The 144,179-nt window shown below is 39.2% G+C and overlaps 2 long non-coding RNA genes and 2 pseudogenes across 5 annotated transcripts; 2 read left to right on the top strand and 2 right to left on the bottom strand.

Moving 5' to 3' along the window:
• Positions 1-9,714: 9,714 nt before the first annotated feature.
• LOC112647245 (40S ribosomal protein S23-like) lies at positions 9,715-10,201 on the top strand (annotated as a pseudogene).
• Positions 10,202-66,008: 55,807 nt separating this feature from the next.
• On the top strand, positions 66,009-95,613 carry LOC112644732 (uncharacterized). Its single transcript, XR_007407782.1, has 4 exons — positions 66,009-66,204; positions 83,725-83,779; positions 94,761-94,887; positions 94,993-95,613. It is a non-coding gene; the product is annotated as an uncharacterized LOC112644732 (long non-coding RNA).
• Positions 74,623-75,525, bottom strand: LOC112644704 (ADP/ATP translocase 2-like; annotated as a pseudogene).
• Positions 84,155-120,088, bottom strand: LOC112644712 (uncharacterized). 4 transcript variants are annotated; one of them, XR_007407780.1, is made up of 7 exons: positions 119,952-120,088; positions 118,247-118,605; positions 114,579-114,775; positions 102,903-102,948; positions 98,509-98,596; positions 92,892-93,118; positions 84,155-84,622 (listed from the first exon to the last, which is right to left on the bottom strand). It is a non-coding gene; the product is annotated as an uncharacterized LOC112644712 (long non-coding RNA). The 4 variants fall into 4 exon arrangements; XR_007407779.1 differs by lacking the exon at positions 84,155-84,622 and adding an exon at positions 92,077-92,298 and having other exon boundaries at positions 102,797-102,948; XR_007407778.1 differs by lacking the exon at positions 84,155-84,622 and adding an exon at positions 92,077-92,298.
• Between the last annotated feature and the right edge of the window lie 24,091 nt (positions 120,089-144,179).

Here is a 144,179-nt window from a genome sequence, read left to right as displayed (position 1 = left end):
ATTTATTAGAAGAGTCAGAGGTCATTATGGCCCAGAATGCATAGGTCTTTTGGAAGCAACATTGAGAAATGTAGTTTCTGCATAGTTTCTATTTCATGTTTCTAATTAGTGAGGTGTTACTACAATACAGATTTGGGGGAGATCAATCAGACAATATTGTATATAATGATTAAGGAGTCATAGACAAGAGGCAAGAGGTCAGTAAAGAGCAAACTGAATAGCCTAAGTGGGAAGGGAGAAAAGTCAAAACTAGAGAAGAAACCATTTATATTAAATATACTAATGATGATGATGTTGACAGTAATTAGTTCCAGAGCCACTGCAAGGAAAAATGAACTGGCTTTGGTGGCTGGGTATAAGGAAGAGAAAAGGGAGAACTTCAATGAACTTCTGGCGGTTAAGTGTTTAATGCAAGAGGTAATAACATTACCCAGAATGGGTAATGAGAGAACTTACTGAAGTTTCCATAAAATAAGATTACCACAGATCTCACATTTGGCATCATTTCTGGTTTAATAACCGCCTTAGGTGGAATTCCCTGAAAGAGACTCCAAGGTGGAGATTTGCCAGCAGGAAGCCAATGCTTTTCAATCAACACTTCTGGAAGAGAGAAAGAAGTAGACCTGAGCAAAAGAAAAACTTGGAACAGTTGAGACATTCTCGAGAGACAAGAGGCCTTCCCTGATCCCTCAGGAAGCTCTAGGGTTTGAATGCCTTTCAGAATTGTTCTCCCTGCAGTACAGAATTGGACCTTTATCCTTTCCTCTATTGACCAGGCCTTAAAAACCAGATGCCAAGGCCAGGAGGGGTGAGACTTTGGACTCTTCAGCTGAAGGTAGGTCCTGAAGTGCTGATTCGGCTGTAAGCAACCAACATTTCCAACGGCTTAGGTGATGCCAGCCTCAGACATGAAGAGGGTCGTAGAATCCACCACAATCCCTGGCATGGGGCACTCAGATCTCCTTGTCATCATATAATAAATTCTAGGTCCAGCTCTTGCAGGGTTCTGTTTGATCTCTTTCCTGGGAAGCTATCAGAGGAAAGTTAGTGGGATGAACTTCAGCCCTCCTAATGCAGGTGGTCAAAAGCTGTCATCATTCCTTCCTTACTACCATTCTAGATTCCTCACTTCCTCTGTTATCATGTCTCCTAGTCAGGTGACTCACTAGCAGAGTGACCCAGACCCTCATTGCAGAGAGATCTGAGCCCCTGGTCACCATGTCCTTAGGCCATGGTTGCTGCCCTCATTCACTAATTTTTGGCTGTTCCCCCCATAGTAGTTCTTACTCTATAGACCAAAGCCCTGATATGCAGTGCTAACTGCCAAATACATCCACTGGAATTATACCTTTGGGGACTGAGGAAGTAACCACTAGATCCATACCTAAGTCCAGTGGCTACTGTCAAGGCTGCACCTAGGCCCAAATTTCATTTACTTTTTGGAGGTTGTGATGATGTTGAGGTGCCAGACCATCAGTGTCAATCCAGACCCCACCCCACCCAACCCCCCTATCTGACACATCTTGAAATTATGTGTTGCTCATTTTCTCTTGTACAGCTATCCAAGTAAATGGCTGCTGGTCACCTTGGGAAAGAAGTGGGGAGTCTTTATTGTATATGCTTATCGGGGGATTGCCGGGAGGTTTTCTCCAGGAGTTTCAACCTCCCCTTCAGTAAATGGGTGCTAGGTTGTAAACTGACTCAGTTCTGAAAGCTAAGTGCAGCACTGTGACTTTTCATGGGAGTGCTGCCTCCAAGGAGCATGACTTGGGGTGAGGGCAAGGCCCAGAGAAGGATTCTACCAAGAGCTGTCAATACCAGCAGCTGGGGGAGTGAGAGCCCGGACCCACGTGGTGCACCAAGGTATGGCATCCTTTACCACAACCTGTGTTTTTAAGGGGAATATGGAAAGACGGAACAGGAAGGGAGAAAATCTAAGAATGTTTGCAATTTTAAATTATCAGAGTTCCTGTTGGTCTTAACTCTGCCTCGGTCTCCAAGGATAAATTTGCAATATGGTGTTCTCAGTCTCCTGTGGAATAATTCTGATATGCCAGACACAACTTGAACAAATATATCATGTACCTATAATTAAACAAAGGAAGTGTTTACCTTTTTGCTAAGGTCTCATGTCTTTGTTGTAGGTGGAGAGAACAGCTGGAAAATTCTTATCTGGCTCATTGGAAATGGCATAAGAATAACCCCCTACATGGCAAGACCAGCTCTCTGAACTTTTGTATGCCCTAGACTTCTTCACTTATGATGCCAGGCATGATGAAAAACAACCAGGCCATGAGAAAACTGTTTTGTTTTGTTTTTAAATCCATTCTCCAAATGTGAAAGGGCCCTGTTGAAGAAAAGGCCCAAAATAATATATCATTATGTACAGCATCATAGTGGATGGCCTCGTCCAGTTCCTGTGGGGACGAAGAGTACTTTACTGCTGGAGTTACAGAAACACTAGTGTGCCCTAGAAGAGCCCAAATTCAAGGTTGCTCTTGGTACAAAGCCCTGAAAGGTGTTACTTTAGTTCTTCATGACAATCATCCCAAACTGCTGTGCAGTCAAACCCTTCCATCCATCAACATTTGAATCGTTGGAAAGAATAAAGTGTTATGAATTTAGAACAACTATTTCTCACTGCTCACAGACTGATATATTTTGTGTTTCCCTTTAACAAGCGGAGAAAGTGACAATAAATCCAGGTGAATGTTGATATAAACTAGGGATTTCCAGCCTCAGAGGTGTAACTACAAGAGCAATGAACAAGGTTGTTTTGGAAGAAAAGTATTTCTGGAATTCAAGGATTGCCATTTTGAGTTGGTTTATCTTTATCACTCTGGGTTTACTGAGTATTACAACAAATTACATAGTTTATAATAAATCTTTTATGACAGTCTTACAATGTGACTTTTCTATACTTTAGCTCAGGCAGGAAAAAATAAACAAAATAAAGTCCCTTCTTTTAAAAATTCAAGACTAGACCAAGCAAGCAAACAAAAAGTGCTAAACAAACAAACAGAAAGGACCTCTAAACATAAGGCATTTTTCTGCTTAATTGCATTTAAAGCTTCTTTAACTTTGACAAGTACCTTCCCCCCCCCCATCACCTTTGTTTATCCTACCCTTCGTAGAACTCCTCTTCACAAGATTTGCACTTAGTATTTATAAAGTAGCTTAAAAACTCATTTATCCTTTCCGTATCATTGAAAGAGAAAGCTTTTATTATGTCATAGTTGAAATTAATATATTATACCATAAACATATGAGCAGGTTTCAGGCCTCTTGGGTTCATCATTGGTGTGAGTGGATGCAATGAAGTCTGAGAAGACTTCCCTTAAGAGAATGCAAATAAAACCAGAGAGCCCGGAGGACCCTACAGGCCTGGACTATTTAAATCATAAAGGTGATAAAGTCGTAACTAATTATTTTTTGTGTGTGACTAATTATTTTTTAAAAAGGGCCTTTAATTGAGTACAAAACCGTGTTAATTGGAAAAAAACAAAACACAACACTCTGACTATTCCTGGCCACAGAGGGGCAGTCTCCCTACTTTGTATAATGTAAGAATGACCTAGGCCTCCTGTTAATAGACTGCCAGAGCCACCCCAGAAATTCCTCTCAGATCTGAGTGGGTTCTGAAATCTGTGTTTAACAAGTCTCCCTGGGATTTGATGTGACCGGGCAAGTGAGGGCACTTCCCATGCCTCTGCTGGAGCCTGATGCAACATTTTTAAGAAACCTCCTTTCCTGCCGAACTGTATTCCAAAAACAACAGAGCTCACAGAAAAAAATCACATTGGAGAAGGGCATGTAAAATCTGTGCAATGTAACCACGGCAGTAACAAAACAATAACAGTTCTAATGAAACAAATAAACAAAAGGCTGCACAAGTAAAAAAAAAAAACAAAAACAAAAAACAAGCGCACCACCATAAATACAGGATTCTATTATTATTAAAAAAGTGAAAGCTAGCTTAATGAAAGGCTGTGTAAGGAAGGGTTAGACTGTCCAGTCACAGAGATAAGGACCAAATCCACAAAGTACTATGGGAGAACCAAGTCCTATGCACTTCAAAGGCAGCATCTGTGGCCAGACTGATGCCAGCGGAAGCCAGGAGGTGAACAGACCCCATCCCAGCACTGAATTCTGGGGCTTGCGCCCTCTCACCCTGTTCCTGTAACTTGCACTCACTTTCTGTTACCTGTTGACCACTGTGCTGAAATTGCTCATGACCTCCCTTCCCTATTTAGCAGTAGCTTTTGGAGTAATGTGTCTTACGGAAATGCATTTTAGAAACAAGGGACTGAGACTGGGTATGCTCATGACTGCAGGAGTGTAAGTTCGCCGGCCTTTCAGAGGGCATATCTAAATAAGGATAAAGAGACTTGAAATAGTCACCTTTTCTAATTCAGTGACATCGCCAAGGCTGCTGCTGGCACCACTGCCACTGCCCACAAGGGGAACTAGCTGCCACCCTTCTCAGCACGTGAACTCTGCATAGCCCGTCTCCCTCAGTGTGCCAGCCTTCTATTCAAGGTGGAGGAGAGCCCTCGTGCTAGCTGCAAAGGAGGCTGGGAAGCAAGTATAGCCATATCTTTCAGCTTCTGTGGGGTGTGTGTGTGTGTAAGGGGGTCCCTCCAGCTAGAAAGAGGATTCAGGTGCTGAAAGGAAATGAAAAGCTATATCCTTTAAGGATACTCATTCTATAGAAGTAAAAATTGGAATTACATCAGGTGATTTGTTAATTAAATATGATATACCCATGTACCCATAGGATGGGATTCATCTACCATCATTCAAAATCTGATTTTCAGGGGCCCCTGGGTGGCATAGTCAGTTAAAGCTACAGACTCTTGGTTTTGGCTCAGGTCTGATCTCTTGTGCTTAGCTTCCTTATGGAGATGGAGCATGGTCAGGTTCAGGGCTCAGCCCAGAATCTGCTTGAGTTTCTCTCCCTCTCCTTCTGCCCCTCCCCTCCAACACACTTGCATGTTTGTGCCTGCACCTGCACTCTCTCTCTAATAAATAAATCTTAAAAAAATAAAATAATAAAATCTATTTCTCATAGACGATGTAATGACTTGGGAAATTCTTATCTGTATTTCTTATTTTTCCTTTAATTACTTTACAAAGAAAAAAGAATAGAAGAATAAGAAGGATACATACCAAAATGTTGTCTGCATTTATCTCTGATTTATCCAATTATAGGTAATTTTTATTTTCATTTTTACACTTTTCCATGTTTTCCAAATATTCCAATAAGTGGGTTTTCTTTAAGTTGAATTCATGTGAACTCCCCAACAGAGGATAGATTGTAGCACACAGCTTAAAAAAAAAGTCAGATAAATATAAGCATATCTTTCAGAATTTCTTTATAAAATGGTAGCTTAAAAATGATAAAACTGTGATGTTTCTTTCATTGCATATATGCTGTAAATGATCATTCCAATTAATCATTCCCGATAAACTCACGTCTAATCAATTGTTCTCGTGGGTAAGGACATGTTAGGGCCCAGTTTTTTAAACTTGGAGTTGCCAACTATTTAAAGATTACAGTTGCTTTCATCTTTTCCTGGACAATCATCTGAGGCTTAGAGTAAAAGCTGAACTGAGATTTTAAAGGTCTAGTTGAGAGTGACCCAGTTCCTACTTCCTAATAAAAATCATCATAATAAGTATCATTTGAAGACTTTTGTGTTAGACACTGTATTAGGCCATTTTATGCATGTTAGTCTTCTTCTTCCAATAAATAATTGCTCCATTTTGCTAAGGGGTAAACCTTGAAGAGATATTTCACTTGTTCAAAGTCTCACAGCCATTAAAAGTGGTGGAATCCAGATGCAAACCCACGTCAGTTTGAGCTTCAGCAGGGCCAGACAAGCATGAGCCATTAAACACTCAAGTCAAGTGACATCAAGGTTCAAACATAGAAAGGACCAAGTACAAACCTCAAGTTCTATAGTCAGGGTACACAGTGACTGGAGAGCCTGGAGTTCAATCTCGGATAAAGACAGGAGGCATTAAGGCAGAGTGAGCAACAAGCAACAAGCCTTCCATGGCCATGCATAGACACACTGGGGTGTTTGCCACTATCTGTGGGTTGGCATAGAGGTGGCGTGAAGCTCATGGGAGGTCAAGCTGGCTGAGGGCCAGACTCAGGGAAGTGAGTGAATCACCGTCTCTACCAAACTTGGTATTTTTCACCTCCCGGTTTCAGTCTGTGAAATAATTGAAATTAGTATTGATGACCCAGGGACCTCAGTTGAACTTTAGGAAGAAATATGTGTGCATCCTAGAACCAAACAGGTGGGTCTGAATCCATGTTTTATCTCCAATTAACTGTGTGGTCTGGGGTAAGCTTCTTGTGCTTAGTTTCCTTGTCAGTGAAAAGCAAGACTAACACCTCATAGAATTATTATGAGGATTTAATGACTTAATGTACAGAGAGAACTGTGCATAGTACAAACCTAGTAGTCTTTATTACTTGTTTTTAAGCATGTCCTTGCAGTCTAATAGATACCGGCCACACACACAGAGGGAATTAGTGAGAGAGGATATAGTCTAAAGCTCATAAAGTCACCAAAGGGCTAAATTCCCTCCAAGTTCCCTCAACACCAGGTGCGAACACAACAGACTATTTTAGGATCCCACTCACCGAATACCCTGCCAGCCACGCTTTCATGGGTTCAAGGACTTGGCAGGAAGGAGCCCATAGATGGCAGACCTTTAGAACTCTTCACTAGGTAGACCAGAGATGACAGATTCTCCGAGCAATAGATCAGTTTTCTTGACTTTGATTTAAGGCAAGATTCTAGCATGCATCATAAAAATAACTGCCACCATTCAGATGAGGAAGAATCAGTGAGCACTAGGACTCAGCCTACTTTCATTACCACTCATTCAGAAGAGACTCACAATGTATTTTTTTGACTGGCTCTCCAAACCCTAAATTTAAGAAAAGAAATATGATAATTGACTTCAAATATTTGAAACACTGTTGTGTGTGTATATATGTGTCTGTGTGTGTATATGTAAAAGTTACATTTGTTCCACATGACCTGAAGATCCAAAGATCTGCAAAACAGATCTCATTTCAATAATAACAAAAAACTTTCTAACAGTGTAAGCCAGAAGTGGCAAACTGCCTACCAGTGGGTCAAATTTAACACTTGTGCAATCTTTTGTTTGCTTCACAAATAGGCATAGTGCGTGCTGCTGCATATGCTGTACTTTCACAAGTTGTGCAGTTGTGCAAAGTGGCCCAGACACTTTCACATTTAAATCCAAATTTCCGTCTTTTCTGGAGAAAACCCATGATGTGCAACAAAGACTGCATTCCCTTAGAGGGGCAACACGCTGTCACTGAATGGAACACTCTTCCTGTAGACGGGTATATGTGTTACAGTGGGAACATTGTCCCCACCTGACGCATCACTAGTTTACAGCACCAACGGAGAGCGTTTGAGTTACGATCTCAAATGATCTTAATAAGTGCAGAGAGAGGTCCCCTTCCATCATTACGATTCTCTAATTTTCTATTTTCCTGTGTCTAAAAGTCACTCGAAAATCTCCATGCTTTGTTGTTGTTAGCTATTTATGAGGTTACCAGGTCCTACGTGTCCTTTTCAATAAGAATCTAACACCATTCTTTGCTTTAAGCATATGTCTTACTTGGTAGCTCTTTGACTAGCAGCTGTGAGGCTGTTCTTTCTCAAATTTCAAAGCGACTTTAAGAATAAGGACAGGAAACTCAAGTACTTCAGCAGAACTTTTGGATGCTCTCCTGTGACTGATAAATGCATGCTGAAGAGTAAATTGCTACAACTATCTATTTTTACATGACTTGTGTCATGTCACTCCAATACATGCTCTGAGTAAATATATTGAATTTTCTGATGTTCAACTACACCAAGACTTTTTCTTTGTACTTTGCAGATTTTACTGATTTATATTCTTGAGAAAATAAAAATCATGAAAAGCACAGAGTTTAATGAATGTGTTAAGGCAGGTTATGCTATTATCATAAATGAGAAAAAATAGAATCACTGTAGCATTGTTCAAAATAAAATGGTGATTTAAAAAATAACTATAATAACCAACCAAACTAAACAAAACAAAACACCTAGATAGTGTTTCTGCACATTAGGTAAAAAAAATAAAGCTGTTTTTGCAAAAGCTAAAATTGTTGGCTAGCACTTGAGTGTAGTAACATGTGGGAGGATATGTTTCTAAATATACTGTAAATCAATCCTCTTGGTCATTAGGTATCATGCGATCTTACTGTCCTCAAAACTCAGAAACGAGAAAATCCTCAGAACATTTTTTGGCAGAAATTTTAACTACTTTGGTAAGTGTGTCTGCTAAATACTATTAAGTAAAATGTTCATTTCCATGAGTAACATACAATGAGAAAATACATAATAAAATATGACTTGATGAAAGCAAGCTATCTAATCTTTTAAAAAGTGAAAAAAAAAAACTTCTAAAATGTTTTATTGCTGGATCCCTGGGTGGCTCAGTGGTTTAATGCCTGCCTTTGGCCCAGGGCATGATCCTGGAGACCCGGGATCAAGTCCCACATCGGGTTCCCTGCATGGAGCCTGCCTCTCCCTCTGCCTGCATCTCTGCCTCTCTCTGTGTGTCTCTCATGAATAAATAAATAAAATCTAAATAAATAAATAAATACATAAAATGTTTTATTGCTTAAAAATGTCCAGAAGTACCAAACAGCAAAGGTGACCTATGTTGTTTCTATTATTTAAAAAATAAACTTGAATTCTACTGAAAACTTAGAAAACAAATATATTTGGGGAGATTTATAGGATTTCTTGATTAGGAAAAAAATACTCTACTTAAAGACCTCTAACTATCTGTTCCTGAAATATTTCCAACTCCATATTAAATAAATAAATTCTGCAAGAATATTTGGCTCAAATATCTTTGGTTCAGGGACGCCTGGGTGGCTCAGTGTTTAAGCATCTGCCTTTGGCTCAGGTCTGTTTCTTTATTCTTGCCCTTTCCCTTTTTATTGTATTAAAATTCCACTTGGTCACCTTTCCCCTTATCACCCTGTCAAAGCTACTGCTCTGGTACCCACCGTGATAAGGAAGTATTCCCTTCGAAACATGCATCTGCATCATCCTAACCTTGCACCATGAAACCCCAGTTCTGCTGCAACTAACACTATTGAAAAACTGGGAGAAAAAAAAAAAAAACAAGATTCACTCCTACAAAAGAAAATGGATTTAGAAAAGTGATGACCACATGTTTATGACTTCAAGTCAAAGGAGATGAAATTATACTTTCTTAAAATTATTAGGAGAATGATAGTGTGATAGGAAGTACGCAGTGCAAGCAGAGTGCCTTAGAGGAGCACGCTCTGTTTTGGGGGCTTTGCCTTGCTCTTCTGAATTCAATCACCAGGCAGTCCTGCAGGGTAGAAATTGCTACCTTCACTCAAAGGAGGGAATTGAGGGTTAAGGCAGTTAAATAATTTGCTAGAGGTCGAAGAGTGAAGACAATTGGCTTTGACCTTGCGTTCTGATTTCAAAACCTGTGCCTTTTAGGTTATACCCTCTCTTAACCCCTTAGCAGAAGCAAAATGGCATTTAGAACAGAAGCCATGTTTTAAAAATATTTAAGGAAATAGGTAGCCCCTTTCTGCACTTCTCTCTCTGGCTCTGGCCCTTGGCTCTGGCCCGTGGCGCCAGCAGGATGGGCAAGTGTCGCATGCAGCCTTCCTACTGCCAGGAAGCTCCAGAGCCACTGATGAGATCAGAAGTGGCATGATAAACAGTACAAGAGAGCCCATTTGGGCACAGCCCTGAAAGCCAATGCTTTTGGAGGAACTTCCCACGCAAAGGAAATTGCGCTGGAAAAAGTAAGGGTTAAAGCCAAACAGCCAAATTCTGCCATCAGGAAGTATGTCACGGTCCAGCTGATCAAGAATGTCCAAAAAAACAAAACCAAAACCAAAACCAAAAACAAACAAACAAACAAACAAAACCCACAGCCTTTAATACCCAATAATGTTTGTTTGAATTTTACCGAGAAAAATGATGAGGTTCTGGTCACTGGCTTTGGTCACAAAGGTCATGCTGTCAGTGACACTCCTGGAGTTCCCTTTAACGTTGTCAAAATAGCCAGTGTCTTTCCTTTGGCCTTGTACAAAGGCAAGGAGGAAGGACAAAGATCATAAGCTCTGATAGTGAACACATGACAATAATAAATTTTCATATGTCAAAAAACAAAAAAATAAAATATCTAAGGAAATAACAGTGAGTGGAACATTGAGCTATAACGTTTTGACACACAGTTGTCAGATGAAGAGATAAAACATCTCAGGAGTGGGAAAATGTTGCAAGATCAGTGGGAAAACTTAGCCTGAAGGAGCTAAATGACTGTGCTACTCTGCATCACCGAATCCCAGAACAAGTTCCTCCCAAACAACTGAAATTAGCTAGTAAGAGAATTTCAGCTGCTAATATAGAATTTATTTTTCAAGTTGTTTGGTGCTCCTTTAACTTCAGTACAATGAATCTATAAGTCTTCTTCCAAAGAGGTATCTACACATCACATACCAAAGCACTTGGCACGGTGTTGGCATACTAAAGGCAATAGATGAGGCAAGGCTGATGGAGTGAACCTACTCATGAATTAATTAATGAAATTACATAAAACAAAATCACGAGGAGAGTTACCAGAAGAGCACATATAACAAAAGGTCTGCCTGCACAGAACACTCTGTGCTTAAATGATCTCAATCAATCACATTTGCCAATTTATAGGACTTCCCAGTTGGTACTAATTAATTCATTTTATTAAGCATTTCCTCTGTGCCAAGTGCTGGGCTAAGTATTTCACGTGGATTTTCTTAGTTATAGCCCATAAAAATCAGTTGAGACAGTGTAGCATGGAGACTGAGAGCACAGACTGAAGCCAGACTGGGTGGACCTGACTCCATACTTAATGAGCATTCAGCTCCATCAAGGTACTTAACCTCTCTGTGCTCAGTTTTCTAATCAGTAAAATGGGATAAAAATAGTTCCTATCTCGAGGCATAGGGAGTTCTTAGATCAGTGCCTGGCATAGAGTATGTCCAAGGGTGGTCGCTATTATCATTCAGATCTTGAGTCACACTGCCCTGTCTCTAATCCCACCTTCACCTCTGGTCATGCACACGTAATTTAATCTCTCAGAGACCCAGTTTTGTTATCTGCAGAGACTCTAATAATGTATCTCTAGGTTATTTACTGACTACAGAAGTTAATGTGCACAGGCTTCGAAGAGTGTCTGGCATACAAAAACATTCAATAAATGCTGTTATAATTCTCATTTGATTAGAAAGCTGATTTCTCATTGCCATTTGAGTATGGTCTAGGGCTCAACTCCGGACAGACTGATTTCAGCATTCTAGTTCATTTAAGGTGGTCTCAGAGCAAATGTTGAAATTTTAAAGGAATTCCGCTGGCAATATTTTAAATTATACCCTAATTCTTTTGGATATACCATTTGGTGAGACCTATATGTGTTGGAATGCAAATAGTCATTTTACTAATAATCCTTCAAAATGGAGAGATGATATTTAGGTCTTGAAGCAACATCAAAAAATGTTCAAGAATACTTCCACTTCTATAGCAATAACACTTGGCACAACTGCTCTCAGAGAATCTCAGATATGTCTCCTTCCTCTCTGCTTTTGCCAGCAACTTCAAAGCTCTTTAATCCTCTGATTTCTGATTTTCTTCTGTTTTGCCCTGAAAGACCACAAGCTTGCCCATTGCTAAATATCAGGCAGGGGAAAAAGTATGGATTTTGTAGTTAAACAAATAGTAACATAATTTGATTACATTTACATAAACATTCATGTAAATTAACATAACCATGGACATTATTTTGCAAATATTAAAACAATGTGCTTAATTACCTCTTTAAATCCTTTCAGCTTTTTTCCACCAATTTGAGCCTTGAATTATTGCTCTAGAAGAGGATATAGCCTCAAACAAAGACACTATTGATCAACTTAAAATCTCAGAGTGGACTTTCTTGACCTCTTGAAAGGATAGACTGGACTTGAAAAGCAAGCTGTCAGGAGAAAGAGAGATGTCTAAATCACAAACGCTACTTTAAGCACATGGAGAAGCAGGGCTGGAGTCCCTGATCACAAAACCTAGGGTATGATGTGAAGTAGGTGGATAGCCCATCTTTCTAGCCAGTGAAGGTAAAGAAAAGCAAGCAAAGTAGATGAGACATGTGGGTCCTACTCTCCTATCTCAGAAACAAAGCACCGGACAGGAGAAGCATATTTGATTTAGGAGAATCTCTAAATCATAAAGACTTCATCTTACTTCACATGAGGGAAGCAGTGGTAGTAACAGAGTCAAAGTTGTGGCACAGTGAGATTGGGCAGTAGAAAGATTTTATTCGAGTCATCCTAAGATGGATGTTCACACCTGACCCCAATGTGGTGCACAAAAGTCAGCTCATTTGGGTCCCTAGGGAATCAGTGTGGCGCTGGCAGTGTTCTAGGGATTGGGTGAATGTCACAGAGAGCTTATGGCCAATAACCAAAGAGCTACTTAACCCTACCCTGATAAAGAGTATAGAATAACCTCAGCCTCTAAGGATAAGAGGGCAAAAGTGGTAGTAAGGAAACAAGATGCATTTCCACAGGGACCACGGAACAGTACACAGCCTTGAAAATAAATCTTAGGGAACTTCTCTTTCCCTTCACCACAGGATAACCCTCTCCAATATACCCGGACATCATGTGGGAGGAAAGCAGGTTGAAAAGAAGGAAACCAAAATACAAAAATTTAGATTAAAAAAAAAATACCAGGTTGCCTAAAGACTCAAAATATTGGATTAAACCAAAATTATTGGATTAGAATAAATTGTTTCACCTTCCTAATCAGTATAGATTAGGTATTTACAAGAAAGATCAAACAAGTGAGAACATAAACTTCATTTTCTTTGGCAACTATGTATATGGTATATGTACATTTGTGATTTTCCTCATACTAATAGATTTTTCTTTTTGAAGCGGTCAATAGTTTCCAGAAATTTTATTAGCACAAAAGTCAACCATACAGAAAAGAATTACTTTATATATCATCTAATATGAATGTCAAGAACACCGAGACTCAGAAGTAATGATAATATACATTAAATGTGAACCACATGCCAGTCTCTGCACTAAGTGCTGTGTATTATCTTAATTAAATCTTGAGTAGGAGGTACTAATATTAGATCTTTTTTATAGATGAAGAAATCAAGGCTTTTGAGGTTAAGTAACTTGGCCAAGGTCATTAGATATATGATTAGAACCTAAGGCCTCTTGACTCCAGAGCTCTTAACTGCTACACAGTCCTCAAACTACAAGAGCAGGGAACCTGCCCAGTAGGTTGATGCTAGCTCTGCTATATGTAAGAGCCCTAAGAATAGCCTTTACATGTGGAAAGGAATTCACAGAGTACTTGTAGATGGAAAATAAAAAAATAAAAAGGAAGGTAGGAGTGATGTGTAATAATTATCTCAGATTCATTCCAAGGGATACATTTTAGCAAGAATAGACTATTTCTTTTTTTTTAAGATTCATTTACTTATTCATTCATGAGACACACAGAGAGAAAGAGGCAGAGACATAAGCAGAGGGAGAAGCAGGCTCCCTGCAGGGAGCTTGATGTGGGACTTGATCCCAGGACCCCGGGATTATGACCTGAGCCACCTGAGCAAAAGGCAGACCCTCAACCGGCTCAATCACTGAGCCACCCAGGTGCCCCAGACTGTTTCTTTAAAAATAAAAATAAAAACAACATGCAAAAAAAAAAAAAAAAAAAACCTTTATCAGACTGAAGGTAGTTCTCTGTGGATAATTTTTTTAAAAAATAAACTTTTCACAACAAATGGAAAGCAAGAAAAAAAGAAAAGGAAGGAAGAAGAGGAAAGAAGGAAAAAGAGAGAGGGAAGAAGGGAAGGAGAGAGGAAAGAGAACTTTGCATACTAAAGACTCTAAATGCCATGTAACATTTTTACTTACTTTGCAGCCATTAGCCATGGTTTCAGAATTTGATACCAGGATTTTCTACCTGAAATTGAAAGTAGATATTCACTTAAATAGACAAACAAAATTTACTCTATGAAGCATACACATAAATAATAGATTTTAAATCAATTATAAAAAAACATTTTAATAAAAATGTATAAATATATATTTCTCATTTCTAAATTTCTCATTTCGATGTAACTTTATAATAGCAAACATTTAAAAATATATGTTGAATGAGTAAATACTGGAAGGCTTGAATTCTGTTTTGCATCCTCATATGCTAGGATAAATGTTTTTTTATCCTAAAAACTCATGTTTTTTGACTTTTGGAAATTCTTTTTGTACAGTGGGAAACACATTGTTATTTCTTTTAGAATAAAACTTGTAATCTATAAAACCATTAATATTTCATGCCCCATAATTTTTTCACTTAGTCTGCTTCTAGAAAATGCCCAAAATGTAGAGCAAAAAAACAACAAATAAAAGGACCTAGTCAGTGGTTCTAAAAGTGTGGCACACAGACCTCTGGGGATCCCTGAGTCACTTTCAGAAAAACTATGATGTCAGAACCATTTTCATAACAATGCTACGATGTCAGTGACTTTTCCACAATGTTGGCATTTGCACTGATAGTACAAAGCAATTGAGAGAGAAACAGCTAGTGCTTGAGCACAATTCAAAGGCAATGGCATCCAATGTGTTCATAGTGTACGTGAAATAAAGTTACTACTGATGAGAAATCTAATTCAAAAGGTCTATGGACCCTTATGTTCACTGCAGCATTATTTACAATGGCCAAGATAGGGAAGCAGTCCAAGCATCCATTGATGGATAAATAGGTAAAAAATATGTGTGTGTATATGTGTGTGTGTGTGTGTGTGTGTGTGTGTGTGTGTATATATAATGGAATATTATTCAGCCATGAAAAAGAATGAGAGCTTGCCATTTGCAAGCTGGACACATCGATGGACCTAGAGGATATAATGATGAGTTAAATAAGTTAGAGAAAAACAAATACTATATATTTTCATCTGTGGAATCAAAACAAAACAAACAAAAAGCACAATCAGACCTATAAATACATAAAATAAACTGATGGTTCCCATAAAAAGGGATCTGGGGGCCTAAGCCAACTGGCTGAAGGAAAGAGGGAGATATAGGCCTCCAGTTATGGAGTGAATAAATCACAGGAATAAAAGGTACAGCATAAGGAATACAGTCAATGATATTGTAATAGCACTGTACGGTGACAGATGGTAGCTACACTCACGGGAAGCACAGCCTAACATATAGAGAAATTGAATCACTATGTGTGGTACACCTGAAACTGTTGTAACATTGTGTGTCAACTATACTTTGAAAACTAAAATAAAGTAATACCTATGAAAAATATATAAAAGTGGTTTCACTTAATGTTCTTTATAAAGCAGTAGAAATGTTAATTTTATTAAAATTCAAAGCTATGTACATGTATTTTTAATTGTATGAAAAAAATGGGACATACACACATACTACTTCCTTATTATTTAAGCTTTTTAATTTTTTTAGATATAATAGACATACCACTTTCAGGTGTACAACATAATAATTCAACATTTACATAAATAGCAAGATGATCACAATGAGTCTTATCCTTCACAGCATACAGTTGCAATTTTTGTGTGTGTGTGTGGCGAGAACTTTTAAGATCTATTCTTTTCAAGCACTCCTGCTGCATATTGAAGTAAAATGTTGGTCTTGAGGAAAAACACGTGGACCACCATCTGGGTTGTGATCTGAACTAGCTGCTCTTTTCATGGAATATCATTTTGCCTGAAAGATCCACTGTCAGTCCTGATTATGGTTATTCAAGTTGGGCATTTGACAGATCTTTTCTCAAAAATTAACAACATAGCCTATTACTTTAAGGAAAACAACAGCTAGTATCTATTGCCAATGACTGAATTTGAGCTTTCAACAAAAATTACCAGTTTGAAAACCTCATACCCAACAACTGTGGTTGACAATTATATAACACTGAAAGGCTTTTCTGATAGGATCTGTGGTGATATAAATGACTGTGATTTTATCATATCGTATAATAAAATGTGTTAACATCTGGAAAATATGAATAACTCAGTGAATCAATATTTTCTAAATAACCAGTGCATGATGTTATAAAACCAAGTATGGTTAAAACAGTCAGTCACATTTCAAGACAGATGAAAAGACCCAAATGTAACAGTGCACAGATAGTTCATTGATAGGGCTTCTGATTGCACATTGCAACTAATCTTTAAAAAACTAACACTTGCCTAGTTTGGGGGTAATATCAAAAAAGATTACTCATAAAGACCTTTATAGGGCTACTAAAACACCCTTTTCAAACTATATATGTGTACATAATTCAACTAAAATAACATATTGCAACAGATTGAATTCAGAAGCACATAGGAAAATCTAACTGTCTTGTAAAAGAATTATTTGAAAAATGTGAAACAATGTCACTCTTCTCACTAATTTCTTATTTTAAAAATAAAAGTAAATATAAATAAGTATTTTCACTGAATATGTAATATTAGCATGTACTTGGTTTATTGTTTTAGAATTTTAAATAAATTGATATTTTTCTAGTTTCTCAGTTCTTATTTCTAAAATGTAGATATTGAGCAATATAAAACATATAACTGAAAACTCTTTGGGAACCCTCAATAATATTTAGAAGTGTAAAGCAGCCCTGAGACCAAATAGTTTGATACTACTGACCTAGATCAGTATTGCATATTCAGATATTTAAATATTACAAAATGAAATATTCACTCCAGATACATCAAGTGGCCACATTTTGAAATCTGAGCCTCCGTTTACCTTTACTAGACAGCGTACCTCTCATACCAAGTGATCTTCAGTCCTTTTCTGGGATCCTCCTTTCAAGGCACGATTAGAACCATAATGGCTATAAAGATCCTTCAAAACACAAACATCAACTCATCCTTCTCTACCAGAAAAAAAAAATTAGAATTAGAAATAAATTTGGGGGCATAGAATGAAGGCAAAGAGGAGAGAATTCAAAGCCACAAGCCAAAATAGTTGTTTCTCAAATTACTTGCTTCACATAAGTTCTTCTTAAAACTATTTATGGACACAAATAAAATCTAATAAGCTTGCAATAAAAAATATTGGGGGTTTTAATCCACACTGAAAATGAAAGGAAGCAAACAGCGTCTCCCTCCACAGCCAGTCCCTTGCTCTCTGAGGACATGGGCTGCCCAGAGGTGATTGACCCCATGAGACTCAGCAAACCGCATCCATTCACTCTCAGTTTCGGAGGATGGACGTTTGTGTTGCAGAGCTACAATGCTACACCAAAAACCACAGCAAGCAGAGTTCCAGAATTATACCAGTAATTATTCAGGGGTGTTTTCTGGCATTCTTTCAAAACAGACAGCTTGAAAAGCCAGCTCTGACTGCAGAGCAGGATTCTAAAGCAATCGTTGAGACCTTTGCAGTGATACATAAACTTTTCTCTCTTGGGTAAATAGAGGTACATAACAAAATTGGGATTTCAAGACAATCCAGGCCAAAATAATCCATATTGACCTGAAATAGATAACTGAGGCAGTAGGAAAGTGGTCTGGGGTTTTGTTTGTTTGTGGGAACTAGGATGAGAAGATAAGTTCAAATATCTGGAAAGTAGCTTAATTCTCAAATTTACTTTCTGCATGCTGAACGAGTAAGACACTGTCATTTCTACCCAGATCATCAATGAAAAAGAAATTATCTAAATTTTTTTTGAGATTTTTTGGAGAAGACATAAAAAAATAGAGTGAAAAATGAGAAGAAGCCTCAAAATATCCCCTGAGCAGGCATGAGAAGCCGCAAAATCCTTTTGCTATATTATAAATCAGTAAGGCCATATATCGTAAATGAAATGCAATATGTTTCCTCTTCCTTTCCCTTATATTGGGTTACATAACCATCCAAATGAACTTTATGATGTATGGATATTTAGGGCTATCTCAAAGAGCAAGATTGTTCAGTCTTATGACCCAATTCAGCTATCAAGGGAGTCAGTTATCCAAACTGACTGCAGCATTACATCTATTATTAAAGAGGATTTTTCTAAAAACAGATTCCATTGTTAGAAGCTTTATTGCCAGAAGTTAAAATCAGATAAAGAAGCATTCTGTATCGGGGGGGGGGGGGGTGAAAATATAATTAAATACTAACCTAATTTATGTTAAAATACAAACCAACTGATTATGAAGACCATAAAATAATGTATAAAAGGCATATAAAAGAATAAATAAAACAGGTAGGATAGAAAACCGGGCTTCCAAATGATCAAACTATTTCATATTTGTGTATATACTTTTAAAACTATGCCGAGGAGAAAACAGAAAGTAATTATTACATCCAAAAAATGTTGAACTTTTTTTTTTCACTAGAATGGTGACTGTTCATATTTTTTCATCTTTCCTTTGTTTTCAAAATTTCTATCATTGTGTTGCTACTATTGTCAAATTTGAAAGAAGTAAACACAGGGGCGCCTGGGTGGCTCAGTCAGTTGTGTCTTAATTTCTACTCAGATCATGATCTCAGGGTTGTGGGATCAAGCCCCCAGTTGGTCTCAGCACTGGGCATGGAGCCTGCTTAAGATCGTCTCTCCCCCTCTACCTCTGACCCCACTCCCACACACACTCTAAAAGGAATAAAAATAAAAGAAGTAAACACAGTAAGTCTGAAAAAATACCCACTTTGGAACAAGAGTGACTGAGATTGAAGTAACACTGAGCTACATTCAGGCCAGAGAAGAAGGGAAGGGAAAGCTGCAAGCACACTAGCTGGTGGCATAGGTGTCAGCATCTCTGGGGTGAGCTCCAGGTCCCAAAGAAGCAGGTGACAATGACCACTTACTCCTTCATCCTTGAAGCTTCTGGAAACAAGCCTCTAGCACTCTCTATGTGGCTTACTCCTGATTCATTCTCTCCAAGGGAGATCTTTGGATAGGAAAAGGGACAGGGGCTGGGGCTGGCTCCAGTCCTACCTGCATCCACCACCCCAACCAAGCACCAAAGAGTATCTCCTTTTCCACTGGCTAGCGCCAATTAAATGAAACTTTTTTCCCCCCACAATTACATTAGCAAACAATTTATATTACAACATAGCAGCAAAAGTTTAAAAGGTTAAAAATGCAAATACCTAGGTGGACCTATGCCTCAGAGGCAAAGGCAATCATCATCCAGAAGGTAAACAAATGGATGTAAGAAGGGAAAGGTGGAGCTTGGAAAGACACATTTTTCAGGATTCACAATTACGCTTAAAGCTGCTCCTGTTCAGTCTCCTGTGCAGGGTGTTGGAAATGGACAGATGGAAGCCCTGCGCTAGGGCACTCTGACTAACCCTGTTCAGCCAGACCTGCACGGCAGTTCCAGTCCAAGCTGAACTCATGTGCACTTTCAGATTTGAACATGTCTAGGCATGTCTGAAGGACACAGCAGACTCACCACAGCATGATTTGGATGAAGCACACAGGAACATGCGGGAAATAACCGATCCTAAAGGAACAGTTCCTCAGAAATGCAAACTGGGCACAGGATGCCATAATCCTGGATGCCATAATCTTGGAAGGAAAAGGGATTATCAGCAGCAGAAGATGATATCGGGGATTAAGCCCCACAGATGATGTTGAAGGAATACACAAAACACTGCTGTAGGGCCTTTGACCTGGGAGCAAGGGAAGGCTCTCCCCACTTAAACAGATGATCCGGTCTACATGAACAAGAGCAGAGGCATCTGCCGTCTACGCTTACTCCCAGGTGCCAGGGACCAACGTGGAGGAACAGGTCTAGCACAGCCTGATCTCAACAGAAGTGAACAGACCCCAGCAGCGGCAGCAGCCATGGGAAAGGAATTCTCTCTACCTCACTGTTGCACAGAACCCAGAAGAGATTATCACGAGATTTTGCACTGTTGGAAATCAGCAGGGTGTCGCAACTGTGGAATGCCTTCAGTTGGGTTCAGTGGTGGCATTCTAGGGGTAGGTGAGAAATGGCATGGTGAGAAGTGTATAAAAACCCTTTCTCTCTACTCCCCACCACTCCACACAACACACACACACACACACACACACAAACACATGCACATACATAATTCATTCTTTCCACAATTTTTTAAATGCCTACTTGGTAGGCATAAATACCTATTTGGTAATTATGAAGACAGATGTGACTCCTGTCCATGTATCACTTAGCAGCCATGTAAGCCCATCGCCTTGCTGGCTGATCACTACCGCTTAGTCCAGGAGTAGGATGCCATCTCTAGCTGGGCCAGTCATAGTCTTATTTCCCCACAGCCACAGCTGATTGATCCAGGGGAGAGGACCTGGCCCACATTGAGCCAACAAGTCTATGGCCTGGAAATCCTAGAACTGAAAGAGTTGACTGTCTCTTTGGGGAGCCTCGATTATGGCATACGAGGATTAGACACTATCAACATGTGGTTTGGGAAAAAAGGAGAAGCTAGTTTGAAGATAAGAATAAAGCAGAGGCAAAAGGTAAGATGAGAAAGAAAGATTCCTGGCAAGGCTGGATTTGCCTGATTCCTCATGCCCCTGAGATGGCTACCATCCTGCCATTGAATTTTGAATTTCTTTTTTTTTTAAGATTTTATTTATTTATTCATGAGAGACACAGAAGGAGAGAGAGACAGTGAGAGAGAGAGAGAGAGAAAGAGAGGCAGAGACATAGGCAGAGGGAAAAGCAGGCTCCATGCAGGAAACCTGATGTGGGACTTGATCCCGGGACCGGGATCACACCCTGAGCCAAAGACAGATGCTCAACCACTGAGCCACCCAGGTGTCCCCTGCCATTGAATTTCATCAGCCAGTCAAGGTAAAATTAACCTGGGCTTCTGTCACGTACAGCCAAAGGAGTCCCAATATATTGACACACACACACACAGTAAGTTGTGGCAGCAATTGAATTGTGCTCTCACACAAGACTTGCTGAGAATTGAGGTTCTCAATTGAGAACCTCAATTCTCAGCAACAGGTGCCTCAGGAAGTTAAGAGCAGCAGCAGAAGAAATGGCGGTTGACCCATTACAGCTAAAAAGGGTATATTGGTGAACTTGGAAAAACATGCCTTGGATGTTTCCAGAAATGCTGGCGTGAGGGGAGATTCTACAAAGACTAGAGTTAGTGAAATAATTTGTTATTGTTGACAATATTCAGTGTTTAGATCCTGACTCACATGGCCTAGAGAAAACATAGCAACCTTGCTTTACACAAGTTATAAAATGCCTGTTTGTTACTTATTATAGCACAGGCAGGTTTTTTTATAGAGTCTTTATTCACCAAGGATTTATTCAGAAAAGCACTGTATTTATCTAACCAAAATTTTGAGTCAACTAGATATAGCCTCATCCTCTCTTCCTGTCCCTCTAAGGGACATCTGTCTTCAATTTCATTCTCTTGACATTTTGTGCTTCAAACTCAATGTCACAGTTTGATGAAGGCTGGTGGCTAGCAGCTCTTGGAAATGGTCACAAACTCATAACTACAATGGTGTCTGTATCAGAGAATCAAAGGTTCGTTCTCTCCCTTTCCAGTTTAGTGTTTTCCCATCTGTTAGACCTCTAAACCAGATCCAGCTGCTTTTCTTGACACCTGTCGTGTTTATTTAGAACCTGCTTTTACCAGAATCATTTCAACATAATAAAAACACCAGATTTGGCTTCGATGGGCTTTTCAGAGAAGGCAACACATAATACAGGAGAAATAAAAGAAAGAAAGAGGGAGACTGCCAGGCATACAAAGCAATACGAGTCAATTATCCAACTGTGTATATGATGTTTTCTTGGCGGCAAGAAGGCACAAAAAATATTTTATTATTTTTGGCTTAAATTCTCGCCTTCCTTCTTCATAGGACAGTACTATGAAATTAAAACTAACTTTTATTTTTGTGTGAAAGCCAATGTTTGCAATTAAGTAACACACTATGGACCTTGTCAGATAATGAAAAGTAAACACATATTGCCTGTGTAAAGTGCACTTATTCACACACACACATACACCCCTTTCTCTTGCACAAAGATGTACACAGCACACTACCTTGTATAAGCTTGCTGCGCACAGAGAATTTGCCAGTGTCTCACATATTGACTTCCATTTAACTCTCTCGTTCAACCAGAAAGGTGTTATTCAGAATTTGAGATTGGAGTTTAGTAGGCTCTTTAACTTTGGTCAGAAATGCAACTGTGGAAACAGGAATGAAGTTGAAAGAAACAGTATTTTCCACTTAACTTCTTTGTTGGAAGTGAGAAATGAACACTTTTATGACCAAACAGAATTTAGGTTCCACTGAGCAGAGTGAGTGCAAGTTTCAATACCTTGCCCATCCTAACAGAAATGCATCTGTTTGGAAAGTGATTAAAATCCCCCATTGCCCAAGGGCTTCCGTGGCGTAAACACAGCTTGGGCTACAGAGCTCTTGGCTCTGGGACTCAGCCAAGCCTTCCAGAGTGTTGGCAGAAACCCCACTCAGTATCTCCCTCTGGACCAACGGGAGAAGTAGTAAACAAATCCATCCATCACCAGCAACTGGGAAGTGCTGAGAGCCATAAGTTTTAGCCACCAATATAGAAAGAAACTGATAAATTACCATCCATCACCTATTCTGCTAAGCATAAGTACAGGTTCTCATTTAGCTGTGGACTTGCTAAAAGCTTGGAATACAGAATACTCAGCAGAAAGAAGACAAAGGCCTGAATCTCCCTAGGAAAGGATGTCACTAGCGGGATTTATTTTGTTTTTTTAGTACAGTTAGGGGACTCGCTTCTATTGTTGTACTTAAAATTCTTGATAAACTTTCCTAGGTGTTTATAATTCTAAGGAGATACAATTAATATTGTGTCACCTGATCATTCTTCTTAACAAATTTATCAAACAGCTACTAGATTCCTGGCACCATTTGTATTCTGAGGAAACATGAAAGAGGTGAAAGACTGGAGCATAATAGACAAATTCCTTTCTTTATTTTTTTTTAAAGATTTATTTATTTATTTTAGAAAGAGAGAGAACCCTTGGCCGGGGTGGGGGAGGGCAGAGGGAGAGGGAGAAAGAGAATCTTAAGCAGACTCCCCACTACACCCAGAGCCTGTCGCAAGGCTTAATCTCACAACCCTGAGATGATAACATGATCCAAAATCAGGAGATGAACACTCAACCAACTGAGCCACCCAGGCGTCCTTTCTTTTAAAGGCTTGTCATCCAAGTGCAAGGACAAGGGATTTCTATATACCAAAATTTTAAAATACTGTAAGATAATACATAGAATTGAATTAAAAAAGACAATAGTGTTTACAAAAACCAAGACATTCTCTGCTAGTGGTTAAAAAGTAGGAACTAGTGGTTATTCATTTTATAGCAATACTTGTGATTTTTTTTTCCCTTATCTGAGTGAAACCCAGTAAGGTTTTATGAGATGTTTAGCAATGTTTTTCTAAGTTAACTTCTGATGGATAGAGTAGAAATGAGCTGAAGAGTACATTCCCTGACATTGTTAGCACATAGAAGTTAGCACATACTAGTTACATAGAAGTTACTCTATTGAGAAATGAATGAATGAATATTTAGGAAATGCTCAAAAAAAGTTGACAAATTGGCAAGGAAGAGAACCTGCTTACCAAAGCAGGAGCAGAAAATACTCGCTCCTCCCCAGCCCCGAGGTCTTTAATATCACTTGAAGTTTTTGTTTCTTTGTTTTTATCAGCCTCACAATACAGAGGAGAATTAACTAATCAACCAGCAAGTTCTCTAAAATATATTTTCAAAGAAAATTGAATTGATTTTGTGAATCTCAGTGAGGTCAACTTCAATGTCCAGTAGATGAGTGTACGTGACCTTCCTTGCTAAATCAATTCTACCTGTAACTACATCTTAGAATCTACTCGCATTATTGGATCAAACTTGGGCCTCTATATATTGGTATTTTACACTTGAGTTTTCTCAAGGTAATAAGTTTATAATAAAATTTAAATGAGACAAAAATCCCCGGTTGGCCTTTTCCTATTTTTATTTCTTTTACTACTTTATTAACATGACCAGGTGTTATTGGCTACCTAGTTGCTTTTGTCAAGAAGGGTATTCAGGTGAGTGACATATTTGTTTAGAAAAGTGAGAAATTAGTTTTACATTATCAGCAACTGCCTCAGAGTTGGTGACATGAGAAAATATTCTGTGATTTTTTTGTGTGTTGTGAGGCAGAATTTTAGAAGATTATCATACTATTAAGAATTAAAATGAGGGAGAAACGATAGTCTTGGTCCCAGACTCGAATAGCTGGTGTGAAAATGGTGTTAAAAGTTTAACATAATATGGTTTATGGTAAGTGGGTAAAATTCCCCCAGATTTCTATCGTGTAATCTTGTGCAATATCAGGATCTAGTCATAAATGAGCTTGGTGGAAAACATGCCACTCAGAGCAACACTCTAGGGCTGTCATGTGTTCAACTAGCAGCTTGACATAAGGCCCTATTTCTTCCCATGCTGGCTCCTTGTACACCAGTTAAATTCAAACTTAGCAAAAGCAAATGAGGAGGGCCCACAGGTTCTAGTCTTTTCCTTCACCATCCAGTGAGCAATACCCCAGGAGAAGGCTCTTATTCAAGGGGTAAACTTTAAGAAACCTACCTGATCTAAAGAATTCCAACTATTAATGTTTCTATGTGCATTAGCCTCTGCTAAAGCCACTGCTCCCAGGGAACAACTTAATCTAGATTTGACAAATTGGAATGAAATGGGAGATATCACTATGAAAAAAATTAATTAAAAAAAGAGATACCCGAAGACGTAGTAGTCTAATGTAAACAAAAGAACATGGGCAACATAATAATGATATCAAATAAACTAGCATCTAAGACCAGAACATTAATTGGAACAAGGAATATTTTTAAATTATAAAATTTATAATCCAAAAAAAAAGATACAACAATGTTGACATATCAAATATCAAAAATAGGGATGCCTGGGTGGCTCAGTCAGTTAAGTGTCTGCCTTCAGTTCTAGTCATGATCCCAGAATCCTGAAATTGAGTCCTGCATCAGGCCCCCTGCAGAGCTTCCCCCTCTCCCTCTGCCACTCCCCCTGCTTGTGCTCTCTCTCTCTCAAATAAATAAAAATCTTAAATATATATATCAAAAATAATTCAAGCATTTGGTCATTCAACAAATATATACTAAACACCTGCAGTCTGCTAAGGGTTAGTCACTAGAGATATATCAATGAATAGGTTGATTCTCACACGACAGACACATTTCTCACAATCATAGGACCTACATTTTGGCACGAAGCATAATCATCAATAAACAAAGAAATATACACTATAATAAAGCAGAATAGGAGACTAAAGGAGGATATTGAAGACTAATTAGTATCTGATTTTCAGGGATGCTCTCTCTTAAAATGTGCTATTTGAGCAAAGAAATTAATGCAACTAGAAAGCAATCTGGAATTCCGGAGAAAGCACATCCCAGGAAACATGAGGTGCAGATACAGCAGACCCTAAGTCAGGAACAAGTTTGGAGTGTTCAAAGATTAGCAAGCAAGTCAGGGTGGCTGGAGTAGGAGCTGGGCAAGTGGGAGATGCAGTCAGAGGGGTAGTTGGGGCCAGATTGAGTGAGCCACTGCAAGGAACTTTTATTTTATTAAGAGAATTAGGAATTACTAAAAAATGTAAACAGTTTTGAGCATACAAGATTACTCTGACTGTTTTCCTAAGAATTGACTAAAAGGAGGTGCAAAGAAAGCCAGAAAGAGGGGTGAAGAGGCTTGGAGCAACCCAAGAGGGATGATGGAAGCAACCTGGATGAGGGTAATAGCAATACAAGTGCTGAGAAATGATGGAATCTGAGCTATATCCTAAAAATTATATAGTGATGTGGGGTATGAGGAAAAGAGTAGAATCAAAGATAACTCCTAGATATGAGGCATAGATCATTCACTGAATCATGGTGTCATAGAGATTTGAAAGACTAAGAGAATGGAAAAATCAAGAATCTGTTCAAAAATGCAGATGCATGTGAGGAGTTAAGCCTAGTAGTGAGAAGAACTGGGAGTTGTCTTCTAGGAGCTTCTGTTTTCTCAGTGAAATAAAAGTGATGTGATTAGCTGAGAGTGAGGAGGTGGGAAGAAAGATAAAGTTTCTGCAAAGGAAACTGCAACAAGTGGGGGATGTAGTAGAGGTGAAAGATACTGTCCCTTTTGTGGTCATAAGTGAAAGTAAAACTAGCCAAACTGACTTGTAGCTTTGGCCAGCATTTTCAGGGTTCACTCCTGAGCATGGGGTAGGTAGAGAGGCACATGTAATCAGAGTTGGAGTTTTAAAGCAGCACAGAATGGTGGGAAAGCAGAACGAGGGAACTGAGGGTTTATACAAAGGAGTGACTACAGTCATGGACAGTGGAATTTAGGCTGATATATAGAAAAAATCAAATATGAGGGAATGATGGACAATGGAAGTCATGGGATTCATGGATCAGATATGGTAGTTGAAGAACTGTAACAGTGGAAAATGAGCTGGGAAGATTGGAAGAGATAGTGGTGGAATGTCAAATGCTTGAAATTAAAACCATTTTAGTTATTGTTAATGGAAATTGTTTAAAATTATGTAATAACAAGATCTAGATATAGGAGTAAGTGGCTGAGGAAAGGTAGAAGAAAAATAATTGATAATAAGAGGAAAAGGTTTTAAGTGGTTCATCCACATGAATGCTGAAATCATCAAAAGAAAGGACAAGAGTAGTGGTGAATAATTTTGAGATCTTCAAAAAATGAAAAATGAACAGAATATTGATAAGTAATTTTGATCATAAGAGTCATGATCACAGTGAAGGATTTTAATATATCTCTTTTAGAACTTGGTAAAGCAAGCACAGAAAACATACTTAAGGCTCTAAGGAAATATAATTCACAATGAATAAGGCTACCTTTATAGAAATGTCTAGAACTAGGTACCATATTAGCCAAGAATACACATTGCTCTCTTGTATTTATTAACTTTTTACAACTGAATTATGTACTTCACCATAAAGAAATCTTTCAAAAAATTCTATTGAAGGAAAGGGGAAAAATTTAAATTATAACATTTTATATAGATGGAAAGAAATTATTAAAAAGATAAGGAAATTTGTCAATATTCACAGTAGGGGTGAAAACAGATGCTTCATCCTAATATATCATCTTAATGTATGGTATCATTTACTTAATTTGTCCCCTACACTTTTCCACTAAAAAACTGAACTGTTTAGAGTCCCAAAATAGTATACTGTATAAAATAACTTATATGAGAAATTATTTTAAATTGAATTAGTCATCTATATTCTTCCTGCATAACCTCACACACCCAGATAGTTTATTGCCCAGAACCGTCATTTCACTTGCTTCCATGTGTCTGCCCTGAAAACCTTGTGGAATAATTGTTGCTACTTCACTGCTTGGACAAGAATTGTGAGAATCAGTGAGATACTATTTCAAGGGTTCTTTGAATGTTTTAGACAAAAGAAGCTCTAGAAATGAAAATTATTGTCCTTCCACCTACTCCAAAAAAAATTACTATAATCCAAGTGGTGCCACCAATATATGTGTTCCTTTGCAATAGCAGTAGAGAAAGATAACAGACCCTTGTCCCTCAAACCTATCACTAATCCTTCAAAGATAGAAACAAAAAGGGCCCCAAATATTCAGAATATTTACAAGCTCTTAGGTTTATTGTTTTTACAACATATAGGTATTGTGAGTGTAATAATAAAAACATTTCAGTTTGACTAACTTACCAAAGCACTTTTGGGGCACCACAAATTTCCCTAGACCACTAGACCATGTCCTCAAAAAGGTAAGATGAAGAAAACTACACCAAGCAGTACGGTATGTGTCAGCTTTCGCAGGAACAAACAGCCCCAAGTAGCTCCGCAGCTTACAATGAGCACCTACGGACTTCTCATGCTACTTAAAGATTGTGACTCAGCTGGGTTCAGCAGGCCTCACATGTCTTCTCAGTCCCCAACACAGACATCACTATCTGAGACCTGCTATTCTTATGGTAAAGGGCAAGAGGAAAAAGGCCGAAGATGAAGCATCCCATTGCATTTAAGTTGCTACTGAGTGAGACAACTGTCACGTCTACTCACATCTCGTTGGCCAGAGCATGTAATGGAGAGCAAACAACTGGGAATAACCCCACCTGTCACAATGTCTCAATGAAATCTCCATTCACTCTATATGGGATTGTTCACACTGTGGGAGCTAAAGCTAGGTATTGTGCTTCCCCAGAGCTTCCCCTTGTGGCATTTTGTGCAGCTATTTATAAGTCTTTGTGAGTGCTTTGCTACTACTGTGGGGATCCCAGTTTTCTTCCTCCAAACATCCTTCTTACTGGCCTTCTCAGTGTTGTTAGGGAAGCTTGTGCTATTCAGGTTCAGATGGACTTCAGTGACAACCTAGATCCCCTATGATTGGTCCAAAAATTCAGCAGTGTCAAGACCCAATGATAGACTACTTTCAATCCTCTGTAATCCTTTCATTTTTAAAAATCCTATATGCAAATTAAAAACAGATTTTTATGGATTTTCATTTCCTCTTCAAAAGCCACATGATATCTAATAAAGTAATAAACCCTCACACAACAACAAGCACTCATGTATACAGTATATGCCCTTAACACAAAACTGTCACCAATATCATTGCTTAAGAATTGATTTTTCTCTCAACAAAAATTTGTAATAGGGGTGCCTGGGTAGCTCAGTGGCTGAGTGTCTGCCTTTGGCTCAGGTCATGATCCTGGGGTCCTGGGATCGAGTCCCTCATCAGGCTCCCTGCAGGGAGCCTGCTTCTCCCTCTGCCTATGTCCCTGCCTCTCTCTCTCTCTGTGTCTCATGAATAAATAAATATTTTTTAAAAATTGTAATAAGTATTTCAATACTTTTTATATGCTAGATGTCAAGCATTATACACATCATTAATTTATTTACTCCTTGTACCAACACTGGAGGTAAATGTCATCCTCACCAACCCTGCTCTACAGATGAGGTAACCGAGGAACAGAAAGGCAAACGACCTGTCGAAGCTAACACGCCAGGTAAGTGGCAGAGCTGGGATTCAAATCTTCGGCTGTGTGCTCCAGAGTTCTTGCTCTTTTCCATTACGTTATCTGCCTTGTCCCCTTCACTCAATTTTTTCTCTATTTTAGGAGACTCTATGTCAAATTTCTCCAAGCAAAGGAAAAAATTATGGTGCCCATTTACTTTATGCTGTTTTGAACTTTCAACTCTTGCATTTTCTCAAAGCCTCCACATTAGAAGACCATACACAAACATAATGGGGTTTATGTTTGTACCACACTTCAGAATTAGCCGAGCTGAGATTCAAAGATATTAAAATTGGTGCCCACTTCCATACCTAGCAGGAGGCAGTTGGGACTTCTTAAAGACATGAATCTATGTCAATCCTTATAATTATTGCCCAGGCCCTCATGGATCCAAAGCAGTGAATATCCTCACTGTATAAGTCAGCTTTTCTCTGAACCAACAGCTGCTTCTTAACGAATGGTCATTTCTATTTTACAACCTAGTATTTTATAAACCTTTTCCTTCTTCTCTCTTTTTCAGTATGCCACACAAAGCTGGATATGTTTTGAAATACTGTGCTGGGGCACCTGGGTGGCTCAGTTGGTTAAACATCTGACGCTTGGATGCAGCTTGGGTCCTGATCTCATGGCTCCTGGGATAGAGGCCCCAGCCCTGCATAGGGCTCCATGATTAGCAGAAGTCTGCTTGGATATTCTCTCCTTCTGCCCCTGCCCCCACTTACATGCACTCTCTCTCAAAAAAATAAATACATCTTAAAAAAAAAAATATATATATATATATATATATATATATATACTGTGCTATTTTTAAGGATAACAATCTCAAACAAATAAAATCCACATATTTCGATACACTGCTTATAGGTTCAAATTCCTTCTTTTTCAAATCTTGCTATCAGAAGTAAAACAGTGAAAGTTCCATTGTGGAAGGTGGCTAATTCCAGGGGTTAGGAAGTTAACAAATAGTGAAGTTTGGAATGGGGATGGGCCTCAGAGGGAGAAGAAAAGCAGACTAAGCAACAATATAGCTGGATAAGATCTAGACTATGGAATTCATTGCTGTATAATCAAGAACTGGCTCTCAGTGGATATCATTAGTAACTTTCTTGGCACACTAAATGGCTTGGTGATATTGCCAAGAATATATGTAGATTCTCTTTTAAGAATTATGCCAGCTTTGGTGCAAATCATTTTCTTTGGTCAATCAATAATCAAGACTGTTGCTTCTTTAAAGAGACCATTATCATGACTATAGGTAAAGCAAGTTCACAATTTTATTTTAGAAATATACTCTGTGTGGAAGAAATATATATACATATATATGTGTGTGTATATCTATCGATTGATCAATAGATAGATCCTCTGTGTGAACCAGTTGTCACCTGCCAGAGTCAATAACTAAATAACCACTTTCTACACAAGGCTCTTAAGTCATGTTTGCTTATTAACATATATGGGCAAAGGGTGTAGGACAGGAAAAGTTAATTTGGGGTATTGTTAAAATAATTCAGTGTTAGCGAGGTAATAGCCTAGGTCTTTATCACAAATATTATTTTCTAAAAATATTGAATAAAACCTAATCTTGTTTATAAGGCTTATGAATTTCACATGCACTTAGGAAATTCAAAGATACTATCTCCTACCATACTTGTAATAATCAATTATGACTACCATCTATTGAGCATTTATAACATGCAAACCCAGTGCTAAGTACATTCCACATAATGAATAGCATGTCCATGCTATTATGCAGAATGCTACAGAGATTCTATGTCCCAGAAACAGAGGCTACCTCTGTTTCATTGTCTTTGCAGTAAAAATATAAATATGCTTCTGTTAAGTATACTAATAGAGTTTTGTCTTCATAAACACTAGTACAACACCCCTCAAATCAAATGTGATTTAATGGGGAACATGAAAACAGATTCGATGTGTCTGATCTGCTGTCTTTCTTTAAAACATCCATGAAGAAAAAGAGACAGTAGGTGACAATAGAAAAAGAAAAAAAAAATGATAAACCAAAATTTCCAGGCAACTTCCCCTAAATGCATTGCAAGTGGAGACAGATTGAAAAGCAAATTATTAAACTCTACCATAACCATCTGACCCCAAAGTAAAAGATATTCACTAAAAATAAAAAATAAAAAAATCTCTGACTCATATCCTCTTTTGCACACCTAACCCCAGAATGTAGAGGCTGGACTCTAGAAAAACAAGCAAATGATCATTTTTAAAAGTAACCAGAGTTTTGTTCTCCATTTTATATCATCTCTATCAGTTCTTTTCTCTTTTTATTTTTCCACTCCATTAATAGGAAATAGAGAGGGATATTAAAATAGTATCCAAGGATATTTTGCATTTGAGGGTGGAAAATAAAGCACACGAAAATCAAATCAGACACAGGAGAGCTGAGAGTGCTGAGATGTGTGTGCTCATTCACACAGGTTAGAAGCACCCGTGAGCTCGAAGCTCATCAACTGGTTCCCCAGCATGGCCAGAGCACAAAAGTCACTATAGATAGCACCAGCGCTGTCAGATGTGATGAATGCCAGGAGGCGTTACAAACAGAATAAAAGTAAAATGCTACATCCTGACTTGCAGGGTTGTATTTGAAAGAGGACAGTTGTCTGAGCCCTAGTGAACAACAAAGAGGTCTAAGGAAACTGAACTTTGTTGAAAAATGCCATGCTGGATAACTCTTCCCGAGTCAGTGCGTCCAGGAAATAAACAATGGAACCTACTGAAACATAAGAGAAAGAAAACATTTGGCAGACAGGGTGAGATTTCCCTAAAGACTAAGAGAGGTCATGGCTCTGAAAATTCTTTTCTTCAAAATTATATAAGAATTTTCCAAGACTCAGTGTACTCACAAAGGTCTCAGAACCTCTATAAAATAGAAGCAGGCATCTTCACAAACAGAACAGCTGAAGTAAAGGCGGAGATACAAAGGATATTGGCTGAAATAAGAAAAGAATTACAATAGCGAATGCAAGTCTGCTTTGGATATAGTAAAATGCAGAATAGACATTGCAGAGAATTTTTAAACATTATGTGGAATAACAAATGTGAAAACCCATGTAGAACATAGAAGGGAAACACAAAAAGATAAAACAAGAAAAAATATACAGATAGGTATATGCATATATATGTAAGAGAAAGTGTATCCACTCTAAGATTTATGGGTGTCTATGAAGTGGAAATAATACCCTCAATGCAAGAAATTTAAATGATGTTACTCAAAATGGAACTATTAATTTAAGACATAACCTAAAATATTCCAGAAATGAAAAAAATATATATGATTCTTACAGACCTTCAAAGAGTTTATCATGTTCTAAGCTTGATTACTGTTTATGTGAAAGGTAATGAAAAGACATTCCTGGATGTATTCTTTCTGTTAACAGACTTCCCCCCACCCCCATTCAAACACACTTCTGTAAATAGGGAGAGCTCATGAAAAGAAACTTAGGTGTCACACAGTACAAGCCAGCTGGGGAGGCCATGGAAATAATTGGACCTCAGGAATACCTGCAAAATCAATGCAGCCAGAGCTGTCTTTCCACACTCATCTCTGAGTCTCTTAGTATCTTAGGCTCCATTTTTTCCATTTTTCTCACAGAGTGCAGAATAGCTTTCTTCACAAGAGAACTTGGCTGCCAACAGTCATGAGAAAAGATTGAACACAGGGCCAAGATCAAAACCCATGGGGCTAGGCCTCCTGGGTGTCTCAGCAGTTGAGTGTCTGCCTTTGGCTCAGGTCATGATCCCAGGTCCTGGGATTAAGTCCCTACAGGGAGACTGCGTCTCCCTCTGCCTATGTTTCTGCCTCTCTCTTTGTGTGTCTCTCATGAATAAATAAATAGAATCTTTTTAAAAAGAAAAGAAAAGAAAGGAGAAATGAAACAAAAAAAGAAAAGAAAAAAGAAAAGGAAAAGAAAGAAAAGAAAAGAAAAGAAAAGAAAAGAAAAGAAAAGAAAAGAAGAGAAAAGAAAAGAAAACAGGTGCCAGACCTAAGACTGTCATCAGAAATAAGTGCATATGGCAGCCCCAGAGCAATCATAGGTATCAGGCTGCAGAGGCCATCCCTGAAGAGGAGGAATTATAATCCCACAAAAGATGGTGAAAGGCATCTAGGAACTAGGAAGACACTCAGACCAAACAATGGATATTCTCTCAAAACTTAAAGATACCACTACCAGCTTTTAACAATGGTCCTAGATTTGAAAGGTCAACACAAATCAGAATTAGAAAAGTCCAGAAAGAACTCAGGAGGAAAAACTAGAAAGAAAAGAAAAATTATTTCAAAAATAAAGACTAAATAAGAAGGATTACAAGAATGAATATACACAATAATGAATTACTTTTTAAATGGTAGAAAGTGAAAGTAGAAAAAAATTTATATTGAAACATGTGAAGTAATAAAAAAAGATTCAAAAGACTGGCAAATACTGAGGACAGACCCCCCCAAAATTGCATATGGATAATAAATAAAAGTCCCTAAAAAAAAAAACAAACAAAACCAACAACAAAGAAACAAAACAAATAAAAATCTAATTCAAGAACACTTCCTAGAGATAAGATAAATAATATTTTAAACTACATTTTGAAAGTCCTAATCATGTACTTGAGAATATCAACACTTGACGGTGTTTTGGGATGGGATTAATTAGTAGAACAGATTGTTCTCCTTAATGTGGGCAGAGCTCCTTCAATCAGCCGAAGGCTTGATTAGAACAAAAGGCAGGATTTACTACCCCCAGTAAGAGACAAGTCTCCTGCCTGATGGCCTTTGAACTGAGTACATTAGCTCTTCCTGTTTCTTCAGTAGCCTGCAGCCTTCAGACTCAAACTGGCATAACAGCTCTGGAGATTTGGGATTTGCCATCCTCCATAATCACTTGAGCTAGTTCCTTTAAACAGATAGATAGATGATAAATAACAGAGAGAGGGAGAGAGATTGCTCCTATTGCTTCTGTTCTCTAGAAAACTCTAACTAGTGTACAGGAACTTGAACGAACCAGCTCTTAATTAAGTTGAAAGGGACCTTTTTCCAGTTAACACTGTTTTTCATCCATACCAGAGAAAACACGGTTCTTCCTTTTAATGATATCTTATTCATAAAAGCCCTTTGGAAATAATGTAATAAGTGTAAAAAGAGGACACTTAGTGAATAAAAATCTACTTTTATTCTAAGTGATTTGGAACTAATTAATATAACACACAGAAAAGAACTTATTCCAATTGGAAATTCTCCAAGTGATCACCTTCATGAAGAATTATTCAGTACTTTGATGGAATTGATAATGATGATAATGGTGGGAAAGATTATGATGATGAGGTGGGTGTCTCAAAATTTAAGTCTCCATGATATTTTTTAGAGATATTTCTTTCAGTATCTGAAAAAGGGCTAATAAACTAAAGGGTGAGCTGAACAAATCAACCTAGATAACAATGACCCCATTATTAGTTTTATACCTAGTGTTCTTGCATGGAAAATTACTTAGTATGTAAAATGTTGGTCAGCGAATTTAACTTGAAATCTCACTAAAATATGAGGATTAGTTAGGAGATTGAGTCTGATAAATTTGTGGGAACAGCTGGGCATTTTTCATTGTTGATTATTTTACTATTTCATGGCAACATTCCTAACCCTAGATGTGCACCAGTGTAGAAATACGATTTTCCACTGAAGAGAAGAAACAGCAACTGTGTGAAGATTTGTGACTATGGTTTTTGTTTTATTGTATAGCCTTTAATCTGAATCAAGAATGAATCCAAATAAAATCTGCATAATTAACTGTTGTTTTGTTTTTAAAGAAAATTGCAATGAATACATGAACATTTGCTAAATATCTCAGCCATTTTCACAATATTCACAGAAGCTAAATGAGATTCCAACCCTGTAGGGATTAACGGTCAACATCATTATGTCTATTAGTTACATCAATGATCCTTTCCCACCTTCACATGGAAGGATGAACATTGCAGCGTTAGTTTTATAAAAATTGGATTCAGTCATCAACTTTCATTTAACAACAAAAAAACACAAAGAAATTATTACGAGATTGAAATATGTAATATAGTCTATATGAATAATCACTCAATAAGTTTTGAAGAAAAAAACCTAGAAAAAAAATGTGGCATTCCTACTCTGTTTGTTTTCATTTATCCCCAGTAGGTTTGTTTACCGCTAGAAATGTTGTTTCTTCATCCCACTTTAAATAATGCGGCCTTACTTATCAAAATGTGAGAATTGTGCCACTGAGAGAAATTATCTTAATCTTCCTCCAGCTTTCAAGATTGATTTTAGCACGAAGTCACAGGTTCAATTTCATTTTAAAACTGAGAACCTAAAAAAAAATAAAATAAATAAAAAAAAATAAAACTGAGAACCTAGAGCAAATGATACTTATCTAGGAGAGGTGCCAAACAGGAAAGAGTATAAAGAAAGCCTTTTAGAGTGCTGTGCTCATTCAGGAAAAACAGCACCTGATGTTATCTGAGACAGAATATTTTAGGTTGTATCTAAACGGAATGTGCTGAAGAATGGAATAGTCGTCAGTCAACTGGCGATTTTCCCTGCAAAATGCCAAGCAATTACTTTTAGTTTCTTTATTTATTATTTATTTACACGTTTTTACTCAAAGTTGAATCCACAACTAGAATTCACACTTTTCTGGGCTCATTTGAAAGACTAACTTTCGGGGCCCCTGGGTGGCTCACTGGTTGAGCGTCTTTGGCTCAGGTCGGGATCCCCAGGACCTGGGATTGAGTCCCGCATCAGGCTCCCCACAGGGAGTCTGCTTCTCCCTCTGCCTTTATCTCTGTCTCTCTCTGTGTCATATATATATATATATATACATATATACATATATATATATATATATACACACACACACACATATTGAATGAATGAATGAATCCTCAGTCCAATTCTTCACAGAATTGTATTTGAATCAAGGGGTTTTAGTTGTGGGAATCTGTAAGTGGAGAAAAAGAAGGGAAAATTGTGAGCAGAAACAGCGAATTATTATTTCTGCGTTTCTATATTATTCCCCAATTGTTGGGGCAGAAGGCAGAGGTACAATCTATCCTTCTGTGGTAAATCCTATGGTTCATTTCCCAGATTCCCTCCTTCAGGATAAGAGTTCCTGACTTCCCTAACTGCTGGGAATATTTGCTGATGATTCACAGATGAATCCTTCCTTGGGAATTGCCCCTCAGTCAAAGGGAGTTTATCTCACCCAGAGTTGTGTTCCCTACCAGAGCAACCCACATCCTATAACGGGGTCAAGATGAGGGTACCCAGCCTGGTCTCTTGTTTCAACACAGGTCATATCTGAATGACCATCCCAGCTGCCAAGATCCCCACCAGATTGGCTGAGGTCTCTGGCAAATGCAGTGCAGCGAAATACCTGCCCCTGCTCAGTTCTGCGTCCCTTTTCTCCAACACAAATGGAGCTGCTGAGAGCACCCCTCAATTATCTCTTACACAAAGACCTCCATATCAGAGTCTGTTTGCAGGGACCCCAATTAAGACACCTTCCATAGGGTAAAAAATAAGGAGGAAGAAGCACTGATTGTCTAGAACCATATCATACTTTAATCAAAATAATAGTGTTATGGCAAGTAGTGATTCTGATGCCAGTCTGATGAATATTCCTTACACTTGCATCAACCTGAAAAGGAACTGCAGTGATATGCCATGAGGCTCAGTGTTTGTCATGATTCATTCAAACTCTGCCCCACCCCCACCCAAAATCCAACATAGAATATCTTCTTCTAATTATAAAACTTACGCTTGTTCATTTTAGAAAATTTACACAAGAAAGAAAAATATAAACAAGATTGTAAAAGTCATCTGCACTTCTACCTCCAATATAGAATTGTAATTAAACTGGTCCACAACCTTCCAGATATTTCTCTGCGTATACACAGACTCATCACACATATACATACTCATTTTTTTTACTAACAAGCAACAACAACAAAAACCCCTCTACTTCTCAGACTTTTATTGCCTGTTTTTTCCAATTTAACCATATAAAAATATATCATTTTTACTGACTGCTTAATATTCTATTTTAGAAGTAAATACAATTTAATTTAATCCTCTACTGATACATTTAGATCTTCCTAATTATTCAGTATTCTAAATTTTGTGGAAATAAATATCCTAGTCTCACTGATCAGATTAATTCCTTTGAATTATTTATTATTATTAATATTCATAGTCTATGAAATATTATTCATAGTCTATGAAAATGACTCTTTTCATTCACACTTTTTCATTCTTTTGCTTCTTTTCTAATTTAATATGTAAAATACAACCTCATTAGCATTTCAATTGACACTTCTAGTAGTAGGAAGACAGACTTATTTTTTTTTGTATATTTTTTTATTGGAGTTTGATTTGCCAACGTATAGCATAACTATACACAGTGCTCATCCTGTCAAGTGCCCCCCTCAGTGCCTGTCACCCAATCACCCCATTCCCCCACCCACCTCCCTTTCCACCACCCCTTGTTCATTTCACAGAGTTAGGTGTCTCTCATGTTCTAAGACAGACTTATCATATCAGCATATGCCACAATTGTAAGAAACAAGACATGCTGTTGATGGGAAAAAGCAAGAGTCAAAAAGATGAGATCATGCTGGAAAAATAGGCTAAACAAATGAATTTTAATAGGGGTCAGAATCAGGTTTCAAGACGATACTTTTCAAATAACCACAGAAGAACGGGATGGAGGAACATTTTTGGTTGTTGTTTTTAACAAAGTTAACACAGAAAAGACCTAGGTATTTCACTGAGTGACAGTTTAGACCGGGCCATGATTAATGCAGCTACCAGAAACTTCAAGGGGAACTTAGTTTTCAGAGTCCAGGACAAGGATGCTCCCTCAGTCATTTCCTTCTGAAATTACTATCCTAGATCTGAAATATTTTGTTCAGTCCAACATTTTCTAAGGCCCATTGGCTAACTCTAACATGTCCAGAAACCAGGAGAATAAAGTGTCTGTAAAGCAGATCATATGAAGAAGAGTTGAAGGGATCAGTAATATTTAATCAAATAAATAAAATTTAAGATGGCTTGGAACATGATAAGAATGGACTGGGGAGCACAGGGATGCAACTTAGCTATCTTTAAACATTTGAAGGGTTGTCATTCAGAGGAGGGATATGATTTACTCTTTATCACACCAAAAGGCAGAGCTAGAAGCAGTGAATAAGTATAAGTATACACAGGCAGATTTTATTTCAACATTAAGTAAGAAACGTCTAATAACCAGAACTGCTCAAATGTGGAATAAAATTAACAGGTCAGATTTTCCTTCCATTAAACCACCACTGAGCCCTCTTTCAATACCCAGTCATTCCAATACCTTCCAAGCCTCTCCTTCATTCTCACCCTGCATCTGGCCCTGCTGTATTGAGGGGACAGGAGGTACTAGAAAAGTGGAGTGGGCTCCTTTGCTTGTGTCCTCTGCCGCTGGCACTTTCACTAGAACTAACCATTTCTCTTAGGTCTGGGGAAGTGCAATTCAATTTCTGTGCAGTACTCTACCTTCTTGCTTCCCAAAAAATGTCTTGTTTAAATTCCAAAGTTTCTCCAGCATTAAACTAATGTCAAAACACCTAAACCAAAACATTTAGAAAACACAGAGGAAAAAATGAAAATAATTTCAAATGGCTCTAGTTTATTGCCTCCTCCAATACCAAATCTTTTATGAAATTTGCACTAATCAGACATACCTGATTTCTCCCCAACACACTAAGCAAAGGACTTCTCTGCAACTTAAGCTCTAGTTCACCTTTCTCCACGGAACCTGCTCCCTATGTCTCGGCTAGTTGCCATGTATACAGATGTGGATTCTAACACTTTTCTACATGAAAGAGAAATATCTTGGTTGGTCCTGAGGATCTTTGTCCCTTCTGAAGTATATAGAGAGTCAGTCATGCTTTCTGGGCAAACTCTACCATAGATGGATAAGACACCCAGTCAACGGAGATGATGAATATCTTCATCATCACTGGCCCTCTTTCCTTCCTTTAAGATGTTACTAATAAAACTTCTATCATTCAAAAGTTAGCTTCTCAAAAACAGCCTCCAGAATTACTTGAAAGTGTGTTTGGGGTCCTCCGAGCACTGATCAGGGTTCCTTTCTTAGTTCTTTCAGAGCATCAGCCTACACCTATTGAGGCCAAGCCAGCAGGTGCCACGAACATATGCACGGAGAGAGGGTACTTGGGTTACAACTACAGGGCAAGTGAATTAAAGGACAGTCATGCCATCCATTTGCCCCACATTAAGAGCCAAACCAGAAAATTTGTTTAATTGTGTATATTTATGGAAGTATAGTGTACCTTTCGGGAAAACCGATTCACGTGAGAAGTGAAATCTGTAGAATGGCTCAGAATATTTCACTTGTTATAACCAAATGAAGAAATGTAATAAAGGAAAGGGACACAGACAGAAAGAAGGGCAGGCTGAATTTACGAACAGATGAGGTTCCAACATTCATTCAGAAATCAGAATGTTTTCCCATGAAACAACCTTCCATCATACACATTGATTTCTAGGCAAATAAATACACAGAAGGCTTTTTTAATCCGCTTTGCACCTCAATGTGGTTACTAATATATCATAAAACTTAAAAATCATAGTTAACATGCTTTAAGTGCTTAATATATGCTAGTTATCACCTCAATGAATCTTTACAATAATATGATGAATTAGGAATTATTCATCATCATCATTTCATCTCTAACAGGGTGGGAAAACTGAAGCTCAAACTACTAATGTCGGCAAAAGGTTTGAAGACAGTCTTCTGAAGGTAGAAACACACGTTAGCCACAATGCAGTACTACCTCCAACTTGCCCACTACATATCGTTTCCAAGACAAGGGGTCCAGAGTTCCAACAGGGGGTACCAAGAGTCTATCATCACCTCTGCAACCCAAGAGCGGAATGGAGGTTCCATCTGTGCCCAGCTGGCTCCCTACTGAGAACAAGAATTGGGTATTCCTGAAAACTGAGCCATCCCCAAGAAAGTGCTAATAAATTGTCCAGAAAGTCAGAGGGGAAAGTACAAAGAGGAGAGAAGCCATCCCAGGCTGCTGGGAGGGACTCCACAGTGGAAAAGGCTTTTAAGAAATGAGGTCTTACAGCAGCAAAGGAGACATCCCAATGTGCTGCTGCCATTTTGAATAGATTTTTGTTCAGACAAACTTTTGAACTTTTAATTTACCTCACTTTCCCTTTTAATACCTGGTTCCATTAAACATGAGCATGAATACTTGTGTTTAATGGAAGAAATTAACAAATGGAGAAATTAACAAATCTCTACGAGTCTCACTGTTTTCATCCATAAAGGGGAGCTATTATAACTCATTTGCGATGTTGTCATGATAATTACGTACCCTAAGGAATATAATGCATGCATGTATCTGTTCACTTGATAGGAGTTTTATATACCAATACCTAGGCCATAGGGGACGCTCAGCAAATGTTTGTGGAATACGTGAGCGCATAAGAACCACCCATATCTAAACATTAAGGATTATTGTTCAGAAAACATATCCTTCGTTTTGTAAAATACAGATTTTGATCTGAGGGAAAAAAAATGTTTTTGAAAATAGCATGTTGTTTTAACTGAATTGGGAGAAAAAGAGACATTTCGATCATTTATTGTCTATTGATTCCTACCCATGTTTTATGCAGGAAATATGACCCTACGAAGGATATCCCTGTGGTAAAGCATTAACAAATTAAGCCAAATGTCATTAAGTTTGTCTCATTCCTCATTCATGTGGAACGTTAGTAGATCACATAAGCAGGCACTCTAATTCTCTGTGCTCTATATTTTTCCATTTTTCAATTGCTCTCTACTTTGCCCTGTTTATTTAATTAAGGATTGGCTACTTACCAAGCTGCTATAGGTTCTTTTTTGCTATTTTCCGAAGGTTAAGGAGAGAAGGGTCTCACTTGGATTATGCAGACACCTCTGACTTTGCTCATCCATATTCATGAACCCCTCTGGCTGTGTTTTCTCCGTGTGAATTGCTCTTAACAGATCATTCTCTCTCAAACCCTTTGCATTCACACAAACCTGCTTCTATAACCAACAGAAACATTAGCAGCAGGTGAAATCTTCATTACTGGTGGTTAGACAGGAATGCTAATTGGTTTCAAATATTAACTATTATTTTCTCTAAACTTTTCCCCTAAACATTTCACCTGGAGCTATTTTGATTTCATACTTTTCTAAAGAGCAGAATGCCTCCATCTGCATAGGAGCTTTATAGTAGTAGATGAAGCAAAGACAATTATGACAGTTTTATAAGCGTAAAAATTACCTCCAGATTAGAGTCAAGGCCAGCATGGCTGGAACAAGGATTTTTTTTCCTCCTTCACTCCTAATTCTTCTGGTTCATCCTGTGCTTGTAATTTATGTTTCCTAGGCCGTTAGCAGTGCTTTTCAAGAAGATGATTAGAATAACAGGCTTTTAGAATAGGTCTTAGAAATCCTATTCTTGTCCAAACTCCCTCAATTTAGAAATAAAACATACAGATGAAAGAGATTCAAGGAGTACATGCCCAGCTAGCAACAGAGCAGGGCCTAGCATCCAAGTCCCTAAGTCCATACTGGCTACAAAAGGGAGGAGAATCTTCATGTAGTCAGAAGAGGGGAGAACCCAACAGATACCATTCAGTAGGGTCCAAGGCCCCTGGCTTATAAGTTTCCCTCTGAAACTGCTGCCATGGCAGTAGGGTCACCTCAGTCTAGTGGCCTCCTGGCTTAATTAATTTCACAGAGACTGCAAACCCAAGTCTGATTCCAGAGTTCTTGATTTTTCCATAATGCCAAAGTGCTTCCCGAATAACTATAAAGACAAATAGTTCTTGAATAGCACTGCTGGGATTCAGACTCTCCTCAGATGTTTCTTGTCCTGGAGGAGTGGCAAGTGTGTCATTTTAACACAACTCCATGGGATTGCCTTGAAACCATGGACATTGATCTCTTTAGGCCTCAGTTCTCTCATCTGCTAAACGGGGATGATAATAAGCATACTGCTTTGTGATGGATGTAGATGGACTTGCAGATAAGATAAGTGGAGTAGAATTCTTATTACAGAATTTAGTAGTAGCCACCATTCAGGACATGTAAGCTCCTATTCTTTGATAGGTAGAGAGACTCCTATCCCAGAGTATTTTGTACACTGTGTGTGTTGGAGGAGAAAATATAGGATTTCTATTTCTTTGTGTAATTGCTCTCCTGCAATTGCTGTCTTTTCTTACAGCTTGATATTCTGGGTACCATTTCTACTAGCCATAAACTCAGATAGAAAAATGTAACTCTTTCTTTTAAATTGACTTTACATTTAAATTTTTTGTAAATATACTTATTTCCATCTCAAGCATCAATGTTCCCCTGATGGCAGAAAATGTAATTCATTCACTTCTGGGTAAAACTCAGACAAATTCATTGATGTCACTCAAATCAGAATCTTGGCAAATCTCAACCCTTCTGGGTTTCATGTCTCTTTCTCTCCCTCTCTGTGGTCTTAGTCCTTGATCCTTAAAAAATCTTCTCACTCAAAATGATTGTCTCTGCCAAGCATTTATAAAAATCTACTTGATAAGCTCAAATACTCAGCCTTGAATGTTTTTCCTCCTATAGATTTCTGAGGTTAAAAATCCTATCAAGGGTCTAGACAGGATTGGCAGCAGGGGATTGGCAGCAGGTGCTCCCTGCTGCCAGAGTAGAGGAAGAAGGATGTCGAGGCCTGAGCAAGAATAGCATCTCACTTACTCTGTCCAAATATCACCCCACTTTATAAGAACAGAAACCTATTCAAATTAACTTAAGTAAAAAAGAAAAAAGAAAAAAAAAAAAAAAAGGAGTCTCAGAACAGCCGGGTGACTCCCTGGTTGGATGTCCGCATTTGGTTCAGGTCAAGATCCCGGCGTTCTGGGATCAAGTCCCACATTAGGCTCCCCAGAGGGAGCCTGCTTCTCCCTCTGTCTGTGTCTCTCCCTCTCTCCGTGTGTATCTTTCTCATGATAAATAAATAAAATCTTTAATTTAAAAAAAGGAGGCTGGCCTTTAGAATACAGAAATTCATAGATTTCAATAACAAGAACCAAAAGAAATCTGGACTTCCAGAAATATGAACATCAAAGTGCATTTTCTTCCTCACTGTCCCCTCCTCCCTCTGCCCCGCACTTGGGGTTTCTCCCTTCTGCCTCTCCTTAGGTGTCTGCTCCAGTCTTCTTTTTCTTGATCTGCTTTCTTTATCTTGCACACGGCCTCAGAATAAGCACCCTAACCTCAGCTCTGTGTAAGGACTTCCCAGGTCGAACCCTGCAGCTGGTTTCACTTGTCACCAGGTTTCTTAGTACAAGTGTCCCCAGAGAGACTCTGACCATTCGGGCTTTTCCGGTACAGCCTGACCTCACAGGCTGCTGACAAGTTTGTGGCTTAATGGCCTTTGGGTCAGTTATCCATTCTAGTTCAATAAACTGTTGCTCTGACAGGTACTCTGAAACACACCTCTAATACCGTCCAACTATGGAAGAAGAGATATTAAAGATATTACACGTTGAAAGTAAAAAAGAAGAGTGAGCCGTCTTACATGCTTATGCAAGACCCTGGAGGAAACTTACTGCTGCCCCAGCAGCAGGTCTCAGCTTTTCCTGGGTCATGGATGGCACTCTGGAACTATCTCTCCATGTTATTTCTAATTGCCAGTGTTTTCTACTTTGGAATATCCACTAAGAGGAGAATACAGTGATTGTATAAATGTTTCCTCTTTTATTACAGATCTCTTCCTTTTTAAAGATTAGAAATAAGAATTTTAAGTTATTTTTCTTTTGAGTAACACTTTTTGTACAAAGATAGTAGTGGGGTGACCTAGAGGAGCCGTGAAACCTGTAAACTGAAGGATGAGAGAAGAGACAAAAAAAGGAGCCAGGGGATTGAATTAAAATAAAATAAAATAAAATAAAACAAATAAATTTTTAAAGAGGGGTGGGTGGAGGCAAGAGGCTTTCAGGCTACTACAATATATTTTATTGTATTTTTCATGGTTATATATTGAGGATCTTTTGAAAATTATATTTGACAGAGATTTCTGTTATTCAGAAGTAACATGAATTCGAATTTTTATGGCTTCTTACTGGACAGCATTTGTGATAAAATTCTTTCTGCTGGTTTAAATGTAAATTGATAGGATTCATACTTAATGAAGGATGTGCCAAAAATTCTTCTAAAAATTCAATCTATAACAAAATACCAATCAGAAATATTTAGGAAAGGTAGAAGAGATACAAAACGGAATTAGATTCTAGTGAGTCGTATTTTTATTCTTTCTAAGGTAATTGAATTAACAGAGCAAACCACAAGAGGCAAATGGATTAAATCTCAAGACAAGATTTGTAGAATGATGAGTAAGCATTTTCTTACATAGGGCCCCTGAGAATCTTCCAGAGTGGCTACACTTAGAACCTAGGTGGCCAATTGTATCAGTAGAGAAGGAGGAGAGAAGAAGCCATGGGAACAGGCAAGCATTGGCTATGAACAATCAAGCTAATTCTCCTAACTTCATTAAAGTTAGTTCCTATTTGTATGACTTCTTGACTAGTAATTGAAATATATAGAGAAATTGTCGAAATCAGAAAAGAAATTTAGCAGGCATGGAAAGACCCATGGAAAACTTAAAAAACAAATCCTGCCTTGAAGAGAGAAGAAAGCATGCCAAGATCTGACGCCAAAGTTGGTCAAGTTTATGCTTGGGGGAAGGTAACTGTTTGAACATATTTCTAATGCTTTAGAAACCAATTTTTTCCTTGTTCATCACTGCATTTTCCATCTGTAAAAGTAATTATAGAAATATATTTGCAAGACATCCACAAGCTTCCATCTGTATGTAATCCCTACATGTCGATTACATACACTGACACTCTGCAAGCCTTAAACCTGGCTAGGACTCTTCTCTGGTAGAGAGTGTACTACCACACAGACATGTACCATTTGGAGTTGGAGTGATGGCTCAGCAAAATGAGAGATCTGATCGTGTGGTATCAAATAAGTTGACTTAGAAGTTGTACCATCTGGAACATTTTAAAACTAAGTGAGACTTGAGTCTGTGGAATCCTTATATGAACGATAAGTCTTTAGTAGGTGTGCCTATGCTTGTATGGAAGAAAGATTTATTGAAAAGTATCCTTTCCCCCTCCCCCCAAAAGAGCTCTCCATAACTGGCAGAGAAAATTAAGTGTAAAAAATACCTACATTACAGGTAACCATCCCATGGGAAACAATGGTTCTAGCTGGAGCCATGTGATTCTTTTACTAGAGCATGATTTATGGAAGGTAATCTAGGAGGTAAATAAAGGAAGGGTTTTTGATTTGCTTTGCTTTTTTTTTTTTTTTTTTTAAGTAGGCTCCACACCCAGTATGGAGCTCAACACGGGGCTTAAACTCAGGATCCTGAGATCAAGACCTGAACTGAGCCCAAGAGTCATACACTCAACTGAATGAGACACCCAGGTGCCCCTGGAAAAACTTTTTGTACTACATTCATCAACCAAATTTTTGAAATCCTTCAATTTCAAAATGAAAAATGCAAAAACCTACATTTTATGGAATTATATACATGTGATTGCTTGTATTGTATATGTAACTGTTATGCTCTACATAATTGTAACCAATGTGCTAAACAAGTAGAATTGGAAAGGGTGAAAACTCCAGGTTTACTCTTTATCACAAATATCCCCTGCAAAACCCCTCATCTTTCACCTTGGACCCAGATAAAAACCCGAGTGGGTCATGTCATTCTTCAGTGGCTTCTCGACATAATAGCAGTTCAGCTGAATGTAGTATTCTAATCTGTCCCCTTTGGCTCAGGCCTACTTCAGGAGCAGCCTGCAGTTGGGAAGGGAGTGGGGGCCTGGCCAGTTCTCGTGGTTTCCATGACGCTACAGCTTCTTGTCCCAGTTCACTGTCACAATTCCTAACTTCTGTGCAACCTTTCTCCCAGTGTCCCCACCCCATCAGAGCAGAGTGGCAAGGAAGTGAGAGAAAATAAAAACAAAGGACTTGCTTGAATAGTTCTGCTCTGACTTACTACTGGTGCTTTCTGGTCCCAGTGGATCAAGGCTGAACTGCATCTGTCTGCACAGTTTCCTCGTGGAGACATTCTCCAGCTAACTTTTTCTGGTCCTCCACTCCCCACTTCCTGCCCAGTGAAGGATCCACTTCCTACTGCTTTGGCCTTATTTTGGCAGGCCTCCCCTAGGAAAGGGTCCTTCATATAGCTTCCACCTAGCTGTGTTCTGAGGCATTCCCCTGATAGGAGCTCACACATGCTTATCACACCTCTCAGTGCTCCGCTGGTGTCCACTCTCCTCATCTGGCCATCAGGACTAGTTCCGACTGTAGTCTTTGCCTTTGGTTTGTCTTTGGTTAAGTCAACCAGTGGTGTCTTGTGTACCCCCAGGAGATACATAGCAAACCAGGATTCAGCCCCCTCTAAAGCCCTCTCACTAGACTTGGGAGTGATTAAGAAGCCTTTCTCTACCCACACGCCTGAGGGGAGGGGACAAGGAATGCCCTCCAACAACCTCCTACAAAGATCCTTTCTTAGTCCCTTTTTGTAACTTCAACTCATATTTATATCTTTTAGGAAGGAATTGGGTTAAGGGTATGCAATCCAATTTTTCCCACTTTCTTTGAAAATTCTGCATGCATAATTTTTCTTTTTGATTGAGATATAATTGACATAACGTTGTATTAGTTTCCAACGTACAGTGTAATGAATCAATATATATTGATTAGTATATATATTGGTATATATTGTGAAATGATCGTCACAGTAAATCCAGTTAATATCTGTCACAATACAGAGTTAACAATGTCTTCCCTCTCATGCTAAGAATTGTCAAGATTCACTCTCCTAGCTATTTTCAACTATGCAATACCATATTATCTACTACAGTAACCATGCTATACATGATATCCCCATGACTTATTAATTTTAAAAATGCAAGTGTATGCCTTTTGACCCCCTTCACCCATTTTGCTCAACCCAATCCTCTCTGCCTGAGGCAACTGCCAATCTGTTCTCTATATACCCCAGCTCAGAGGTTTTTTTGTTTTGTTTTTTCTCTTGTAGATTCTACATATAATTGAGCTCATATGGTATTCATCTTTTTTTCTGTCTGACTTACTTCACTTAGCATAATGCCCTCAAGGCCCATCCATGTTGTTGCAAATGGCAAGATTTCATTCTATGAAATTCATTTTATGGCTAAATGATACTCTACTGTGTGGGTGTGTATATATGTGTGTATATATTTCTTATCCATTCATCCATTGATGAACATTTAGGTTGTTTCCAAGTCTTGGCTAACAGAAATAATGCTAAAATGAGCATAGGGGAGCATATATCTTTTCAAATTAGTGTTTTTGTTTTCTTTGGATAAATACCCAGATGTAGAATTGCTGGATCATATGATAATTCTATTTTTAATTTTTTGAGGAATCGCCATAATTTTTTGCATAGTGACTGCGCCAATTTACATTCTCATTATAGTGAGAACAAGAGTTCCCTTTCCTCTACATCCTCACCAACACTTGTCATTTCTTGTCCTTTTGAGACTAGCACTTCCATTTCGTGGTTTCGATTTGCATTTCCCTGATGTTTAATGAATTCTTAATTATTCTTTGGATAAGATGGTTTGGAGCCACCCAGACCAGTGTATGCCCCTCACTCATTGTAAACTCCGGAAAAGCATTTAACTTCTTGAGATCCATTTGTAAAATGGGGAAAATGACATCTACACAAGGCCAAAATAGTAAAAAACAAAACAAAACAAACAAAAAAACAAGAATGGATTGCTAAAGAATGAAGTACAAAATTAGTTCATATCTCTGAGATATGTAAGAAAAGGTGAATTCATAAGCAAAAGAAAAAAATGCATCGACACTAAATCTAGACATCTCAGTGAGTGCAGTTTTTTGACACGTATGCAAATGTGAGATGTTTTCTAGGCAAATCATTGCTGTTGAGAGGAAAGTTAAAGGTGAAGTTGGAACAAATAGAATAGAATGGCTCAGTGTCAGGTTAACTTGATACACAAAGGCTTGGGGATGTATGACTTTGTATATCAAACTCTCAAAACAAAGTGAACTTTGAAACAATAGCACTCAAATCACATTTCATATGCCAAGTTCAGACTTGTGCATCAGCCCAAGGACAATTTCAAGCTTTCTCTCGGGAAAGCTGCCTGAACTCCAGTGGTCCCATTCTGCAGTGCCGTATCTTTGCATGTGCAGCAGTGTATTTCAGCCAATTATCCATATTTGTCACGTTTCACTCATGATTATATTTAAGTTAGTAGAAAAAAGAGCATATTTGTCAAAATATGTTTGTTGTTTTGGGACGCCTGGATGGCTCAGTGGTTGGGCGCCTGCCTTCGGCTCAGATGGTGATCCTGGATCATGATCCCGGAATCCGGGATCAAGTTCCACATCGGGCTCCCTGAAAGGAGCCTGTTTCTCCCTCTGCCTGTGTCTCTGCCTCTCTCTCATCTGTGTCTCTCATGAATAAGTAAATAAATATTTAAAAAAATTTTTTGTTGTTTTGTTTTTGTTTTTTACAAAAACTCATTCAAACTTGCTTAGGCAAATATAACCAAGGATACAAATATTCCACAGCAGACAGGAATTCTAAATTCAGACAGTTAGCCCTGGGCTCAGTCGGGACTAAACTAGGGAACTTATCAAGACCCCATTCATCCATTCACTCATTCATTGAACACTATGACAAGCACTGAGAAATTGCAGTGAACAAGTCAGACAAGGTCCCTGCCCTCGTGAAGCTTACATTCTAGTGAGAAAAGCAGATAATGAACCAAAATTTGAGTTGTTGTGATTCTGGCTATAAAAGAAATAAACAGATAAAAATTAACTGGGGAATAACCTTATAGCATGAATGATCAGAGCAGGCAACTTCTCTGGCAGAGCTTAAAGCAGAGTTGGGAAGGATGGGAAGAGAATGAGTGAGATATGCAAAGAATCTGGGAAAAGGACACTCCAGCAAAGGGAATAAAAAGGCAAATGATTAGAGGAAGGCTTGTTCCAAGCACAGAAAGGCCAGAGAGCAAGGGGGTGATGGTTTGAGGCAAGGGTAGGGAAGTGGACAAGACCCATATCATGGAGGGATATATGAACTACAGTGAGAAGTGTGGGTTTTGGTATAGGTGCAATGGGAAGCCACTGAGATGTAGGAGAGCAGCATGGCTTTTAGACAGATAAAGATAACTTTTGCTGTAGTGTGGGCACGTACTTTAGCAGAACATGAGTGGAAGTAGGGCAGCCAATTAAAAGGCTTTACTGAAAGACATGGTAGTCTAGTGAGAGATATGGTAGCAGGTCAACAGAGATTGGAAAAAATGATCGATTTGTGCTAAAAATTGGAGGATAAGCTGATAGGACTTGGCACTGCATTGAATGGAGTGGTTAGGAGAAAAGGGAGACTTGAGGACAACTCTGAGGTTTGGGTTGAAACAGCTGCATGATGAGTCATGGGTGACAGACACCATTCTGTGTGAAGGGGAGCAGGAGTAGGGGCAGCTGGGACGCAGAAGAACACCAATCTGAATCAGTGACAACCAGGCGAACATTCTGTAAGAAATCTGGATTATGGAGAGGACTAGTCTGGAAGACAAATTTGGGAATCTTTAGAATACAGATGGTATTTAAAGAAATGGTAAGATCACCCAGAGAAAGAATTTAGGGAAGAATGAGAGGAAGTCACAGAACTGAGCCCTGACAAAGTCCAGAATCAGCCAGAGAGAGGACATGGAGTCAGCAAAGACAAATGAAGAACGAGTACTCAAGATGGCAGAAGGAAAGTGGGCAGTGTGTATGGTAACAGAGACAACTTTAAAAGGTAAGGGGAGGAGATGAGGACAGGACATTGCCTTGGATGTAGTTAAATGTAGGTTATTGCAATCTTCACACAAGCATTCTCTCTCTCTCTCTCTCTCTCTCTCTCTCTCTTCTCTCCCCCCCCCCATGGTCTCTATTTCTCATTCTTTTTCTTGTATGTCTGATTAATTCTTATCAATACTTAGTGTTTACTATGTGCTCTGGCATTATTCTAAATGTTCCTGTATATAATAAACTCATTCAATCCTCAAGGTAGCTACGAGGTAACTTTGTTTTACAGATGAGAAAATGAGCCACAGAAATGTTAAGTAACTCGTATAAACTCACTCAGCCAACAGGTGATAGTGCTGGGATTATGAACCCAGGAAACCTATTCCAGAATCTGTATTCTAACCACTACACTACGATGCCACTGAGACTGATCCTTTTGATTGCTCTAATGAGACATCTACTGGTTGAAAGAAAATAAGACTTACCCAAGCAACTCCCAGTTCAGGAGGGGAGATCTCAAATAGAGGGGATTCTTGGAGCAAAAGAGCAAAGAACAGTCATGCCTCCTAGGATCAAAAACTGGGAAACCAAAAAGAACAGAGGCTACCCTCTGTTGGCTTCTGTGGACCACTGTGACCTCTCTGTATTCCTGCTTCCAGTTCTCCTAGCAGTCAGGCTTTGCATGCAGTTTACACATGGTCATGGTGGCCACGTCATGCTCAGATTACCTGCTATGCTGAACACCACATTCCTTCTGCTTACTTATGTTCCCAAGATTAAGGAATCAATCAGCTAGCTCATCATCCTGAGCCAGGCCACAGCCATAGTAGGTCACTGGCCAGCCTACACAAAGATCTTTCTGGGACAAAATGCCAATTCCTCCTCCAATTATGCTCGACCTCTGGGACCGTGTCATACACCATAAAACATGGCTATAACTACAGAGCTTATACAGGATAAATTTGCCCAGAAGACTATACAGGCAAGCAGGTGCTCTGAATTATATATAGTACGTCAACTAACTAATTTTTGCTCCTTTGATAGCTATGTTGAATGATTATAAGAATCCACTTAACCTTTTTGATTGATTTTTTCCCTTCAGATGGTCATTTTTTTCTCACTAATTTTGATTGAGAAGTATCTGCTCAGATATACAATTCCACTTGTAACTGAAATATGTCTATTGTTATCTACTTACTTTGGACAATTTTGTCATCTTCCAAACCTCTAAACAGTAGCTTCAAAACATGTAGCTTACTTAAAGGAATGAAATCCATTAGGCCTGCCATGGAGACCCACAGAGTAGCCTTGCAAGTGTGTGGCAGATAAGGACTCCCTTAAGCCCTGGGTTTTGTCACTTTAATGGAAAAGCCTTTTGAAGTGAATCAAAATATGATCTGTCAGTGCAAGGGTGATACAACCCCTAAACTGAGAAAATATGAAAAACCAAGGCCTTTAACCAACTTCACACGCAAAATCTGTGGTTTATTTTCACTTTAGGGCAAGAAGCTAATGGAGAGTCTTTGCCAGATCTTACGCACTTTTATCAGCTCCCCCCACTTCCAGACCTGAGGGGTAGTGTCTCCTGCAAGGAAGAATGCCAGCATTTCTGTGAATCAGTCAGTTTGTCCAGATATTGTCTTGGTGCAGAGCTTTCTCTACTGGACCACACAGGAAGCAAGGAGTTTTGGCCTGTGACTCAGCTCCTGTCTTTCTCTGGACCCTTTTACACATCAAACACCTCCTGATGTCATCTCTAGAAATCACCTATTTAATGGGCAGAGCAAAGTTCAATTGTCTACACAGCCTACTTGATCAAATACATAATGAAAATAATCATAGTGCTCAAAGCATCTGCACGATGCTTTATAAAACCATCACAGCATTACTGTTAGTTGGTACAGTGGACATCATTTTATTCAGCAGTTGCTCCATGCCATATGTTGAGGGGTTTATACAAATAATTTCACTTAAGGATTTGATATCCACAAGGAGCTATGAGACATGTGGATGAATATTATCATCACATCTATTGAATGTGGAAATTCAAGTTCAGAGAGATTTTTGTGAATTGCCCAAAGTCAGAGAACTGACCTATAATGAATTGTAACTAGAACCTATTTCTTTTCATTCCTTGTCATTTATTCATTCATTTAAAATTTCATTTATGACACTGATTGAGCTTGTTCAATATTCCAAATACGTACTAGGTGCAGAATACAGAGATGAATATTATGGACCTGGTTTTGTTTGGGAGCTATAACCCGGTTCATTAGTTTTCCTAAGAAATAATTAATGAGTACTTATAAATATCAGACTTTACTTTTTGCAGACTTTCCCTGCAGAAAGCCATATAAAGAGGTTCTTAAATCTTAGTATGCATAAAGATATCTAAGGATATCCACATTTAGATATCTGAAATGTGGATTACTGAGTCCAATCCCCAAAGCCAAGGAAGCATATTTCTCTCTTTCACTGGGTGATTTCTATAGAGGTTCTCTGCAGACCACATGATCTAAAAATGAAACCTGTAGGTGCCTATTATGTGAAGATTAGTAACAAAGGAAAAGTCGCCAAGACAACTGGCATTTTATTTGTTCATATTTCTACAGTCATATCTACTGGAATGAAAAATCCAGAATGGTTTTCTGTATGGTGCCAAGTATCCTATAGATTTATGTGTTTTCTGGATTGATAAATATTTTGGCAATGCACAGACACAACTTACAGTAATGTTTGTTCCATGAAACTGAGAAATTTGGTTTATTTTCACACTTTTTGCATCTTTTAAACATGTGCCAGAAGATGAACCAGTAAATAAATTTCTGCCACTTATGAACTTTCTGACCTTTGGATAGGAGTAGTCTTAAATCCCTGCTTAGCTTTAAGGAGAGTCTTAAATCCCAGTCTGGTCATCTTTACACCCGTAAAGATGCGATGATAGTAGTTAAATAACAAGAAGAGTCTAGAAAGTTAAAAAAAAATCTTAATAAAAATATATTAAGAACTTCAGCTTGATTGAAAATGATAAACAGGGACGCCTGGGTGGCTTAGTGGTGAAGCATCTGCCTTTGGCTCAGGGAATGATCCTGGGGTCCAGGACCGAGTCCCACATCGGGCTCCTTGCAGGGAGCCTGCTTCTCCCTCTGCCTATGTCTCTGCCTCTCTCTGTGTCTCATGAAAAAATAAATAAAATCTTTTAAAAAATAAAAGAAAATGAAAAAAAACATGTGTTGCTCTTCTTTGTGTTATAACAATAATATCCTAAACTAGACTGTATGTTCTGTAAAGATGAAGGCCAGTACTTTCCTGGCTCATCGTTGTTATCCCCAAAGCCCAGCAGTGTCTGGAATATGCAGTAATATCAGTCATGGGTCAACCAGAGAAGCAGAACCAGAGGAGCGATATAAAATAAAGGTCATTGCCTGCATCTGATGTGATCCAGCATCTAAGGTGGAACAGTAGTTAAGAACATTTAGATGTAAAATAGGGGCAGGCAAAGATAAACTGCAGGCCACACCTGTGTCTCACCACCTCCAGCCTCAATGACATAGGCAACCTGTAGCAGAAGCTAATGCCGTTGACATAGTGCAGCCCATACACCACCCAGGGAATAGAGAAGCCAAAGCAGGCGGTCCAGCAAGAACTGGAGAAGCTACAGGCCCAAGTGCTGGCCACGTGGCCACCAAATTAAGGCAGCAGGTTGGTGACAGCATTCACGGATTGCTACAGTGACTGGCACCCTACACCAAACTTCAGTGCATGAAACAATTGCTTTGTTTCTTTTCTGTCTTCCAAATTTCATGCAATTTTCTTTTATAAACAACTCTAACCCTGAAACATACATGGAAGAGAATTCTGGAAAGCATAGATGCAGTTTTACTGATGCTGACATAGTACAAAGCCACCACACAGGCACTTAAAAAGTTCTTAAATATATGAATTTATTCCTTTTTCTAAAAAAGATTTATTTATTTATTTTAAAGATTTTATCCATTTATTCATAAGAGACACAGATTGAGAGAGAGGCAAAGACATAGGCAGAGGGAGAAGCAGGCTCCTTGCAGGGATCCTGATGCAGGGCTCAATCCTGGCCCCAGGATCATGCCCTGAGCTGAAGGCAGATGCTGAACCACTGAGCCACCCAGGTGTCCCTATTTATTTATTTTAAAGAGAGAGGAAGTATGAGCAGGAGGGGTAGGAGAGAAGGAGAGAGAATCTCAAGCAGACTCCCTGCTGGGCGTCTGCAGATCATGACCCTGAGATCATGACCTGAGCCAAAACCAAGAGTCGGATGCTTAACCGACTGAGCCACCAGGTGCCTCTGTATGAATATATGTCAACATACAAATAAAAACATCTTAAATAAAAAATAAATATATATGAGATTCACAGGGATATTTGGAGCAGAAGCTTGACACGATATTAACAGTTGTTACCAACACGGGAGGTTCTTCACCTGAGACCTGTCTCCTCTTGTTCTGCCTTGTGGGCATCTTCTGGACTGGAGAGAAGAGCCACTGAGGAGGAATTGGTCTGTGTAGCAGTTGGCAGAGTGGTCAGATGATGAATGAAGACACTGGAAGATTTGGTAAGTTTCAAGATACTCAAACTTGAAATGAAGCACGAAGAACCCATGAGCCATGTTTCCACTTACCTTTGCAGCAGGGAGGCAGGATATGTAGAATTGCATGTAAAGACTCTGCTTAAAGTCATCTACCATGTCCCAACCTTATAATCTCCCTCATGCTACTTTTTGATTCTTCCTATTTTTCTGTACCTATTAGCAGTAGATTCCTCAAAATGAAAAAACAATGCAATTAGCTTTATTTGAAATGCAAGAAGGAAAAAAGGGTTGGGAGTAATCAATCAACCAATTAGTCAACCTTTCATTCAATCTAATACTTATTATTCCTTATCGTCACATGTTTATTTTTAGATTTACACACAATTTGGGAAATTTCCTTTTCCTTTATGTCTTAACATGAGTTTTTATTCCACGGTGTAGTCAATCCAGAAATGTGGTTGGTAGGATATATAAAATAAAACTATATCCTTAATCCATCAAAGCATGGCACTATTATAAATTAAATTCTGTATTTATTCTAAACATTCATGACGTTTTGACCACAATGAATTGATTTTCATTTAAAAAATACCATGCTTTTAACTTACTGTGTATATGTAAAATGTATCAGACTGGAAAGCTAAGTATCCAATATATTACACAAGTATTATCCGGCCCCCACTGTGTATAGCACATGCTGGACATGGTCACGTTATTTTGTCCTCATAATGGCTCCTACAAGGGAGCTACTTTTATTTCCATTTTTTAGATAAGAAAACCTGATAGACTGTCAATGACTTGCCCGAGAACACATAATTTCACAAGCAAATCATAATTTATACCTATCTCTTTCTGATTCTGAAATGCATATTTCTTCCACAAAACTACATTGCTTCAGTGGAAAAAAATTATAAATACTCAAAGGATATGTAAACAAACTTTCATTGGTGTTCAACTATTTTTCTAATGTCTTTAGAGAAAATAGATTTCCCTCCCTGTGTATTGTGAGCTGCTTTTGGAAAAAGATTTTTAAAAAAAAGAAGTCTTCAAGGAGCCCTGTGAAGACCTGGTGTAAATCTATGGAAATGACACTTTCCTTCTTTGTAATCTCCATTTCATGTCTGTGGCACAACATCCTGGGCAACAGGACTTTGACATTATTCTGCCTTTTGCTTTGTTCCTGACAGCAACCAGGTTTGCAGTAATCCCTCAGAAACATGCAGCCTGTGGAGTCTTATTCTCCAGTTAAACTATTCCCAGGAGGAGCTCAGCCACCACCCTAACAGGCTCTCCAGACGCTCATTACCTTCTTCCAGGCTTCTACTGTCTAGTTTCTCCACAGCTTAAGAAATGTTATGAGGCTTGCCTTAAACAAAAACAAATTACTAAGGAGACATTTGATTTTGAAATCCTATTTAAAAATCAGAATTGCACTTTTTTTCATGACAAGCTGGTATTGTGGTGAACCTAATGCTGTATAATATTCAGGGGAACCACATGCCAGTGAGTGAGGGATCTGCAGGTGTTACCGAGAATTCATAAGCTTCTTTTGTTCAGGAAGACAGTTATCACAGCCCCAGGAGTCCATGAGTTAAAGAATTCACCTCATCACATGCAAGCTTTGACACACAGTAACATAAGCAGTCTCCAGCTTATAAATGGGTCGGGCTCCAAATTATGAAGTCAGACTCTGATGGATTCTCCACTAAAAACTACTATCAGTGTTGGTCTTTTACTCACTCACACTAGCCCGCAGACTTGAAATAAGTCTACAATAACTAAGAAGCTCCGATTAGTGTCTGTAACAAAAGTCATTCAGAGTCCCAACCAGGACTCAGGACCACATCTCCACCCCACGGCCACAGCCCTGGCAGGGCGAGCTGCCTTCTAATGTGCTCCCACCACCCTGCAAACGTGAGGCAGGATTTCCAAGTGTGCTCCCTCTTCTGCATTAAAAACACCAGAGGCCTAAGAGATGAAGATCTCACATGGGCTGGGAAAGAAGATGGGCTAAGGTGTCCACAAAGCAACAGAATGGAAGAGAGGGGTAAGAAGGAAGGCGATGGTCCTCCTCCACAACCGCGGGGACTCTGCCCCTGTCTCTGGTTTCCAACGTGATCAGCTTTATTTAGCATAATGGCAGAGAAACAGTGGGGTAAGACAGGAGTAGCTGCCGTAGGGCAAAGTTTCGGGGCCCGGGGAACTCAAAGACAGCCGTCTTCCATGTTCCTGTCCATAACAGGAGGGTGTTTATTAAGAATGCACCACCAGGGGACACCTGGGTGGCTCAGCGGTTGAGCATCTGCCTCTGGCTCCGGTTGCCATCCTGGGATCTTGGGATCGAGTACCCCCCCACCCCGCCCCCTGCACTGAGCCTGCTTCTTCCTCTGCCTGTGTCTTTGCCTCTCTGTGTGTATGTCTCTCGTGAATGAATAAATAAAATCTTAAAAAAAAGGAAAAGAATGCACCACCAGTTCCAATTCATCAGCTCTGGAGACAAGCAGCCCAGGTAGTTTTGAAGCAGCCCATGCTCTGAAAAACAGCTATTCTAAAAGTAGAAAAGGAAAAAAAGAAACCAATCTTCGTAAATGCCTATCTCCAGTCTGTTGAAAAAGCACAACATGAGGGATGTAAAAAAAAGGCAGCTTTAACTTTTGTCTCCTACTTCCCCTTCAAGGTGTATTCAGTGAGGAAGGCTTTCCCCTGGTTCAAGTGGGGCATGTGGTTGATTTTTCTCATTCCCAGATAGCTTTCCCCACCACACCGAGACCAATTGGTGAGTCCCAGCTCCAGGTTACCCTGCTCCACAAACTCTAAGGTGTCTATAGATCACCTGGAGATCTTGTGAAAATGCAGATGATTTCATAGGTGTGGGTGGGGCCTGCAGTTTAGCATGTCTAACAAGCTCCCAAGTAGCTGGTGCCACTCGTCCTAGGATCATACTCTGAGCGGCAAGGAGTCAAAGGACACAGAGAGGAGATGAGCAAGGATAAGAAACGTGTTACTTCGATTAGCATGAGCGTGATTTGGCTTTGGGCCTTCATGGTCCTGGCAAACCATCATATGGGGGCGTTCATGGCTCTTCAAGAGATCTGTGTCACTGGGGTTCTCTGACTTCAAGTACCTGAGCCGGCTTATACATTTCTTTTGATTATCACTTGCTTTTCCTTCACCAACCCTTGGAATCTCAGACATACTTCTATCTTCTTGCCGCTATGGTCCCTTTGGCCTTTGGGATAACCCCACTGGCCAAGACTAAACAGTTCTCTGTTCCTGTGTGTGTGTGTGTGTGTGTGTGTGTGTGTGTGTGTGACACTCTTGCTCCCAATCTCGATCTTTCTCTCAGTATCTATGATCCATGGAAAACCTTCACGAAGCCTTTGCTTTGTAAAACATTGGGAGTGCAGGCTATATCCCAAAGCAATAGAAACTCCTCTCATTGTGCCACCAAAGCAGTTAGTCCGTTCATCTCTCATCCTGTCGATTTGCCTGGTGAGGGACAGACTTTTGCCCACTAAAGTCCCAGCTGCAGGAGCTTTCTGCATCTTCCACTTAAAGTCTCCCTCTGCAGTCTTGCAATTCAGAAGCTATAATCCCCACACCCCCCTCCCTTTAGGAGGTTCACAAAGAGAGCTGAGAAGGCTGCTTTCTCTAAAGATGTCTGTCTCACTAAACTGTTATTTGGTAACAGATAAATGACAATACTATATATTTTTTTAAAGCAAGGAGATAATCAATACAGAATTAAAGATAGTGATTACCTCTCACTGGGTCACAGATTTAGCTTCAATAGTTTTGTGACTGTTCTAGTTCTTACAAGGCAGGTTCACATAAGTGTTATGATCATGCATTTGAGGGATACACAGCTCCAAAATATGCAGCTTTGGAATATTGATTATTTTGAGTTAAAGACACTTGCAAAATAGCAGATGCAAGAAGGGCATTCTGACTTTCCTTCTTCCTGAAGGTGGAAGATGAAACACCCATGTGAAAGATGCCCTCTCTAAGCCCAGAGGAAAGAAATATTCTTATCACCAGAAACAAGGAGTAGAAGTCAAGAGAATTCAGTACACCAACTAAAATAACTCTTAATTTCCTTAAATCTCCACATATATTTTAGTTATTTTTCCACAAGCACCACTTTGTTCAATCTAGTATGTAAGTGCATAGGCCACTTCCTCGAGGCTTCATTATCTTGGGTCTCCTTGTGCATGCAAAATTGTATTAAGGAAAATCTATATACTTTTCTCCTGTTAATCTGTCTTATGGCATTCCCAACCAGAAACCCTAAAAGTACAGAGAAATTTCATTTCCATTACACACTGTGTGACCTATATTTCTTTTTATCTATTAATTATCACATGATAAAAAGGAATTTTAAGTATATAAGTATATGTCATTAATTGCTGTATAACAAACCATCCTAACACTTCGGGGCTTGAACAATGATTTATTCTTTTTTTTTTTTTTTTTTTTATGATAGTCACAGAGAGAGAGAGAGAGGCAGAGACATAGGCAGAGGGAGAAGCAGGCTCCATGCACCAGGAGCCTGATGTGGGATTCAATCCCAGGTCTCCAGGATCGCGCCCTGGGCCAAAGGCAGGCGCCAAACCGCTGCGCCACCCAGAGATCCCTGATTTATTCTTGCTACCAATTTTGTCAGTTTATTAGGCAGTTCCTCTGCTCCAGGTGGTGTAGGCTGAAGTCACTCATGAAGCTATATTCAGCAGTTGGAGAGGCTGGGATGGAAGGCCTCACTCTTGTGTCTAGGCTTCTGGAGGCAGCTCTTGCCTGGGATGTTTTTTTTGTGTGTGTGTCTGTGTGTGTGTGTGTGTGTGTGTATGTGTGTTTTATCTATTCACGAGAGACACAGAGAGAGAGAAAGGCAGAGACACAGGCAGAGAGAGAAGCAGGCTCCTGGCAGGCAGCTCGATGCAGGACTCGATCCCAGGACTTCAGGATCACACCCTGAGCCGAAGGCAGACACTCAACCACTAAGCCACCCAGGCGTCCCACCTGGGGTGTTTTGTTCCTCCTTTATAGGCTTTTTCTTTCCATATGATTTTAGATCATCAATGGCCTTTTCCCGTCACCTTACTCTAAAGCAGGATAGCCTAAAGTTCCTTACAACATGACAGCTGGGTTCCAAATAGCAAAATCAAAAGCTGCCCAGTTGTGAAGAGCTAAGCCCAGAATTGGTCGAGTATCACTTCTGCCATTAAATCTGTTAGTGGAGGCCTGCCACGTAGCCACTCAAGTTCAGGGGAAGGGAAATAGAATCCTTCTCTTGACAGAAAGAGTGGCATATGCATAAAGGGAAGGGTGTGCTGTCTGCTGTCTTTGAAGAGTATCAACCACATGAAGCCACAGAATATTTTTCCCAGGAAAGAAAGGACTCTAGTCTGGGTTATAACAACTGAGCTATAGGGATGCCTGAGTGGCTCAGTGGTTGAGCATCTGCCTTCGGCTCAGGGTGCAATCCCGGGATCTGGGATCAAGTCCTGCATCAGGCTCCCTGAGGGGAGCCTGCTTTTCCCTCTGCCTGCATCTCTGCCTCTCTGTGTGTGTCTCTCATGAATAAATAAATAAATCTTTAAATAAATAAATATAAAAAAATAAAAACTGAGCTATAGACATGAACCTAGAATTTGACCAGCAGCACTTGGGTGGCATAGTTGCTTATGTGCCCTATTCCTGATTTCAGCTCAGGTCATGATCTCATGAGTCACGAGATCCAGTCCCCTGTGATCCAGTCCCCTGCATTGGACTCTGTGGTCAGCCTGGAGTCTGCTTGAGACTCTTTTTCCCTCTCCTTTTGCCCCTCTACCCAAAATAAATAAATAAATTTTTATTTAAAAAAAAGAGAAAGAGAATTTGAGTAATTCCAAGCTGTTCAAACCATCATCATTCACACATATTTCTGAAAGGTAAAAGCCTTCACACGTTAACATCAACAAAGAAAGATTACCTGGAAAACAAAAGAAAAGGTCTCCGTTCAGAGAAAAAGGAACATGTGTAAGCACACGTTGTGATGCCATTAAATGATGTGTACCTAGCAAACTACACACCTTCTCAAAACTAAATATTTGTAAGGAGGAATGCTTGATTCCAAAACTACTTGCAAAAGTGAAAAGCAATAGTTAATTCTAATGGATGCGAACTTAGATAGTAAATAAAAATTCATCATTCATTTGCTCTAAATGAGCTTCTTCATTTCACTACCCTATCTCTGTTAGAATCACACTTTCTCCATCAGTGAAACTCAAATTCTCTAAATATGGTAATAGCTTTTCCTTTGCTCCTCCTATCAATTCTTCCATCAACATATTTTCACATTCACCCTGCTCTTCAACTTGTATCCACAATATAGCCCAGATTTTTACAGCAGTAAAAGTAAGACTATAATTTTCTTCTGTCTCTGATTCTATGTCCACTTCCAACCTAGTACTCTTGAACAGTCATTCCAAAAACACTTCTTCATCTGTCCATGTTCCCATTCAAAAATTTTTTGACTCTTTACTCTCTTCACTACCCCTGGTTGGACTGGGAAGGTGATTTTCACAATCAATTTAGAGATTAAAAAAAAAAATGGGACACCTGGGACACCTGGGTGGCTCAGTCAGTTGAGCATCTGACTCTTGATTTCAGCTCAGGTCATGATCTCAGGATCACAAGATCAAGCCTAGAGTTGGGCTCCTCACTCAGTGAGGAGTCTGCTTGAAGATTCTCTCTCCCTCGCCCTCCCCCTACTCACACGTACATAATGTCTCTCTCTCTCTCTTTCCCTAAAATAAATAAATAAATCTTTAATAATAAAAAAACATACCTCTCTTTGGAGATCTATCTATATGGCTGCTCTCGGCCTGCACCCCTCCACCACCACCACCACCCTACATGTACCCAAAAAGACTGATCATTACTGGGAGGAGTGTTTCACATCCTTTATAATCTGGTGTAGGAAAAACAGATGAGAACAACTGGATTATAAGATAAAGTCCAGATTCCCTGTCAGGTACTTGAATTCATATCTAATCTATTTATGTTCTTAATATTTTTCCCACTACTCTTGACTGAAAATCAATTATTAATGGGAATAGGACTAAAACAGTAGGGAAACTTAGTCCCCAGGTTCATAAAGCTTACCACATAACAGGAAGAGAAAACACTAAACAAACTCATAATGTTAAGGAAAACACCAGGGTGCCAAAGGGCAGGAGAGAAAGCAGGCTCAGGGTTTGAGAACAGAGAGGAGACCTCTTGTGTCTTACATCATTCTGGATTCAGAAAAGGAGTTTCTCAGAGAGAGAGAGAGAGAGAGAGTTTCTCTGTTTAGGTGTCATATAATAACTCACTCTCTATGGTAATGTTATACAAGCAACTGTTTATTCTCTTATTCCTGAGCTTACCTCATGCCAAATAAGGGTGTGGACTAAAAAGGCTTCAGATCCAAAACAGCATAACAATTTTTCTGACAGATCCTAAAAACAAGTAAGATATATTCTGGTAGATTTTGTTAACCACCCTGAGTGTCTAAAACAGGAAAGAAAACAAAACAGAACAAAAAAAGGAGACTGTGGGTATGTGTTGTTCATTCATATTTTGTGGGTTGTCTTACTGTTTGTTTTGTCGGCTATTTTTATTAATAATAAGCAAAACAGAAAAACAGAGTGAGTCACAAATAGAAGATGCATATTTAGGGTCTCTAGCTGAGGACCAGGAGATGACAAAGAAACTAAGGAGCGAGATCTAGTGGCTGTCTTGAACCTGGCAAGGCCTGACTTACAGAGGGGCATGGATTGTGTGTATAACTCTCTCACTTCAGGCAGGGGGGAGGTGGATGGGGTGGCTAGCCTGTGCAAGCCGGTCAGACACATGGGATTATCTTCACAAGCAACCAGAGATCTAAGAGGTTGGAAAGAACACAGGCTTTGGGACCAGACAAGCCTAGGTTTGACACTTCCTAGTCATGTGAGCCTCAGTTTCCTCCTCTGTGAAAAGGAAAAGATAAAACCTTTATGCATATATTTTGGTGCAAATTAAGAGATGACATCTATGTGAAGAGACTGTTTCATGGTAGACTTTCAATAAACTGTAGCTATTATTTCTGTTAACATTAGGCCAGGGTCACCACTATTTTACACATGACAACGTGTCCCAGTGACCAGAAGCACAGTGAGACTGAACTGTGTCACTAGATCCTCCCAACAGCTCAAGGAACCATCAGAACTCACTAGCCATGGGATGGTAGGCAAAGGTATTTCACTACTCTAGCTTTGCTCCTCATACACATGGGGATTGTGTCAACTCCTAAGAATTCAGAAAAATTCGTATTTTACAGTTTGGGTCAGGTCAGTGCCTGGCATATGGTAAGCACTCAATAAATGGAAAATGTTACTATTCTCCTTTTACAAATTAAAAAGCAAGGAGAAAAGACTGACATTGTTATTTGCAAGATGCTGAATTTCCAAGCATCTTACTTAGCAAATGATATCACCTCTCACCACCACCCATGAGTACAGATGACTTTAGACCCTGCCTTTGAATTATCTTTTCAGATTTTTTTTCTTTCTATATTTTGTTTTCCTTGTGAAAGATGCATTAATGTTTTTAAAAAGAGTCCTACTGGATTATGTCTTTTGTAGGCACTGATGAGTTACTTTTAAAGACTTTTGGTTGGGAGATGGTAACATAAGCACAAATAAATTTCATCGTTACCCTCTTCTTTTCAGATGATCATGGTTAAGCTTTCACTCTTGGGCAAATGAATAAAAATTACATATTTTGGTCATCAGCCCTTCTTACTCTAGTGTAACTCCCTCAAATTCCAGGAGATGTAGACCTTTTAAAATGCCTCATCTAGGGGAATTCAGAGTCATTTCACCTCCTGGACCTCTGGGATCTCTGTAGGATCAAACAAGATCATGTGGCAGGAGTAGTTCTTGGAGATGAGGCATATTTCCTGTAAATATGTAAGCACTGGGTGACTAATAGGGAAAACCTTACTCTGTTAACACCACAGGAGGAAAATAAGAACAGGAGATGATGGTGGGGAAAGCGTTTACGTAGGATTTCTTATTTTAAGCTTCCACTTGTAAGGCAGGATCAAATTGCATCCACACAAATGTGACTTGAGCTGAAGATAGTGAACGTACATTGCAGGTCCATCAACATTGTTAAAAATATTTAACTCTGGGTCAACATTGAAAGAGACTCTGCACCAGGCACTGGGCTAGACCCTGTCACAGAGGTGATTAAAATAGACCCTTACTGGGGTTTTTTCCTGTTGCTGAATTTCCAGAGTATTGACTGGCACTTCTTTCAATACCTTAAGCCTTGTACATTCTTCTTTGTCAAGCTACTCTTCTCTTGGTGCTATGGTAAAGAATCTTGAGTTTCTGTTCTGCAGCAATTCATCAGGTTATTGTTCTCCTTTTATTGGCTTGATGTAGCCAGTCTAGGTCAAGATAACTCATTTTCCCTAAAGTAGTTTTTGTTTTGTTTTGTTTTGTGTTTTGTTTCTGTAAACTCTATGCCCAATGCAGACCTTAAACTCACAACCCCGGGATCAAGGGTCCTATTCTCTATCGACTGAGCCTCCCAGGCACCCCAGTAGTTCTCTTTCTTTCCTTATTCCTTTTTTTTTTTATTGGAATTTGATTTGCCAACATATAGCATAACACCCAGTGCTCATCCCGCCAAGTGCCCCCTCAGTGCCCGGTCACCCAGTCACCCCGTCACCCCAGACACCCCCCCCCCCCACCTCCCTTTCTACCACCCCTTGTTCATTTCCCAGAGTTAGGTGTCTCTCAAGTTCTGTCACCCTCTCTGATATTTTCGCTCATTTTTTCTCCTTTCCCCTTTATTCCCTTTCACTATTTTTTATATTCCCCAAATGAATGAGAACATATGTTTGTCCTTCTCCGATTGACTTACTTCACTCAGCATAATACCCTCCAGTTCCATCCACGTTGAAGCAAATGGTGGGTATTTGTCGTTTCTAATGGCTGAGGAATATTCCACTGTATATATAGACCACATCTTCTTTATCCATTCATCTTTCAATGGACACCGAGGCTCCTTCCACAGTTTGGCTATTGTGGACATTGCTGCTAGAAACATCGGGGTGCAGGTGTTCCCGGCGTTTCACTGCATCTGTATCTGTATCTTTGGGGTAAATTCGCAGCAATGATTCCTAACGAAGCACATGTGGCCTCTGCCTGAACCTCTAGCAGACACAGTGCCTGGTGGATAAAAAGTGTTTAATGAGCATTTGGTTGATTACATTTAGACTTTAATTTTACTATTTGCAAAAGTACTGTTCCACCTTTGTAGAAATAGATTTAATTTTGTACTGCGAATACGCTCCTCTGCAGCAGCCCCCACGGTAAAACCAGAGGCTGGCGGCTACACACAGGGACAAGGAGCTAGCGCACCTGTGCATCCAGACTGACCCCACTGTGGACTCCACCAGGCCACCCAGCAGCAGGATAACAGCACACGTTAACCTCCCTGAACACCTTCCTAATCTGTGCATTTAGAACAAGAACCCCAACCTCAAGAGGTTACTTTGAAGATGAACTACCATAAAGAATGTAAGGAGGGATCCCTGGGTGGCGCAGCGGTTCGGCGCCTGCCTTTGGCCCAGGGCGCGATCCTGGAGACCCGGGATCGAATCCCACGTCGGGCTCCCGGTGCGTGGAGCCTGCTTCTCCCTCGGCCTGTGTCTCTGCGCCTCTCTCTCTCTCTCTGTGTATGTGACTATCATAAGTAAATAAAAATAAAAAAAAAATTAAAAAAAAAAAAGAATGTAAAGAGCATGGTACCCAGGCCATTTCAGAAATGCTCATCGCCTGTTTTCTTCTTCCCCGACAAAAATGTAACTGCTGGCCGTGAAGTTTGCAACCCGCCCCCCCCCCAAAAAAAGGGAAAAGATCTCCCAAAGTTGCTTGCTACTTCAAGGATTATAGATTCTCTTATTCCCCCGACCATTCAAGAAGTGTCAGGCACATCGCAAACTCCAAAGGAAATTAAATGCTGTTCCCCTGCCACCCACGCCACCCACCAGGGCCCCCAAAGCCTATTAAAAATAACTCTAACAAAATAAAATAAATAAATAAATAACTCTAGGGCAAGGATTTGAGCTGAAAACCGGGCGGGCGGGCGGGGAGAGCACGAGGCGCCAGCTCCTCCTCCGAAGCGTCGCTCCACCTATGGGCGTGGCGCGGCGCCGGCGGCTGACGTCACAGCTGCGCCGGGTTCCCGCCCGGCCGGAGGGCGGGGCGCGGGCGGCGGGGGGGGGGGGGCGGGGCGCGGGCGGCGGACGGGGCGGGGCGGGGCGCGGGCGGCGGACGGGGCGGCGCCCCCGCGGCGTGCAGACGGCCTGCTGGGGACCCCCAGTGGTCAGCGGGAGTCACGGCTTCCCGGCGGCAGGAAAGCTCGCGGCCTCGGGGGACGTACGGGCCTCCGCTGTGGTGGCTCTTTCTCGGGTCACCAGGGCTCTTTTCTCCGGAGTCAGAGGGTAAGAGAGCAACGTCTTTAAAACCGAAGCAGGCCTCAGGTTTCGACGCCGAGTCGTCGGTGACTCCACAAAGACGGCTTCTGGCTGGAAGAGACCCGACGTGTGCTTGGCGACCCTAACCGGAAGGAGGGCGGGAGGAGAGCCCGGGCGGGGGGGGGGTGGGGGCCGCCGCCGAGCCCCGCCTTTGGGGTCAGCCGCCGGCGCCTGCGAGCGGACACAGGAGGGGGGGCCGCAAGCCGAGGGCCTGCGCTGGGCCAACTCCCGTAGCTCACTTGCTGCTGCTTCCTGAGCCTCCCTCCCTCCAAGCCTAGTGAAAATAAACAATAAGGCTACATAATGCTAAGAATAAATAATAAAGGGCTCAGCCTAGGCTCCAGGAGTGTCTGGAGAACAGAGATGGGCCCAACGGGAATGTTTTTAAGATTTTTATTTATTCATGCATGAGCGATGCACAGAGAGGGAGGCAGAGACCCAGGCAGAGGGAGAAGCTGGCTCCACGCAGGGAGCCCGACGTGGGACTCGATCCCGGGACCCCGGGGTCACGCCCTGGACTGCAGGCGGCGCTAACCGCTGAGCCACCCAGGCGCCCCCGACAGGAATGTGTTTCCACAAAGTACCAAGTCACTCCTGGGTAGGGACTTCTCCTTTTGAGGAAGGACTGGGGGGGATGCAAGTTTGTTTCAAGGAGGGCTGGCGTCATGTTCCCTGTCACTGCTGACGTCTAAAGTGACAGCTCAGCCTCTAGTGGACACTAGGGCAAGGGCAGTCGGAGCGGGGACCGCCAGAGACCCTAAGGTTACAACTTTCTGAAGGTGGCGTCCTTAATAGCTAAGCCCAGGATGCTGTCCCCCAGACATAAGCAGAAGAGGAAAATGGTGGACAACAGAGGGAGCCAAGGAGGCGGTTGGTTTGTTCATTCATGCATCCTTCAAGTCTGCGTGGATTGAATGGTGGCTGTCCAAAATAGATGTCCATATTCAACCCCGGTCAACCTGTGGACATGACCTTATTTGGAAAAAGGACCTTTTTTTTTTTAAGATTGTATTTATTTATTTATTCATTCACAGAGAGAGAGGCAGAGACACAGGCAGAGGGAGAAGCAAGCTCCATGCAGGGAGCCCGACGTGGGACTCGATCCCAAGACTCCAGGGCCATGCCCTGGGCCGAAGGCAGGCACCAAAGCGCTGAGCCATCCAGGGATCCCCAAGGACTTTTCAATTGTAATGAAGTTAAGGATCGTGTGATGAGACCATCCTGGATTACCTGGGTGGGCCCTAAATCCAATGCTGGTGTCCACAGAGGAAAGAGAGAGAGGTAGAGGAGAAGGTCCTATGAACAGTGAGGCAGAGATTGGAGTTACTTGGTCACAAGCCAGGGAATGCCTGGAGCCACCAGAAGCTAGAAAAGGCAAGGAAAGACGTCTCCTCACAAACCCTTCAGAGGCAGCGTGACCTACCAGCACCTTGATTTCAAACTTCTGGCCTCCGGAACAGTGAAAGAATAGAGTGCTGTTGTTTTACGCCAACAGCTTATGGGAATTTTCTAAAACATTTACTTATTTGAGAGAGAGAGCTCATGCACGCAAGCAGGGGAGGAGTGGAGGGAGGGAGAGACAGTTCAAGTGGACTCCCCACTGAGCACAGAGGCCATGGGAGACTCGATCTCACCACCCTGAGATCACGACCTGAGCCGAAATCAAGAGTCAAATGCTCAACCAACTGAGTCGCCCAGGCACCCCAGTTTATGGTAGTTTTCAAAGGCAATCTCAGGAAAGTAATACATTACATATATATTTACTGAGCACATTCACTGTGCAAAACACCATGCTAGGTACTGGGGATAGAGCAGTAAACAAAGACTCTCATAGAGCTTATCTTCCAAGGAAGAAACAGATTAACACCCTGGTGATTAAACCAACAAGAAACCATCTGAGAATGAAAAGTCCTACAAATAAATATTTCATAGTGATTTGGTAACGAGTGAATGAGGAATGCTACTCCAGACGGGGTAATTGGGAAAGACCTCGTTGAGGAGGTAACATTTTAGCTGATATCATTCAGAAATGGCTGTTAAAAATTGGGAAGTATCGGAGTGGGGCTGGACTTTTTCCAAAGAAAGTCAGGAGAGAGCCAGAAAAAAATGCTATTTTGTAAAACTATTACTGTGCTCCCTTTAAGAACCCCAAAATTGCTTTTTTTAAACTGTGTTTCTTGGAGCCTTAAGGTGACCTGCTAGAACCCCTCTGGGAGCCACAACTGGAGGGAGATCTGGAGAGGATTCAGTTAGGCCTCTATATTTCCGATGTCTCTACTAATCAGAAAAGAGGAGGACCTGCCAGCTTCATGTACATACAGCTCCCAAGCAAGCTTTTATTTTTATTTTTATTTTTTTTTAAGATTTTATTTATTTACTCATGAGACACAGCGAGAGAGAGAGGCAGAGACACAGGCAGAGGGAGAAGCAGACCCCATGCAGGGAGCCCGACGCAGGACTCGATCCTGGGACTCGATCCTGGGACTCGATCCTGGGACTCCAGGATCACACCCTGAGCCGAAGGCAGGCGCTAAACCTCTGAGCCACCAAGGATCCCCCCAAGCAAGCTTTTACTGAAGAAAGTATTCCACAGCTTAGAGAAAATTTGAAAACACTGTCTCAAGTTGGTGTAGCCTAGGAAACATGAAATTATGCTCTGTAGAATGTGTTCTCTCCAGGGCTTTCTGCTCCTCAAGGTACAGCCAGTAGTTCACCAGGATCTGCATAGACTGAGGGAAGGACATAGAACTTTTCTCCTTCCTCCCGGATTCTGTCTTCCCTTTGACTGACATCCACTCCTCCAAAATATCTAATTTCTCCTCAGGAAAGAAGTCTTTGCTTCAGTAAAACTTACTTAACTAGAAGACATACTTGGATTATGTTATATTCTTACTTTTTAACCTTGACCTACAATAGTTCAGTTTTCACACTTGGCCTACCTAAATGTTTTCTCAGGATCCTACCCTGGTGAGACCCGTGGATTGCTTCACAGCAGTGCTAAGTGAGGCCAGGGACCAAGCAGGACATCCCGTTGGTGGCAGGCTCCTCCCCCCGTAGGCAGACACAAAAAAATAAGAAGCTACAGGGTAAAGTTGAAGACTTCTGTGGATTTGACCAGGCCACTTCCAGGCTTCTTCGGCCCCATATTTACCTGTTAGAATTAGACCATCTGTAAGTAACAGAAAGAAACTGAGAACCAGTGGCTTCAACAAGAGAGGATAGAGAGGATATTTTTATTTCTCTCTCCTAAGACGTCCAGGTAGTCGTCAGGCCAATCCAGCGTGACTCTGGACACTGAGGGACCGGGTTGCTTCTGTCTTGCAGCCATGCGGGGGGACTTCTATCCCAGGGTCACCGCAAGTTTCAAAGTGGCTGCTCTCCAAAGTTCTTTTTGAAGCCATGCTTCCAAATGACTGCTCCCTCCAAAGGATAGACAAAGTGGGGAGTGGGGTGGGACAGGGGGAGGACGTGTCTTTTCACTTTAAAGACACTTCCCGGAAGTTGCAATTAGTACTTCTGCTTAAATTTCATTGGACAAAACTTAGCCACAAAAGAGCAGAGAAATGTAGTCCTTTTTCCCAGGTAGCCATGTGCCAACTTAAAATGAGGGCCTTTATTACTTACTGCCTTCCTCCTAGCTCTGCAACCTCCCTTGCCCTGTGCTCAGTGCTCATTCTGACGCCCTGAGCTCCGCTGCATGGTCCTGCTTCCACTGCCTCGAGCAGATAGATCAGCTCCTTCCGATTGAAAGCAGAAAGTCTTTTGCATGTTCTCTTCCTCTCTGGGTCACTCTTCCCCAGCCCCACAGCCCACCCTCCTTATCTATTTAATTCCTGTTTATCCTCCAGGAATTAACCCGATCAACACTGCCAGTCCCAAACAGGGTCAAGTGTGCCTCTACCTGGGTCTCAGAGGAGCATATGTTTCTCATCTGTAGCACTGACCACAGTTACATTTTGACATTTCCTTGTTTGGTTATTTGATTCCTGATTATCTCTTCCTTTAAACAGTAAGTCAGCTTGTCTATCGTTTACAGCTGTATCCCCGGTAGCCCCTGTATCCCTTGCTTAGTATCTGTATTTAGAAGATGCCCAATAAACATGAGTTATACCATTTAAATGTTGTGCTTCATGAACATTGTACAAATTTCTTTGAAAAAAATCTACTTATGATAAATACAACATATATGTCTCATTATAAACTTTTCCTTTCATCTGCCAAATAATAAAATCTAAAATTTTCCTTCTTCATAATCTGGAAAATCTGAATGGTTTTTTGGGGGGATGGGGGTTCTTATATTGACAAACTTAGGGGTGGGAGAGTAGGAGAGAAGGATTTGTTTCTATCTTTAAGTCTTCCCAATAGCTCCAGGGTCTGGATTTTTTTTCTTCCCAAATTTATGTGTAGCTAGCTTTACACTTTTGTATCGATCCATCCTGGAATATATTTCTTAAATACACTCTAATCAGAGTAGCAGCCTTGCTTTAATATTTGAGCCAATCTGACCTAATGCTAGTAATATAAATAATAGTTTCAGTCTTATAACTTGAGCAGTCCCCTATCAGCAGCTTTTTTGAAAAATATCCTGGTGTGTAATTCACAAGCACTCACTGTTTAGGGGTGGTGATGGAATTGGGACGTATTCAGAGAACCAGAATTGCGCAATTCCCAGCACTAATCTGTCACTAGAATTGAGTCATATCCTTCTGTATCCTCTTTGTGGAGAAATAGCCATGAATAATAAAATAACTATGAGAGACAGAAAAGAAGAATCAAGAGCTGACTATACTTGCAGCGTTTTCCAATTGTGACCTACATGATTCCATTTTTATTTATTTTTTAAGATTTTATTTATTCATCACACACACACACACACACACACACACACAGAGAGGCAGAGACACAGGCAGAGGGAGAAGCAGGCTCCAAGCAGGCAGCCCGACTTGGGACTTGATCCCAGGTCTCCAGGATCACGCCCTGGGCTGAAGGTGGCGCTAAAACGCTGAGCCACCAGGGCTGCCCAGTTTTTAAATTGCCTTGAATTGTATGTTGTTCTTTTAATTTTTTTTTTTTTTAACTTTCTTAGAGAGAGTGCAGGAGAGGAGGGGAAGGGCACAGGGAGAGAGAATCTGAAGCAGGCTCCACATGCAGCACAGAGCCTGAAGCGGGGCTCAATCCTAAGACCCTGAGATCATGACCTAAGCCAAAATCAAAAGCCCAACACTTAACCAACTATACTACCTAGGCGCCCCAAATCATATGTTGTTCTTAATAACGATAAAATTAAAATAGCAGCTAATATTTATTGAGCACTTACTATATGCCAGGCAGAACCATCAACATAAAGCATTAGAGAACAGTTGGTTAATCTAATATTATTAACCAAATGCCCTAGAGCACCTTAAATTTGAAATTCATTGTGTATGGCAGTATACATATATATAAGTAGTACACAGAATCCTCTGCCCCTGAATTGGATGGCACAACTATAAGATTCTAGCTTGACCTCTCTTCCTTCCATATCCAAATCTTGGCATGGATCATCATGGATACCCTTCCATCTCATTTGGGTTTCAAATTAGTAACTGAATTATCTGTCAGGGGGCAAAAAAATTTCTCTATCCTTCAAGATTCTTCTAGCCAGTCCAAGAATTAAATTGACATGAGACAGATTAATAGGAAAAAAAAAAACAATGCAGTTTAATTGCATGCACAAGAAGCCAAATAATAAAATTGAGACCCAAAGAAACGACCAAGGCAGACACTTTTATACTTTTTAGACAGAGAAACATAAATCTGTGAAGAACTGACAGAACAAAGGAAATTTGTGTTCAAGAGCTTCAATTAGTAAGGAGTTTTAAATAGAATTTGGGCTGGAGGCTGGAGTAGTAAATTAGTAGAAGTAACAGGGTTTGTGTAGATAGACTTCTTTGGCCCTGAATTCCCCAACTCTCACAAAATGGATGTCCCAGTGTAGGGACAAATGTCTACCTCCCAGTGTAGGGAGGGTACATTTCCCATGGGAGATTTATTTCCTGCTTTCTGGAGCCAAAGCCAGGAGGGATCAGACTGTTCTTGCACTGCCTGTTTCTTAAGTAACTTTAATTCAAAATAACAACTAACTATGCCAAAGTAGCACCCTTGGGGGCAGCCTGCCCTGTGCCCCCATACTACCTCTTCAGGCTCTTAGAGATTCATTTCTTAGGTGTGTTTCCCCTACCAAAGGATATTTAGGTCCGAATCTAATACTGTAGATAAGCAACCCACAGCCTGCAGGCTTCATGCAGCCCATCTGGTTTTGCGACACTGTCCGTAATATAACTTCAGGAGCAACAAGTAAGAATATTAATATTTACAAATGCTATCCCCCCATATATACATATTTATAAAATCTTCTCCATGTTTTTTCTTGTTTCCAGGCCTCTACATATTCTGTTCCCTCTGTCTGACACCACAGTCTCCTTTTTCCTGGCAAATTCTGAATTATTCACCAGATCTCAGCTTTCACAGCTCTCTAAATCCAAATTTCTAATGGATGCTCTTATTGTGTAGCATTTATCATGCTATATTATACAGGTACATTTATTTGTCTCTATTGCTCAATGAACTATAAGCTTTAGTAGCGAGGATCATGTCTTCTATTTACTTATTTTATTTTTTGCATAAAATGCAGGTAACATAAGTATCTGTTGAAGATGTATGCAAAAATACTATTTATCACAGCTCTGGCAATGACCAAGAAGGTATGTCTTTAACACTGCTTCATAGCCAGCTGTTAGTTGCCCAATTCTCAAACATAAACTGTACCACAGATTCTTTTGCTTTCTTTGCAAAAGCGACAGCTATTCAACCATGTGAATATAAACAGACCATCCAACTGCCCCCATCACAAAATAAACACTTCAGGATTCCTTGCCATCAAATGTATCTCCAATAAGTCACAAGTTAGATCAATAAAATTATAGGAAACTATTTACTGTGAGAATTTATCTAAATATTTGAATACATTGGTCATGTTTCTTAAAGGCTCAACACTTGCAATGGTTCCCTAATATCTGTAGAGTAAAAATCCATATATCTGAGGCAGGCATTCAAAGCTACCATGATATTGCTCCTTTTTACCTTCCCAGCCCTTTCTTCCGATCTCATCACATTTTCTACATTCTAGGTAAATGGATTTGTTTTTCTCCATTTAAACCCAATATGTGCAATCTTTTGCATTAAAATGGTAATAACAGACCCTTAGAGAGTCTATTTTGTGCCTGTCCCTCTTCTAAGTGCTTTATCACAGCTCTGGCAATGACCAAGAAGGTATGTCTTTAACACTGTTAAGACACTTAATGTTAACTCACTTAATCCTTACAACAGCGCTATTTGGTAGATATCATTATGATCTTCATTTTAGACATGAGAAGCCCGAGGCATCTTGCAGAAGGTCAATTAGTACACAGCAAAGCCTTGATATGAGGTGACTAACCATGTGTCTCCTGCCATCTAGCAGGCTAGCCCAGGCTTGCTCAGACAGTGGCAAATTTCCAAGATAGAGAGAGAGCACGAAAGTCCTGTTGAGGTCTAGGCTCAAAATTGACAGTGTCATACCCACTGCATTCTACTAGGCAAAGCAAGTCACAAAGCCAGCTCATATTCCAAGAGAGGAGAAATATTCTGTTTATTGAAAGGAGAACAGCAAAGTTACATGTGGATACAGGGAAGGAAGGAAAGAATGGCAATCAGTTTGCAAGTATTCTACTACACATGGCCAAAACTAGCTGCCAAGAAGGGTGAGAGAGTCTTCAAATGGCAGCCATAAGCTCATGAGTAGGAAGAACAGATTCAGTGGGAACAAACTAGCAATCTGTAAAGATTTCTTTTTTTTTTTAATTTCAGATTTTTTTTTATTTCTTCACATTTATTTATCAGGAGTGAGCAGAATAAAAAATATAATTAAGTCTCATCATTATGGAAATGGCTTTAAGAGAGACCTGGTCAGATGAATATTATTGCTTCTCATTTTCAACCGGTAATAGTTGCCATTGAGAAACAGCCAAGAGTCTGTCAAGAATGCTCAAGATAGGGACACCTGGGGGGCTCAGTTGATTAAGCATCCGACCATGATTTCAGCTCAGGTCATGATCTCAGGGTTGTGAGATTGAGCCCCATGCCCCATGTCCGGCTCCCCACTCGGCAGGGAGTCTGTTTGAGTTTCCCTCCCTCTGCTCTTTCCCCAGCTGTGTGCTCTCTTGGGTGCTCTCTCTCTCTCTCTCTCTCTCTCTCAAATAAATAAATAAATCCTTTTAAAAAAAGAATGCTAGAGATATGTTATATAATATATATATGTTATATAATACAAGGCCTGTTTACAGGGGGGATAATCTAGGAAATAATTTATGTGAACTTCTTAATTTCATCATACAAGACAAACACTAAAGCACCACCCATGCCTCTGAGAACATTGGACCATGCACGCTTGAAAAAAAGCTTTGGCTTCTTCATCATGAGCAACCTTCCTCCAGCAGTCAAGCATGCCTGTGTATGTGATGCCAGTTCCTTTGCATCCTGACTGCATCATCATATGGTGACAAACAGCGTCCAATGGATAGGAAGTCAACCCAGCAACCGCTGTGATGGATTATGCGATCATCCAGCTCATGAAGATGTGAGTATTCTTGGGATCTGGATCCTAAGACACTCCCATTACAGTGTCATAGACACTGAAGTAGGCAGCTGGGTAGATGGGAATCCCCTGCACAGACATATTAAAACCCTGGTACGGGTCCTTCATCCCATCAGACTTGTAGATCTTAACCAGCCAGTCACCAAGGCCTCTGAATTCCCTTTTAGCTCCAGCTTTGCCCACGTCAGCTACCAGATAGGTACGGGCAAAATCAACAGGATACACAAAACACAAGGTTATGGCCCCAGTAGCACCTCCTCATGCCAGATTCCCTGCAAGTAGAACCAAAACTGTATTCCTCTGTCCATACCAGCCAGGAAGATCTGCTGGTGTTGATCTTTGAAGGCAAAGTTTAGAGCCTGGGTGGGAAAGGATCTGATGCCATTGGCTAGGTTACCATGCCAGAAAGACAGGACTCCCTGGTCCTTGGGGATGCGGACCATGCCATCTATAATGGCCATGTATTGCTTCTCTGCAGTGATTTGCTTGCTGGCATGCTGCACCTGCAGCAGCAACTTGACCCACTGGAAAGGTACAACCACAGTCTTGGAGATGGCCATGGCTTCTCCACCTGCCAGGAAGTCCTTGGTGAAACACACAGCAGCACCTCTCATATCGAAATGAGAGAGGAGAGGACCCACAGGCAACTGTGGAGCAGTTTGTAAAGATTCCAACTGTCCCCTAATTCTAATCAAAATCACTATAGAGTATTTTGGGAGAACTTGACAATTTGATTCTAAAATTTATGCAGAAAAGCAAATGGCTTTTCTAGAGAAGAAGAGCCAAGACAATGCTAAAGAAGAACCAGATGGGGACACTTATCCTTTCAGAAGTCAAGACCAATGGAGTGGACCGGAGACCAGAAACAAACTCATGCATATACGAAAGCTCAGTTCTAAATAGGAGCATGTGTTACATATTTGTGGACAACTAAAGACTGTGTGAAAGGCAAAACCAGATAAACTTTGGAAGGCAGCATCAAATATCTTCACACTATGGAAAAAAAAGAAGGATCTCTTAGACAAGACCCCAAATCACCAAAGCAGGAGGACAGGAAGGCCACATTTTACCATACTAAAGAATTTGGGCCTCCTGTTTATCAAAAGGCACTATAAAGAGCATGACAAGACAAGCCAGTGTGGAAAGGAACAGGGGTAGGTCAATGAATGATTGGAATAGAGTGGCAAGGCAGAAATGATTCAAACTGGTCACGAGCCACAAACTGAGAGAGAATACTTAAAACATTAACAATCAATAAAAGATCGTTATCTAGAATTTATGAAGAACTCCTCTAAAGAAAAAAAGGACAAAAGACATACCAATCATTTCAGAAAAGAGGAAATGTTTATGGTAAAAAAAAAAAAAAAGATGTAAAAGATGTCCAGTCTCATTCATAATTAAGACAAAAGAAATGGGAATCAAAATCACATGGCATTTTATGCCTCCCTGCTTTTGCAAATTTTAAAATAGCTGACAATGTCAAGTGTCTTCATAATGAAGATATTTAGCAACAGAAACACTCATACACTGCAAATGGGAGTACAATCCTGGTGGAAAACTGTTTGACAATACATAATAAAGTTGCACACCACATATTCTATATCCCACAACTTCTCTCCTGGGTGCATGTGCTAGAGAGACTTTTACACATATAAGGAGATATATACACTATCATAGAAACATTGTTCATAAAAGCCAAATCGGAAAAAAAAAATGTCTAATTACACTGAAATGGGTAAATAAAATGTGTCTTCAAACTTCGGGATTCTCTATCTAGTATTAAAAGTGAATGGATCAGCAGGGCGGACACTCCAAAACCGAGGTAAACAACACCACCAACAAAACCAAAGTCAGTCTTAGAAAAAAGAAGCTGCATGATTGCCCTTAGAGTAAAGTGCAGGGTTTCGGGATTCAGGCGCGGGGGCTGTGCTGTACTCTGCGGCCACCCGCTGAGCTGGGACCTACGGATCCCAGAGTTCCCTCCCCTGTGTGGTTTGAGGTTAAATCTGACCAAAAGAGGAACTTAAAGGATCGTAGGGGCACAAGTGAAGAAGCAGCCTGTTTTATTGAAAGGCACGTACACGCAGATGCGGGGAGGACAGCCTCGGAGGTGCCAGGTTCGCTCTCCGCCGCGTCTCCCCTCCTGGGCTGCAGGGCCTCGGTCCCCCGGCCCTTGGCTCCCCCGGGCCGCCCCTCCCTAGCCCTGCTGGTGGCTGCCGTCCTTGCTCCTCCGGGTCGCTGCTGGCCCGTCCCCCAGTGCTTCAGGGGCCGCTAGTGGTTTCTCCTCCATCTCACAGCCCCTTCCAGATCTGCAGGGAAAGCCAGAAGATGCAATTTCTACAAACCCCCCCCTTAGGGGATCCCTGGGTGGCGCGGCGGTTTGGCGCCTGCCTTTGGCCCAGGGCGCGATCCTGGAGACCTGGGATCGAATCCCACGTCGGGCTCCCGGTGCATGGAGCCTGCTTCTCCCTCTGCCTGTGTCTCTGCCTCTCTCTCTCTCTGTGACTATCATAAATCAATCAATCAATCAACCCCCCCCCCCCCTTAGCCCACATCACTAGAAAGATGAGCAAGGGAATATCTTGTTCAAAATTCCTCAAGTGGGGAGGAGAAAGGACAGCGTTAAGGACTTCTGAGGCACCGGAACGTTCTTTTACTTAAGTTGGGTGGCAGGTACAAAGTATCCATTCTATAAATATTCTTTAGGTTGCACGCAGTGGGATAAATGTTCCAGTGCAAAATGAAAAATGAAAACAAGGAAGGTGGGCGGGGGAATGGGTGAAATAAATAAAAGAGATTAGGAGGGCACTTACCCAGACTAGCACCGAGTAATGTACAGAATTGTTGGATCGCTATGTCGTGCACCTGAAGCTCATATGATACTGCATGTTAATTATATGTCAGTACAAAATATTTTTTTAAAAGTTAAAAATAAAAACATATAGCAAGCGATTTCAAACCAAAGAGTCCAAATCCTTAGGGAAAATTCATATGAAGTTAAATACAAAGGAGAAAAAGAATCTCATTGGCCAAAGGGAAGAGCAACGTCAGCGCCCCGGACTTGTTCCCTGTGCAGAAGGGGCAGAGCTGTCAGATAGAGACTGGAGAGCCTGATGGCTAGATGGCAGACTGCTCACTTCCCTGTGGGGGGGTGGGCGAGGGGTGATCCTGGCATCTGAACATTCATCTCTTCCCTTTTCTAACCAACCTCGCTTCTGGACCATCTCGTTCAGTCTCATGACTTGCAACACCAGCGAGGGGCTGCTGATTTACATTTCAGCCTGGGCCTTTCTCCTGAACTCCTGTTTTTCATATCCAAAGGCCTCCCCAGCATCTCACCCTGGGTGCTTAATTGGTATCTCAAAGGCAACTGTCCCAGACTGAGGTCCTGACCTCACCCGCATGAACCAGCCCCCTCCATTGCCCTATCCTAGCCCTGCACCTGCTCCTCCCTCCATTATTCCCCTGTCAATAAATGAAGATCCATCCTGACTGTTGCTTAGGTAAAAAACATGGTATCTTTCTTGACACTTCTCTCACTCTGTATGTGACCCCTTGGCAAATTCTGTTACTCTAGTTGCACTGGTCTCCCTACTTTCTCACTATCCCACCAGATCTCCTGCCTCAGAGCCTTTGCACTAATTGACCTTCGGCCTGGTACGCGTGGTCCTAAGACAACTGCCCAGTTGGTTGCTCTGCCTCATTCAGTCTTTACTCAAGTATCTTCTTAATTAGGCCTCCTTAAATCCCCTGATTCTAGTCACAAACCAACCTGCAACATCTTCTCTTTTTTCTTGCTTTATTTTTCTTTTTATCATTTATCATTATTTAATATAATGCATATCTGTCGTATTTAACTTGTTTTCTGTTATTACAGACACATAATAGGATTTAGGTCCCAAGAGGCTAGAGTTTTATATCTGTTTGATTCACTGCTGTAATCCCACAAGTAGAGCAGCATCTGGCACGTAAGAGGTTCTCAATGAATACTTGCTGAATGAATGACAATCTGTCAGGCACTCTAAGTACTCCACATGGATTACCACATGACATTGTCACGATTCCCATGAATCATACCCATTTCGCAGATAAGAAAACTGAGGCTTTGGAGAGTTGAGTTGACTGGTCTTGCCCAAAGTCACACGGTGGTGCGTGGCAAAGCTGGGAAAATAAATCCCAGCAGCTTGACTTCTGAGTCCTCACCCTTAAACACAGAACTACCCTTTCCCAGACTGACACAGCAAGTCTAAGACACAGCCCTGAAGAGAAGGCTGAAAGTCAGGTGCCAGAGAGGGCAGATATAAACTTAAAAATCAGGAGCAGAATGAAAACAAGAGACAAAGCTAAATCCTCAGAATCAGATGCAATAGGGTGACAAGGGTGTGAGTCTGGTGTGGCCCAAGAGAGTGACAGACACTCTCAGGTGACTACAGCTCATCCTTAGAAGCTGGGGGAGATGTATTCTCTGTATGCATTAGGAAAATTCAAGATGCAGATAAAGAAAATTCAAGATCTTGGACTATAAGGAAATGACACGCTGAAGCACACAGACTGGGGCATCATATATTCACTCACTGGTTCATTCCCTAAACCCACCAATTCCCAACTGCCTTACCTTAGAGAAGAACATCACCACTCTAAGACTTGGGGCTTCTACTTGGTAAAATAAGAATGCTAATGGTCTCTACTCATGAGATCGTTCAAAGCCTAAGATAATGCATACAAGGTGTTTCATTCTTTTTTTAAAGATTTTATTTATTTACTCATGAAAGACACACAGAGAGAGGCAGAATCAGGCAGAGGGAGAAGCGGGTTCCTTGCAAGGGAGGCCAATGCAGGACTCGATCGCCAGACCCCAGGATCATGCACTGAGCCAAAGGCAGACACTCAGGACACTCCTGCTCCAAAGGCAGAAGCCACCCAGACGTCCTGTATATAAGGTGTTTCAAATAACACATGGCATGTAAACGAAAGCTTCTATGTGTATTACCCATCATCATTGTTCTTTATCAGAATTATTGCCTCCTACTGGGCAGATTCCTTGTCTTAATGGTGTTGAATAGACAGCATGAACAAAATTTGCTCTCATGGAATATGCCTGCCATCAGTCTCCTGGCTATATGGGCCAAATCAAACTCCTGACAAAGAACTCCTGGGACAGCAAATGCTCTTTGCCCCCTTCAGCCTGCATGCACCCCACTTCTGCACAAAAAAGCAGACTCTGATGGTCACAAGCCAGAAGAACACGAGCACATTCTGTCCTACATGCCATGTCTGACCCTGCTTATGCCTGTCATCTCACCAGTGAGTGCTCTGGGACTTAGAAGTCTGTAAGATCATTAGAGGGGGGATCCAAGAAAGGAAAGCCAAACCTGGGTTCCAGAAGAAAGTATCTGTGAGTATTTCAAATAGACAGAGACAACCCAGGGAGCCTGTCTTTGAGACTACAATAAATTGCTACTGCCTAAGCATCCACTGTAAAGCCAGGTCGGGAAGGAGGAATGAAAAGAAAAGACATTTGAGGAAAGCTCTTTGGAAAATATTGCATGGAACCTCACTTAGAATTAAAATTCCATGAAAAGTTTTTACTGCTACATAATAGAGCATCTTTAATATAGCAAAATGCTACTAAATATGTGTATTGGAATATATCTATTTTCATTGAGAACTGATAAAATCCAAAATCATACTCTGTGATAAAGATAGAAAATCAGGCTTTGCAAATGGATTTTTAGGCTAGAAAATGAAATGGCCACCGGATGGCAGTAAAAGGTAAGAGATAAGGATAAGCAATGTGTTTTTATTAACCCTTAAAAGCCCTTAAAAGTGTTTTAAGATAGACAAAAACTTCAAGTGCCCAAATATAACATGTATGGCATTCTTAAAATTAGATATAGAAACAAAATCTTAACTATCAGAAATCTTTGACTATAATCTGTCTCAAGTAAAATGATGCTCAATTTTGGTTATGACAAAAAGATTAAAGATTCTGTGCCTCCTATACCTCTATCTTCAAATTTGAACCAATATTGTTACAAGTAAATTATAAGGTAATTAAAATTTTTAAGGGAATTCAAAAGCACAAGGCAAGCTTTCCAGCTGGGTTTCCCTTGAGCTCAACTCTTGATGCTCTTCCTCTGCCTTCATCCCATTTCCAATAAAAATCATTATCAAAATCCCCTTAGGCAGTTAAGCGGCCTTGACTGTCTAGCTCAAAATTGTCTCCATGCCACCTGGGTGGTTCCGTTAAGCCACTGGCTCTTGACTTCAATTGAGGTTATGACTTTAGGGTCCTAAGATCGAGCCCCCAAGGTGGGGCTCCATGCTGGCTGTTGAGCCTCCTTAAGATTTTCTCCCTTTGCCCCTACCCCTGCTCATGAGTGGGCTCTCTCTCTAGGGAAAAATAAATAAATAAATAAATAAATAAATAAATAAATAAATAAATAAATAAATTCTGTGGTGGCATATTCTCACATTCTGTGGTGGCATATTCTGGTGCCCTTCAGGGGCAGTGAATCAAAGATGAGCCTGGAAAAGTAGCAGGGAGGCTGGCAAGCCTTATTAAAAATTTAGATGTCGGGCAGCCCGGGTGGCTCAGCGGTAATTTAGATGTCATTCTGACGGCATTAAGAAGTCACTAAAACTTTTTAAACAGGAGTGATGTAGTCAGATTGCACTCAGAATGATTAGCTACCATGTGCAATGAATTGTCCACTCTGCAGCCAATCTTACCATTTCTTGGTTAAAAATCTCAAGTGCCTTCCAACAGCCCTTAGAGTAAAAAACCAAATTTTCACTTTTTTACAGGGCTCTTCTGGATCTGAGCCTGAAGGCTGACTTAACTAATCCACCTGACCCCTAAATGCTAGTCTTTTCCTTTTTCCTGGGCACCATTCAGCCTCTCCCAATTTTGGAGCATTCTTGCCCTGAGGTTCCTCCGCTTGCATTGGGCTTGGTGAATTCCTCAATCTTCTGGCTTCAGATTAAAGACCTCTGGGCTCCTCAGGAAGCTTTTCTCTGCACTCCCAGACTTTCCCTTTCCCTATAATGAGATCCCAGAAGCCCATCACACTCAATATTTGAATGATTACTCATTTAACGAATCTGTCCCCACGAGGCTGTAACCTGGACAGGGGCAGAGACTGTGAGGTCTCATTGTGGGGGTCTAACAAGTGAGCTGCCAATGGCAGCACAGAATAGCACAGAATAGACAGATAAAGCTCAATGAATGGATAAAAACAAATGTAAAAAAACAAAAACAAACACATGCCTCCTGGAAGCATGAATCCAGTTAAAAACTATTCTAACAATAGAGTTGAGATGAAAGGGTGGAGATGGAGAGGAAGGGAGCAGCTGCAAGAGCTATTTGGGATGTCTGATCGACAGGAAGCTAATTATATTTTATATACTCAACTAATTGCACTTTACCTGGTGGCTAGGTGTGTCCTCTGCCATAGATTTCTTCTTGCAGACCAGCACTACCATGAAATTCCATTTAGCTAATGCAATGGGAGAATTATGACCCTAAAGAATTTATGAAGCTTGAACTACTCAAGACTGATGTATCTCCTTTATCCTTCTGATAAGTGCCACCCCATCCCCCAGGCAAGGCACCGGAGAAATCAAATACTAATTCCCCTACTTCAGAAAAGAATAGCAATTGAGACTTTGGATGAGGCCTGGATGCCTTTTAACTTGAGATACCATTTCCTTTCTCAATACCTCCCTTGAAATGTAATGTCTGCCTTCCAGAGATTTCCATGGGTTTAACGTAATTGGCCCATAATTGAAGAAGCCAGCATATCAGCAGCTCACAAGACTCAAATATCAAAAGATCCACTCCTGAGGAGTCCCATCTGTCCTTAAGCACAAACAGTATTGAAACAGGAATCCAGTCTTTACCTGTGACTCCAGGAAAGACACTGAGAAAATCTCATTTGTAACCCCCAGAAACATTACTCAGATGGGTACTGCTTCCAAATTCTCAAGCCTCCTCAAATTACTTTGCATGTTCTTTCTTAACATAATCTCCCAAAACTCTCTTTCCATTCCAAAGTTGGGCTCTTCTTCCCCCTGCCTGTTGGTGTCCCCTCCAGCCAGCAGGGCTTCACCTGCCTTGGTGTTCTTTCCCAATTATCTGCTCAGAAGCAGACCATCCTCTGGAGTTCAGGAGAGGGTAGGGAGCAGGAGCCAATAGTTTTCCTTTTTGGGTGTGGGCAGGAGAAAGGCTAGGCATACTCACATGTGATCATATTGTTCATAAAACTAAGTGTAGACTCCTTAAGCTTAGATGCTTTATATCACAAGGCCAAGTCAAACTCACAAATTCTACTTTAAACACTAAAAAACAATAATTTCAAATTTACAGCATTAATTTAATATTAAAATTAAATTTCTTTTCCTGAATCTAAGTTTCCACATCACATTTACTAGTACATGATGGCTTTAGTTTGTGAGATTATATATATATATATATATATCATCCTGTGCTAGGTGATGACTCAATTTTGCCACCACTATTCCCTATTCAAACTACTGTTCTGCAAAATAATTATTTCTGTATTGCACAAATGATGCTGCCTGGCCTTCACTTGACAAGAATGCTTCATTTACATATTAAGTCTACTTCTGGTTTTTCTCAGCCTATGGTGAGTAAAGTGGTACTATTGGGGGGGTCAACACAATTATGAAAAGGAAATAAATTGAGAGGTTGTCCTCAGTTAGAAGGTGATTAAGGGGATCCCAACTATGCAAATACTAATTTTTTAGATTAGCATCAAAATGAAAACATAATATTTTTCCATTTCTTATAGATTCTTATGATTCCTCAGAGGTCTTGACACTCCACTGGAAAAACATAGCTCCAAGGTATTGTTTGGTGACTGCCAGCCCCAATATTCATATAATCTCTCTCTTTCAGCCTTCTCTAGTATCACTTCCCTGTAGGGAAAGTAACCAGCTTTTATCCAGTTTTAGGAAGAAAGTCTATCCCAAAGGTTCCCAAAAAGTTCTAAAATTCCAGGTGGTCTCTCCCTCCTGTCTCTAAACCCAAAGCATTTATTAAACATAACAATTCGCAATTCATCATTGAAACCTTTTCTGTATATTGACTTACCCACTGTTATTATTTAACGAGTTGATGCCTGACCTCTACTAGATTGAATCTCCACTACCACTCCCAAAGACCAGTAACCAGAATCTTTTTTATTTTATTTATTTATCTTAGAGAGAGAGAGAGAGCTCATTAGTGGGAAAGGTGAGAGGAGGGCTAGATGGAGAGAATCTCAACTGGAGTTCAAATCTGAGCACGGAGCCTGAAGCTGGGTCTCGATCTCACAATGCTGACATCATGGCCTGAGCCAAAATCAAGAGTCAGAGGATTAACCTATTGAGCCACGTAGGCACCCCCAGAGTCTTGCTTTGAAATTTATTTGGATCCTCACACTGTCTAGAGACATAATATCCATGCTGATTGATAAGAACATTTGTCCTTTTTGTGCTCTCTTGAGGATACCCACACAGTCCTTCTCAGGTCCCCGTGTGATATGGCTCCATAATTCCTCTTGACTCCACCATTCATAGTCATGCACAGTGTGTCAATTTGGACCTTCTGAGAAGTCGATGCCAAAACAAGATGAGAGGTGCAAAAGATTTATTGGAGGAAATGTTGGCAGGGAAACAAGTCTTCAGCCCATGATAAAGGTCTGATGTCTGCAAAAGTGAGGGAACAAGGGATCAGAGGATTAGGCAGGAAGACCTCAGAGGGAAAGCCTCACTAACCAATGAGATGCCCCCACACCAAGTGTGAGCTGACTCTGGAACCTGCACTGTGATCAATAATTAGTTGGAGCAGCTGGGGGACGTGTGGCCTAACATCCTTGTAGGGGTGGATCCAAGGGTACAACAGCTGAGCTGCCAGTTCACTATATCCCCCACTACAGATTCTCTTCAAGAGATGCTGGCATGGTGTGCCTCTGTAGCCACTACATAGAGCTTCACACAAATGAGCATAATTCAAAGTGCTTATGCTTCTAAGGATGTGTGCATATACACTCTTGCACAAATATCTCTGTCTTAAGCTTGATTGCAAATTATAAAATAAACCTCCATCTCAGAAATCATTAAACATGTGAGAGATTTGGACAAAGGAGAAATTAGAAGCCTCTGATAAGTGCTTAAGACCCCGTGGGGAGCCCAGTGCTGGACTCGATCCCAGGACCCCAGGATCACAACCTGAGCCAAAGGCAGACGCTCAACCACTGAGCCACCCAGGTTCCCAACAGGCACCTTCTTGCTGTATCCTCACACAGCAGAGAAAGCGAGCTAGTCTCTTCTAAGAACCCTAATCCCATCATGAGCTGCCCCCCCAATCTTGACCTCACCTAAACCTAATTACCTCCCAAAAGTCCCATTTCTGAATACCATCACATTGGAGGTTAGGGCTTCAACATATAAATTTGCAGGATGTGGGAGATGACACTCAGCCCGTAGCAGCAGGAACAACAGAAGAGAAGAGGCATAGAAAAGTCTCAAGGTTCTGACAGGTATCTTAGAGATGAAGGCAAACCTAAGCATGATGTTCTGTCATCAGCTTCCGAAATGCCACAATTACTGAAGCTAACTCTGGTTTTGGTTTGTTTTGCTTTTTTTGCCTACAGGAGCCAAGGGGGTAAGTAAATGAGCAAGGAAGATCTAAAGAAATGTTACTGAGTACAGTGGGAGGGAAGGACACTGTAACAAATTTGAGAGCACTTGGTCCATTTAAATAGGACAGCAGCTGTGTAGCTTCCGCCTTGTGAGAATTTAGGTTGGCCATATCCTGTGTTGTTTAAAGGTAATGGAGTAATGTAAGTTTTACATGAAATCTTCTTATGATTAAACATTGGTTAAAGAAATATACAAAGCACTCTTCAGTCCAAACAGACAGGGCTGCAAACCTACTTTATAACACAGGCCACTAAATTTTCCCCTTTTCCCTGCTGTGATACCTTCCCCAAAGATATTTATATTACAAAGGCTTGGAAACCTTTAAAGGGAAAAACTCTGGCAAGTGAGATTTTCATACTAAAGAAAAGGGAAGATACTGGACACTGTACCTTCTCTGTGCCCTCCAAATCTCAAATGTACTCTATGCCCCATTTCAACTACGTCTAAGACTAATCCTGGTTAGAAAACAGAGTCTAAATGAACACTTTGATTTTCGACAAGAATCAAATCCATCTTCCATAATAGTTTTATTTCATAAGACATCAAAAAGTACACAGTTGTCATTTTGGTAAGTACTTCAATTTTATTTAAGAAGTAAATCCTTGGATTCGAGGAGCTTTTCCCCAATCGGCATCTTATAAGAAGGACAAGCCTCTCAGACTGGTCTTAGACCTCACATTTGACTGGTCATGCACTGTATATGCTGTCAGTCACCACCCCTCATTTAAAAGGTACCAGTATAAAGGAAAAGTAATTATCTGTTCAGGGCCTGATTCTGTTGCTTAACTGCTTGAATGGCTCCCAAAAATTCCACTGGGAACCACAGGCACAGAAGTGCTAGAGCATCTCCTCTTTTCTGTTGAAAAGTTAAAATAGGGCATCTTATCACCATGGTTACAGAGTTCTGTGGGTAGTCTTGGTCCCTTACTAACCAAAAAGATCAGTGAAGTGACCAACAGGGAATCTGCACTGCAGCTGCCCTGACATGCTGATAACAGTAGAGGAGCTCACAGGCAACCTGAGGCATCCTGGAACTGACATGTGCTTTCCAATAACGGGTCTACACAAGGAAAAACATCTTATGTGTTTTCCAATAATTACAAAGATCAATGTGAATTTATGCATACTTTTGCAATTAATTAGAAGATACAATTATTCATGATAAATAGGTATAGAAGGATAACTTGGGGTAATACTCATTACATGAATTTAAGATCAACAAAATTAAATTGAACTCGAGAGAAGCAAAATGCATGGTCTTATTTAAAACTATAAATGTAGACAGATGTCTCTATTCGGCCGGCTTGTATCGGGTATCTGCTATGTGATATACCTTGTGTTGGATGAGGTGCATCACACAGGCATGAAAGGCAACAGCCCCACTGCAAATTGATCATAAACTAATCAGAGGTTTGTAAGTGGAAAAATTATTAGCCAGTATAATAAGTGCTATGTGAATGTTATCAATAAATGGTCAGAGGGCACGAAGGCAAGAATAATTGTTTGAGAGAGTGCATGGAGGCTTCCAAGTGGAAAGGGCAGGTTCTAGGTCGATGAGCAGCAGAGGAGAAAGCCTGTGCAAAGGCCCTGGTGTGAAAGGGCGCCACCTGTAGGCAGTGACAGTAAGAACCCCATTGCAGCTGGAGCTCTGGACCTTGGCTTTGGCAGAAGCTGAGGCAGGGAGACTATTTGAGGCCACAATAGGCAAAACCTTTTTTTTTTTTTTTAATTTTTTATTTATTTATGATAGTCACACAGAATGAGAGAGAGAGGCAGAGACACAGGCAGAGGGGGAAGCAGGCTCCATGCACCGGGAGCCCGACGTGGGACTCGATCCCAGTACTCCAGGATCGCGCCCTGGGCCAAAGACAGGGGCTAAACCGCTGCACCACCCAGGGATCCCCGCAAAACCTTTTATACTGGATTTAATACTGTAGGCAACAAGGAGACAATTGGACTTTAGTCAGAACACAAGATGATCAAATTTGATCTCAAAAGTCTCCGTAGCTGCCATATGGAGAAGAACTAGAATAGTTAGAAACCCATAGGAAATATAAAATGAGCATACTGCACTGATGTGATGTGCCAGGCTTTTTGTTGTTTGATGCACTCTTCTTTTATTAAATATATATTCATAAGAAAAACTTCTTATAAAATACACAGATCAGTTTTATAGTAGACTGTATCCATATCCCCAAGGATTTTGTGTACAGGAAAAGCATCTCGTGGGATAACTTTTTTATACTTTCTAATAAGAGAATGGGCTTAATTAATCACTTTTTCAGAATTCAGAGACTCAAAAATTTGTTTATTTGACTCTCATGCATTTTGCATTTCAGAACCTTGAAAATAGGCCCCTGCATAGAGCCCAAAGAGGTTGGGGGTTATTTTAAAGGCTTCCAAAAAAAAAAAGTATCCACAGCACTCCCTTGGAAGTAATTAATTCTGGTATCCATAACGTTTTGTTAGAGAAAGAAATGCAAAAAAAAGAAAAGTTATGCTACAGAATAACAAGCAGGGAAATTTTTTAAAAAAACAACAAAAGGGACTCCAAGGAGAGTTTGAAGCTGTTATGCACCTTTTCCCCTGAGTAATGGGAAATATTTCTTACCTTCCTCCTCCACCACTCCTGACGAGTCATGAAATCCAGACATGAAATTTAGACAATATTTAATCACAGCTACATTCACCACTAATCATCAATAGACACAACCCCAGTAGCTTGTGTCAACCATGGGAGCCCAAGGCAAAAAGAATCCTCAAGGTGGGGGAAACCTGGGTGGCTCAGTGGTTGGGTGTCTGCCTTTGGCTCAGGGCTTGATCTCAGGGTTTGGGATCGAGTCCCACATCGGGCTCCTGCAGAGAACTTGCTTCTTCCTCTGCCTATGTCTCTGCCTCTCTCTCTTTGTCTCTCATGAAAAAAATAAATAAAATCTTAAAAAAAAAAAGAATCCTCAAGAGTTACAGAAGTAAGACTTCACTCACAACCCTGTAATAATTTCCTGCTGATTCCACAAGAGAAGGAATTTACTGAATTTAATTCGTGAAAAAAGACACGATTATGACCTTATCTCCAGGAAATGGGCTAATCATCCACACACATTATCTATTGTAACAATACAACATCCTATTTTTCCCACTTTACAGATGAAAGAAAAGCCTTAGAGACACGAATGTTCCTAAGGTCACACAGCTGGTAAATGGCCCAAATAGGATTGGATCCATAACTTCTTGATTCTAAAGCTTGTGCTCTCATTCAAGAGAGCTACCAACAAAAAAAAATAAAAATAAAAATAAAAATTAAAAAAAATAAATTAATTAATTAAAAAAAAAAAAAAAAAAGAGAGCTACCAACATAAGGAGTGCCAAGTGCCAGCTGAATAAGACAAGCAGTGAACTCGATAGTTTTTAGAACTTTTTGTCTGGGTTGAAGGGCCAAGGAAGTCTTCCTGGTGAGGGCGGCACTCGACCTGAATCCTATGCACAAGCCAAAAGATAAGGAAAGCCCATTCCAGGTTTGAATTGAATAGCAAACACAAAGAGATATTAATCGATATGTGACATAAGATATAAATTTATACATACTTATACACTCAATAAACATACTACACACCCATTATGTGTAAGATACTATACTAGAGATAGGGAGGTGAATAAGAAGGTTATGTGAGGGCAACAGCATTTCTATAAAAATTGTTGTGAAGTGCCCCTGCCTTACAAGGTTACTATGTTAACCAATATAACTACAGCAAGGGGTTGGTAGAGAAAAAGAATAAGACAAGACTGTCAATGTAATTTGTAATGAAACTTGTAGGCTAATAAGTTTGTAATTGCGACGCCTCAGTATAAAATGATTTTGAAGTGGCTGACAAAGATACCATGGTGAACAGAATGAAATGTAAAAATCTGAGAAAGATTGGAGTGAAAAAATATATATATAAAAAAATAAGATGAAGCTGGGTCAAGGTCAGTCAAAAAGCCAAAGGCCTGCTTGGAAAGGGCTATAAATCCGGCTTTATATTTCCTATACCTTGTAAACTCCCCTCTCCAAATCATCAGTTATGATTCTATAAGATAAAACAAATCATTCAATTAAAAATAAAATTTAAAAAAATTAAAAATAAAATAAAATCGAATTTCTGATAGTTGGAATCAGAATAGCTAACATTTATTGGTTATCATTTGTAACTACAATATGGGGCTTAATTAATTAATATGCATTTTTCACCCGATGATCACAGTAACTTCACTCAATAGGTGCTATTGTAGCCTTCCTTGTACAGAGAAGAAACTATGCCTTAGAGAAGTTAAGTGGATTTCCCAAAAGTACCTAACTGGTCTCCAATCAAGGAAACTCTTTACTTACCTCAAACCCAGAAATTTAACTGCTAGATTATATCTAAAAAAAATTTTCCCAGTAGGACACCAAAAAATAGACCAAGCAATGAAGAACAGTGAACCTCACTTCAATAAGCATATAAACTACCTGGGGATCTCAAGATACAGACTCTGATTCCATAAATCTGGGATGGGTCTTGAGAATCTGCATTTCTAACCAACTCTCAAGAGATACTCTTGTTGTTGGCCCAGACCACAGTGTGACTGGCAAGCTGTAGTGAACAATATTGCTACGGTTTCCAGGGGTTCTATCTTACAGCACCCCTCAAAGGAAGTGGATGACCTAAATCAAAGCATTTCAATACCAGCATCTTTTTTGTTTTTTGGTTTTTGGTTTTTGTTTTTTTAGAGAGGGACTGCAGAGGGTGGAGGAGGGACATTGGGAGAGGGAGAGAATCTTAGGCAGACTTCCCACTGATCTCAGAGCTGGAAGCAGGGCTCAATCTCACAATCCTGAGATCATGACCTGTGAAATCAAGAGTCGGACACTTTACCAACTGAGGCATGCAGGTGCCCTGCACCTCTTTTTAAAAGCAAAATTATACAAGAAATGTAGCACTGGAATGGTTTGGCCTAACCAAGGAATTTAGAGAAAGAAAGAAGGGTATTCTATTAATAATATACCTTATGTTCACACTAGTCTGTATTTAATTGCAACAAAATTGTAACGAATCCCTTCCACTAGAGACAGGTACTGATGACGCGATCTCAAGGAGGTGGGTGTAAGTGCTAATTACACACATGGCTCTGATTTACTTTGAGAAAGTAAAAAAGGCCAAAGCAGAAGGAGATTCATAAGGAAAGGGAAATGGCCTCAGATTTTTAAGGGAAATGATCTCAGATTTTCGAAATCTGTTTAAGAAACAGCTTTTTCTAAAATCACTGCTACATGGCAGCACCTAACATAAAGAACTTCTCCTTTCAATTAACAAAGGATGAGAAGGAGCCTCCGAGAATACTGCCTCTGAGCCCACGATTTTATAACATAATTGCCTATGTTCAATCACTATTTTGCTTTTAACTTCAAACCTGTTGCCAAGGAAACATCAATATCGAAGCACATTCAAGGTGAATCTTTCTTCTTCACGTTTTTGAAGTGAATCAGTTAGCAAGGTAGCAATGAGTTACAGAGTTTCATTAATCCAGTACTTAGTTGGATCTAATCCCAATCACCACGTCCTTGATAAATCCACTGGACCTTCTTATGCCTCCTCTTCTTTACCCATAAAATGACTACGATGATAGGGTTGTACTCCCTCACAATGTACTTCTGGGGCATCGTCATTTCATCTGATGGACACTTTGTCACTTCATTTTCACAGTCAGGAATTCACAGATTCAAAGTCTTCTCTGTGTTTACACCGTTAGGGAAAGGGACTGAGAACCCCCTTTTCCTCCTTCAGGAATGCAAAGCCAATACTCAACTTGCCAAAAGGAGAGAAAGTAATGTGATAGCAGAATGATATTTTTATTTTTTTTCTTTCAAGTTTTCATTTAAATTCCAGTTAGTTAACATAATTCATTTCAGGTATTAGTTTCGGTAGTATTCAGTGATTAATCACTTACATACAACACCAGGGCTCATCATAAGTGCCCTCCTCAATGCCCATCACCATTTGGCCCATCTCTCTGCCCACCTCATGTCCAGCAACCCTCAGTTTGTTCTCTATAATTAAGAGTCTGTTTTATGGTTTGCCTCTCTTTCTTTCCCCTCTATGTTTATCTGTTATGTAGAATGAAATTTTTAAAGATACCACCACTGCAACTATCACATAGTTCAGGTTTCTCAGTTTCATGGTGCTTTAGAACTCACAGCCAAGGAAAACCACAAGCTGAGACGTGTCTAACAAGGTCCTTCTGGGTCATTGGCTACTGGGTAGAAATGATCACAAATGGGTAGATTCAGGTAACATGCCCCAGACGTTTATATAATTTGAAGGTTTCTTATAGAAAAAAAGCAAACTTGTGGATTCAAAAATGAGTACAAGTGTATCAGGGAATACGAAAAGAAATCACAATAAGTAATAAATTAAAAACTGACAGACACCGTAAATGTCCAGAAAAATATCATAATTTTATTAACTTCTTGACACACTGATGTGATGAGTCTTTTTTACTCTTCTTTGAACTTCATGCTCCTTAAACAACTTTTCGTATGATAATTATTTTATGATTTCCATGGAGAAGATGGAGTTCGATATTTCCGTAAGCAGGTTTGCTCACAATTTACTTATGAAACCATCAGAAGAGCTTCCTTCAGCTTCACAACTCATTACTGGTAACTTCATATAAATTTTTAAGATTGTGGTCAATATCAGGGAGGCTCTTGTCAAGTGTCTTTAACATGTGAGTTCTAGGGTTAAGGGAATTTCTAACAGTTGCACCTATTTGAGTACATATCAAATCATTTCCTCCCCTGCTACCCACATGCCTCTGATGTTGGGTACTAAACACATTCAGCAGCTTGACTGCACCTCTGGCCTTGCACCTAAGCAAATCACAGTAGGAGTGGAGTTTTTTTAGAAGCTATTCCAACACCAAGACAGCTAGCAGTAACTCAACCTTGTGTAGAGATGTGAGTCAAATATGTCCCATAAACCCAAACTAAACACATTCCCAAAGTCAACTTTCCCACAACTGAAGCCCAGAAATGCCTGAAGCTTCCCAATGCCAGTTGGTGGAGGGCAAATGTGATGGAAAGCAAGTCAAAATGAGAGGAGAAAGTGATCCTTGCCTACCTCAGTTAAAATGTCTTATTTTGACTCCCTGCTAAGAGGCCCGGGGGCTTAAACTCCATTTGCTTTATTGTCAGTCCACTTTGGACAGAAAATGGCTCTTCTCTCATTTTCTCATGCCAGATAACTAATATACTCACCTTCAATATGATCACATCAGGCAAAGAATTGCACTACATGCTTTTTTTAAAGCTCATGTAATCCTCACGTCAACACCAAAGCTACTGATTAAGGCACACACAGCTCAGGGAACATAGGCTCTGAAAGTTGACGCCATTTGTTTGAGACTGCAAAACTAGTGCAATCATTTCTCAAACTGGCACACATGCAAGTGTGCTCTCTTGCCTTCTTGAGAGAACAGAGTGAGCTGCAAGTAGAAGAATGAGAGAAGGATTTACTATGCTTTCTTTAGCCAAAAAAAAAAAAAATGAGTAGATATCAAAGACTCATTAAGAATTTAAAGTGCTACATTGATAACTTCTAGTATTGAGTTGGACCCTAGGCTAAGAATCCAAAAAGTTGATTCAGATATTGGCACTGCTTTAAGGTAACTTGGGGAATCAAGATTCAATGAATCTTACTAAATGGCCTTGATTTGATAGTTCTTCCCAAAGCAGTATATATAGATTGTACCTTACAAAAGTCTGTAATAAAGCATGGTCATAAGAAATTTGTTTGAACTACCAGTTATAATTCTCGTTGGTTTCCTGACTGAGCTTATATCCATTACCCCAGGGAATCCTACGGTGACAAAACTTAACTCCAAAACCCTAGCTCTGTTGAGACCATTGAAAGGCACCTAATCACTATTTCGGTTTGCACCATTAGTCTATCCCATGTGCCTCTGAGCATGTGGCCACACTAGAAAGTTCAACTCCAGGAGACTATAGACAGGCTCTTTTGAGGGGATCTTAAATGCAAAACATGCTGCATTTAAGACCCATACACTCTTCATAAACTCTTTCAAACAGAAGTGTTCCCCACTATTACTCATCAGAAATATACAAATTGAAACTACAGTAAGATGACACTCTGCGATGACCAGAAGAGATTATATTTAAAGACTGACCTATCTCAATGTTGGCAAGGGTGTGGAGAAACTGGAACTCTCAAACATTGGTGGTAGGAGTGTAAAATGGCACAACCACTTTGCAGAAATATTTGGCAGAACAAACTAAAGCTAAACCTGTGTGTACCCTCTACCCAACAACTCCATTCCTGGATATATATCCAAAAGAAATTAGTGCATATATCTATCAAAAGACACATACAAGAATTTTCATAGGCATTCTTTTGGTAATCACCAGAAACTGGAAACAACCATTTAAGTTAAACTCCCATGAGTAGTAGAAAGGATATATTGTAGTGACATCATACACTGGAATACTGTCCAGAAAAAGAGAATGAATTAACTTCAGCTGCAGGCAATGACAATAAATCTCACAAACAAGCATGAGTGAAAGAATACAGATACAACAGACTATATAGTACAATTTTTAAACCAAATTTACACACAAATATGACAGCATTCACAAGCAGGCAAAACTACTCAGAAGTGATAGACAACAAGAGAGTGATTACTTGGAGGAATAGATTAGGAAGGAATATTGGAAATCAAAATCTTCTGACTGGTGGTTATGCAGGTGATAATGTGCAAAATTCATTGAGTTAAAGGCCTAAGATCTGTGTTCCATAAATCTATACCTGAATGTAAAATATTTTTATATATTGATGCCAAGGCAGACCTGCCTTGCAAAGAAAAAAGATCAAGATATCAAAACAATTAAACAGGAACCTGGGGGCATAGACAAGAGAGCAGAGTCTCAACCATTGTGACTTATAAGGAGTACAGGGGAAGGAAGGGGGCAGCAAAATCTGGTCTCTCTCTCTAAGCCAACAAATATTTACAAATTTGTGTCCTCTTGTCTGTCTCTGTCTCTCCCCGCCTCCTCCCTTCAATTTCTTTCTTGTTTCTTGCTTTTCCCACTTGAATCTTTCCCCAATTACAGAAAGGAAAGCAAGAAGATCTTTGGAGTCAGGGAAATCCTGATATTTCACACTTTGGTTTTGCATGAAGAGTTTGGCTTCAATCGGCTCAGTGGACTGGCAGGTCATGCCCTATTTAACACTCAAGTGGTAAGAAAGTCAAAATTGAAGGGGTTTTATAGTGAGTCCCAAATGGCCTTTCTAATTGCAGTTATGTTTTTCAATAACTTGAATTACTCTACCACTTTATTTCAGCAATGAAGAGCTGTTAGAAGACATATTAACACCCTCAAATACCTAAAATCAATGTTAGTTGGAGATATTCATAGACATCAACTAAAGGAATTTTTAAAAATAAAGACATTGAACACCAGGTAGTGGTTATTTCTATGGTAGCAGCATAATGGCAGGCTTTGGTTGTCACTATAAACAAGTCTTTGATATACTGCTTTAGAATGCAATGCAGTAAAGTGGTATCATTGTGAAAGTCTAAAAAAAAATTCATTTACATGATGCCAGAAAGTTTTGCCCTAGTATTATGCAAATGAATACTCATGGCTCAGGATAAAATTTCCAGAGCTTTATCTCAAACAATATAGATTGAAATGAAGACTGTGTCCTCTGGGAAAATGTTAAGTTCTTAAAAGTGGAACTGTTATCAACAGTTCAAGTGAAGAATTTAGTTTATGTATTTTGGATTTTCTATACTGGAAGGTTTTTAATTGCTTCATGAAATATGAAAGCAGAACAAAAAACGATCTTGGACCATTTCATCAACATCTTTGTGAGTTTGAGCAAGTTTGGACAAGAAGTGTTATCAAAACTAACCCCTGTGCTTTGGAATCAAAATACAGTGTGAAGACAGAGTTTGGGATAAAGAGGAACAATAGCTTTATTGCTTTGCGGAGCAAAGGAGGCTATAGCAAGCAGGCTAAGGCCTTCAAAAACTGCAAGCCCTCCCACAGGAAGGGGCTGGGGTTGGGGAGGGGTTATAGGGAAATACAAGATCTAGTCCATTTTGACAGGAATTGTCTAAGTGCTACTAGCCTCCTTCATCTTGTCTTTAGGGTGGTATTGGGTTCTCGAAACAAAAGGCTAAGAAGGGAGGAGGGGAGATTTGGGAAGGAGAGGAAAGAGGTTACTTTAAGATAGAAGTTCACCAAAGCATCAGCGCAGCCGTTTTGATTTCTGTTCAGCTTTATGACTTTAAGCAGTTTCAAAAGATTGACTAAGATTCAGTCATCTTGCATACAGTATAAATTTGATACTCAAACTTAAACATGAAACAAGTATTTTAAACAGCTTAATCATTTTATTGAATTCTAATTTGACATTTTTGTCATCCTCACATGTTTCTGAATTGTGCTATAATCTAAATGCAATAAATAAAGGTAACTATATTTAAGGTTAAAATGCCTCTTTAAAAGTTTAGGTATATGTTGTTCATGCTTAAAAAAAAGAAAAAGAAAAGACAGAAAATGTGGCTGAGTTATTGAGCTATTGAGCTAAGGTAAGTTCTCAAGTTTTCACTATGTACTCCTAATAAACCAAGTAGCTGCTCTTGGAGAATATTTGAAATTGTTAGGAAGGAGATTTGAGAGAGTAATGGTAGCAGAACTAGTTAAGAATTTCAAAATCTTATTCTACCTCTCATTTTATGACCCTGCACATATTACTTGACTTCTACACATTTATTCCCACATCTGTAAAATGAGAATGATGACACAATCCACCTCATAAGGCTTTTATAACTAATAAATGCTAAAATACTTAAAAGCAGTTAGGAAAAAACCTTACAACATGACAGGTGCTCAGTAAATGTGAGATCTTACATTTTATCCTTTTTTCTTTTGTTGGCAATATTCACAGCCTTTTAACTTTTTCCCCATAAAGGACTTTTTACACAAAGTAATACAAAAAGTAATACAATAAAATACCATAGAAATCTAATAGAGCAGATAATTGAAATTTAGAGACAAGAAAACAAGTTTATTTTAAGCAGAACACCACATGTCATAGATTAGGCTAATGACGAGTTTAGCTCCTTCAGTGATCTGTGGGTGCCAACTAACACATCCAAGAAGCCAAATCTCTGGTGACAGGTTCCTTCCTTCTTTCCCTCCTACCACTTCATATAATGTTCGCTGACTTGAAACTAAGCTGAGGTGAGCAGTAATGAAATCCAAATGAAATATTCCTCCATCCAGAAGAGCTCAAACTTGGATCCCAGGAAAACACAAGCAATACCTTGCTTAAAGGATTTTGAACAGCAAATTGATGATGCAGCAGCATATAAAACTATAACTAAAAGCCACTTCCATTTAAAGTTCCACTGAGCATTGCAAGGCAACAGTGAGTGAGGGAGAGGGAAGTGTCTCGATCCAGGAAGTGTGCAGCACACACACTACGGTTTGTAAAAACTCCTAATTCTTGTAGCTGGCAAGAGCTTGCTTCTGGTCCAAATAACATTCTCCAGAAGTTCCTGAGCTTCTTGAATCCCCTGTCTTGCACCAACATTAAGGAGAATCTCTACATCCCTAGAAGAGGCAGTTATTTAGTCGTGTAAAGAAAAAGTAAACCGAAAGCACCTGCATGTCCAATGTTTAGGCTAAGGCCAGGTTAACACCTGTTTGGACTCATTCTAAGGTATTGAGGGAAATACGTGCTGTTTCATCTGAGTTTCATCATAGGTGTCTTCATAATAAAATCAAAGCCACATGAAGAAATAGTCTTACAGCATCATAGTCCAGCTGGATTTTTTTTTTCCCCTATTTAGACGAGTTTTTCTAGCCAAGACTCTTAGGTAGTGTCTGAGACCCCTCTCTTGCAAGCAAATTCTAAATTCTAGTTTGGAAGTGGTAACTGGAGACAGGCCCCACTCGACATGCCTGTCCATCAGCTGTGAAACTACCAGCTGTCAGTCATAAGAGAACATATTGACTATACCATTTTGACTTGGCTGCCTTGGAAAGATCATTTCAAAATTTCATTACCAAATTATGCATGCAACTAATATCCCTGAGTGTTATGTCCATTCCCAAAACTCACTCTATATCTATCAGCACCTCACTGAGAATCCCTCTTTCTGAATCTTGTCTACTCACCAGTCTGAGGTAGATTAAAGGATAGAATTTGAAGGAGGAGGTTGTATGCATTACTTGGTAATGGAATATATGTCAGTTACATTAGTTGAAATAAAAAGCAAGCTGAAAGTTTAATGGTTTATTTTTGGGACCCTATCAAAATATCTCTGTCTCAAAATAGCTGCATAAAAAAATGTCACAGACTATGAACTATTCAAAAACATTGAGAACTTCTCCAGAGAAAATAGTCGTACTTCTCTTGATGACTACAAGTAACCAGAAGAGGATTAGTGCAATAAACACAGGGAGAATGTGCCCAAAGAGAGCTATCTCCCTTAGATTCTTATGTTTCATTCTGTTTATATGAAAATTCTATAAGGCCATAAAGATGGTATACCCAAGGTGTAGGAGACTGTAAGGACCGTGAAATAACCTGGCCTTTCGTCTCAAGTTCATGGAATGCCTTAAGAATATAACCAGTGGAATCTATGCACATGTATGAATCTTGGATTCCCTTACTTTGTGACTTTTATCATAACTCATAACAATGTAAGTACATAAAAAGGCAAGAGTAGGAAGTGAACTATATATAAAACACTTTTGTCTGTCAATTGCAGGTAACATATGGGGGCAGGTTTAGAAGGAATGACATCTCAACTAGAAGAGAAAAGACAGCTAATTTCATTACCCTACTTCCATGGATCCAGTCATGTTTTTAAGTTTTCCTACTGCAAGGTTTAAAGGAAGCATAGGGATGGTCCTGCTTGGAGGCTTGTCTGAAAAAGAAAGGAAAAGAAAAGGGGACTGGTTATATGGGCTGGAAGGGTGGTGGGGAGTGAGTATGCAATAAAAAACAAGGAAACAGTCTCACAAAAAGGTATGTCCTTAGTAAAATCAAAAGAAGTGCCAATACAAATATGTAACCATTAGTGGGAACCATCTTATTATAGATCTAGACAAACATTAAAAAGTCTCATTAAAAAATGTCTCTCATTTGAAGCATGTGCAATACTTACTTTTTTTTTTTTTTTATTCATGATAGTCACAGAGAGAGGGGCAGAGACACAGGCAGAGGGAGAAGCAGGCCCCACGCACTGGGAGCCCCACGTAGGATTCGATCCCGGGTCTCCAGGATCGCACCCTGGGCCAAAGGCAGGTGCCAAACCGCTGAGCCACCCAGGGATCCCCTGTGCAATACTTATTTTAAAACTAATATAAGAATAATTAAATCACTTATTTGCTCCAAACGTATTTGTTGGCTTTTCCAAATATCAAAATAATTATACTCTTCTCTCCAAAATACACAGGAAATCAAAATACAGGAAAGAACCATCTGGGAATGTTAGGAATTTGGTAAAATATAAGCTAATCCTTAAGCACTATTTCCAGTTGCTGTAGTATAAATGGGATATGCCAGTACTCTCCAATAGAGCTCTCCAAAGATAGAAATATTCTATATCTGCTCTGTCCAATAGAGTAGCTGCTACACACATGTGGCTATTAAGTACTTGGAATGTATATAGTGCAACTAAAACACTGAATATAGGGGCAGCCCCGGTGGTGTAGCGGTTTAGCGCCGTCTGCAGCCCAGGGCATGATCCTGGAAACCCTGGATGGAGTCCCATGTCAGGCTCTCTGCGTGGTGCCTGCTTCTTTCTCTGCCTGTGTCTCTGCCTTTCTCTCTCTCTGTGTCTCTACGAATAAATAAATAAAGTCTTAAAAAAAAACACTGAATATGTATTTATTTATTTAATTTATTGATGTATTTATTTATTTTTAGAGGGAAAAGGCAGAGCGAGTTGGAGAGAGAATCTTAAGCAGGCTCCATGCCCAGCAGAAAGTCCAGTGCAGGGCTTGATCTCACCTCTGAGATCATGACCTGAACCAAAATCAAGAATCTGATACTTAACCAACTAAGCCACCCAGATGCCCCAAGAACTCAATTTTTTATCTTTATTAATTTAAATTTAAATGGCCGCATGTGGCTGATGGCCATTATATTGGACAACATGAATAATAGAATTATTGCCTTCTTACTTTGCAGTTTTTTTTCAAGTTAGTTATGATTAGGGAAAAATTGTCAGAAATACAAGGAAATGTACATAAGTTTGCTATTTTTGATGCATGAAAATTTTGGAAAATTAGTGGAAAAATAAAAGTCAGAGAAAAAATGGGCAGACAACATGAACCGACAATTCGCAGAAAAAGAAACAAAAATTACAAGACATGTTTTTAAAAAAATGTTCAACTTTATAATTGATAAAAATGATAAATTTTAAATGAGACAGCTTATGTTGTTATTCCAGTTGGTAAAGATTAATAAATAATTTTAAAAATATTTTTAAATCTGTGAATATATACTAGAGTGGACTTGGACAACCTTTCAGAATAGTTTTTCAATATGTACCAAAAGCTTTAGAAATGATACTTATCTGGCCTGATGGTTCTATTTTTAGTGATTTTTTTCTTTTTTTGGTAAGGAAATCAGCTGTACAAAAAGATATAGATGAAGGGCTCTTTCCAACAGCAGTTTGTGATAGTAAGAAACTAGGAAAAGGACTAAACATAAATAGGGGAATCTTCAAGTAAATTAAGGAATATTATACATATGTCATTTGAAAAAAATCTAGAAGAATATCCATCAAAATGTTTACAGTAGTCTTCACTGTGTGATAGGACATATGTGATTTTTGTTTTTTTTCAATGTTTTCCTTATTAGTCATAAATTATTTTGTAAGTCATTAACTGTAAATCCTGTTTTAAAAGCACATGAGGGAAGGTCTTGTTTTTGTAATGCTTTCCCCACCCTATTCCTGACAAGGGATGCCATCACTGAAAGATGGAAAGGTTTTTCATTTTTCATACTGGCCTTTAATTGTACTATCCCATGGAAGACAGAACCTGGCTTCCAAAATGTTGTTCAGGGCAAGTTTAATGCACATACTAGTCACCCTAGAACCTTGTTGAAATGAAATCTCTGCTTGGGGGGCTGGGTTAGGGTCTCAGATGCTGCATTTATAGCAAGTGCCTGCCAGGTGATGCCAACATTGCAGGTATGTGGCCTACACTCCCAGTTGCAGGGGCTTCAGCCTCGTTTAGTCAATCACCAACCACATTTAGCTCCACTATAGCCATGCCATTCCTTCCTGATTCTCAAAGTTACTTTTTCTGTTGCCAGGTGAACTTTATCAGAATATCCATTTTCAACTTTGTGTTGAAATGAGTTCCTGAAATAGCTTCCTCTGCTGGTTTATGTTTACTTTATAATCACTGCAGACTTCTAGAGTAGTGGTTTGACCTGACTACACATTTACAGTCCCTTGGGGAGCTTTTTCTGTTCACTTAAGTCAATCTGAAGCCAAGCATCAGCATGTTTCAAAACTACCCAGGAGACTCTAATACGAAGCCAAGTTTGTCAACCACTATTCTAGAGAAAAGGAAGGCAACATCTGAGAAGAATAAGCTCATCAGTTCATGGGTAATAGCAAAGTCATAAATGTGTTCACTTCTCTCTCAGATAACTGAACATTTCTCAGGATCATAAGATCCTGTACAGCAGTGTACATCAGCATCATCTAATAGAAATATAATGCAAGCCATACATAATTTTGAATTTCCTGGTCACTGCATTAAAAGTTTTAAAAGAAATAGGTAAAATTAATTTAAGTAATATATTTTATTTAATCCTATCACATTATTATTCAACATGTAATCAATATAAAGAATTATTAACTATATAATTTATATTCCTTTCTTCACATTAAATCTTGGAAATCCGGTGTGTATTTTACCTCTCTATTCAGACTAGCCACACTTCACGTGCTCAATAATCTTTGTGGCTAGTGTATGCCATTTTGGACAACACAGTTTAGAGAGTATGGTAACAAGTAAATTGAGACTGCATGAACTCAAAGCGCATTCTCTATATTAAGTGACTCTGGCTTTGCATCTAATTTGTCCTTATTTTCTATCACAGTCTCCATAAAAGAGAGTTTCAAGCATCTCAGAGACCGTTTCTATTTTTTAACCTCTAGAGTGTGAGGTGGAGTGTTCAAGTGTATTTTTCTAAAGTAATTCTTATTTTCTCAAACTAAACATATAATATTGTATATTTTTCTGTGAGGACTCATCAGGCCAATATTATACAGTCAGAATTAAGAAAGCTGCCTCTGTTGGGACGCCTGGGTGGCTCAGCGGTTGAGCCTCTGCCTTTGGCTCAGGGCGTGATCTTGGAGTCCCAGAATCAAGTCCCATATCGGACTCCTTGCATGGAGCCTGGTTCTCCTGTCTCTGCCTCTCTCTGCCTCTCTCTGCCTCTCTCTGTGTCTCTTATGAATAAATAAATAAAATCGTAAAAAAAAAAAAGAAAAGAAAGCTGCCTGTGAAAAATTTAGAACACTGAATACAAACCAGTTGCATGAAATCTAAGCCAAAAAATGGACTAAACAATAAGAAATATGTATTTCTACTTTAAAACTTCAAATTAATGTGTCTTTTATGGTCAAGAGCTCAGAATTTTAATACGGTAATGCTAACACATAGCACTGTTAATAAAATTACTGATGTGCTAAATCTCAACTAGAACGTTACATGTGTTCCAACTGAGCTTTTTAAAAACTATTTTATTTATTTATTTGAGAGACAGAGAGCACATAGAGTGAGCACGAGCAGGAGGAAAGGCAAAGGGAAGGGCAGAGGGAGAAGCAGACTCCCTGCTGAGCAGACAGCTTGATGCAGGGGCTGGATCCCAGGAACCTGGATCATGACCTGAGCTGAAGGCAGACATTTAACCACTGAACCACTCAGGCACCCCCAATTTAGCTCTTTTAAAGCTAATCTATTGTTTGCTTACATGACGTAGACTGTTTTTCAATGCATCAGCCACATCACCTCCACCACTACTCCTGCCTCTCCACCAAGTGGAAAAAGTAGAGAAGGTACCAAGACTTAAATATTAATAGAGTTTATATCTCTACCTTATTTTCATTCTAGGAAAAAAGCACCAAAAATCATAAGATTTTCTATTCAGCACTTCCTGAAATAACTCTGCAGTTTTGCTCTTGGTAGATTGGTCTTTCATACCTAAACCAATACATTGCCATCTCTTCATCCTTCACCACACCAGCTCCTGGGTAAAAACAAAAGATATCATAGGAAAAAAAGAAGGCTCTGTTAACTGCTTGATGCTAAAATCTTTTATAAACCTACAGATTCAGAAATCCAAAGAGCAAGTCCCATCCCTCATCCCCCACTCCCATAGCTCCCCAGTAAAATGAGCACCAGAAGTTACCTTTCAGTATCTCTGGCCAACAATAAGTTGGGCACTGGGATACCCAAAGCGAGCATAAAGATGTGCCACATGGAAATGGAAGCTCTGGGAATACAGCCAGATATAAAGCAGAGAGATCATGGTTCCCATTGTGACCAGGATCTGCAAAAAGAAAAAGAAAGAAAAGGAGGAACGTAAAGAGTAGTGTGGGAATCTACTTCAGATATGGTTCAGATGTGGAAGCAATGAGTATATTCTGAAAAAGGCATTTCAGGATGAGATACATATTATTTAAAGATGAGATGTGTCCTTTATAGGTCTCTGTTGGGAAAAAATATTTGCTGTCACTGGTGTTTTAACCTATTTTTAGTCATTCTGATAGTGCTTTCCCTTGGATGATGCAAGATAACTAGATTGGGTAATTAACTAGGATTGGATGCTGACCAATAGAATCTTGGCAGTTTATAAAAGGGGGAAAAAGTGGAGGCAGAAGCAAAAGAGGAAGAAGAAAAATAATTAATGTGTTTGTTCTTTGGGCAGAAACATGATGGGGAGCTAAGATGGGGAGGGAGGTTGCTGCCCTGCTCTCGCACAGGCTGGAGAAGGCACAGCCCTGGTTTATTTGTCCAATACTATCAGCTGCTTCTACAGAGACAGAAGACCTTCAGACCACACTTTCAGCTTCCTCCCTAAAAAAGATCCTAGTGAGTCAGTGGCATCCAGAAGACAAATGGAGATGAGAATTCAGTTTGTTAGGGCTGACATTAAAAAGTATAACAAACTAAAAAAAAAAAAAAAAGTATAACAAACTGAGTGGCTTACACAATAGAAATTTATTTCCTCACAGTCTGGAGAGAGATTTTCCAGATCAAGCTGTCAGCAGGATTGGTTTCTATAGATGACTGTCTTCTTCCTGTATCTTCACATCATCTTCCCTCTGTACATCTCTGTGTCCAAATTTCCTACTTTTGTAAGGACTTTGGTCATACTGGATTAGGGCCTATCTTAATGACCTTATTTTAACTAAATTACCTCTCTAAAGATCCTGTATCAAATAGAGTCACACTCTGAGGTCCTAGGGGTTAGGACTTTAATATATGAATTTGGGGGGAGAAGAGGACAAAATTCAGCCCATACTAGTAAGCCAACACTATGCAGCAAAATGACAAACTGCTCCACAGGGCCCTCAGATTCATCCCCTGGTTATACTCAGTTGGCTTCTAAAGAGAAGGTCATACTGAAAAAAAATACAATGGGATTGACACCTTCCCTTTTGGATGTGCTTCTACTTCGAGGAGAAGAAAAGAATGCAGCTTCTAACCTAAAAACCCAATTCTCAGTTGCTGGCATAAAAGGGAAAAAATCTATTACAGATTCCTATACCAGAACTTGAAAATAGACTATTTTAACAAATTATTTCAACTCAATTTGTTTAGCCAAATAAATCAATCAGAAATTGTTAACTTGGAGAATAACAGAGGGATTCTACAGACTTTAATTCAGAATTATTCTAAGTACAAAACAAAGATCATTAAATATTTTTCATGGTCATATTGAAGATACAGAGAGAAGAAAATGATAACCTTACCATAATCCAATATGGACAAAATTTTAACTATTTATACTTATAAGTATATCCTGTTTATAAATTATATATTACTCTAAGTAATTTCTATAATAGAATTTCAGGTTTGATGACTATCTCTCCCCTCATCAGGGAATTATTGGTTATTCACAACAATGAATGCCAAAGTCTGTGTGTCAATCTATGTGTGTGTGTATGATGGTATTATTTTTGTTGTTGGAGATGTGTTTTGTTTGTCTTTTTTGATATGTGTTCAGGGAGGTATTTATTATAATTTCTTATCCTCATACCAGGACTTCAAAAGTCGTTTCTATTGATTTTGCTTCATGAGCAGGTGATCTTTCATGTATTTCTATATGTTACAAGGTTTCACAGCAGATGAATGTCTGTGTTGAAACTCTCCAAATCCTTTTTGAAATTATTTTATTTATTTAGCATTTCTTTTGAATATGTCTGACACTGTTCTAATCACTGCAGATAAAATAATGAACAAAACAAGCAAAATTCACTAACCTGTTGTAGCTTATAATTGGGGTAGAAAAATGAGGGAACAGATAAAAATTAAAACAAATAAGTAAAACATACAACATATTAAATAGTAATAAATGCCATAAAGAACAGAAGGAGAATAGAAAATCATGTGAGGTAAGGTTAACAATTTTTAAAAGGACGGGGCCAGCTGACTGGCCCAATCAATAGAGCATCTGCCTCTTGATCTCAGGGTTGTGAGTTTGAGCCCCAAGCTGGGTGTAGAGATTACTTTTTTAAAAATTAAATTAAGATGATGGGATGCTGGGATGGCTCAGGGGTGGAGTGCCTGCCTTTGGCCCAGGAAGTGATCCTGCAGTCCTGGGATTGAGTCCCACACCGGGCTCCCTGCATGGAGCCTGCTTCTCTCTCTGCTTGTGTCTCTGCCTCTCTGTGTCTCTCATGTATAAATAGATTTTTTTAATTAAATTAAATTGAAAAATTAAAAATAAATAAAAGGATAGATAGAATGGGCAAAGAAAAGTAGAGAAGAATTTATCTCAAAGAGATGTATGATTGTGGCTTTGTCTAATGGAGTAAAATTCAATGAGTTTCACACAAAATCCAGAAAGATTTGAGAGAACTATTTGGCGAAACACTTCCAGCTTTAGCCCAAAAGGACAGATAGTAGGAAATGAAGTCATTGGACCCCCAAATTTCTACTTGCAGAAAGCAAGCTAAGAAAAGTATTTGGCTGCAAACACCTGGTACCTTTTATGAAGAAAGGAAGGATAGATGAGAAAGTGGAACCAAAGTGGAACCAACCACCTCCAAGTTCGGAGGGTGGAACTAAAAGCCTTAGAGAGGGACGCCTGGATGGCTCAGTGGTTGAGCATCTCTGCCTTCGTCTCAGGACGTGATCCCAGGGTCTGGGATCGAGTCTCCCATCGGGCTTCTTGCAGGGAGCCTGTTTCTCTGTGTGCCTACATCTTTCCCCCCCTTCTGTGTCTCTCATGAATAAATAAAATCTTAAAAAAAAAAAAAAAGCCTAGGGAATTATTCCCAGAACTTGAGACCCAATCAAGGAACTTCCAATATTTGCCTGGCTGGACTTCAGAATTGCTATGGATTGAGAACTCCTTTGTGACTCCTATTTTGCCCCCTATTTGAACTGACCTGTCCAAGGCAGTTTTCCTCTGCCTGTCTCACCATTGTATGTTGGGTGTATGGAGGCAGATAACTTGTCTTTTTAGTCTCACAGGTCACAGATAGAAATTATATTCATAAAGTTGTACTTAAGGAAAAGTACATGGAGAGCCTCATTCACCTCTGGACCTGATTTAGATGCTGAGATTCTAAATTCTGAGGTGATACTAGAATTGGGTGAGAATTTTGGGGACCTTGGGAGGTGGTGAGTATATTTTGCACTTACAAGGAAGATGAATCATTGGAGCTGGTGGGCAGAATGTGATAGACAGCCTCTAAAATGACTCCCAATGTTCAGGGCCTAATGGTATTTACATTTTGTATAAGCTCCTCCCCTTAAGTGTAGGCTGAATCTAGTGACTCTGTACTAGCCAATAGAATACAAGAGTGATAAGACACCACCAGCTACCTCATTTTTAGGGCCAAGTGCAAAATGAACCTGTAGAGCCCTTGGTTCAAGTAGTTTACTAGTAATATTTAGGACCAGAGCAGTAAGCCAAGCGTGGGCTTTTTTAATTCACAGGGCTCTGTGCAAATGCATAAGTCACACAACCATGAAGCCAGCCCCAGGGGCACCTTTCAGATTAGATTATAAAATCTGTGACACCTGTCCTTCTGCTCCTGCCACCACCACCAGAACCTCAAAATTGAAGACCCTGTTTCTTATTTGGAAATAAGGTCTTTGCAGATATACTGAGTTAAGATAACATTACAATGGCTAAGGGTGGGCCCTACATCTAAGCACTTACGACCCATGTCCTTTGTCTGATGTCCTTATAAAAAGGCCATGTGAACACTCAGAGACACATAGGGAAGAATGCCATGTGACCACGGTGGCAGAGAATGGAGTGATGCATCTGCAAACCAAGGAGCCCCAAGAATAAGCAGAGCCATCAGAAGCAAGGAGAGAGGTGTGGATATCCTCCCTCAGAGCTTCCAGAAAGAACCAAACCTGCCAACAACTTGATTTTGGACGTTCAGCCTCCTGAACTATGAGAGAATGAATTTCTGTTATTTTCAGCCACCCAGTTTGTGACACTTTGTTATGGTAGCCCTAGAAAATAAGTATACCCTTCAAAGCAAAGGCGAGACAGGCTTCCTGTCTATTATAAAAGATGTGGATTTCCAAATATCAGAGTTGTTGTGCTGTAATTCAACCCACTGCATGGGCAGGTATCACTCAACTCTCTGGGCATCACCCTGTGGGATATTGGAACTCCAAGAACTGCCACAAACTGCCTGCTGAGCTCAGGCTACTGCTATTGCTGTACTATGCTGTCCTTTGTCTCCATGAAACTATGGCACATGATTCACTAACTTCTGCCCAGGTAAAACCTCAGACTCTTCGTTGTTCTTGACAGGGGTGACAGAACTTGCTGATGAATTGGATATGAAGAGTAAGATAAAGAAAAGAATCAAAAATAACCTCAAGGCACATGATCGGAGCCGTAGGGTGAAGAGTAGTTCTATTTCCTGAGATGGGGCTGACTGTGGCAGAAAGAGATACTTCATTCTTTGCATTCTGTGCCCTGATTATACCCTGAATTTACTGAAAATTCCACGTAGGTAAATCAGCATCAGCAGGTCACCTAAATGCTCTGACACTCTGCTTAAATTTTTCTATTTTTGTCTTCCAAACATCATGGGACATGTTTGCTAAAATTCAAAAGCAACATATCTAGATCATGGCTATTAATATCTAGATCACAGTTATTATTTCCATTTAAAAAGACAATGAGGTTTTTTGTAATTTTGTTTGGAAGCATTGCTGGCTCATAAGGATCACTACTTCCTTTTTCTGAGCATTCACAACCCAAGTACAACCCAAATTTTGCCACACTGATTCTCTTATTATGAATATCATGATCAAGGGGAACCTGTGTGGCTCAGTCGGTTAAGTGGCCAGTTCTTGATTTCAGCTCAGGTCATGATCTCAGGGTCTTGAGATTAAGCCCCATGTTGGCTGTGCACTCAGTGGAGAGTCTGCTTGAGACTCTCTCTCTCCTTCTGCTCCTCCCTCCCTAAAATAAAGAAATGAATCTTTAAGAAAAAAAAAAAACAAATTCACTTCAAGTTGCTGTGGGCAAGTGGCTTTGGTTTTCCTACAATGTTAGTTTGCCAATGAGTTGTGTTAGTTTGAGATCCAGTATGGATAGATCATGTTATATTTAAAAATTGGTAGGAGCTCTGTGAAGTATCATACTAGCATGGTAAGGAGGTAGCACTCGGAGGAGGCTACTGAATGGTTGGAAAAATTATTACAATAAGAAAACAAGTTAACTGTTAAGCATATAAGGAAATATACTGAAGATGATAAAAACTACATTTCTTTCTATCTGAGAAGGAACTTACAGCACATAAAGAATCGGCAAGGAAGAACCTTCTTACCACACTAGTCTTGCCTGGACTGGATTCACTGACATCTCCGTGGTAAGAAGGGGTGGGGGGTGAGCAGAGAAAAAAAGATGGATAACCACACCTCTCTCCTTGCTTCTGATGGCTCTGCTTATTCTTGGGGCTCCTTGGTTTGCAGATGCATCACTCCATTCTCTGCCACCGTGGTCACATGGCATTCTTCCCTATGTGTCTCTGAGTGTTCACATGGCCTTTTTATAAAAGATGGGAAGGGAAGGAAAGATGAAAAGTCAAGGGAAGATCCCAAGAGGATGTTTGATTAGATAGATAGATGATAGATAGATATCGATAGATATCTATATTGATATATTTATATTTATATATCTATATATGTATCTCCTGATGTTCTGGCTACTGTGTGTGAATGTATATATATAAACAGTCATATATATATATGTCTATTCATGACTTGCACATATGGGTTGTGCTTCAGTTTGTGTATGTCAGGTTAAGTGTATTTATGGACAAAATGCTAGTTTAACTGAAATAATCTTCATAAAGTGGACACAATCTTAAAAAGATTCCTGTAAAGAAAGCATGGAATGAAGTGAATACTAATGTTATAAGGCTTAGTGACCAAGGAATTTCATGGGTGTCTGATTCACATGACTCCAGTCACTGGAACAAGAGGACCAGGTTTGGAGTGCTGAGGAGAGAGGGCGCAGGGGTTCACGACTTTTGTTTGGGTCATATTTGGCTCAAAGAAGTGCTACAAAGCAGGCTGTTGGATAGGGATGTTGGGAATTTTACAGATATCTAGACTAAACATTTGAGCCACCTGAATAAAGGTGGTAATTTCAGTTACATAGAGTTAAAGACATTTTAACTTTAAATATCAAGATTTCGCTTTTTGGAAGTTTCATATCTCTTGTGATCTGTCTTCCTCTATTGTCAATAATTAGAATTCTTTATATATATTCTAATGTTTTTAAAGTAATGCTTTTTAAATTTAAAGGCAAATGTTTCCAATCTGGAATCTTACAAGACAAGTTCACAGTATATTTTTTCATGAGTAAATATATCAACAACTTTTTATATGGGTTGCTGAAAAGGGCCATTTGAAATCAGCTGTTCCATTTTTTAAAGCATGCAATTTTCAAATATACAAAAAAAGAAATTAGGTTTCCCATGCACCCACCAGCCATATTTGGTTGGTTTATATTTTGCCATATTTGCTCCAAGTATTTTTTAAGAAATACAACGTTGTAGAAATAATAACACATTCACTGTCAGCTCTTGTCTGCTCTCTTCCTAGAGGTAACCACCAAACCTGCATTAAGGGTAAAACATCCTAATGAATATTTTTAGGCAAGGATGGGTTTCAGTTCACTATATCAACAGGGATAAATCTTAAATATAAATGATAAGGAGGAAAAAAAGAAAGTCTCAAACTATTTCAGTATTTCATATTTGAATGAAGATAATATTTAATTAGCATTGCTAAAGCTAAAACATCAAATTGCTTTACTCTTTGTTGGAATATTTTTCAACCAGTACAGTGTTGATATCAACTGATCAGAAGCCAGAGATTATTTTACCATTGCAGTTCGTTTGGTAGAAATCCATTAAAACACAAAATTCATTACAGGGAAAACTAGTTTTAAATGGATCCTTAAGTCTACGGCCATACCACCCTGAACGCGCCCGATCTCGTCTAAATGGATCCTTAAGTGATGACATGACTAGAATCAATATTTCAGTCCCTGACTAAGGTCAATTCTGTAAGTTTGAGGACATAATTTGTGCTAAACTCTGTGGTCGCAAAAATAAACATATGACCCAGACCCTGCTCTCAAGCATTCCAAAGTGGTGGAGCAGAAATATAAGCAGATTGCAAAACAGCATGATAAGCACCTTAATAAAGATGCAAAATGTATAAATTTCCAAGGATGAGAGGATGGTGTCTAATTCTGCCAAGTAAAGTTCTTCCAAAAGTTCTGCCACTGATGGGACCAACATTTTTTGGCCTAGAGAACAGTTAACATGGATCAAATTGTCTGAAATTGAATTCCCTACTTTCTCCCTCACAAATGACCTCTTCCTCAGTTCTCCTACATTCAGTCAGTTGCTAGTCTCACCTGATCAGACTCCTGCCATCTCTTACGCAGTCACCTTTCTCCTCCCTGCTGGCACGGACTAGACTCAACCGCCACCACCTCATTCGGAGTTATTCAGCAATCTAGCTCATCACCAAGCCCAGCCTTGAGGTCCCCAATCCATCTGTAGAGGAACCATTGGGTTCGGTGATCCTCCTTGTCTTCCATGGCACCATGTACCTATCCCATTACAGTGGAAAAGCAGCCACAGCCAACTGTGAAACAATTTCCCACATTACTATCTTTTGAAAACAGCTTTGCCCTATTCATGGTCGATATTCACTTTCCTATTGTGAGGAGCATTTTTCCATTATATGTTCATGATAATATCAATTTCAATAAATGAATGCTGCCCGCACAGCAATTAAGGAAGCACACCCACATTTTATAAGTTCTGCAAAGGAAACGATGTTTTGTGTATGTTCACTTATTTTTGTTTTGGTTGTTTTTAAAGATTTTATTTATTCATTCATGAGAGACACACAGAGAGAGGCAGAGACACAGGTAGAGGGAGAGGCTACCCACAGGGAGCCTGATGCAGGACTCGATCCCAGGACCCCAGGATCACAACCTGAGCCAAAGACAGCCACTCAACCACTAAGCCACCCAGGGGCCCCTGTTCATTTATTTTTGTATTCCTACGGCTTCACTAACTGCCTCATACACCATGGCTCATTCAATATTTGAATGAATGAATTTGAATGGAGTATGACTTGAACTTAATTTAAAGAATTGACTGATTATCTTTCTTTGTTCTTAGCCAATTCTCAAGAAGAATCAGTTTGAGACTTTCAAGTATTTAAGAAGAAATATTAAAACATACCATGTGTTGGTAATTATAAAATTCAAAGTAGCTAAAAAACTAAAAAAGCAAAAATCCCCTGAGATAACAGTTTTGAATTTGCCTTGGAGGTGCTACAATGGTTGTTACGAGGCCAAACTGACACTCAATCTCACAAGCCACAAACAAGGTTTCAGCTAACAATATGTTTGCCAAGCTTTGTTGAGGGAAATGGGACAGGAGGTACAGTAAGTGCAGTCTATGCATGTCGTCGGAAGACCCACAAGCCACCCATCACCCACAGCTGGTGGGGCAGCTGCAGGACATGCCTGTGGTCACTGGCCACAGTGAAGCCACCCTCAACTTCCCCACTATCTTTTAAACTGTTCCAGTCCTACTGGCCTGAGGCCTGCATACCAACCCACGGAATCCACCCCCCCACACCCCACCCCCGCCTTGCAGTTTGCACAGAGCAAAGGTAAATAAAGCAAATTAGACACAACATTCCAGGGTTTATCTTCCCTCTGTGGTGGCCAAGGAAAGCTTACCAAGAAAAGAGGGGAGGTCACTCCTCTTCCATCAGCCCAAGCCCCGTGTTAACCCTTTACATACAGCCTACTATTTTTTCATGTCCTCAGTATTAATAAATAACTGATAAACAGACAGGTAAATTGGGAGGGAAAAGACAATCTTGAGTTAAATTACAAGCTAAAGAGGACCTACAGCTTCTCCAATTAAGTGTGTGTTTCATTCTTTCTGTGGCTGCTGCTGCATCTCCTACTCTGTCCTAGATACTTATTGTTCAGTAGTAATCAGAGGCATTCTACAAATACTTCCTGAAGATTAACTTGGTCTTCATGTTGCAAAAGGAAGCTCCTAGCAGTGCCTGTAATCCATGTGTGCACCCCTGTGTAGAAAACACTGGTCCTGGCTAATATGGGGATGGAGGGGGGAGGGTGCAGAGTGAAAGCTTAGGAGAACATACTAGGAATGTTGCAAACCACTATTGCCTTAAAGAGAACTACAATAATTAGGTATAGGAGCATTTATTCTTTTTTTTAAGATTTTATTTATTTATGCATGAGAGATGCAGAGAGAGGCAGAGACACAGGCAGAGGGAGAAGCAGACTCCCTACGAGGAGCCTGATGCGGTGCTCAATCCCAGGACCCTGGGATCAGAACCTGACCCAAAGGCAGCTGCTCAACCACTGAGCCACCCAGGTGCCCCTAGGAGCATTAATTCTTCAAAGTCCCTCGAATCCTAATTATATGGACAGAAAGCTAAAAAAAAAAAAAAAACACAAAAAAAATTAAGTCCAAACTGGAATGAAATTTGACTTTTCTTCTCTTATTTATAAATTAAAAAGTAAATTCTAATGACTATATCATTTTAAAAGTCAGGTCAGTACTAAAAAGACATGTCTGTATTTTGTTTGTTGGATATTTGATGGCCAAAGAATGCCACTGATATTTGAGACCAATTTAATCTTAGGGACAAAGTAGAGTTTTCACACAAGGAATTGATTTTGTTTTTCCTTCTCCCCCTGGAGAACTGAAATCATTACCCTATCCTAAACTTTATGGATGTCAGGTAGCTTCACAGAAATTTCCATGGGAGCTAATTTCATATTTGAATTTAAAAAGGATAATCCCATATCAATGGCCTATTTAGTCACTGTCCTTCTATGATCTAGTTAGCAACCAGTTCTTAGGGAGCAGTTAGTTCCCTACAAAGCTTTAGCACCTCCATAATTGTCAGACTATGGCTAAATATGGTACAATAAACAAATGTTTATGTGTGTTCTTTCCTGAAACCTCACTAAATTGGCAGAAAACCAACTGGGAGTGGGACTGGGGAGGTGGGAACAAGAAAACAAAAAGATAAAAGAGGATTAAATCATCTTTCCAGAAAATCTAACTTCAACATAATAAGACATCTGTGAAGAAATCAGAGAAAATGAAATGGAGAAAATTATCAAAACATGATTCAAGAAAATCTCCAGAACTGAAAAAGAGTTTTCAGACTAAAAGGTCACACCAAGATGAAAAAAGGAGTCCAGTACAATGGGGGGGAAAGTCATATAAGCACATATCACTGAGAAACTTCAGAACATTAGCTATAGAAAATAAGATTCTAAAAGCTTCCAGGAGAGTGAGGGGAATGAGAAGAAAAGGAAAAAGAACTCACATACCAAGAAGCATGAATCAGAATATACCAGATGTTTCAGTATCAAAGCTATATTCATACCTAGAACATAGTAGAAAAATCTCTTCAAATCTGAAGAATAAAGTATTACAAGTCTCAAATTCTACACCTTGTCTAACTATAAAATAAATATGATGATAGAATGAGAACATTTTCCTTTTCAGAGATGCAAAGGCCTCCAAGGTTCAGTGCCACACTAGAGCAGGGGCATGAACCAAGAAGGAGGGAGTGTCAAGGCTCCAAGAATGAAGAATGTGGTCCAAGAGGAAAGCAACGGGGACTCCCAGGATGATGTGGTGGGAAATCCCAAGAAGGCAGCTGGAAAGCAAGTGGAAGGGACAGAGAGCCCCAGACTGGAGTAGCAGAATGGAACTTGTGTCTTCAAGAAAATGGGGAAGCTGAGAGATTATCCGAAGTGCTAGAAGATATTAAGAGGAAGTCAATACTTTGTGAAGCAATACAGGATGAATTAGCTATAGGTACATGGAGAACTAAGGAGAAAAAGTAAATTACAACTACCTAGAAAACAAAGTTATAGAAGAAAGTAATTATAATCATGATACTGATGGGGTTCAAAACAGGATACCCCAAAATACAGCACCTTGGCGTATTGAATCTTTCAAGCTAAGTTTGAGAAAACAGCAGAAGCAGGAAGGTTTCTCTGACATTCCTCTCCCCTTCTCACCTGAAGCAGATCATAAGACCCTCATTTGAGACGTGCCCCCACTATACCTACAAGAAAGCGGTATCCTTATCTCTGAGACCCAGAATCCAAATGAAGAGGCTTTGCTGAGCTTTTTCCAGGTTGCTACACTTCACTCATACTTCTTGTCCTGTTTCTCCGTGAGGTTCCATTCTTCAGCAAATCCCACATAGAAACACTCAGATTATAATTTCTTCAAAAGGTCTTCTTTTCCTTATGAAGACTCCTGTGTCATGTAAAAGTTATATTAAGTATATTTGTATGCTTTTCTCCTGTCTTTGTTAGTTTATTTTTCATAAAAGATTTTATTTATTTTAGAGAGAGTGCACACACAGCACCCACACAACACACACGCACACATGCATCGGGTGGGGAGGGGCAGAGGGAGAGAATCTCAAGCAGACTCTGTGCTCAGTGAGAAGCCAACTCAGGGCTGGATTCCACAACATGGGTTTCCATCCCAGGTCCCTGAGATCATGACCTGAGCTGAAACCAAGAGTCTGACATTTGACTGAGCCACTCAAGCGCCTCTCTTTGCTGGTTTAATTTTTCAGACACAACCAAGGACCTTAGGAGGGCCAACGAAAATTTTTTCCTCCCCTACATTAGACTACTATTTAAATGTGCATAATAATGACAACTGAATGTTGATTCAGCCAAAAATGAAGCTGCAGCTATACTAGAAAGAGGAGAGGATAACTATTTGAGGGGCAGGGGAGCAGAGGCTAGAATTGGGAATTGATCAATAATACATAAATTGAACAAAATAGCATTACATGACTGTTATTTAGAAATATGACAGCAAACACCAGGAGGAAGGTCTAAAAGTTGAAAGTGGTTTTCTTTGAGGAGCAATAATCAGGAGAAGGAAGGGGGAGAAAAGTGTCATTTTTAAATTATAAGCCTTATGAAATACTGAACTTTTTTTAACTATGTCTGCATATAGCTTTGAAAGTTAAAATTTAGTTTAGAAAGTAGAAAAAATATGACAGCTTTTTCATCAAACAGCCAAATGAATTATAAATAATGACAAATAACATCTTTTAGATGGGTGATCCAGGAAAATAAATATTGAACAAGCATAGACCCTTGTGACTTCCTGTTGAAGGTGTAATAATTCATAGCTAGCAACACTATTAGAATGCTCCTGGAGATGTGGCATTCCCATCTTGAACCTCATCACTGGATAACTCTTCTGCCAAAACTTAAAAGTGCTGCTAGCTGCAGTTTGTTTTGCACCTGGCAGTCCACCTCTCAGGCTGCTATGTGAACCATTTTAGGTGTGAACAGGGAATAACAACAGTAATTTCATTATGCATTGTCACAATTGTTCCAATTTAATCTCACATTTTTAGCACCAAGAACTAACACAGAGCCATTTAGTTAACTCTACTATAAATGCCAAAACAAAATAAAACTTTGCCATTATAAGAACCAAAGGGGGTATTTTGGATATTTTGATGAGGACTTTCTGATGTATCATCCTGGTAAATCTTAAATGGTTGCAAATTATAGATATTTTGGAGACTTTATCGATTTTAAAGTGCTTAGAACTCAAAAGATCTATTGCTGAATTATTAATAATTGGCAGTTTACACAGACAAAATAGCCATATAAATTTATCAGCACTCCACACAAGAGGGAGATGTGCAGCTTCTCCTTGTCTTTTTTTTTTTAATCAGTGTATTTTCATGTGGCTGGTGATAATTCACCAAAGTAGATAGGAAACCTTGGATAGAATAGCAAAAAAACAAAAAGCAACGTGTTTCCTTTCACAGCCCATTCTGCCCATATCATTCAACTTATATAAGTCAGTCACATTCATTTTACATTTTCATTTGGACTTAGCTGTAATTATACAGCAATAAATAGTGAAACAGGGTCCATTCAGAGAGTTGGCCATTTAACTTGTTGCTAGGGGAAGATCTAGCTCCTAAAGCAGAATCAGGGCTATTCCTGGTATATCTAGCAAGTTCTCAGTTATTAGGACTGATAAATGGCAGTTGTTTCAGGTCAGAATCAAAGACTAGAGTTCCATTTTGTTGTTTTAAGTCAATGGAAACTGAACCTCTTAAGTTTCAACTAAGGCACAGAAGAGAGAGTTTAAAATCTTCCACATTACATCTCTGGTATAATAATACACAAGATATATAGTGTATTATTATATACACTATATATAGTGGTTGCCTCTAAGGAGCAAGACTGATGGGTAGAGGTGAAGAGGGACAGGTAGGGAGCTAGTGATAGGAGATTAGGGGGCCTTTTCCTTACGAACTAATTCTTGAATTATATACCATGTACATACCTTACCATTGAAAAAAACTAATTTTAAAAAACAATATATATGAGGGTGTATCTATAGTCTTATAATCTTCATACAATTTCTATCCCTGAGACATCAGTGTTACTTGTTAGCACAGCAATCACAATAGTTTCCATTCAAGAATATTCTGTTAAACTGAGCTTTATGTTAATATATCCCATAGCTTTTTTTTTTTTCTTGTGAGTACATCACAACTCCTTCTTAACTTCCTTTGGTTCCTGGTTATGTGTGTGTGCATGTTTATAGCTGGGAACTGAATTGTTATGCTCCCTGAAAGTGTTTCTAACTCCCTGTCCTTGGGGCCTGTCAGGTGTGCAGTGTCCATTTGCCATCAACCGAGAGAAAAGAAATGCGGAGAGATAAAGAGGTATATTTAAATGCAGCTGGAAAGAGTAATATAAATCAAGACTGGCATCCTTAAAGGGCCTAGTGTTGTATTTCTGGCTGCAAAAGATATCTAAAATGAGAATTAATTTGCATTTTTTTCATCTGCTGATTTGCCATCACAAAATTGCTGACATTCCCCCTTTCCCCACCTCTGCAGCCCCCATCACCTTTACTTACCTATATTTGAATAATCCACTCTCTGATAACTTAGAGTAAGAGCATGTTAAAATATAAGTGAGCTGAAAATACTGAGAGCAAACAAATCTGGTAGCACATTTTTATTCTTATCCAGAATTTTATTTTTTAAAAGCTCTAAATTTTCAGTATTAAGCTAATTTTCAAAGGATAGAAAATTAAACTGACGTTGATATTAGTCCTCCAATTTTCTAGCTAAGTTTGTATAAATTAAGCCGTATTTATATAATTCCTAACAGCTGGCTAAAAAAAAAGTAAGGAAAAGAAAAATGTAAAGCTAGCTATCTGGTGTCAAATAATCATTCTCGCTAAATTTTAATGAGTTTTTTTCTTTTAACAATTTATTGTTTTTAAATATATTAACGTTAACTGGGAAGCCCAGATTTGTGTGTATATGGAAATTTTGAGAGTTTTTTTGATGTGTATAATTTTGAATAAATCTATCTTCAATAGAAACTCCTGGGTGGCTCAGTGGTTGGGTGTCTGTCTTCGACTCAGGTTGTTATCCCGGGGTCCTGGGTAGAGTTTTGCATCGGGCTCCCCGTGGGGAGCCTGCTTCTCCCTCTGCCTATGTTTTTGTGCCTCTCATGATCAAATAAATAAAATCTTTTTAAAAATCCACTTGCAATATATTTTCCAAGAAAACTGAAATACTTCATGTATAAAGTCTTGATTCTGGAGCATTCTGGGAAAACGCAGTGTGGTTCCTATTTTACATAACTATGACTGATGATTAATCACATTTTGTCCTCTTTCCCAGTTCCATCTTGTATCCTGGAATTGAGCACCTACCTCCCATTTATGCCACGAACACGGAGGGTACGCCTTGTACTTCCAGGGCAGATTTGCTCCCAAGGCATATTTGTCACTCTCATGGGATCTTCTTTGCTGCCTCTGAGGCATCCAGGGCTTCATCTTTTTCTTCTCAAGTAAGATTCTCTGTTCAGTCTGTGCTCACCAGAAGGGTAGAGGATTCTCATTTATTGTGCTTGGCCAGGAGTTGACTCTCCAGGGGACCTTTATTCTTCCCTTCCCCTCTCTCAACTTCTATCCCCTTTCATCCTCCCTCCAGGCCAGGCTTTGCTGGGTAGCTCCTTTTCCTTTTCTGATTTATGCTTGAGGTAAAGCAGCTGTCTTTTAAAGATAAGAACCTGAGAACAGAGATACCAAATGGTTGTAAAGAATAACATGGAAAAGACAAAAAAGCCCCTTTGCCTAAAAATAGCTTTGTCATTAGCCCTTTTTATGCTGAGCATCCAGTTTTATTTCCCCTGTCCCTCTGTTTACACAGACTAAGTCAGTCAAACTACCCTCACCTGAAGAAAAACAAGGGGTACAAAGGAAATCCTTGACTCCAGGCTATTTTTTACCAAAGTAATACAGTATAAAGGTGGCTAATTTGAATTTTCTTTACTTTCAGTAACTGCTAAAATTATAGTATAATATAAAAGAAGTGGCTTTTGGACAAAAAGAAAGTATGGGACAAAAAGAGGAATCAGAAGAAAACGAACTATGAAAACGAAGGAAAATGGGAAGAAAAGGAAGATAAACTAGAAATCAAGCTAGAAGCAAAGGAAAAATACAGATTATATTGATAGAGTTAAGTCATACATTAGGATCCACAAAATGGAGGCAACCCCGGTGGCCTTTCCCACATCACAAATCTAAACCTAAGTTAGCCTGCACTTAGGGGAAACACCTCACTGTCAGAGAATCCCAGCATACACCAATCCCAATCCTTCAATTTAACATTAGCTAGCTTACTTTACCCTAGAAAACAGGAACTGTTAGCCCTACACAGAAATCCTGACCTGCTAGCCCATCATGCTCTGTTTCTGCGCACGTGTGTGTGCATACACAGACACACACACACACAAAGGGGGAAAGGGCAGAAGAAGAGAGAATCCCTAGCCAACTCCCTGTTCAGCATGGAGCTGAATTTAGGGCTGGATCTCAGTACCCTGAGGTCATGACGTGAGCCAAATCAGGAGTCAGATGCATTAACTGAGTGGCCCAGTCTGGCGCCCCTCTGCCTTGCTGCTTCTAATGTCCTATAAAACTGGCTTTTCTCCCAAAGTCCTCCAGACCAGTGCTCCTCTGCTTGTAAGGAACTGTATTTGGTAATCCAAATCCATGGATTATTTCCCTTGAATAAAGGACATCAAATTCATTACTAAGGTGTTTTAGTTTTGCCACTCGACAATATAGGTCTTCCTCAATTTATAATGGGGTTATGTCCAATAACCCTATCGTAAATTGATAATATTGTAAGTTGAAAATGCATTTAATGCATCTAACCTACAGAACATCCAGCTTAGCCTAGCCTACCTTGAACATGGCTCAGAACACTTACACTAGCCCATAGCTGGGCAAAATCATCTAACACAAAGCCTATTTTGTAATAGAGTGTTAACTAGCTCATGTAATTTATTGAATACTGCATTGATAGAGAATGGTTGTATGGATTCAAAATAATTTAAGTATATCAGTTGTTTACCCTCATGATTATGTAGGAGCCATCTCAAAACAGGCAGATGTAGAGGAGACAGCCTCTGAGGTGAGAATGGTCTGAATAGGCTTCATTTCCCTGCATATTCCTCAAGGATAAAGTTACATCACAAATGAACATTCAGCAAAAAGTGACCTCACTCCTCTATCTGTAGGGTGTAAATTATAATGTAATAAAGAGAAAGGTCAACACATACTCTGCTTCAGTGTCAGTTAGCCGGGGTTAAGACCCTGCCAGACTACTGTGAATTATTTCATGATCTAAGACCCTGTCACTTGATGTATGATCAACAAGCCAACAATGTTGGCCTTCACCTGTGAGCTGGTTAAAGATGCAGAATCTCAGGTCCCACTCCAGACCTACTGAATCGGAATTTGCATACTAACCAGACTGCCAAGTCTCTTAGAAGTTTGAGAAATACTGATCTAGGCCGAGTTACCTAATCTATGCGTGTCCCAGATTCCTCATTTACAAAGTGGGCATGCTAGCACTTACACTCAGCATTGTGAGGAATGAGGAATACATGTAGAGGGATAGCAAATGTCTAATAACCATTAATAAAGACATATCATAAAATATGGTTCAGGGTTCTGAAATTGAATTTTATGCTCTGGTGCGCAAACAATTAAATGTAACTAAAGCTGGGTTTTCATTCTAAATGCTAACTGACTTTTATGACCACTTCCCCAAATGAAATAGTCATTTAAAAATGAGTGGTTTCAAAAGGGCCATCCATATTAATTGCCCAGCTTAGCAATTCACTTACTTTTCTGGAAATCAGTCTTTATCGGAGTATAAGAGGAGTTAGTTCAACTAAGGCCTTTTCTAATTCTATATTTTTATTTTAAGATTTGCTATGAAGACTAATAGACTTAACAGTGATTAATTTGGAATGCTACAAATTAGACATATAGTTGGTATAATTCTCAGCCTTTCTGAGTATAAAACTCTGAGCAGGACAAAAGAACAAAAAAAGATGACCAGAGTAAGAGGCCAGCCTAAAGAAGGGATTGAAAGGTATCTTGTAGATCTCTGATTTCTTTTCTACAAATATGCAATCTCTAGGGCTGCATACGATTAAATATGTTAAGCCAGAAATGCTTAAAATCACAGTGCCTAAAAGGCTCTTGCTTAAAAATGCTACTTCCTAGGACCCGATCTCTTGAGATTCTGATGCAGGAAGTCTAAAGGATGAAGCTTCGGAATTTGTATTTATAGCAAACACCCCAAGAAATTATGACATTGGCAGACACAATTTGAGAAACTCCGGCTAGGTGATTTTTCTTATGACCAAACATAGTTTGATTATTGCATATTAGATCATTTAATATAACAATATTATTTTACTCACAGGTACTCCATACTGTTGTACATAGGTAAAACCACTGTCATTTGGGAAATCTGAGTATGAGTTTCAACTGCGATAAAAGCTCTATGTTGGGCATGATAAGCAACAGTACAGCAAACTATTTAATGTCTGTTTCTCTTTTCTTATGTTGTTAGTGGGGAAGCAAGTGGCTCAATATGCACCCAGCCACTTGCCCGTACCTGGCCTGGCAAATCAGAACGCTCTATTCCTCCTTGTCACTTTGATTAGCTCAGGAATTTGCAAGTGACCTGAGCCCAGCCAATAGGAGCCAGCTCCAGAACGTTCGCTGAAACTTTTGGGGGAAAGAACTGTCTTTTTTGACGTAACTAAACCTCCAGCTAAACATGATCCAGGGTTATATTTGGCATCACCAAAGAAAGCCTGGCTGAAAACGATGCCAATACTAGAGAAAACAATATCAAGACTTTAAATAAGAAAGAGGATGACATTGTCTACGGGGACAGATAAATTACACCTAGACTTCCAGCACAAGAACTTCTTTCTCTCTCTCCTACTTAAGCAATTATCATGCAGTTGGAGATTTCCAACAAATGTTGACTAATTTGTTTGCTAATGAAATAAAAATCCTTAGTCACAGATGACAAGGTCAAAAAGCTGTTCAAATTATTATTGCAATATTTTGGCAACCCATTTAAAAATATGTAACGCACACATGTATATGACTTTTAAAAATTTAATCAGCAGAGCAATCAAAAACATCTGTATAACTACCAGACATTAAAATTAGGCACTATCCATAAGTTATCATTTTTCTTTATACAATTTGCCAAACAATTCCCTAATCGCAACCAAAAACCATTCAGCTTGAAGGATGAGTCACATCCTGATTGTCTGGTTCTAGCTTAAAATCTCAATGTTCAGAGCCCTCTGTTTTCTTGCATCCTTATTGTTTTTGAAATCTGGAAACCATCTCTTTCTCCAAGCTCCTGCCTCTGTAAGAATCAATGAAGATCAGGGATTCACTAAATTGGTAGATTTGAAGTTTTCCTCTTCATACAGATTTTTAAAGATTAAAAGGATGGCCTCAAGTGAGCAATCCTTATTCTTTTAACATGCTGCCATCATGTGGCTGCTTTGCTCATTCACATTCAAAAGTTTCACAAAGATTGCAATGTTTATAGTGACCAGCAAGGTGCAAAGGAGGAAGCCCCAAAGAAACTGAATATGAATAGAATACATTCTGACTGTAAGCTTCATGCAGAGTATGGTAGGAAATATGTATGGTTTGCCAAAATTAGGAAATTTGCCAAAATGTAATATGTCAAAATGCAAAAAAGAAAGTGTAGGAAACTAAATAGGCTCAAACTAAGTGCAAAGGAGACTCAGAAGGGAGTCGTCTTAGACTCAAGCCTGTTTTTCAAATCTTAAGACTGTAATTTTAATAAGGCTATTCAATAAAAGTTGACAGCATTTGTTCATACTATTAATTACTTGTAACATCTCATCAATCATCTCCATTTTCATTCTAAGGTGCTTGAGACCAATAGAGAATTTGCCATATGTTTCAGTAACCTAAAAGCAAAGTGAGGCTGTTTGTTCATAGCTGGTTATAAAAGTACTTTGGACTTGTGAGGCTTTTTTTGTTTACTCTATCATTTTTTTAGTCCTGTGTAGTAGATATGGCAGATGGATTAGAGAAGATTCATCACAATTTTCTGACTCTAGCACATTTTTTTGAGCTAGAATATAAAACTATATTCTGTTTTATATACAGGTGCTCAAAAAATGTGGTTTCAATTGATTGGAAAAATCCATATGAAAACTCGTGAGTTTTGAGATTTCTTGTGTGGTTTTTTGTAATCAAAGAAAAATTCAGTGAAATTAGTAAAACTAACTTCTGCAAAATTGTCAAATTGTTTCCAAAATAAGTTTTATGACGCATGGGTGGCTCAGTGCTTGAGCGTCTGTCTGCCTTCAGCTCAGGGCATGATCCCACCGTCCCCGGATGGAGTCCAGCATCGGGCTCCCTGCATGGAGCCTGCTTCTCCCTCTGCCTGTGTCTCTGCCTGCCTCTCTCTCCCTGTCTCTCATGAATAAATAAATAAATAAAATCTGAAAAAAAATAATTTTTAACACCTGAGAATTAGAGAAGAGAAATAAATTTAGTACCTTAAGATTAGAAAAGTTGTGCTTTTTTAAAAAAATTTTTTAGAGTAAGTGCTACATTTAATGTGGGGCTTGGACTTGCGACCCCAAGATCAAAAGTTGCATGCTCTACTGAGCCAGCCAGGAGTCCTAAAGTTGTGTTTTTTTAAATTGGAAAAAAAAAAAAGGCTTTTAGAGCTGTGCATAAGACATATAGGTACCAAATTCTACTTATTTTAATTGCCTACATCATATCTACAAATTATTATTTTAAAATATTATAAAAAGAGATTGTATACTGACAGGTCTTCTGGAGCTTGTCCACATTTGGCAATGTCATTATCTCAGACTCCTGGCCCTCAGCACTACTTTTCCCCCAAATTAGAATGCAATATAGCTATTACAGTGTTTTACATTCTCTTTTTCTCCCCTCTCAAACACAAAGTTTATTAAGATCAGCAACAAGATTAATGTTGATCACAACCCCCTCAAAAATCCTATGTTGGTGTCCTGATCTATAGAACCTCAGAACATGACCTTATTTGGAAATAGAGGTAAGCAAGTTAAAATGAGATCATTTGGATGGGCCCTAATCCAACACGGCCCATATCCCTATAAAAATGATAAATTTGGACACAGAGACATGTATAGAGGGAAGGCAATGTGTAAACACAGGGAGAAGACAGCTAATCACAAGCTGAGGAGGGAAGACTGAAACAGAGCCTTCCCTTGCTGGCCTCAGGAGGAACCAATCCTGCCACACCATGATCCTGGGCTCATAGTCTCCTGAACTGCAGGACATTCTATTTCTGTTGTTTAAGCCACCCAGTTTGTAGTACTTTATTACAGCAGCTCTAACGAACTAATACCATTAGCCTGGGGAGTAGAAGCATAATAACTTTATTTTTAGGCCATGTGTATCTTTGCGGCTAGCCCTAACTTAACTGTTGTAATTCTAGAAACTATAAGAACAATAAGCTGTTATTTTTATCCAGAAAACGTTAGTGTGAAATCATTTTTTAGAAAAAGTAAGCAGGTAGAGAGTATATAATTTAAAAAATTGGAATAAAGAATTAAAAACTGGTAATTCCAGGCATAAATTTTGGCTTTGGCAACTATTTCTCCAACTGCATTTTCCTATTTCCTCTCCCAACCAAACTCTGATCAGGCTTTGTGAAGAGAGGACCAATTATTTGCCTCTTTAACCCTCAACATTTTAGGGCAAGAGAAGAAATAGACAATTAGTCTTGATTTTCAAGTGGGTTTTTAAAGAAAACTGCCTAGAGAAGAAGATCAATTGAGAACTGCTAATGACAATTGTCAATCTTTTTGAACATCCAGAATCTAAACGCCCTTCCAATGATCGAACCTCCCCATCTTGTGAGGCAGAGCCTGCTTCCCACTGCTGAAGCTAGAAATGCCTTATACTGGTTTCCATAGCGTTCACGCAGGTAGAGTGAATACCTCACTCAGGCCACAGTCCAGGCATGGCCTAGACAACTACATCAAATGTTATAGGTGCAAAGAAGCAAGGTAAGAGCAATCCCTCCTAACTAAATAGAAATACTAAATGTATATTTAAATTCTTCATGGATAGTTGAGGGAAAAGAGAGGTAAATAGGAAAGAGAAGATAGAGAATAAAATGCAAAAGAAAACATGATGACAAAAAATTCCTCCTGAGGGGCACCTGGGTGGCTCAGTTGGTTAAGCATCTGCCTAAAGCTCAGGTCATGATCCCAGGGTCCTGGGATCTAGTCCCAAGGTGAGCTCCCTGCTCAGCGGAGAGTCTGCTTCTCCCTCTCTCTCTGTCTGCTGCCCTTCTTGCTTGTGCTCTGTGTGTGTGTGTGTGTGTGTGTGTGTGTGTCAAATAAATATTAAAAGCTTAAAAAAAAAAAAAAAAAGAATTCCTCCATGGGCACCTGGCTGGCTCAGTCGGAGGAGCATGGGACTCTTGACCTCAGGGTTGTGAGTTTGAGCCTGATGGTTGTTGTAGACATTATTTAAATATATAACCTTTAAAAGAAGAAAGAATTCCTACAAAATTTTCTTTGTAATTATTTTTATTTATTTTATTTTATTTTTTAAAAGATTGTATTTATTTATTCATGAGAGACACAGAGAGAGAGCAGAGACATAGGCAGAGGGAGAAGCAGGTTCCATGCAATGGAACTCAATCCTGGGACTCCAGAATCACGCCCTGAGCCAAACGCAGACACTCAACCACTGAGCCACCCAGGCATCCCTATTTTATATTTTTAAAAGATTTTGTTTATTTATTCATGAGAGACACAAAGAAAAAAGCAGACATAGGAAGAGGAAGAAGCAGGCTCCCTGTGGGGAGCCCGATGAGGGACTTGATCCCAAGACCCTGGGATCATGACCTGAGCCAAAGGCAGATGCTCAACCACTGAGCCACCCAGGTCCCCCTCTTTGTAATTATTTTTAGATTTAAAACCTTCTGTCCTGATTTTTGATCATTACCTAAGCCTTATTTTACATAATTTTGAAAGCATATATCAAATTATCTTTAATATACCTAAATAGCAGCATTAGCAAATGATATTAACAGATAACAAAAAATGGAAAGACAAATAGCCATCAAACACATGAAAAAATGTTCAACCTCAATCACAATAAAAACATACAATTTAAAATGATAGTGACATATTATCTCTCGCTTACCAAATTGGAAAACCCAAAAAGTTTGATCTGACCATACACTGCATTGGAATAAGTGTTGAAAACAGGCCCTTCATATCACTTGTGGGTATGGGTATGTAAGTTGGGACAAGCACTTTTTTGGAGAGAAATTCAGAAGTATCCTTCAAGATCACACATAACTCTCTGCCTTTTAACCCAATAATTCCATCTCTACGAATTGGTCCTGCAGGTGAATACAGACATAATCAAAACCATGAAAGTAAAGGGATATTACTGGCAACTGCAATAGAGAATTAATGAGGTGGATTCTGATACATCTAAATGATGGAATACTCTGAAGCTATTAAAATAAACCAGGAATCTCTCCAAGTACTGCTATAGCAATCAGAGCTAAACTTATTGGTGAGGGGGAAATACTATATTACGTTAACCCTAGATTTTACCATAGGCCAGGAAGATTTGACAAAGCAGAAGTGGACTTGTTGAAAGTAGAAGAACAAAGATAAGGAAGGCTTATGCATATCCAGGGAAGAGAATGGAGAGGGATACAGGTGAGAGATGGGAGGAAGGGGCTTGAATCCATAAACCACAGTTCCACACCTGTGATGGTCCTGGCTGTCTCCAGGACTTTGGAAGAAATATCTTCCAGACACAGCAAGGAAAGCAAGGCTGAAGAGGACTACCATGAGAGATGGCAAAGTGGTGCTGTGCACCCAGCACATGAAACATACCGAAGCTGACATTTCAAGCCAAAGGGGACCTTAGATGTTATACGTAATCCACCTAACTCTTTGTTACATATAGAGAAACCGAAGCCTAGGAAAGTTGTGACCAGCCAAAAGTCCCACAACTTGAATGTAGTGGCATTAGGATAATAATCAGCGTCCCCTAACTCCAAGTCCAGTGCATGCTTTGCATACACACATTCATTGTGTTTCTCCCCATAAATGATCGTTTTATACAGTTGTTTCTTTCATTTTCAATACAAGAAAGATACAGTCTGGAGGAGTATTTTCTTTTTGTTCTGGCAATTGTGTAGTCAAGGCTGCTACAATTCTTGGTCTTTAGTTTGGGACCATTTCTTAGGTTGGCCTCCGGTCCAGGCCATCCATCCACTAAGGATAAGTAAAATGAGCCCTAATTGGGTTAATGCTGTGTTTTCTGGTTGAGGCTGTTTTTGAGTGCAAAGATCAGAAACCCATTCAAGTAGTTCAAGTACAAGGAAAGCCATTAACACTGAGGGTACAGGAGCACTGTTCTTAGGCTTTTACATCCAAACACAGGAAAGAAGTTAGAGTGGGTTCCATATGAATTAGAAGGTTTAGAAACAAAAATGTTTTCTATACGCTTTCATTTTTACATCTGACAGGACGAAATTTACAAAAATAGATTCAATTTTACAACTGAATTTTTTTTTAAGAAGGAAAGCACGCATGAGCAGAGGGAGACACAGAAAGATTGAGAATCATTTTTTTAAATATTCTATTTATCTATTCATTTGAGAGAGAGAGAAAGCAAGGGGAAGGGCAGAAGGAGAGGGGAAGAAAGAATCCCAGGCAGACTCCAGGCTGAGTGTGGGACTCTATCTCACCACCTTGAAATCATGACCCGAGCTAAATGCCAAGAGTCAATCGCTTAATCAACTGAGCACCCAGGTAACCCCAGCTGAATTTTTAAAAGCCACTATAGGAAAATAGAATGGGTAAAATATGGCTCAACCAGCAGCTGGTATAAAAACAAAAAAAAAGTGAGTCAAGGCTTTCGCTAAAACTTTAATATGAATTTAGGAAGTGTTAATAGAAGTACAGGGCCTAGAATAAGAAAAGTCTTTTTTTCTGCATTATTCATACAGTATGTGCACTATTGTGCTCAATTCTAGGCACCATAAGAGAAATAGAAGAACAAAAAATATCCAATGAGAAGTTGTCAGACTGGTAAAAATTCTGAAAATCTGGTCTAAAGGAAAGTCCCCAGCAAAAGGAAATGGTTGCTCTTTCTAAATGTTTGAGGAGTGTCACCTGAAACTAATATAACACAGTATGTGAACTATACTAGAATTAAAATTTTTTAAAATAAAATAAATAAAATGGGTTATCACTCTTTGCACACCTGAAACTAACACTGTTTGTTAACTATTACTGCAGTTACACTTAAAAATTAAAATAAATACAAATAAATAAATGTTTGAAGAGCATTTAGTTATAGATATCCCATTTGGCTGCAAGGAACTAGGACAGGTTAGTGGTCATTGTGGAAATGGAATGGTCTGTGGAGGGTGGCATTCTGTGAGACAGAGGGTCACGTGCAAGCAAGTGGGGATGGATAGTTGTATGCTTGGTTGAGTCCTTTTAGTATATTGCCCCATTCAGAGAGGAAAAAAATTATAGAACACATTCCTTTCTTCAATTCTGAGTGACTTTCTTGAATTCCATTGGGGAAAAGGTTTCACAACTTAGGTTACATTCTTTAAGAAGCAGCAGAAGGTGGGAACATTTTGACACTTCTTTGTAGTCATTAAGACGTTAATATTAGGACATGTTTGCAAATAGCAACTTGTTAAACTCCTTATATTGGTATAGTGCTTGAGTTAACAAAATGCTTTCACATGAATCCTCTCATTTCATTTTTGAAACACCTCCACAAGATAAGCATTACTATCCCCAGGAAACAAGTGCAGAGGCAATATGACTTGTCAAAGACCTGGCAAATGAGGACAATGCTCAAGCAATACTTAGTTTCTCCATTCAACGTAAATGGTAATGATCAAGATGGTTACCCTAGAGACTTTTTTTTTTAATCACTGCTTAGTATTAAGCTGAAGAACCAACCATTCCATTTCAAGCTAGATGTGCCTGGTCTTTCTATTACCCCAGAGAATGTTCAAATGAGAGTATATTTATTGAAATAAATAAAACATACTTCATACAACTGAGAAAAGAAGGCTCTGGCTTTAAAAAGTGCATACTCACTTAACATGTTAAACAAAATCTCTGTAGTATTGTGATTCTTTTCAGTATTTTATGAGAAAATATTTTCTGTATATTTTACCGTTAGTCCCCAAATACATTAATATTGGCACTTTGCATTTGGACTGCTGGGTAGCAATGTCATCACCAAGTGTGGATTCGTTTTTTACTAACCTAGATTCTATACATCCAAGAAATAAGGAGGCATAATGATGAGCTCTAAGATTACTAGGGTGTACCTAGCACCTAGCACAATGCCCAACAAGTATTAATCGCTTTATAAATACTTATTTAATAAAAGGGCTTTTTCTAAGGAAAAAAAGTCAGATGCGCAGGTTCTGTACACCAGTTTTCATAGCAGCACTCTTCAGAACAGCCAAAAGGTAGGAAGAATCCAATGTCCATCAACAGATGAATGGATAAATAAAATGAAATATATGTATAATGAACTATCATTCAACCTTAAAAAAAGGGTATTATGATGTGTTGTGACATGAATGAACCTTGAACACATCATGCCAAGTGAAATAAGCCAAACACCAAAGGACAGGTATTGGATGATTCTACTTATATGAGGTCCGAGGGTAGTTGAATTCATAGAAAAGTAAAATAGTGGTTGGGAGGGGCCAAGGCAAGGGAGAAATGGAGAGTTACTATTTAGCAAGTACAAAGTTTCAGTTTAGGAAGATGGGGAAAGTTCCAGAGATAGATGGCAGTGATGGTTGCACAGCAACATATTATACTTCAACGCTACCGAACTGTGCACTAAAATATGCTTAAAATTGTAAATTTTTTTTTTTTTTATGATAGTCACACAGAGAGAGAGAGAGGCAGAGACACAGGCAGAGGGAGAAGCAGGCTCCATGCACCGGGAGCCCGACGTGGGACTCGATCCTGGGTCTCCAGGATCGCGCCCCGGGCCAAAGGCATGCGCTAAACCGCTGCGCCATCCAGGGATCCCTAAAATTGTAAATTTTATGTTATGTAAAATATACATGACAATTTTGAAAGTTAAAAAATCAATGATTTACTTTAGTATTACCTAATTAGAAGTCACACTCCAAATCTATGGGACATTTTTGAGATTTACTGTAACTTAGATTTTTAAATTCTATCTTCTTTAAAAAAAATCATTTGGACTTCGGTTTCCAATTCAGCATGTAAGAAACTTAGAAGTCATCACCCTGTCCTAACGACAAATACAAAGTTGAACAAAATGAAAAACTGAAAAAAAAATCAACAACTCTTCTAAGATCTATGAAAATCAAAAACAGAGCAAACCTCTGTCCTTAGAACTGGAGAAACAGACAGGCAAATGCAGAGAATCACAACTTACCAGAGCAGAAACCTTCGTGAGAACCAGTGCTGGGGTAGGAAAATCTGAACTATAACTGACTAATTGCTGGAGGCTCAGTATGGACAATTCTGAGAGTTCAAAACTCCAGGAGGACCCAATCATACAGATCCCCCCACTCATACATGTTTTTAAGTTTTCCCTCAGGAAGTTGATCTGGTTCTCACAGTAACTATCAGAGAAAAATCCCCTTGAGCTTCTAGGAGGAGTAGGAGGAAAGAAACTGTTTTTGAAATATGCCAGAGCACTCACTTTGTTCTTCTGAACATAACAGGAGAAGCTATTTAACTAGAGCCTTACCTGTTGGAGTTTTATGAGAGCTGAATTGAACTGAAAGAAGGAAAGTACCCAACTCAAGCCCATTCTATCCATTCTGTCCCACCTAAAAGGGGAGAAAAAAAAACCTGAAAATCGCTTGTAAAGCAGATGCACGCTCACTAAAAGACTAAGACCCAATCATAGTACAAGCGAACACTTTCCTTATGCCAACACCTCGCTTCCATATTATTGAAGGTCTATTTATAGCATTTCCTTTTACCCAGTGTCCAGTGATAAAGAAAAAATTACAAGGCATACTTGCTGGCAAAAATACAATTTAAAGAGACCAAACAAACATCAGAACTAGACAAAGATATGGCAAAGATGTTGGAATTATCAATAGGGAGTTAAAAATAACTATGATTAATATGCTAAGAATGCTAATGGATAAAGTAGACAGCACGTAAGAACAGATAGGCAATGTAAGCAAATAGGAATTCAGAGAAAGAACTAAAAAGAAATGCTAGAAAGCAAAAACACTAACAGAAATGAAGAATGCTTCAAATGGGCATATTAGGAGTTTGGACATGGAAGAAAAAATATGTGAGCTTGCAGAAATCTTAATAGAAAACTCCAAAACATGAGGTTAAGCATCTGACTCTTGGTTTCCAGCTCAGATATGATCTCAGGGTCATGAGATTGAGCCCTGCATCGGGCTCCATGCTCAGCATGGAGTCTGTTTAAGTTTCTCTTTCTCCCTCTCCTTCTGTCTCTTCCCTCTGCACATTCTCTCTCTCTCTCTCTCTCTCTCTCTCTCTCTCTCACTGGAAAATAAATAAATACATCTTTAAAAAAAAATAAAGGAAGAAAACTCCCAAACTGAAAAGCCTAGAAAATAAAATAACAGACTATTCAAGAACTATGAAATAACTATAAAATGTCTAATATATATATAATAGAAATACCAGAAGGAAGAGAGAGAAAGGAACAGAAGAAATGTCTAAAACACAAGGTCTGAGAATTTTCCTAAATTAATATCATATACCAAATCATGGATCCAGGAGTCTCAGAGAACACCAAACAGAATAGATGTCCCCCCAAAAAATGACATTTAGGCATGTCATCTTCAAACTACAGAAAATGAAAGATAAAGAGAAAATCCCAAAAGAAGTCAGAAAAAATAAAAACCACTTACTTATAGAAGTGCAAAAATAGGAATTCCATCTGACTTCTCAGAAACCAGGCAAGCAAAAAGGGAATGGGGTGAACTATTTGAAGTACAGGGGAAAAAATTCCATCAACTTAAAATTCTGTACCCTGTAAAATTATTTTTCAAAGTGAAGGAGAGATAAAGACTTTCACAAACAAAAATTGAGGGAATTCGTTGCCAGCAAACCTGTTTTGCAAGAAATGTTAGAGGGAAATAGCATAATACAAGTCATAAGTTCTTATCTACAGTATGAAAGGAAGAGCATCAGAGAAGGAATAAGAGAAGACAAAATAAAGACCTTTATTTTTCTTATTCGTACATGATCTAACAGATAAGAGTTTGTTCAAAATAATAACAAAAATATATTTAATTATGTAGACTTATGTGTGTGTGTGTATAAGTGACATGAATGACAGCAATGATACAAGAGATGAGAGGAGATGGAGTGCAGGGGATACAAGAGATACAAGATACAAGATACAAGAGATGGAGTGCAGGGGATTTTTAGACCAGGGATTAAGATGATTTTCTATTATAAGCAGTATAGTGTTATTCAAAAGTGAACTTGGTTAGTTGTAAATGTATACAGCAAACTTGCGGGTTAGTATTAAAAAAAAGTTCTAAAAAGTTTGGAAAAGTTCAACTTCTATGCTAAGAAAGAGAAAATGGAGTCATTTAAAATGTTCAGTGTAAACTACAAAAGGCAGAAAAAAGTGGACATTTTAGACACAACACCAAAGACCTAATCCATAAAAGAAAGAATAAAGCAGACTTCATTAAAATTAAATTTTTCTGCTTTGTGAAAGAAACGATTTTCTGTCAAGAAAATGAAAAAAAAAAAACAATCCATAGACTGGGAGAAATAATTTGCAAAATACATATCTGATAAAGGACTATTATCCAAAATATACAAAGAGCTCTTAAAACTCAGCAATAAGAAAACAGCCAATTAAAAATAGGTCAAAGATCTTAATAGACAACTCATCAAAAAAGATATACAGAACACAAATAAGCACATGAAAAGATGTTCCACGTCATACACCATCAGGAAGGTATAAATTAAAACAACAATGGGGTTGTTTAATCAAGGGTACCTGGCTGGCTCAGTCAATAGAGCCTGCAACTCTTAATCTCACGGTCATGAGTTTGAGCCCCACACTGGAGGTAGAGTTTATGCAAAAAAACAAATAAATAGATAGATAGTATTAAAACAAACAATGAGATACCATTACACATGTATTAGAATGGCCAAAATCTTGAACCCTGACCATATCCAAATGCAGACAAGGATGTGGAGAAACAGGAACTTTTACTCATCCCTGGTATGAATGCAAAGTAGTACAGCCATTTGGGAAGACAGTTGTCAGTTTCTTACAAAACTAAACAAACTCACCATATGATTCAGCAGTTGTACTTCTTGGTATTTACCCAAAGGTTTAAACCTTATATCCACACAAAAATCTGCCCACAGATGTTCATAGGAGCTTTATCCATAATTACCAAAACTTGGAAGCAACTAAGATGTCCTTCAGTAGGTGAATGGATAAATGAACCGTGGTATATATATTCAGATAATATTATTCAGCACTAAAAAGAAATGAGCTATCAAGACATGAAAAGACATGGAGGAAACTCAGATGTACATTACTAAGTGAAAGAAGCCAATCTGAAAAGCCTACATGCAGTATGAGTAGAAGGAAAAAATGAAAAAAGATGGAGTGCAGGGGATTTTTAGACCCGTGAAACTGCTCTATAGGATACTGTATTTGTGGATACATTATACACATATAATGATATGGACCCATAGTATGCACAATATCAAGAATGAATGCTAAAGTAAACTATGGTCTTTTGGTAATAGTGATGTGTCAGTGTAGGTTCATCAGTTGTAACAAATGTGATATTATGGTGGAGGATGTTGGTGATGGGGGAAGCTATGCATGTATATACGGGAAATCTCTGTGCCTTCCTTTCAATTTTGCTGTGAACCCAAAATTCTCTAAAAAATTAAGACTACTTAAAAAAATCCACCGGAAAAAAAAAAAAAAAAACGGATTTGAAATAACTTATTACTAAGACAAAAAGTAGAAAGATCTGGTTAGCAAGCATAAAGGAAAGGTTTATCTTTTCCAGCAACCAAAAATCAAATTTTCAATAAGAATAAATGTCTGATTCATTTAACATCTTTATAATTATGAGGGGTTATATTGTAATATGTATTTATGGATGAGAACATAAAAGCTATTTACCAGAACTTATGAAGAGATTTGGAAATGACATTTCACTTTGACAAATTGTTATTTAGTAACATTTGAAGAAGTCTCTCTATCTAATAGACATGGGCTATATTTGGTTCATGGAAAATAATCTGTCCTCCTGACTCTTCTGAAGCAGAGAAAAGAGCTATTTAGAAAGGCAGGACCAAGTGTTGGGTTTAGCTTTCATGCACAATAAGGTAACGCTGTACTTAACAATGTGGATGGTAGAAATATGTGGCATTGTTTGTAGCCTTAAATAGATTCATATAGTTGGGAAAATATGACCAACAGAGGAAAATAGTGCTTCCCAGTGCAGAGACCAATGCTTCCCAGTTGGTGCCCCTCAAAGGCATGCACAGGTGTTCTCCACACAATACAGTGCTTTGTTAACAATTAATCAGAAATTGCTCCTCTATAGTACTCATGATCAACGCAAATGGCATGTGCATTTTCTACAGACTTTGCCAGCCAGCCATCTATTATCCACCCATGAATCTGTGACTGGCTTCACAGTAGCAATGTGCAGACACTAGGCCTTTGTCATGATCCTTAGCTTTCTTTGTCCAGAGGGTATCTTTGATGTGTCCCTCCCAACCCAAGCTTTCTGCTAAGGATTATCTTTTGTTACCTACCTTTCCCCTATTACCTTGGCCACTTGTTGTCATTATATCTCATAGTGTGTAATATTTTTTGGCTTTGTTGCTCTACCATTGTCATAACACCAAAATATATTTAATCCTTTCATCTTATAATAAAATTTCAAAATTGTGCTTTACTGATATAACAATAAAATATGCACTCAGCATACTATTGTAATTTTGATGTCCTTAAGTTACTATAAATAATAAATAATTTCAGGGGGAAAAAAGCTGTTACTATCTTGCCAGATCCAGGCTTTTCAATGGGTAAGTGAAATTTGCTATGGACCCAGGGTTGGCAAATGTTTTCTATAAAGAGCCAGATAGTCCCCTTTAGTACTAGGTAGATAGTAAATAGGTAGTATAGATAGAAAGTAAATATTTAAGGCTTTATGTGCCATATGGTCTCTGTTATAACTACTCAGCCCTGCCTTTGTAGCCCTGTCATAGGCTGAATTCCAAAAACACTTCATTTACAAAAACAGATTGTGGGTCATAATTTGCCTACCCTGCTATAGCTAGTAAGAACTAATAGCTATTGGAGAACAAAACTCACATATGTGGCCTATATCTGGAAGAATAGACAATAGGTAGAGTGTTTTCTTGGCTGGAGAAACTGAATGTGGGGCAAGATACAGGCATAGAACTGACCGTTAGTAGAACACCCAACAGGCGGACACGGAGGAAGAATTCATTGAAGCCTGAGGATAGCAAAGTTGAAGGGTGATTACATTAATGTTATTAAGTCATGGTGAACAGAATATTAATGGCCCTCAATGTCTATTTGAAGAATTTGGACATTATGGGTTATAAAATTCTTACTTATGCCTTTATTTCATTTTAAGCATTAGCAAAGGCTATGGTACCTATTTGAAATGTCTCACTGGACAACTTTAAATCATAACCAAAAGCCCAAGAATTTCAACAGCTTCAGAGATAGGAAGTAGATATGTAAGTAGAAGCATGTGATCATTACAATACAACTGCTTTCATACACATTCTCATTTGATTTTTACAGCCCTTTGTAAGAATTAACTGTATAAAATCACGCATCAGTGCCCCTTTATAAACCGTATAACATAATAAGAAAGACATTTCATTATATAGTATTAAAACAACCCCATTAAATAAGGTAATACTGTGTTGTAACTCTGCTTTACAGACCGGGAAGCTGAGACTCAGAGATACTGAGTTTTCCAAGGTCATGATGCCAATGCAGAGCCAGTACTGGCAGGACAGTGTAGCAGCAAAGCTGGAGGGTGTTTGCACGAATGTCATAAGTCTAGAGTTAAGTCAAGAGTGCGGTTCGAAAATAACTAGTCATGCAATCTTTGGAAAATAAGTCACTTATCCTTCTGAGTAGTATTCTTTTAATGTACAAATCCATGATATGACACTACCTCATGGTAGCCGTGAAAGTAAATTAAGATAATATATGTGTCTTAGCTCTTCCAGGCTCATTTTCTTTCTCCTCTCTTCTTAACCTTTTCAACTTATTTGTACCTCAATAATTTGAGCAGGAATGTGATCAGTCACTTTCTAGTGCTACCTCTTGGGATATCCTGGTGTAGTCTTTCTTTTTCAATTTCCACTTATATCTAAATCAGCTTTGATATTCTTCAACTCAACATCCCAAGTGAGGAAATACTGCTGGTCTATGCCAGGGAAAAATATACTCAAAGACCTCAAAGCTGTTTCCTTGGGCAGCCAGACCAAGGAAATGAACTCTAAGAAAACAAGGGGTGGGGGGTGTCTGGGTGACACAGTTGGCTGGGCATTAGATTTGGTTTCCAGTCAGGTGATGACCTCAAGGGTAGTGAGATCAACCCCTCTGTGGGGCTCTGTGCTCAACATGGAGTCTGCTTGGGACTCTCTCCCTCCCTTTGCCCTGCTCCCTCAAAATAAATAAGCCTAAAAAAAAAAAAAAAAAGAAAGAAAGAAAGGGGTAAATTGTCATCAGAAGTACTTTTTGAAAAAAAAAAAAAAAGAAGTACTTTTTGAAAGTAGAGCATTCAATGAAACATTTCATAGGCCAAAAGATGTAAAGTGAGGAAGCAGTTACCATTAATTTACACAGAAAAATTTTTTAGTGTTCCCAGACTCCAAAAATAACCTCTCTCAGGCTTTTCTGACACTTTAGGACACATCTTGCCAACAGATGCACAAGATACATTGAGGTAAAGCATAGATGCTCACAGACACAGCTCAAAGTTACGGTGGCTTGATGCTGAGATGCTGAGTGTACTTCCCAGAGAAGGAGCTTGGCCAGACCCCTCTACTGTTCAGGGTGCTCACTGTCACTCCTCTATAATAGCTGCTGCAAAACAAACACTGAATGCTCTTTTCCTGTTTTGCCTTTTTTCTTAAAAGAGAAAATCCTCCTCAATTATCTTTTGGTTAGTGAAAACAGGAACAAATGTAGGTCTTTTGGGAAAAGCAAAGTGGGGTAGAGTAAACTTTCAAAAAGCAAGGGATACCTATACTTAAAGTGGAAGCACTATACAAATGAAATATTTTGTTATTGGTCTGATTCATCACCTAGGGTGCCTTCTAATGATCCACATATTGAGAAAGATAAACTATAGTGGGAAATTACCTTCTGGGAAATTCCAACAGCTGATTTCTAATGTAAATCTCAAATGATAAATTAGTTACTTATGGACTTCATACTCCATTATTCAAATTTTCTAACAGTTGAGAGAAAACCACATCTTATTCTTAGACTTGTGTGGGTGTCCAGTGAATGAATATTTCATTTCTGATCATTTTTACTCCATTGGGCAATTCCCAACACAAAATACGTTATTCTTTAAAGCCTTATATAAACTTGAAGCTCTTTTTAGGAGATAAAAACACCCTACCTTAATCTGCTTTAATATACAGAATGTTAGAGTTAACGGTCATCCTTGAGTAAATTTAGACCAACTCCCTTATGTCACAGATGAGGAAATGGAAGGTCCTAAGATATATAGTGACTACCCCAAAGTCTTACAGCTAGCTGGAGGCAATGACAGTGTAGGATCTTGAGTTTGGATAGGCTCTAATACAAACAATGGCACTTTACTTTCCAATGATAAATGAAATGGAGTTTTTGCACATATATATTTTCCAAGTAACTAAAATTTAAGCACTAAATAATTGTCAGCCATTTTTTGAAGTATTCTAATACACTTTTCTGCCTTTAAAAACAAAGTAAATGGACCTTCACTTTGCCTTTTATAAATGATTCATTGTTTTATTAACATTAATTGCTGTGTTATTATATAAGGAAATCCTAAGAGACTATTGAAATACGAAAAAATTGATCAAGAGTGATTCTCTATGTCTTAGTAGAAACTCCATATATATTTGTTAGTGGATTGCTTCTACACTGTTGTTGTCTCATATTCTTTACTTGTTAGTAAACATGATTTTTCAGTGATTCAGCTTTCCCTCATCCTCCCTCACATCCCTATTTCTTTAGATGGGTAGTCTAAGGCACCCAAATCATCAACTTAATTTTACACGAAAATGTTAGTCCTGTAGCTTTAGGGCAACCTCTATTCTCCTCTTCAGAGCAGAAGATTGGGATTTAGAGCATCTATTTTCCTCAGAGACTTGAAAGCAAAAGTTGAAGTCTGGTTCAAATTGAAGGTTAATTCCAGAGCGGCATATGCTATGTGGCAAATGTTTGTGTCCCTCTCAAATTCATATGTTGAAATCCTAATCCCTAAGATAAAAACTATTAGGAAGTGGAGACTTTGGGAAATGATTAATCCGTGAAGGCACAGCCTGGTGAGTGGGATCAGTGTCCTTATAAAAGAGGATCCCGAGAGTTCCTTCATTCCTTTCTATCCTGTAAGGAGGAGACAGTGAGAAATTAGCAGTCCATAGCCCACAAGAGGGCCTTCACCAGAAACTGATCATGTGGGTACCCTGATCTCAGACTTCCAGACCCATAACTGGGAGAAATAAATGTTTGTTTTTTTATGAGCCATCTAGTCTCTGGTATTTTGTTATAGCAAAGGAGCTAATGCATCACAAAGCCATAATGTGTCTGTATCATTTTTTGTTTATTAAAAAGTAGCATCCTCTTCTCTTCTCTTCTCTTCTCTTCTCTTCTCTTCTCTTCTCTTCTCTTCTCTTCTCTTCTTTCTCTTCTCTTCTCTTGCTCTTTCCCTTCTATTCGCATTCATCCTACTGAACAATTCAATCTTAAAGACATTAGATGAACAGATCAAGGGAGATATTCAAACAAATAGGCAGAATTGCATGAGGCATCGGAGCCCTTGAAGAATGAGAAGAGCATCCATATTGGGAAGGAGATTGTCCAGTTCATAGTGTCGGAGTGTGAGAAGGGTGAAGAGGGTACTCATTCAGCAAAAAAGGGCTGGGAGAGAGATGTTTGCTCCCAAGCGGAGCGGGGGAGGGCTCCATACAGGGACGGGATTCTAGTTTGGGGACTTGGAGCCCAAAAGAATGAGCATGACATACCTGAGTGAGCAAATTGGCATCAGGTGTCAGAACCAGAGCTGGATAAGGAGGGCTCTCCAATGGGGTGGGATGGAGGGAGGCTATTAGATCCTGAGTAGGATAAGAAAGGTGTTACACAAAGGACATGTGTGGGATGGAGTATCAGAGCGAGAGAAGAGTGGGGAGGACACGGACCTGGGGAGGCAGCCCATGCAAGGAATCAGAGCCTGAGGAGGGTGTTCACCCATGGGGACATCTTCAAACAGGGATTCAGAGATGGTGTAGATTAAGAAGGGAGTCCACATGGGAGAAAGCCCAACTTGAAGTGTCAAGCAGAACAAAAAGGTTATCATGCAAGGAAAGGCCCAATGCAGGGTGTGAGAACCTACGGAGGGGAGAAGATAATGTATGCAAGCAAGGTGACCTGGAATGGTATATATGAGCCTGACTGAGGAAGGTGGATATGCAGTAGTCCAGGGCAGGGAATTAAAGCCTAAACATGCAGATGGGATAAGGAAGCTTCCACAATGGGGAGGGGCTACAGCAGATTAATCAAATAAACATAAAAAGAGAGAAAACTATTAACTCATTGACTCTACCCTGTGTATAATGTACCTTTCCAGTAACATCTTCATTCATTAAGGTCTGTAAACTTATGTGTAGAAGCATATGAGAATAAACATATGTTTAACTCATTGGAAAAAAAGAAGGGAGAAAACTAAAATGAATTCTGTGTTGTTTGATTGGAATCTAAAGTATTGATTAAACTCATTATTTTCAATACTTGGATGTGAAAATTAGTACACTTGTAAATGTATGTATGTGTGTATATGTATATTTATTCCTTCTCTCTTACCACTGATAAGGCCTTAGGGCAGTAATCACCCCCATCTTCATCCATACCCCCAATGTCATTAAGCACATCAAACACCTAGATCATGGCTTATACATTAGTCTCTACTAAAAAAAAAAAAAAAAAAAAAAAAAAGACTCCTTGAAGAAATGACTGATTTCAGGGAAAGGATCAACAAAGCACAAGATGAGCATGGGTTCCAGCTACGGAATGAGCAAGTCATGGGAATAAAGGACACAGCTAACGAATATAGTCAGTAATAATATAATAGCATTGTGTAGTGACAGATGATAGCTAGCTACACTTGTGGTGAGCGTAGCATAACATATTGAGAAGTTTAACCACTTGTACCCCTGAAACTAATGCAACATTGTGTGTTAACTATATCCAAACTTAAAAATTAAAAAAAAAAATTAGGCTGGATATCCTGTGCCCCTAAACAAGGGACTGTTCTTGAATGATAGGGACATGTCAAAAACACACCAGTATCAGCTTGAAAGGGCTCCTACCAGCCAAATCTGGGACCATTGAGAGCACCAGTAAATAATGGTAGTAAAAACTATAATGCACAGATTAAATAGGAAATCATGGATTCAATCAATGATTAGCTAGATGGATAGATAGATAGATGCAGAAAAATAAATGAATAAATAGAAAGTTTAATGAGAAATAGGTTGAGAAATAGTTTTGAAGTACCTCTCCACAAAACACATATTAATTACAAAAAATAAAAGGAATAACTTCACAGAGGAGAAACCTGGCAGATTATACCTTAATCAAGTTATTCAAGTTAATAGCATCAATAATGGGACAAATTAAAACCATGAGCCACTATATAGAATGAAATGAGAGGAAGAGAGCATTATTTCTATGATATTCTTACCAGAAGTATGAAATCTGGATGCACTCATGAGGAAAGATCAGACAAATTCAAACTGAGAGACATTTTACAAAGTAAGTGGTCTATAATATTAAAAACAGTCAGGGTCATGAAATTTAAAACAAGGTGGATGGATTATTCCAGACCCAGCATGAAAAAGACAAAACAACTCAATGCAATCCATGATTCTGAACTGGATATTTTTGCAATAAAAGTCATAATTGGGACCAATGGAGAAACTTGAACAGGCTCTATGTACTTGATGTGGATTTGATGGTAATAATGTGATAATGATGATTTCTTGATTTTATTGGCTATATTGTGGTAATGCAGGAGAATATCCTAGTTCATAAAGAATATACCTCAAAGTATTTGGAGGTAATGGGTATCAGCTACTGTCTAATAGATTAGGGGGAAAAAAGAATTCTTTGATTGTACTCTTAACTTTTGTGTAAGTTTGAGATTTCTTTTTAATGTGTGTGTGCATGTTGTAATGCCTCCTTAATGACTTACCTGTCATCTTCCCAGTGAGGTCTTCCATGACAATCCTTTTAAAAGTGCAACTTCCGATGAGCACACTATTCCCCTATTCTGATTTTTCTTCACTGTACGTAGTCTTAAACATTGATATAATTTATTCATTTGTTCTTGTTCTGTGTCCTCACCTTTACCCCATTCCACTACTAGAATGTGAGTTCCCTGAAGGCAGGACCTTTTTGTTCACTATTGCAAGCCAGTGTCTAGAACAGTGACTGTTATGTTGGGTATTCAATAAATATTAAGCTACTGAATATAGCTGGTTGTTCAGAGACAGGTTCTGTTTTCATTCTATAAAATGATGGCCCTTGGTCAATAAAAACCTCAAACCTCAAAGGCATTTTGTTCCATTAAGTTTAGGTTCAAGTGTATGTTAAATAAGGCAAGGGGTTGAAGATCCTTAGAACTCAATTAATTCCCTCATCTCAATTTCTAATTTAAAAAGAAATTCGAAAAGTAAACATGAATACATATCAATAAAGCAATAAAATAGATCTCACAAGTGTGTAATAAAATATTTCACATATTAGCATGTGGCCCATTTAAAATCATCCATACCTTGCACGTGGATGAACAAATGCATAAAGAAAATGTGGTATATACATACAATAGAATATTACTCAATCTCAAAAAAAGAAGGTAATCCTGCCATTTGCAACAACAGGGATGAACCTGGGGATCACTGTGTAAGTGAAACAAGCTAGTCACAGAAGGACGAATACCGCACAATTCCACTTATTTTTTTTTTAAGATTTTATTTATTTATTCATGAGACACAAGAGAGAAAGAGAGGCAGAGACACAGGCAGAGGGAAAAGGAGGCTCCATGCATGGAGCCTGATGTGGGACTTAATCCCGGGTCTCCAGGATCAGGCCCTGGGCTGAAGGAGGCCCTAAACCGCTGAGACACCCGGGCTGCCCCACAATTCCACTTATATGAGGTATCTAAAATAGTCAAATTCATAGAAGCAGAGAAGAGCAATGATGGCCAGGGAAAGAGGGCAGATGGAAATGAGGAGTGGCTAATTAACAGGTATAAAGTTTCAGACAAGCAAGATGAATTAAGGTCTAGAGATCTGGTGTACAACATTATGCTTATTATATTATATCCTTAAAATCGGTTAAGAGAGTAGATCTCATGTTGAGTTCTTAACTATAACAAAACAAAACTTAAAAAGTTTAAAAAATACATCTTGCTTATGTTCAGATTTGCCACAGGTTGTCCACATATATTAATTCCTGAATATCAATTATTTCTTAATATTCCACAGAGTATTCTTAATTAAATCAATATTTTGCCTAATATTTATAAATTTCACTTGTATTGAAAATAGCTGTTGAATACATTATTGAGTCATAGAGATTTGGTAACATCATACATGTTTAAGCCTATCTTGAGTAAAGTTATATTATAAAATGTCACTTAATTACAGATTAACATCAACAATTTGTGGCAACTTAAAATCTTATTGGTGAGTAGATATGTATTTTTAAATCACTGTCTCAAATATCTATGACATTTTGAAACATCTGTATTTCTCCCCTATTATTTAATTTAAACTAAGATTTGGCTTTATTTCTTGTGCCTTAGAAATATACTTTGTTCAGAAATAGGGCTACTTGTACACAGCATCATGTATCTACAAAGCAATTCTGAAACCAAGCCAATGAAATAATAGTTTCTTGAATAACAAAATATTGTTACTTGGGAATGCTTAGTGTTCGCTTTTTTTTTTTTTTTTTTTTTTGCTTTTCTGTGTGTGTTCCAGTTGTGGTTCCAGAAATATTCATAAACTAGCATGATAATCACAATTGCACATGGTAGCTGAGGAACTTTTTTTAACATTATCTAATTCATATTACAATTGAATATGTCAATCTAAATATAGAATCAGTCAAGCATGCTGGCAATTCTTCATGTCACTATACAGACTTAGATATTGCTTTAAGACATAGAATAAATTGCAATATAGGTGATGACAATGAAATCTTAAATATTTTATAAAGTCTTACAGGGTAACAATGATTTACCACACATGAACCCTTTATAATGTTTGCAGATGCTATGTAAAATTCACAATTAATTACCGAATCGAAGTATTGCCTTAAGAACTGGATTGAAATTACAGATGTTTTTTGCCTCAGCTACGTGAAGCTTTGCCCAATTAAAATTAATTGTAAAAACTATTGAAAAGTTTTAATGAATCAAGAAATTTAGCATAATGTCAATACCTATTAGGTGAGAATCTTTATCGTAGCATAGTAATTTTTCTAAAATGAAAGCAAGAAAAATAATTCTTACAGAATAAATATATAATAATTTACTGATTCTATTTACTTTCATTTTATACCATCCAAACATCCCTGGGCCATCAGCAGAAGGTCAGACATGACAACTATAATTAATATCAGTCATCCTTTATATTTTCTAACTTGGAGTTGCAAAAAAAATTACATAACTTCACATTTAAAATTTTTTGTTAATATAAATATAATTTTGTCATGTAGGGGAATAAACTGTATCTTATTTAACAATGCTAGCTTAATTTTTGACATGTAAATATTCAAGGATATAGTACGTGAGCCTCCACAAATGCTACAGATGATGCATTTAAAGTCATTGTACAAATGAATAATGAAACAGTGTATTTGTTGGAGTTTTATTATAACCTGA

This window comes from Canis lupus, chromosome 32 (assembly GCF_003254725.2).
Source record: "Canis lupus dingo isolate Sandy chromosome 32, ASM325472v2, whole genome shotgun sequence".
Lineage (NCBI taxonomy): Eukaryota > Metazoa > Chordata > Mammalia > Carnivora > Canidae > Canis > Canis lupus.
This window is presented reverse-complemented; position numbering and strand designations above follow the sequence as displayed.